At 45.4% G+C, this 108,263-nt stretch overlaps 2 protein-coding genes and 1 long non-coding RNA gene across 6 annotated transcripts; 2 read left to right on the top strand and 1 right to left on the bottom strand.

Moving 5' to 3' along the window:
• Positions 1-234: 234 nt before the first annotated feature.
• On the bottom strand, positions 235-63,024 carry Zfand6 (zinc finger AN1-type containing 6). 4 transcript variants are annotated; one of them, XM_013152506.3, is made up of 6 exons: positions 62,848-63,024; positions 13,273-13,443; positions 11,645-11,753; positions 9,947-10,047; positions 3,514-3,624; positions 235-1,156 (listed from the first exon to the last, which is right to left on the bottom strand). In XM_013152506.3, exons 2-6 carry the CDS (start codon positions 13,424-13,426, stop codon positions 1,008-1,010), a joined length of 624 nt encoding a protein of 207 aa, XP_013007960.1. In that variant the 5' UTR covers positions 13,427-13,443; positions 62,848-63,024; the 3' UTR covers positions 235-1,007. The 4 variants fall into 4 exon arrangements, with proteins under 4 accessions (XP_013007960.1, XP_003461514.1, XP_013007951.1 ...); XM_003461466.5 differs by having other exon boundaries at positions 13,273-13,450; positions 62,848-63,023; XM_013152497.3 differs by lacking the exon at positions 62,848-63,024 and adding an exon at positions 52,414-52,527 and having other exon boundaries at positions 13,273-13,450.
• Positions 63,025-63,183: 159 nt separating this feature from the next.
• On the top strand, positions 63,184-63,960 carry LOC134476229 (uncharacterized). Its single transcript, XR_010047801.1, has 2 exons — positions 63,184-63,317; positions 63,460-63,960. It is a non-coding gene; the product is annotated as an uncharacterized LOC134476229 (long non-coding RNA).
• A 31,620-nt stretch (positions 63,961-95,580) lies between these two features.
• Bcl2a1 (BCL2 related protein A1) lies at positions 95,581-105,768 on the top strand. Its single transcript, XM_003461465.4, has 2 exons — positions 95,581-96,138; positions 105,507-105,768. The coding sequence occupies exons 1-2, from the start codon at positions 95,638-95,640 to the stop codon at positions 105,612-105,614; spliced, it is 609 nt and encodes a 202-aa protein (XP_003461513.2). The 5' UTR covers positions 95,581-95,637; the 3' UTR covers positions 105,615-105,768.
• Positions 105,769-108,263: the final 2,495 nt, after the last annotated feature.

Below are 108,263 nucleotides of genomic sequence, written 5' to 3'. Positions count from 1 at the left end.
ATTCTTGCCTTTGAGAAACACAGAGGTCTCTAACTCACAGGAGTATAAAGATATATCAGTACAAACGAGTCACAAATAGAGGTGGAAAGCAACTGCAGTGCTCTCACCAAATTTGCAAACAGAAAACCGGAAGTTTAAAAAGACGAAACAAGGGCTGAGTGTTTACCTGTCACGTGAGGCCCTGGGCTCATTCCCAGAGCGGGAAGAGGGGGAAGACAAAAAGCGACACAAGGGAACAGCCTGGCTTTCCTTTTTATTTAATCAAAGACTGGTAGATAAACATAAATACAGCACAATTACTTCAGATCATTCTTCGTATTTTACACACAGACCATTGAGTGAGATCTGAAAGAGACCTGCGGTCAGCAGTGAAATGCACACAGCACTTTCCTCCCTTGCTCAAGAAAAGAAAAAAACAACAAACTAAAACAAAAACTTAGAATCTGATCAGCACACACTCTCCTGTGACAAATGATTCAGACATAAATAGTGGGTGCAAAGAAACTATATGCTAACTTATATATAACCTTTGTTAATGAAAAAACAGAAGCAGCCATAATGATTAAGATACATTCAGTTACTGGTAACTAGTTGTGCCTGAAAGGGCATCATCAGAAGAGAAATCGTGCTGCAGAGAAAAGCTATATATACATAACAATGAGAAAATAAACTGCAAGGTTAACGCATGCATGTTTAATACTGGAAAAATCACAGCCCTCCAAAATTTCTCCAGGTTATAAAAGCCCTCTGCACTCAACTAAAATTAAAATGATCTTAAAACGATAATACTTGTAAAGTTTAAGTCTTTTCAGCCACAAAACTGCAATGGAAATAAATGTTCAGAGTCATTTTCAAAACAAAAACAAAAATCTATTCTTCTGATGACATGCATGATTAAAAGGTCTATGCAAGATACATTGCTCTACATTCCCAGTGACTAGGAAAAAAAACCTCAAGTCAATTTTTAGTTTGCAGATGGTCAAAGGATTTTGTATTCCAGCAGGAGTTCAAATCTTCTGTATTTTTTCACCAACAACTACTGGATTTTCTTTTCTGATTTTCTCAGCAGCATCAGCTTTGTAATTGTAAGAGCAATTATGCACATCTGAGTAACGGTGTACACCACAGTAAACATTTCCACAGCGGCATTCGAACCCTGGAAAGGGATTCAGACACAAGTGTGAGTTGGGTGGCAGGACAAAATACCACGTTCTTTGGCATAATTGTTAAACAGCACAGTTGTATTAGGGCAGCAATCTAAGAATTATTCCAAATAAACAGTATGACAAGCTACACTTCCATAGTTCACAGAGTTTCATTTCTTGTTCTAGCTACAATCCAAGACTTGCACTAGAGCTAGTAACAATTACTTCCTTCCAAAAACCGGGTTGCTAAACTGCAAATGTGAAAATGCTTTAAAAATCAAAACTGAATGTCAAGTTAAGCATACTATCAGAAGGCTATCTTAACATTTAAGAAAGATCAAAATAAAACCTCTGAAAGAACTGTTAATAACAGTTTCAAAAACAAACTCTTCCCCCCAAAAAAATCCAGCACAGGCCAGCATGCCCATCAGCTTCCTTCGCTACCTCTGGAGATGTGGACGGACCTGGGAGCGGGGCCTACGCGGATGAAGTCCAGAGCTGGGTTCCTGTCTCCATCTGCTCACTAACGCAGGCAGCCTGCCTAGCCACTCCGAGCCTCCGCGTCTGCAACTGTACTTCTGGAACACTAATTGTTCGATTTTAGTAAACACACGACAAATGCTCTTAATTTTGGGGAGTTGCCAAAGAACTGAAGCCAGAATAGAGATTCACAGGTGTGCATAGTGCCAGTCCCTTGAATTGAGGTTTTACGGTACGTACGGGTTTTGGAACTGTCGCTTAGGAATCAGTATTTTACAGATGACCTGGTGTACATTATTTTACTTCATGAAACAAAAAAAAAAATGAAACAATAGTAGATTGGACTGTCAGATTGGGCAAGAAAATTACTAAGACTCAGCTAATAATCACAAAGTCTGAGAGTTTGAAAAGATTCCATTTGATATGAAATATGCGTACCCTAGGATGTCAGGCCAGCGTGTGCCTCAGTGACAGAGTGCTTGCCTAGCGTGTGCAAGGCCGTGAGTTTGATCCCCAGCACCACAAAAATAAATGAATGAATAATAAGTAAATGAATAAAAAATACATATAACATTTTATCCATATATATATATAAAATATATGGGCCAGTTTAAAACATCTTGGCATTCGACTCATCTCTTTTGCTCTTTATCTCCAATCCATTCCTAAACTGAAGTAATCCTCATCCTAAAGCACAATTTTTGCTCAAAATTTTCTTTACTCCTCTCGGTCTGTAAGTGAGATTTCCTGTGAAGTCCTCAGCCCATGCGTGGCCACAATAAACAGTAGCCCCCCTCTGTCCACCAAGCCCAGCACATCCAACCTCAGCGGGGCCCCGCACGCTCCTCGCAGACTCTGGGCCACAGCTTCGTCCCCTCCCTCACGGGCCTGAACACCCACTCTTCCCCTTCTCAGGGCTTCGCTTCGAGCTTGACTTCTGCCTGAAGTGCTATTCCCACCAACTGTGACCGAGCCCCAGCCGAAGCACCTTGCTGCGTGCTTTCCTTGGAGCTAGGGCTCCGGTTCCCTCCTCTATGTAAACAGCGCCCGCACTCCCGCTCCTGAGCTCCGAAGGCAGTCTGCACTTGACCAAGTTCTCAGCTCGACGCTTCCACACGTATTTCTCTCTCTCTTAACAGTACTATCTGAGAGCTGCCTCACAGCAGCTATCTATGCTGCTGACTGTGAGAAGGCACCAACCGCTTACAAGCTGTAACTCGGGGAGCCTACAGTCTCTGATTAACTTCACTTTACATACAGAAAGCACTTTGCAGCTGATCCAGGACTTGGCGTTTGCTTTCCTGGAAGGCAGGTGCTACGGATCTCCCCTTTCACAGCGCTTGGCACACTGACCTGCTTGTCTAGAGCTGTCCAACTCAAGCTGAAATAAACTTTTAGAAGAAAAGTCATTTGTTTTACTTTTAGATATACAGTTAGAGGTACCTTTATTTCTGCAAGAAAACTTATAAGCTGGGCATGGTGGTGCATGCCTGTAATCCCAGCCACTAGGGGCTGAGCCAGGTGGACTACAAATTCACAGCCAGCCTAAACAACTTGACAAGATCTCAAAATTAAAAAAGAAACATCAGCCGGTGTGGTGGCACACAGCTGTCATCCCCTAAATCTGGGAGGCGGAGGCAGGAGGACTGCAAGTTCAAGCCCAGCCTGAATGATTTGGCAAGGCCCTGTGTCGAACAGAGAAACAGACAGGCCGGTGGACAGCTCAGCATGAGGGCCGTGGGTTCAGTTCCCAGTACGGAGAAGAGCAATCAGAAGCTGAAGCGCGTCCAGCGGTAACTCACAAGGGAACAGAAGCAAGTGAACGGAAGTCAGCGAAGGCCGCGCAGTATGTAAAGCACCGTTTCACGCCGCGTGATCGAGGCCTTACCCGTGAGCCCCACTTTCTTTCTGCACATGAGACAGCGGTTCTTCTTCTGTTTTGGTTTTTCAAGGGACTTGTTTTGCTCTTCAGACGGTTGTGCTGTGTCTGACGCTGAAGCTGACAAAAACAGGAAGATGAGAAAGTATAATTACTCGGTAGGACTTTTTTTGGTACTGGGGATTGAACTCCTGACCTCATGCTTGCCAAGCAGGCCTGTATCCCTGAGCTAAATCCGCAGCCCCTATTGGGTGAGATTTTGATGCCGGGTAGTGACCATCCCTGAACCCACCCTGCCAATCTACTACTGGGTAACTGAGGACTTTATTTACTAGAATGAACAGATGTTTGTGAGTCACAAAGTTGTTTATAAGATGACCCCTTTGTGTATAAGTTTTTGTACATGTATGCATACACATCAGAAAGCCTAAAATAGATAACTGACATGGGATCAGTGACTAGAAGACAGATTACAGATTTTCTGCTTTTGGGTTCAACTGTATTTTCAGATTTGTCTAATAATCATGTATTTGAACCAAAAGACACACACAAGCACCACCTGAGTGTCCCAATGGAACATGCAAGACAGTAGCCACATGCAAGCTTCTTACTGCTGCTCAGGGGCAAAATTAGATCGATCCCAAAGAGAATAAAATTCTCAGAATGTTTCACATAAAAACATTTAAAATGTGAGGGAAAAGATAAACTGGTGCATAAGATAATAAACTGATACCTGCACAGGCTAAACTCAAGACCACTGCTCCCGTCACTAATGACCCCAGCCCTCCTGAACGCTGTCGCCAGGTCAGAGTGCACAACAGGGTCGCGCTGATGAGACGCCTGGCTCTGAAACAGCCAGGGCCTGGCCTGGGTTCTTGACCTCGCCGGCTTCGGCACCCTCCACCCTCCCAGGAAGCCCTGCAGAGCTACCCGTGCTGCGGGCCGGCCGAGCACCCTTCCCCTTCACACTCTGCAACACACTCCAGAGGGCTCTCCTTCCTCCCACTGAATCTGAGTTCCCTCACAGCCAGGATAAAAGCCCCTGCCTTCCTCCTCACTGGGGCTCGCCCAGTCCCTGGGCACTTCCCTGAGCCCCTCCCTCCTCAGCCCACACTTCCACTCTGCACAGCGTCTGCCACAGTGCGTTATGATGACGTCTGCTCCGACTTGGCCTCCTGTACCCCTTCCTTCGGGACCACCCTCGTCCTTCTGTCAAGTCAGGCTCATCGTTCCCCAAGGAGAACCCACACTTCTGCCTGGACACCCCCTCCTCTCACTTCAGGGCCCTCATGGTGCTGCTCTCCACGTGGAGACCCAGGCCACCCCACGTGCTTCTACCTTTGTGTAACTGCCTGGCTGCACTGCGCTTCCCTCGGAGGGCAGGAGCCTGCCGCTCCATCACCATCCCCAGGTCCTGTCTTGGCGCCTCTGGCCACTCAGTAACGGATTTGTGAGGCAAGTAACTGAGTTACACACCTACTGCGTTTGTGAGCCCTGACTCCCCAGCTACACTGTAAGCTCGCTGAGGACCAGATGGCATCTGTGTGAATCTGCAGCACTCCATGAACTGCGTGAAGCAGATGCTCAAACATTTGCTTTCCAGAAGTCCCTGACACCTGAAAATCCGCGCTGCGGACTTTTACAGGTATGATCAGACCTCACACTGGGAACATTCCTCAATGGGAACATACTGGAGAAGCAGCTCATGTGTCCACTGGGCACTGTCACAGTGAACACTGGACAGCAGGACAGTGCTCAGAGTTCGGAAGCACAAGGAGAAGCGTGAAGCAGACGGGTGTAGGAGGCGCCACGCTCTACATCCTGGGTGTCTGTGGCAAGGGTGTAGAAGACTTTGTTGGACTTATGACGGAGTTAACTCATGAACGTTCTCCTGGAACAGAACTCATTGTAGGTGGAGGCCTTACTGCAGTGTATTCCGACTTGCTTATGCTGAGACATTATCCCGCATCTTAAAATGTAACACTGGGCAAAACGTTACAAACAGTAAATAGAGAACTGCACCGGAGAACTGCACTGGGACATCCTGACGCTAGACGAGAGAAGTTCTAGTAATATAAACACTGGATTTTTGACATACAATACGGACACATAAAACCTTTTATCTTCATCTTTCACAAACAAATATTCCTAGAATATGACCTTCACGAGGGCAATGGCTCAGTGTCAGGCTCCTGCTATAGCTCAGGCTGGCCTCACACTCAGCGACCCCCCGCTTCAGCTCCCAAGTGTGGGATTACGGGCACACACCACCACCGCTGGCTTCAGGTTCAGTGTCCTGCTCACCATTATCCCCAGCCCCAGAATAACATCAAAGAAAGCTTGATGTGTACAGAACTAAAAAAGTTTAACCTGCTGTAAGGAATCAATCTGTTACATTTATTGTCTGCTTTAATGGCACTAACACTATTTTAGGTTTTAATATATGTGAAATAATATTAAATATAAAGATTTTAACATATTCAGTATTTTTATATATGTCACAGTTTGTATGAACCACAGGTTTTAGTGGGTATTAAATTTTACATACATACGCACGCGCACACACACACACACACACACACACAAACTGCCTTGATTACTGGGATACTGAGATATCGACATACCTGGAAACGAGGGGAGGGGAACGACATGGATCTGCTCTGTATACAAATTCTATTACGTCCCTTCACAACGCTGACCCTAAATCCTACGGCAGATGGATTCTTTCTAACGGAGGCAGACACTATCCAAGCTTGTAAGCTGCTCAGATTTGGGAACAGCAAATCTCAAGTAATTCTAAGATTAATAATTCAATCTTTCAAAAAGCCACATAATGGATGAGATTAGATTTTTACTAATGAAAGTTAAAACCAAAATAAAGGGTTTCTTTGGAACTCAGTGGTTTTTCCTATTTGGAACTGAGAACTGAAAGGAGTGCCTGCTGGTTAATAATTAAGAACGGGCAAATCCAGTGTCCTCAGAGCCTGTCTAGGAGGCCTCTGGTACAGCACGCGGGCTACCAAACCAACTGCGCGGAGCCTCCTGAGTTCATGTTTAATGGGAACCTGTGTGGTAGAGCCCGCTGGCCACCGCTGTCGGACACCCGAGTGTCACTGTGCAGGGAAACGGCTGGCTCAGCTACCCGTGCAGAGGGCACAGAGGAACAAGGCCCTGGTCTAGGCCCTGTAAACAGAAGAGAAAAGAAAACAAAAGGGAGGGAGGGAAGGAGGAGGGAGAAAAGCAAGAAAATACAGACAGTGCTAACAGGCTGGGCTACAGCTGCGCGGCACACCGCGGCTTGTCAGGGGTGAGGTCGTGAGCTTCATACCCGGTACCAAACAGACAAAAGAAAGAAGAAAGTACCTAAAAAAGCACTGCCCCCCTTTGGGGCATATTTATATACATGGCGACTAAAATAAACGTGATGGTATTAACAGGTAACCCCCAAACATTACTGTGCAACTTAATACATGGTACGCCTTCTTCAAAGAGTCTTGCCAAGACTCTTCATTCATTCAAGAATCAGACTAAGATTTAGCACTGTCCTCCCCACCTTCTTCTTACTGCTACTGCCTAGTAACTTTTAATACGTATGAAGTGGACAAAGTTATTATTTTCCACAAAAATAAGGTTCAAAAGGGGTGTGTATCAAGATACAAAAACGGCCAGGCGTGGTGGCGCACAGCTGTAATCCCAACACTGGCAGGCTGAGGCAGGAGGATTGTTCAAGACCAGCCTGAACTGCACAGCGAGACCCTGTCTCAGAAAGACAAAAAAAAAAAAAAAAAAAAAAAACAAGATACAAAAACAGACTCCTAAACCCATATTCTTTTTAGTGTGATCTAAGATCAGAGGGACTGAGAGGTCAGTCAAAGTTAGTCAAAGTCAAAGTCAAAGCCACTCAAAGTGTTTAACAATGCAGCCAATCAAGCACAATAGTGTACAGGACACCAAAACACTCACGTTTTGTAGCTTTTATGAACTGGAAATCAGTCATACATTGTTAAGTAACACTGCTATTATTTGAAAGTAAAAACCTCAGTGATGAACATGCTGCAATGTGCTAAATTCTCATTTAAACATGAGAATGATTCTTCAGAGCCACGAGGCAAAAATGATAGCAGTATCACCCACCTGGGGGCAGCGTATGCTATTATCAGAGGATCAGCAGAACACACACAAGGAAGTATCGGGGTGAAAACCCAATACACAACCTCAGGGGCGGCTGCACCGAAACGGCTTCCCTGCTGGAGGCTGGGTACCACCTGGAGACTAAGAGGCGGCGGAGGAGGAGGAGGAGGGCGCAGCGATGTGTCACCAAGCACGCACACGCACATACCGCAGGCCACAAGCTGCGCCGTACGGGACAGAACACGGGCCTGCAGGCAGCGCCTAGGTCGTAGCAAGCACAGGACCGAGTTAGAGTTTTTTTCCTTTTCATCTGTTTATTAAATAGATGAAAAAAACCCTCCTCTGGATTTGTTAATTATTAAACAGAAATTAGGCATACTTGTGCATGTGCACATATACATTTGTATTTGTGTGTTTATGATAAAAGCAAATATTCTTAATTCAACAATGTATGTTAAAACTGTCTTTAAAACACCAGACTAAGAGATTTTAACCACTGAACCCTAATCTTGCTCTAAACTCAGTGGAAGGCGAAACACCGCCTGGGCTGTTGAAGATTCTGCCAGGCTGAAATACTGAAGGCGAGGGTGTGACGGTACACTACGTTAATGCTGATTTAATCCACAAGTCATTCACTCATGAATGAAAACAGGAGTCCGGACTTGTAAACACTCATTTTTCTTTACAGTGTCAGGGTGTCTTTTTAATTCACACACTCAAGGCTATTGGAAGAGACTGTAATATTCTGTAAACACTGGTGCTGGAAGTACTTCCGATTACTGGCTCATTCACCTTCCCATCTTTATTTTTTGTCGACTGTATAACAACAGCTATGGTATCCTCAAATGTCATAAATTAATTTTCAGTCAATGCTTTTTTCTTGGTCTTCCTGAGGCAAGGTTTTGGTAAGCAGTTCAGGCTGGCTTTAAACTCACAGCAATCCTCCTGCCTCAGCCTCCAGAATGCTACAGAACGTCCCAGCAATGCTTTTAAATTTGTTCAGTCATGAGATGCATGTAATATTTTCATGATTAGCAGCCTGCTTTCTTGTTTCTCAACTTGCCTCTCACTCTGCTACTCAACCTGTGGTTCCCCATTTCCTTTGTCTGTGTGGCCTGAAACCGACTGGGCACTTGACGCTGGTTCACCTGCCTGCCTGGGCGGGCTCAGGGATCAGGCCCGATACTGACTGCATCTAAAGAAGAGCACTCTCAGCTCTGAAACCTGATGACTTTACCTTACTCTAACCACACTGCCCTCCGCTGTCTGAAGCTAAGTCACTCCACCGTCAGCATGAGGGACGCGACGGCTTAGACGCTGCCTCTCCTCTCGCCTGCAGTGGCTCACGGGTCCCTGACCTGACTCCTGTTTACCCTTTAAACTCATCCCTCATCTTTCCCCATCAGTTTCCTTTTTAACTAATAATAAAACTTGTGTGTGCACCTACAGTATTTATGAATTTCTAATAATATGCCATGTAAACTACTATATTTATATTGGTCACATAATCTACAGGCTTGGCATGGCAAATTATGTCAAGTATTTGTTGGGCATGAAATAAACCTAGGGGGATTGGCCAGTTTCTGCACATGTCCACCACATGAATGCCACTAATGGTCGGGTCACTGGCCAGGGCATCGTGTCTTTATGCCATGTGGTGGGCAGAGTGATGCACGCTCCTCTTTGGGCTCTGGCTTTCCGTAGTGTCTCTCGGCCAGCACACGGGAAAACATGGCTCAGCAATGGAGGCGCCCTAACAGCCTCCTGCACGGGCTCCTCTGCTGCCTCTCACTAAGGCCTCAGTGTTCACAGGGACTTCAGTTCACACCCTCTTAGACCAATCTGACCCAAGGAGTGGGTCATACACTGCACAGGGAAGGACACAGGGTCCTAAGCTGTGAACACAGGGAGCTGACAGGACCTGCCAGCCAAACATAACAATCTCCCCAAATAATCAGGCAAAGACGCACAAGAACCAGGTTCCTGCAAGCTGGAAGTCCCAGTTTGCTTAGATAAGAAATATTTCTTAGATTTAACTGACCAAAATAATGAAAGAGAACAGAGTCACACCACACACAGTCATTTGATTACAGTTTTCAAGCAGAACAAAGTTTGAGTTTTCTGTTTCTGCTGATGCGCATGTTTTAAAGGGAAAGTGTCTGCTTCCCATTTAACACACTGCTATCCTGTTCATAATGAAAACCTAAACGCATGTGTTTAAGCATTTGATCTTTTAGGCACCACCGAGGCTGCAGTCGGCTTACAGCACTGAGTGCTGATAAAGGAAGCACACGCCGGTGCAGACACAAACCTTGCAGCTCTTCGGTTTCGGGCGCTGCTTTGTCCACAGACGTGCCGTCCACCGGTGAGGATGCTACAGACTCAGGTAACAGTGGCTGACTTGATACAGAGCTAGAAAAGCAAAATATTTCAATTCTGTAAAATAAAACGTCATTGTTTATCTTTACTGTTCTTGAAAATATCTTTCTGTGGGACAGAACTTCACTATTTGCTCCCACTTGTCTTTACGGTCCGGCTCGTGAGCCTCCCGCCGCACCTTCCCTAGCTGCTGTGCTGTGAAACCCTCTATACCAAAAGGGCATCCCCGCGTGTGAGGACTTTTAGGCTTTTGTTTCACTTTATTAGTCCATGTCTGCAGCACACAATGATTACACTCACTGCAGGGAACTGGTACCTGTACACAACACATTTCAAGTCACCCCCCCAGCCCTTCTATTTTTCTAGATTATCTATCTCATAAGACCATACAGGCTTAATTATCATATACACAGATTGAAAACAAGACTCACAGGCCAAAGAACAGAAAACATTTAAGAACACAGAAGACAAGTGTACTAAGTTAGGCACACTTTCTTTTGAGACAGATTTTGCTGTGTAGTGCAGGCTGGCCTTGAACTTGCTTATGTAGCCCAAGATGGCTTCAAATTCATGACAATCCTCCTGCCTCAGCTTCCAAGTGCATCAAGTTATACTTTCCAATACACGGTCTTCACTGGATCATAAAACCTGTTTTTCTTCCTCTCTTTCCTACTGTCTTTTATTTCACACTTTGCATAAATAAATAAATTTTTATATAAGAGAAATCTTGCGTATTTATTTACACTCACACATCTGAGTCACTTCATCCCACATGTGAACATTAACAGACAAATAATAAAAGAGGTGACCTGAGTGCGTCAGTACAGTCCACAGAGGCCGCTGTCTCAGACGCTCCTGTTGCACTGTTTTCCACACTCTTAGGAGCAGGTCTGAAAGTGCTTTTTCCTGACTGTGGCTTTTTTTTGGTACTGGGACTCGAACTCAGGACCTTGTGCTTGCCAGGCAGGTGCTTATGCCACTGAGCTATATCCCTGGCCCGAGGCAGTTGTTTCTACAAAATCATAGAGCTTTGAAGCTAGAGAGGAATGTGGACCAGGAATCTATGCTTTGGAAAGAAAGCAACAGTGCATTTCCTTTGTGCATTTTAAGCACCACATGAAAAGCAGCACGAGAAAGAATGTTTACGCTTCCAGTCCCGGACGCAAAGCTGCAAGTAAAAGCAGACCTCGCCGCCGTGACCTGGAAAGTGGAGCCGCGTGCAGAAACTGCACTGTCAGTGCACTGGTCACTAACAGAACACAACTAAAACATGTGCTTCGGTACACAGCCTTTTAACTGGTTCCAGAGTTAAAGCATAAATAAAACAGACAGGACTGCTGTATCACGGCACTGAAAACAACAGCTGACAGGACCTTGCTGTAAGATGCGACACAGTAATTCTTACCAAGACTGTAATTTAAGAGTTGACTCACTGTGCGGCTAAGGACTTCAGGTATGGGTCAGGATACGGTATGAGGAACAAAGACAAAGACGGTCGTAAAGGAAATCAAAGACTTAAAAGCTCTCCCAACATAAACACAGTGACCCAGACACACACAGTGGATTTGCTCATGGGGCTCTACAGTCTCCCCACAGACCTCCACGGAACGCCACCCCGAGCCCACCTTACCTTGGCTGCACAGAAGAAGATGCAGAGGCCAGTGCTGACGGAACCTCTGGGACGCTGCCCTCTGTGCACTGAGCTGGTAACGATTCAGACAGACTGCTGACAGAAGCCGCTGCAACAGTACCAGGTCATGTTAGCGAGTCCACAGGCTAGCCAGCCAAGACCTGATCTAAGAAAATGAAATCAACTTCCCACAATATACGGGATAGGATTCCACCTTTCTGTGTCTGTTAGTTCATGCATTTTATTTATTATTTTTTTTTAAAGGAACCTTGGGTCTTCACAGTCAGCTACATCTCCAGGCCCTTTTTAAATTTTTATTTTGAGACAGGGGCTCACTAAGTAGCTACGTTGCCCAGGCTAAACTCTAACTTGTTTTCCTCTTGCCTCAGTCTCCCAGAGTGCTGGGCTTCCAAGCACGCACAACCATGCTTGGCTTGTGTCATTACTTTTAGTTAAAATCTTTGTAATACGGTAATACAGTGAATTCGCTTTTCTGATGCTGGGGATTGAATCCAGGCCCTCAGAAGAGGCTCTACAACTGAGCTATACCCTTAACTCAAAAAATGTTAAACACCTATTTTTCTAGTGTTTTTTTATTTTCTTTCTTTGCCTTTCTTTTCTTTCACCCTTTCCTTTCTTTATCTCTGGAAAAAATGTGAACCAAGAAGAGAACCATATTTATAAACTGCATATATTAATAAACTAAATTTCCACTTAGGACTATCACCCAAACTCCAAACTTTTAATTCACAAACATTTCTCAAATCTCAGTGTACAACTGAGATGTTTAAAATAAAAGACAAATTTAGCTGAACTTACAATCAGTTTCGTAAAGAACGAATACATTAGGTTGTACTCTACACTTCATAAGACACAAAAGGTAGACAGTTGCTCAGTACAAAAACAACCCATATTTGTTTGACCTTAGCTGTAAACAAATTCTGAGATTTTGATGAAATATTTACATATTTTTACTTGAACATGAAATAAGACTCCATGTAATTTAAATGAACTAAGTAACAACTTGTACTTTTATTAACCTACACATAGGTATGAACCTATATTAAAACTATCCTACCTGAGTAACTTCGACACTTTTGTTTAGCAAGCCTTGCACTCAGGATCTTCATGACTTTCTTACATAACTGCTCAAACAAAAGACCACCTCGGTTCCAGGACAATCCTTCCACAGAGAGAGGCGCGAAACACCCAGGCGAATGAGTGCGGCACACTGCGGAGGTGCCCCCGGCACCCCTCCTTCCTCAGGGCCAGCTGTGGCTATGTGCAACCCGCCTCGTATCCAGACCGCTTTCCCTCAACGGCTGCCCCTGCATGCAGAAGTCACCTCACAGCTCACGCTCTTTACTGTCAAGACAGCGGCATTAACTGGGGGTGTGCCCCTGGGCTTTTTTAATAAGGTGATGAGAGTTCCTATGGCGAGGGGAGGAAGAAGGACTTCACCGTATTCACGAAGCGCAGGGGCAGCCTTACTTCTGCCTCCCCACTACTGACCATCACAATGAGAGCGAAGAAACTTCACTGCGAGGAAGGTGGTAATGCAAACACAACGTGAGAGCAGAGAGAGGCACTGGGCTACCCGAATCCGATCCACGTCTGAACACACTCACCGGGTGGGCTGATTCTGCCACTACTGCTGTTCTGTCGCTGGAGATGTTCTTTGTAGCAGACTGAACACATGCCGTTCGTACGAGGGTTTCCGTAAAATCCGCAGCCAGTGGAACACAGCATAGGCACTTGGCTGTGATTTGTTTCTTGAGCCATGTTCCTCTGGGGTACACCTGCAATCTAACAGAATTAGCAAGTAACCCAGGCGGCTCAGCTGCACACTACCCAAATCTCTCCTAACAGAGGACCCCTTGTTACGCTTCTCTCACACCACTTCATGTACTGACCAAGAACGGGCTGACAAAGACCCAAACTTCCACCGCCAGCTTGCTCCACACAGAGCACTGGCCTGACTCAGAACGCAGGAGGCGAGACTGAAAAGTACAGTTTACGTTCACCTTTAAAACCCTGTCATGTAGAAAGACGTTGCCTCCAAGTTCCCCTCACTTGTCCCTCCATCCTCCCGCTTTCTGAAGCAGCCCTGGCGCGGCTGCCTCAGCGCCCTGAGCCTGACAGGGGACACGCTGCTGGTCTGCAGCCCGCCTGCACACAGTGGACAGGACCCCCGGCACGTTTCTGTGACGCTGTCTGTTCACTGGATGGCAGTTAGCGGCAGTATCCACTTTATTTTTTCTTAAACCTTACGAAGAAATGAAAGATCTCCAGGAAGGGGCAAAAACGATGGGAATACACACTTCAGCAAGGGGGAAGTATTTAAGGGAACCTGTGTGCAGCACGTGTTGGGTCTTGCTTCTTGATCCATTCTGTTGGTCTGGGTCTTCTGACTGGTGAACTGAGACCATTAACATTGATGGTTATAAATAATATGTACTAACTTGTCCTTGTCATGTTATTTTCCTGTTATTGGCTCCCGCTTTTTTGAGGGGAATTAATGATAGTGTTTGTTATAAATAAAAAATTTACCATATATTTTGATCCTCCCTGCAAAAGAAATTTCTAGAGAAAGGGAGCTTTTTTGAAGCTTGCATGATCCAAAAGTTAAGGACAACTCTTAGTCTCATTCAACTTGACACTCTTCTAGTATGAGAAATACACATTACAGAAATACACACTGTTGGGGGCCGGGGATTTAGCTCAGTGGCATAAGCACCTGCCTTGCAAGCATGCAGTCATGAGTTTGATCCCCGGTACCAAAAAAAAAAAAAGAAAAAGAAAAAAAACCCCACACTGTATAACACTTAATTTCTAACCATTTAAATTTTTACTCAAAGTTCAGATGGTAACTTGTGCAACTGTTTTTAAAAGCATTTAACATAATATTGACTCTGGTGCCGAAGATTTGGAGAGCTGAGCAAAATTCTAGCAAAATGAGCAATCAGTTCAATTACTTGGAAAGCAATTTAGCAATTCACCTCAAGAGCCCAGTGAACAAATATTGTTCTCTGAACCGCCATTCTCCTTTAAGAATCTGCTGTAGAAAAACTAGAGTACAATCAGAAAAAGAGCAAAGGATATACTTCACACTGTATTTATACAGCTGATAAGTTAAAAATAACCTATCCGTCCAACACCAGCAGAATGGACTTATTAAAATTATGATACATATTAATGACAAAAGTTATGCAGTTGTTAACATTTTAAAATAATTTCTGATGGAAAAATGCTGGTAACAACTGAAATAATGGGGCTGGGGATATAGCTCAGCAGCATAAGCACCTGCCTGACAGGTGCAAGTTTCTGAGTTCGAATGCCAGTACAAAAAATTGAAATAATGGTATGCATACATATAAACATATATGTTAATTAAGACTAAAAGAGTATCAAAAGGAGTCACCAAAAAGGGCAGCAGAGATCATATCCCATGATTGCAGAAGTAATGATTCTTTTTCCTGATGTGTACCTTTACAACCATGAAGACGCATGCATTCTTTGCATGCTTGCTAAATTGGGGAGAAAATTTATTTTTTAAGTACCTAAAATCTTAAAAACTAAAATTAAAAACTAACGAGGCAGAAGCATCACCAAGTCTGTGGTGCTGAAACTCAGGAGCTGCCTGGGAGCCCCACGAGGGCCATGATCATCGCAGCAGACACTGTGTGCCACCTCCCCCATGACTCACAGGACAGACAGAACTAACAGGCTCCCCTTTACTTAAAGACCCCCCTCCCGCCTCCTAGAGGCAGGGTGTTCCAGAATGCGGGAGTGCGTGTTACGGACAAGTCTGTGCTGTGGCCCAAGATCATTAAGAGTGAGACTAACTAGAGGAGGGAAATGTTTTGCTACTGAAATTCTCTGAATGGATAAAAATGAAGGGAAAGCATTCCTTGTTTACTGTTTCCAGATTTTTCTTCAAAATTGTTACAAAGATGTTGGAGGTGGGGAGAAGTTAACACAAATTTCAGGACAATGCCTATAAGTACCCCAGATCACAAAGCGGTGATGGTACAGCAAAGCCATGTTAAGTCCCTTCTCTTTTTGGCCTATGGTCTTGAGGGATCCTGGTCTGTAGCTTCTCTCTTCTGACTGTCCACTTCATAAAGCTAATTAATCAGTGATGGAGCTGGGTTCAGTCCAAGCAGTCTGACTACAGCGAAGTCCACGATCAAGCCAGCGGTTCTCAAGGTGTGGTCCGCAAGCCCTGTGGGCTTTCAGAATAACACTAACAAGCTGTTTGCCTTTTTAACAACCTGACACACTGTGGTACGAGAGTAGTGGTGGATAAGACGGCCGGAGCCTAACACAGAGCCCACCAAGGTGACGGCACCAAGCAGCACCGGGAGGCGCGCTCTTCACCACGTCCTTTTGGTGAAAAGCATTAGTTTAAGTCTTGTCATGTATGCAGCACTTTATTACACAGACAGAAATGACAACTGTATAACGAAAAACTGCTTGGGCAGCTGCTGAAACCCTGAGCTGGCTGAGCCATCCTTTTCATGGGACATTTTCATGTGAAAGAGTGACTGACAGTCTAGTCATTTCCATGAACCACATGACGGACACGCTCCTGAAAACGAACAAAGAGACCTGAGAGCCCAAGCCGATCAAAGCATTCGTCACGACGGGCAAACGTCCAAGCACTGAATCGAGACGAAGGGTGATGGGTGCCCAAGAGTCGAGTGTTTTTGGTGAGATGAGTAGGGACAGGAACGAAATGTGATCAGAAGATACTAAATCGACATTTGAAAGATCTTCACAAGTCAATAAATATTATCTTCCAAGTACTCAATGTTGGAAACTTCACAATTATTCATGAATGAAAGATCTATTCAAAGTGAAAGACCAATGAATGATACCAATCGTAAGATAAAACAAGGATAATTTAAGAAACCACCAATTCTAGTGTATCAAAGAACCACCACCCGCATTATCTGAACACACTGTTAAGTTACTGTTTCTAGGGCTGGGAGTTTAGCTCAGTGGCACAAGTGCCTGCCTGGCAAGCACAAGGTCATGAGTTCCACCCCTGGTACCAAAAAAACCAAAAAAGCAAACAAAAAGATGCTGTTTCTTTTTCCAGCTAGGCACGAGCCCAGATTTTCTTTGCCTTTTCTTTCTTTTTTAGCAGAGCTGTGGTCTGGACCTTGGGTCTCAAGAATGCTAGGTAAGATCTCCACGCCTAAGCTACATCCCCAGCTCCAGATTCTAACACCGTAACAGACAAAGCAGTAGTATGAGAATCGTGCTATTAAGTCTGAACTGAAGGAGATCTGTGGAAACGTGTTAAAGATGCCACTCAACATTAAAGAGGTGTGTGTATGAGAGGGGGAATATATTTTCCATAAAACCTTTTAAAACTAGTAAGTAATTTTTTCACAGCTTCATCTGTAATATAATAAATAGCACTAGAAATAATCCTCATAAACAAAAGCTTTTCAGGGTTTTCACTAATTTTAGAGAACTAAGATCCTGAAACCAAAAAAATTTTAAACACTTTGCTGCAAAATGTGCATTCTCAAAACAGGCAATGCCACCACCAAGAGGGAAACACTGATTCTTTGAAAAGGAAAGGCACCAAAAACCCCGTCTTTTATGTATAAAACCACAAACAGTGTAAGAGATGAACAGATGCACAATACCACCGATGGATTTAAATTTGTATAGAAGTAGGGACTAGTTAGAAAAACAGTTTAAAAAGGTTCCTTGGGGTGACAGGTAATAAAAAAGCCTAAACCATCAATTATACTGGGTTCCCTCTTAATAACATTAGAATACAACAAGATAGGAATTAAGGAAGCTTCACTACTGACACTGAAAATCTTTCAGTATTATGGCTGTCAATCACAAATACCCAGACATAATCAATATTCTACTTGTAGAAAAACTCAAGTACAGGGCAGGGGTTTAGCTCAGCAGTGTAAGTGGCTGCCTTGTAAGTGCAAGGTTGTGACTCTGATCTCTCCTATCACCAAAACACAAACGAGCAAACAAAACCCCCCCTCAAGTACAGTAAACTGTTGTACATAAACATAACACAATACTTACTTGAAAGGAGATTAAAATTCAAAAACATGTTAAAACGACTAATTTTCCCAAGCTAAACTTTCTTGTACAGCAGTAAATTAACAGTGATTTTTACAACTCCAGAGGCACAAAAGAGTTCATGAACAACTGAAAAAGAACTGACCTTACTTACTTATCCTTAGGACACAAAGTACACCTCTGCATGGAGAGTCAGAACGATCACAGGCAGTCAGAGCAGTAAGCCTATGAGTGTGTGCTGGCCCAGGTGGGGTCGCAGACCAGCTGGAGTTCTGCTTCCTCCCCTTAGCGTGCCATCTTTCCGTGAGTAAAGAAGGCACCAGGCACCAGGCAGGTGCCCAAATGACCACGGAGGCAGAACAATTTCTTAATTGCTGTACTGTGTAATTCTGAAACTGTAAATCCAACACAAAGAGTAAAAACACCCTACCAGACATGTGCACTATATCAAAAAGGTATTAAGTTTATGAAGAGAATTCATAAAACTTGAGTTCTGATTCATAATCAGGACATTAGCCCTTCTAGTTCAGTAAAAAATACTCAATACTTACCCAGTTTACTATGGGACAGGAACTATCTTTATTGTTTTAATTTTTTACTTTAAAGGAAATAAAAACAATGAGAATAAGATTGACAAAAACAATACAGTAGGAAATCTACAATAGTTACTATATTGCATACTGTTACCCTCTAAATAGATGCTCAGAATACTGGCTGTAGGTCTGCAGAGTCAATCAAACCACACAAGCAGCGCGATGTTTGTCTACATCGGTGGCTCTCTCAGCCTGCAGTGGGAGGGGACCTTCTCTCCCTCCTGTGCCCCCTGTGCCCCGTGACTCTCGGGGAGGGCGCAGCTTCCAGATTCTCACCGCTGCTGCTGGCGCACAGGAGGGTGCTGCTGCTCCCTGGTTCTCTCCTGAGCCTCCCAACAGCTCTACCGTTTTATTTATGTATCATTTAGTCCTCAGGAATCCTCCACATCGGCACTATCTATAGCCTTGTTTTAAAAAACAAGGAAAATGAACCTGAACGTAACTTCCCCGAACGAAGGTCACATATCTAGTAAACAGTTAAGTGTCTTCTTATTTATCTTAAAAACGAAGACAGTGACTGTTCAAGTTCACCATCTCTCTACAATCTGTGAGCATTCTTGATTTATTATTTAAAGATTTAAAATTTCACTCGTTTGTTCTACCTTTAGGTATTATTTAGATTTAATTAGCTATAATCGCTCTTAAGAAAATGTTTTTTATGTCTTTTTACCCAAGAAAATAATTTAAGATTAAATACTTTAAGACTTCAAAGTCAACCCAAATATCAACTATTAAAATTTTGATGAAGAAAAGCAAAGAATGTGTGGAACACAGACGTAATTATAATGGAAAATCCACGTCAATCACATTGATCTCCCTTTGCATCACCTCCTAGGGTTGTCCCTAAGTCCCAGTAATTTTCTTCTGTGACCTATCTGATGTTCCTTTATTTTCCATTCCAATTGTGCATCTCGTCCTTTCATACCTGTGGGGTTTTGCTGTTAGTTTGGTGCCCTGTGCATGACATCAGTATTATTTTAAGATTTGCTGCCTCTCCTCCCAATCCATTTATTTAAGTTCTCTTGGAACACCCAGCTCTATTTTAGCGACTGTTAACTGCCCAGAGAGGAGGACTCACCCCAGCAATCACGCTACCCATAATTTCCCAACCAGACTCGTTTCCCGAGAAGCGTGCTGTGTGGAGGCGTGCCCTGGACTCAGGCCGGCAGCAGCTCCATCTCAGCACTGCTGTTTCTGTTGGGCGGTCTGTTTTGCAGCAACGCGGGCTGAATACAGAACGCACACACTGAGCTCTAGTCCTCCCCTTTCTGTGCTTTTATTTTCACACATGGTTCCGTCAAAGTGCCCACGCTACCTTGAACTTGTGATCCTTCGGCCCCAGCCTCCAGAGCGCTGGGATGCCGGTGTATGACACCACGCCTGGCTCCAGCTTTGGCCTTCTATGACCTGAAGAGCCTGAGCAAGCACTAAGCCATCCTGGACTCAACATGCTAAGAAGACACCAACTTCCTCTGCCTCCCCAGATTAAATGCCGCACACTGACCGCCTGGACAGTGGCTGGCGCACGGCAGCAGCTTAGCGCCCGCTCTCACCTCGCTCGCCTGGAGGCCCTCTGCACCCTCAGCCACACTCCCTGCTGGGAACAAGACCCAGCTCGCGCGGGGCGTCCTGTGGTAAATGCTCTGCACGGTGTCCCTGCCCTTAACAGTTTGATCTGTGTGCAGAAATCAGCTCTACATTCGAAGAAGTTGGATGTACCATCCTTTGGGACCCCTTTCTTACCAGGCAATGGCCTTGGGGGCACACAAAGCATTTCCTAGCTAACTTCAAGTTTCTTCTTCAAACTCTTATTCCTAGTATGAAGTTACATAGTATCTTACTGGGTAGGTTTTCAAGTTAGGGGAAAAACGGTTACTTTCCTTGAAAAGGGGGGAAACAAGACTGAGGAAAATTTTCACACTGCAGCACTCATACAGAGTCATTGGGCTGCGGATTTAGCTCAGCAGCTCAAAGAGCTTGCCTGGTAAACGCAAGGTCTGAGTTAGATCCCTGGTACCCAAAAAAAAAAAAAAAAAAAAAGACAGTTATTCAGCAACAATGCCTAGGAGTCTAAAGCAATTCTAACATGTACATTTATTTTTTACATTTCATTGTTTTTTTTCCTCTTCCTAAATGGAACAGGTAGGGAATGTAATTTATAATGAATGCAGATTCACTGCATTAGCTTGGGTTAAGTCTAAGTCATGTTTGATTGGCTAGCACATATTAATATATTTTAGTTATTAGTATTCAATAACTGAGGGATGTCAGCTGGGTGTGGTGGCACATGCCTGTAATCTCAGCACTCAGGAGGCTGAGGCAGGAGGGTCATTAAGAATTCAAGGCCAGCCTGTGTTACAAAGTAAATTCAAGGCAAGTTGGCACTGCATCATGAAGTCCTGTCTCAAAAAGACAAAGAATAAAGAAAGAACAAACCAAAGCAGAAAAAAAAGGGGAGTGGGATGTCACATAAAAATTACAGAGTTCTAGACTTTCATGAAAATCAAAGACCTGAAAAATTCTGTTTTCAAAATTAACATTCACCAGGCCCTGTTAAGCGGGTCCTATAGTCTCCACCCACTTTCACTATTGGTTACTTGATTATTCTGATATTTAATTCCCACATTAACAGCTTTGTCTTCTTAGTTTGGGATCTCAACTATTAATTTCAAAAGCAGGAAAAATTACCCATAGAATAGTGACTTATGTAAGAATGTAAATTAAAATCTAAACTAGTACTGCAGCCCAAAGTGATAAGAAAAGCTTCTCCTACCTTTGCCCTTTTTTTAAATCACTGGAAAACTAAACACTCAGAATTGGCTTTCTTTGGAACTGTATGAAATGGAGATCCTAGAAGACAGCAAAGTACAGTTTATAATAAATATTAGTGATAACTGATGCAAAGAGGAATACCCAACTAACACCGTATGTGAAACTGTATTTCCTGGTGGCACACAGTAATTTCCGAGTCCTAAGCACCAGGTCTCTAACGTGAGAGTAATACACATTACAGAGGAGAGGAAACATACATTTTGCTCACACGCTAGTTTCTTTGCGGGGTTAACAAAAATACAACAAAGTCCATAAAGCAATTAGAGAGGAAGAATGACTTGATAGCACCGGGAAGTACCTTTACGTACTTCACGCAGCAAGAAACGTAACTAAATTAAGTATTTTAGGAAGATTTCATCCCTCGATTACCCAAGGGAGGTGTGTCCCGAAGGAAGAGGCAAAACGTGTTTTGAGGTAAGACATAGAGTAACACCTTGATTTTTGAATTCTGGCCTCCAAAATCAAGACGTCATGTCCTTGCATTTGAGCCACCCAGCTTGTTACAGAAGCCCTAAGAAACGAATGCATTTGCCTTTTTAGTCTAAATACTCTTGTGGGTATACGGTAGACACCTCGGGGGTGGCCTTTTAATTTTCACTGCCATTAAGATTAATACAGCTTATCGAGCATCCTTTTCCTAACTGCCAGTTTAAACTTTCTGTGCATGTTTTGTTTGATTCCGTTTTGCTTGTTATGTCTTCCACTCTGTGGCTAGCTTTCCATTTTCAGTGGTGCCTTACATCAAAATTCATCTAAATATGAATTTTTTTGGTACTGGGGATCGAACTCAAGACCTTGTGATTGCAAGGCAGGCTCTTATGCTGCTGAGCTAAATCCCCGGCCCTAAATACGAATTTTTAAAAGTGTTTCTTTTTATAGTTAGAGCTTTTTAGATATTATTTAATACACTTTTGCCTACTGCAACGCCAATATTCCCAGACCTTTCTGTTTTTATTTTAAGACAGGGTCTAGCTACACTGCCCAGGTGGAATCTCAAACTTGTGATCCTCCCGCCTTAGGTTCCTGAACAGCTGAGAATGAGATAGGTATTCGGTTTTTCCCATGTGGATACCTAGGTAACCCCAAACACTACCTGCTGTAATATACTCTTGTCTTTCCCCACATCTGCTATGCATGTATAGCTCTCAGCCCTGTTTCAATGACCTGTCAGTCCACCCTGTTACAGCTTAATATCCTCAGGAATATCAGAATCAATTATTAGGAAATGAATTTCATCAGCTAACAATAACTGGCATGAGATTTGGATATTCCTCCTCCTATTTCATTAGTTATTCTTGTCTTTTTGCATTTTCATACGAATTTTAGATTCATCAATTTTTACTTAACCAATAAGTAGTATATATTGATTTAAAATTATACTGAGGGTCGGGGATATGGCTCAGCCGAATAAACGCCGGCCTGCCAAGGGCAAGGTCAATTCTTGGTACCAAAAAAATAAAATAAAGTTGCATTGACTCTATACTGGAATACACATTGTATATACTTCAAATTATTGAGGTTCTCAGTAATGCTGATTTACAGTACTCACTGAAGAGGTCCCGCATATCTCTTACTATCCCCAGATATTTAAAATCTTCTCTAATTGGTATCTTATTTTGAAATATCACTTTCTGTTTGCTTACTGCCAGCCTCCAAGATGCTCCCCAAAGGTTCTCTGTGCCTCCTGGTGCTCAGGCCACGTGCGGGTCCCTCCGGCAGCAGGAATGCTGGCGTGGGAGACCGTCGGAAAGTGGTGGATGTGACAGTCTGCCACTCACGAGCCTAGCTTGGAACAGGCAACATGGCTCTGCTTTACTTCCTCTTCTTGGTAACTCATTCTGGGAAAGCTGGCTGCCAGGTCTTGAGGATATGCCACGAGACAAACAGGGAGCGGGGCAGCAGACTCCAGCCCAGCCAAGTCCTTCCTCTGGTGGCAGCCCTGGCTGACATCCGGACTGGGACTACATTAGAGACCCTTAGCCAAGGGCACACAGCTCAGCTGTGTCTATTTCCCTGACAGAAACTATGGGAAATGATGAACGTTAAACAATAACAAACAAGCGGGGGCTCAGAGGCAGGGGCCTTGCCTGGCATGTGTGAGGCCCTGGGTTCAGCCCCACAAATACTACTGGTAAGTAAGCAGGTTTCAAAACCTGCAAATGCCACTAGATTCTGGTATGATCTGTTATGAACCAACTGCTAACAGAATTCCTGGTACTTGTGTCTCTGCCTCTGTTTCTTGCCCTGCTGACGGTCTGTGTTCACCGGGCGGCCAGTGATCCTGGCTGGTCTCCGTGACTCAAACCGGCTGCTTAGTCAAAATCCTCCACTGGCTCCCAACACACAAGGAGCGCAAGCCGCTCCTTGCTCTTGTGAGCTGGTGCCATGTTGCCTGACCTCCTCTATCAGCCCTCCCTGCCAGGGCTGCAGGGCTGCAGGGCTGCTCTGGTCTCAAAGCCTGTCTACTCACTATGCCGTTGCTCTCCCAAGCCCTGTGACCATTCTCCCTGGCCTCCCAGACATCTTTGCTCAATGTCACCTTTTCAGGGAGACCTTCCTTTATTGCCCCACTTAAACTTGCCGCTGGCATCCTTTATTGTTCGCCCCAGTGCTGTTCTCATCAACGCCTTTCTTTACCCCAGGCTTAACTGACTATTAAACCACATCTGTTTTGTCTGTCTTCCCTGGAAGGTGCGACCTCCGTAAAAGTGGGATGCTTTGCATTTCTTTACTGATGCATAAAATAACGCTTGCAGATTCCCATGATTTGTTCACTCTATAAAACTGCCCTGATACTTTGCCAGCACTCTGTGCCTAGCGGCCAGGTATTTATTCCAAAGCAAGAAAGTACACAATATCCACTCAAAGAGACTGAGTTTGCTTTTTAAAGTAACTGAATTTGCTATTTGTGGAGAGACCGGGGTCTTCTTCAGGGTCTGCAAGTAGGGTTACTACAGCTTGGACCTCAACAAAGATACCTAGCCTCCATGATTTTGGGGACCTTTTCTAATTCAGTCCACCTAGAAATCTGTCTAAGTCAGCATGTTCCACATAAAAATTAAGTTTTGGTCAATTTCATGTCCTCAAAACTAACCTTGGTTCTGTGTCACTTACCTTAAAGAATGACATAGCTTTTACCTGCTCAAGGCCACCAAATATTCTTTCCACAAAATCCCCAATGGCTCCACATTCATGGATATTAAATTTTCTTTAAAAACAGAAAGATACTAACATAAAATAAGATCAGTGGTGTACCAGATCCAATGCATAAGCCTGTATTTCCTCTTCTTTAACCTTCAAGGTTAAAGAAGCCACACAGCCAAGGTTTACATGCACCTATCCAACCATGCAGGCTCTCTAGGTTTCACTCGCTGCCTAAACCCTTATTAGAAAGCTCTTCTTCCTCTAATGCAATCACAACTTAATGTCCAACATTTGTAAATGACTGTCTCTCTCTAATTCCTTCCATTTAATGTTCTTTCTCAAAATTTAAATCTCTCCCCTTTCTTGAAACTTACATACTTTGTCTAAGTTTATATACTTTATATAAATGACTGGCTTGACTACTGATTTAACAGTATGTCGTGTTTTACGTGCCAAGCGCTGGTGTAATATTTTATATACACCAACTGCTTTAATCCTTATAATGATCCTGTGAAACTGGTACTGTCATTACCAGATAAGAAACTGAGGCATGGAGAGGTTAATAAATTGCTTAACAAAAGTGGAGGAGCTAGCGCCCACAGCATCTGGCTAGCTTAATCCCTGAATCAGAAGTGCGCAAGGCGTATCTGTGGATTCATGAGAATTCCCTAAAATCCTTCCAGGGGTCAGAGGGTCAAAAATATTTTTATAATACCAAGAACCTGTTTGACATGTGCACTGGCAGCATACATGCGAGAAGGTAGAACAGGGCCTTGACTGAAAAAGGCAGGGCATTACCTTTACTAGTAGTCAAATTCTTTAGCAACAGACTCACTGTCGCAAAAGCGGGGGTGGGGGGGCGGGGGGGTTCACTTAGGAATATTCTTGCAGGAACGAAGTTATTAATTTTATTAAATCTTTGTACTGAATATACTTCACTGCATTCTTCTTTAGCCTATTTTGGGGTGCTGACAATTCATAGTAAAGCTTTCTTCATTCTGGCTTTCTATCCATATACCATGAATTGAGGTTTATTTTTTGACAGAATCTAGTCACATAGCTACTTAGTCTCCCATTGTTGAGCAAAGGCCTACAGTGAAAACAGATTCCTAAACTAATTCAGCACTACAGGGCCAGGGTTATAGCTCAGCAACACAAGCACCTGCCTGGCAAGCGTGAGGTCGTAAGTTTGATCCTTCGTACCACTCCCGCCACCAAAAACAAATTCAGAGTTTAGTAAAGAGCAAGTCAGTTCTTTATGAGATCAAGTCATCTTTCAACATGATGTGAAATATGAATAATAAATAAAAAATTGTAGATTTCAGAGACTATAACATAAAAGAGAAAACCCAAATTAAACACAAAAAGAGAACAATTATCTCTTTTTCCAGAGTTCCATTCATAGACCCTAGGTCAGGGTCAGCAAACATGCCTCTAGAAGAATATACGCATTTTAAGTTTTTGGTCAAAACAACTCAGTTCCACCTCAGCAGTAAAAAAAAAAGCACAGAGGAGCTGCCAGAGAAGGAGATTACAGCAGAGCATCTATCTATAATTAAGAGGGGACTAAAAAGACTGCTTTGTGAGCCACAGGTCAGACAATTCCTGCTACAGGATCAATAACAGGCACACAGGGAGTACTCAAATGGAAAAATAAATTGATAATTTTAAAACGGTGCTGGTTAGAAATATCAGAAAAAACACTGTGACATCCCGTGACTATCAGCTGGTTTACCTTCCTCTGTCGCTGCTCTTTGTTCAAGCATGTCCCACCATAATCACTTGTGGTGCTTACTGCTCCATGAGGTCCCACAGAAGACTCAGTTTATGAGACATGGTTTTGCTCTCAATGATCAATGTATGGGATAGCGGGGTAGCTCAGGGGTAGAGTAGATGTTTAACATGCCAAGGCCCTGAGTTCAATCCCAGCTAAAAAACAAAAACAATGACTTTCACAGGTCTGCAGACACTGCATTGAACTCCAAATTCACAATCAGCCACAAAAATAAAAACCCCAAAATGTAAAAAGTACCAACCCACAGAGGTTTGAAATGCACCACTTTAACTTCATAGGAGTATTTAAAAATGACATCATGTTTGATGGCAAAATATCCCAGATGGTGATTTATATTTTACCAAAAAGCATACCAATTATGGCACATGCCTGTAACTCCAGCACTTGGGAAGGCTAAGGCAGGATGATCACAAATTCTAGCCCAGTTGGGCAACTTAGGAACTCTACCAAATCCTGGCTCCAAATTGAAAAAAAAGAGTAAATCTAGAGTCAGGTGTGATGATGCACGCCTGTAATCCTAGCACTTTGGGAGGCTGAGACAGGAGGATCACAAATTCAATCTCTGTCTGGGCAACTTGGTAAGATGTCTCACAACAGGGCGGCATGTGTGCAGGGGATGTAACTCAGCGTGTAGGTCCTAGGTGCAACTCCAGTACCACCACCAAGAGAAACAAACGAATACATACCCCACTACTCCCTAGGTGAGATGAGTAACAGTTTGAAAAGAGGCAAAACTACGAACGCTTACACTGCCCTACACACACGGCAACCTGATACACGGTATGCCACAGTGAGCAGAACAAGGGGCTCATTTAATCCTAGAGGTTCTGATGCTGCCCCTTCCAACTTCAATCAACCGTCAGCCTCAAGTTCCTCAGTGGACTCACAAGCCACTGTGGAAGCTCCGATGGGACACGACTAAACCATAATGCATTAACAGCAACAGCACGGTTCAGAACCAGACGGCTTATTTAAGCCAGATACACGCAGTTTATGACGACAGCGAGGACTGCGATCTGCCAGGTGTGTAACAGCAACCGCGGTCATAAGCCCCAGACTCCGAATTTCACATGGCTCACCACATGCAGGCACGCGAAGGCCTTCTGGCCACATTAGCAGTGATCGCGTGCCTGGCACGCTCTCTCTCTGAAAATCCCTCACTTCTGCCTGAGACAATCACAATGTCATGATTACAAGTGCCAGGAAATAATTTCTAGAATCCCCTCTTCAAATGTCTATAAAATGATGTACCAATTATTCTAGTTATCTGCCAAAGATAATTCTAAATGCTTACACTCAGGAGTTAAAAGTGCAAAATTATCCTTCTAACCCGACTGCCCCAAGCGTCACACAATGACATTTTGGTCAGTAACCAACTCCATGTACGACAGACGTCCCATAAGGTCACACAGTCTGCAGTCAGAGCTGTCTCGTTCACACTGAGTATGCTCCGTGCGCCCAGTTGCAAAGTCACTCAGCAGCTCGTCTTATTATCTTTTTATCGGTACCGGGATCGAACTCACGACCGCCTGCTTGCAAGGCAGGTGCGTATGCCGCTGAGCTAAATCCCCAGCCCCTTCAGCAGCTCGTCTTGCCAAGTGTGTCCTTGTCATCGCTGTGTGGTGTCCATGTAGTTTACTGAAAGAGGATTCTGTGTGTGTGGACGTAAAGCGGTGGGAAAGGGTACTGCGAGAGCTGGAGAGTCAGGCACCGCGGCGCACACCTGCGATGCCAGCCCTTAGGAGGCTGAGGCAGGACGAGAGCGAGGTGCAGTGCGAGGCTGGCTGCACTGCGCAGTCAGCCCTTGTCTCAGAAAGGAAAGAGACTGAGGCTGCATGACGTAAGCGCAGCATCATGCTAAGGAGTCTCAATTTAAACCAGCAGCAAGGGGAAGGAGGGCTGAACGCGTGCTCTTCACTACATTCTTCTCAGATATAATTTGTACTGCTCTGAAAACCGCTCAAGGTGACCTTAAAAATGCACACTGCGTGAGAACATTAAGGAGGTAAAAGCAGGAGTCTCAGGGAAAATGGTAGGAGAAATTAAGTAATCACAAACATCGTCAGTTAGCGAAGTGCTGTTTTATGGCCATAAGGGTCTACATGCTAATTACCAGCAGAAGATATTCAGTTGACTTTATTTCTCCTAACCACTAACAAAGGAATTAAAATTATGGGGCACAATATTCTATAGAAAAGTAAAACTACTTTCTCAGGGGAAGGACAATTAAATCTTGATCCAGATAACATAAGAGCACCCATTTTACAGTCTTTACCACATAGCTATCTCCCCAGTCCTTTATTTTAAAATTATGAGACAGGGCCTCACCGAGCCGTCCAGGCTGGCCTCACACTTGTAATGTGATATGGTTATTAAGATCTATAAAGTAAAAGCCAAGTTTCTGACGTTTTTTGGCTCCACTTTTTCATACAAAACAATAGCATTATGGTCAACTCTAGCTAATAGCCAGCCTACGAAGAGCCAGAATTAAGAAAGAAAATTTTAAGGTATCTAGGATATGCAAACAAACTTACGTTCATCACTGGAGACCCAAAAGTGTATTTCTCCTAAGCGTTTTTGTTCTATCAAGGATTGCTGAGGTACATGGTAAGGGGTAAGGAGAGAAAAAATGACCAGGTAGATTGGGTCTATTTCAAATGCAATAGTTTCTTTTTGATGTATTTTAGTATCTGTGCTGCCAAAGCAAGTCCTCTTTCTGCAGTTTTTATACACCTGCTTCCGGTCAAAGATGTCATTTGAATTCGAATGGTTGAAAACTGGAAAACTCTAAGTCCCTGAATGAACCAAACCCCTCAGAATTAACAGTCAGCCAATCAAAGACGGGTAAGGTACTGCCAGAAACCCCTGAGAACATAACAGGACCACTGGGCCAGTGAGGCAGCTGCCCCACCCCAGAGCTGAGATACTCTGAAGAGCTATGGGTCACCAAAACTCTCCTACAAAAGTCTCTAAAAACCTTTTCCCTAAATTAAAGCCCTAATTGGGTAACCACACAGCTAGATATGCATAGGAAGCCCTGAAAGTATTCAGGGTATCACTGCATCATTATTCAGGGCCCTGTAGCAGCACTTACGTGGATTATCCCATGCAGGCCTCACTGGCACTCCGACAGAGAGGTCGCATCACTGCCAACACACATTCTTTCTTTTGGTGGGGCGAGGGGGGACTGGGGAGGGCCTTGCAAATACTCTACTAACCTAAATCTCGGTCCTTTTTGTAAAAACAATTCTGAGATGGGGCCTCACTAAGTTGCCCAGGCTGGCCTCAAACTTGTAATCCTCTTGCCTCAGCCTCCTAAATCACAGGCATGTGCCACAGTGTCCAGCCAGACACATACCCCCTTCTCATCACATAAAGAAGGACGAGTTGCACATGCCATCACTGCCTCCGTGGTGGCATTCTTTCCTAACACAATCTGTACCACCTAAGCTGTCAGCTCTGGCTAGCCTGTGGAGTCAGGAATAGCCTTCTCCAGACAAGCTAACTAGACTGGGGCAATGCCGCCCAGATAAGCTGCTGAGGTCAGGGGCTGGGGGTGAGAAGACACTGACAATTTACTTCCATATGATTTCCCTCAAATCTTTTTAACAACCTGCCTTTTTCCAAAAAGCAAATAGCTTACTTTGATCCCCAAAATAGTAAATGATAGACCTCAATACTTGCAATATACTTGACTAAACTATCAATACCTCCTTTAAAAAAATTATAAAAGTTTTGTAACTAGCCTAAAAATAACTTTACTAAAACCTAGAGAAAATATACCTAACCAAGAGTTCTAAAGAAGTATTTCTGCTTCTTTTTCATTTTCCTTAATGGAGTTACAGCTGACACACGGCCAGTCAAGCAGAGCTGTGTCACCAATGAATGTCACATTACCTAGTGCGTCTCATGATCCACAGCAGCTCCGCAGCCACTGATCTGCATGTGGCTACTGAGGAGGAGAACAGGAAGCTGGGGGAGTGAAGACTTCTCTGCTGCTATGCTGGGGATGTTTCTTACCACACTTTAACTGATACAAAGAATTTGCGATTTCCAAATTCTCAATCCGAAAGCCTCAAAATCTATTACTGTACAGCCATGGATGTAGGTCAGTGATAGAATGGTCACTTGGCAGGTATTAGACGCTGAGCAGGATTCTGAGTATCAAAAAAATCTATCCCACTGAGGATTTATAATATGCTCTTTAGTATTCCTCCTCAAAGGAGAGACAAATTTAATAATAAAAATTATGAGTTTGTATATTTTGACAACTTAATCTTACAACAACCCTATCAGCAAATTATTCCTCTATTTTACAAATTAGATGACCAAGGCATACAATGTTTTAAGTAATTCAGCCAATATCACCCGACTATTAAAAGGGACACCCAGGATGTGGCACCGGGCAGCCTGACTCCACAGCCTATTACTCAACTCATGCTGCGGGCTTCACATTGCCCAGGAACTCCATCTTAACCACACTTCATAATACACCTGCAACTAAGAAGCTAAACCCGCTTTTACATCTAGGTACAGTTATGTCCGAGCGGGTCCATCCACGAGAAGCCCAGCTTCTTCGATAACATAAAGGGCAGGAGGACGGAGGGGAAGGAGCAGCACGGTGTCCTCACGGTCCTCGCACCCTCCTACATGTACTTTCCACCCAGTAGAACTAATTGACTTGTTATTAGCACTTTCCTTTACGCCCTTGGTAGAAGAGCAATACAGAACACAGAGAATGACCTCAGACAGATAAAGGAGAAAATCAAACTTAGGACCAACTTAGCATCATATAACTTTCCCCCAAATGCTCTGTAAGTGTAAAAGCTTCTCTTCTTTCTGTTGTATCCTGCCTAATCTGTAAAATCAAAGTTTCACTCGTACATCCCAAAACCTTCTTTCACCTTTATTTCTGACACTGATTTATAAAAAGGGGTACTGCTGGACTAGTGTAAACAGGGCTGGGGATATAGCTCAGCAGCATAGTGTCTGCCTGACAAACACAAGGCCCTGAGTCTGATTCCCAGTACCTCCCGCCCCCAAAAAGAAAGGAACAAATATTGTAAACAAAATAGGAACACCAAATTAAAGGTGGAATTTTTAACCATTACATGATGTATTACATTTATTGATCTGGTATAGTAAGTTACTCCTGCATCCCTAGGGTGAATTCTACTTGATCATATGTGATCTTCTTGATAATTTGTTGTATCTTGTTTTCCAGTATCTGGATTTTTGTACCAGTGTTCATTAAGAGAGTGAGTGACATGTAGTTCTCACGTCCCCCCGGCTCACCCTAGTCCTTTTCCACTTTTGGAATCATCAGGTTAAATCTATCTTCCAGGACAACTTAGCCAATATTTCTTCTCTTTCAATTTTATTAAAGGCTTGAGGAGTCCTGGTTGCCATCAGAGAGTCTATTAAGTCCTTCAAGAATTTAGCAGTGCACAAGCGCCTGCTTGGCAAGTGTGAGACTGTGAGTTCGATCCTTCGTAACAAAAAACAACAAAACGGATTTGGCAGTGAATTCATCATTATTGGGCTTTTCTCAGTTAATAGGTTTCTCATTATTTCTTCAATCTCATGACGTGAGACCGCATTTATAGGGTTCTTACGTCTTCTTGGTTCAGCTTTGGTAACTCATATGTATTCAGGAATACATCCATTTCTAGACTTGGATTTAAAACTGAAACGTCAAATGCTGTGACTTGGGAGTTAGACCTCCCATTATAGATCTTAAAACCTCATTAAAGTAAGGTTTGCCATCGTTAAGCAAACAGATTGTAAAAGATTAGGAACCAGATAACCTCTGAAGTTCTGACAGCACTATACGTCTACTGACCGACACAGAAAGAAAAAAACAGAACTTTGGGGTTTTTCACTACTTTTGAATGCAGCTAACATACATTTTCCTCATTTCTACCATCCACCCTTTGACCACTTCCATGAGACTACCCATATTCAATGTGCATTCTTCATCTGCTTTCTGGCTTCTCATTCACTGGTTCTAAAGATGACCCATTTCAATTATTCCCTTAGACAACACATTTGTGGTATTAATCAGAGTAAGTTCGTCTTACGTAGATACACCACCCAAGCAAGTAACATCCTTCTTAGCCTACGCCTCACTAGCAGTTAACAAAATGTTATAAATTTTATCTACATTCTCAACATCCTGCTTAATGCAATGTCTTACATTTTAACGATCCCATCAGTATAAACCATGCATACTATTTTAAAGGAAAATGGCATCTAGTTTAGACTCTCATTTTTAAAGTCTTTGAAGGAAAAATATGAATAAAGTAGAAGAAACAAAAAGACACCTTCCCAAATGGATTCTTTTTTTTTTTTTTTTGTCTTTTTTCTTTTTATCAGTACCAGGGGATTGAACTCACGACTGCCTGCTTAAAAGGCAGGCGCTTATGCCGCTGAGCTAAATCCCCAGCCCCTGACTGTTTTTTTTTTTGCCTTTTTTTCCTTTTTACCGGTACCAGGGATTGAACTCACGACTGCCTGCTTGTAAGGCAGGCGCTTATGCCGCTGAGCTAAATCCCCAGCCCCCCCAAATGGATTCTTGAGGTGATAACCTTTAATAAGAGGGGGGAAAAGGTGGGAGGGGATTGTTTTTCTTCAACAGGGATGTATATTATCAAAGGACTACTAAAAATAAAAGTGGCAGGGCTGGGGATTCAGCTCAGTGGCACAGTACCTGCCTGGCAAGCATGAAGTTCTGAGTTCGATTCCCAGTACCCCCCTCAAAACACAACAAAACTAAACTGAACTAAACTGGCAAGTTTAAAACATGTCCACTACAGTTCCCTTATTTTGAAGTAAATACTCTCACTGATGAAATTAAAAATTTATTTCCAGGAACAATCTTCTACATTAATAGCAAACATCACTTTACTAAAATAAATTTTTATGGTTGATGAAAATATTCATTTTAATGGGCTGAAGTTAACTAAAGATAAACTGCAATCTGAAATATAATCTTCCATCCACAAGAAAAATAGTAATGCAGATTCCAATGCTTAGAATATCTGAAAAAAGGTACGTGGTGCTTAATGACATCCACTGTCAGGATCACTACATGAAAACATTTTATAAAAACCCACCACCCACTAAACCCTCAACATCCCATCCACCAGAAAACAAAAACAAAAACGTACAAGTCCTAAGTAATGTCAATAATGCCGACCTAGGTGTATCTGTAAGCACTTTAGACTTTAAAATAATCAAGTTCCGCGTCCAGTGGCACAGGGTGACGGGCTGAGGGTCTCTACTCACACAGTGCAGGTTGATGAGCAAACAGCTGTCCTGTATCTTGAGACAGACATTAGCTTCCTGCCTTCCCTATCCTCATAAGCAGCTACTTAAACTTTGAGTTTTATGCAAGAAAACATTTTAAAGCCTTCAGTGTTTTACTGCAGCAGACTTCAGATTCATTCCTGTAACACATTTAACATGAAAACAGTTGAGACAGTTAAAACTTATTATGTGCCACATTTTAATCAGCTCAAATTGTAAGGCATGCTCTATTATAGCTACTTAAACGGGATACTGAAGTAAAATTAAGAAATAAAAAAATCCTATCATTTTGTTTTTGACACTAAGGTAAAAAAGTAAGATATACACCCTTAACCTATGTGTTTTATTTTAACCAAACCACCAGCCAGGTAAACAAAGAGAACTTTATAATCACTTATACCCAAAGTAAATAAAAGTAGGTGCTTTTCAGTTTTCCTAAAGGTAAGCTAATCAACAAGCAAACAAGAACACTGTTACAAATACTGCAGAGCCCTGAGAATCTCAAACACAATCCTGCGCTAGCTTTTGACTAGGAATTAGGAGAGTCTGGTCCTGTTGCATTTAGCACGAAAGCTTGTAGCACCTTCCCCGGCAAGTTCAATTTCTACAGTACCTTCACTGCCTCAAGGTTAACCAACTGGTAGAAGGTCTCTCTGGGGGAAAAAAAGACTGCCTTTCCATAAGAAATATTTTACCCTACTCACATTTTCAGAACAAAACACAGAAGTCCAGAAGTTTTATAAATCAGACAGTAAACTACTACATGATAAATATCATCATTTCTCCATTCCACTGAAAATATATATTATAAGCAGTCATAATGACCTTTTTCTCTGCAGAAATAGACAACAAAAAAGATTTTAATAAATGTAAAGAATTCAAGTCTGGCATGGTAGTACACACCTGCAATCCCGCATTTGAGAGGCTAAGGCAAGAGGATCTTCAGTTTAAAAACAGCCTGTATTACACAGCAAATAATTTTTAGAAAGATACACTCTATATAAAAATGAAATACTAGTTAAAATTTTCATAATTATTAATAGTTCTGTCTACCCAATCTACACTTTAAGTAATATTTAGCAGTATTACGATGTGTGAACTTTAATGCATAATTGCACCAAAAACCACATACAAGGAGACGTTAAACTTAGACGTTTCAATGGTTTTCTTTTTCACTTGATTTTTTTTCCTACAATAATAAGTAAACATTAGACAAAATATGTATAGGAATGTGTATATGTGTAGATGTAAAATGTCCTAGAAAACTCAGGTTAACTACTTCTTCCCTACATGTATGTAGACTGGCTTCAATGCATATTATTTTTATTGTCCTCAATTTCTATATAAATTTTAGAGAAAACTCAAGATTTCATGAACATAGTAAATGTATCATTTACAAATAGCAATAGGGTTTAAAACACCAAAAAAAGTAACACCAGCCACTCCAATTTCATTAACTTAAAAGTGTAATTTAATGCTAACATACTGCACATGTGCTAAGTGCTGTAAGAAACGACCGTCAGGGCGGGTGTGATGACGCACGCCGCAATCCCAGCCACTGCTCAAGGCTGCGGCGGCAGGGTCACGGGGTTCTAGCCAGCCTGAATGCACAACAGAAACCCTGGCCCAAAAGACAAAAAACCCCAAAACAAAAGCAAAAACCAAAAAAACCCTTTTGTTTATAAAACTCTACAAATATTCCTTTATCATCTACTTATACGACACATACATATATATGGAGGTAAACAAAGATTTAAGAAATGCAAAAGCTCATAAAAAGCTGTAACTTGATTACCTTTCACATAGATTAAGTTTTCCATTATATGCACACTTAAATTTCACTCCACCTAAAACGTAGATGCTGCTGCTACCAACTCCCAGACTATGGAACTGAGATTCAGAGATGTTAGGATTTGTTCCTGATCACAGAGCGAGTAAGTGACAGAGCTGGGACTTGAGATCAGATCTATTTGCCCCCAAAATCTGGGGGTACTGGTAGGATACAGAGAAATAGTCATCTATTATTGCATTGATAGATCAAACCAATATCTGAGTTAGTATTTGAGTTGGATTGTATGTTAAGTATTATACTGATAAATAAGTGTCATCAAGAACCCAAAAGGATAGTTACAAATTCAGGGATATCATCTACGAAAAATCGTAATGGAAGTAAGCAGCCTAGCAAAAGGACAAAAGGGAACATATTTTGAAAAAGAAAAAAGAGCATGCTTACCTCATGTGGCACAAGAGTGCTTAAAACAATGTACAAAAGTCTCTGCAGACACGTTTCAGTGCAGCTCAGCACTGCCTAAGGCTGGAGCTGAACAGCTTCCCTCTTCCAGCCCTGATTAAGTGTCACCATCACTAACATCACAGCACAACCGTCAAGGAATGTTAAAGTCCTTATATGTGAAAGTTTTACGAAGATTGACATATATTAAGTCTCAAAATATCTCCCCACAAATATTTTATTATCACAAGAAGAATAACTTAAGTGGAAGGCCCTGGCAGGTATCATGATAGCCGGCAGATAAATTTGGTATCACTGGTAATGAGACACGGGGAATGCACCTCTGGGGTGATGCCATAGAAGCAACACATCACAAACACTAACGCTCCCTCCAGAATACATCTTCTAGCTTTAATCCTGAGCACATCTGATGAACCCACATTGAGAGAGATCCTATAAACAAATGGTCTTCAAAAGTGTCAATATTAAAAACTAGGCAAATTTTCATGAGTAAAGGACAATAAAGAGATGTGACAACTAAATGCAATGAAGATTCTAGGCTGGACACTCATCTGGAAAGAAGTTATGAAAAATGTTACTGGGAAGCCAGTGTAACCTTAATGTGGCCTGCATGTTAGACAATTAGTATCAGTGGTAGCTGCCCTTACCTTGCTAACTGTCATGTACTCAGTCATACAAGTTCTCAGGACCTACAGCTGAATTAAGTACCACGTAATAAAGGGATACAGCATGCAACTTGAATGTGTTAAAAGTTTTAAAAAAACCAGGAGGCTGGGGCTTTAGCTCAGCGGCATAAGTACGCCTGCCTGGCAAGCGTGAGGTCGTGAGTTCAATCCCTGGTACCAAAAAACAGGAGGGAGAAAAGTTTTCAAAGCATAATAATGTGTTAACTTTCTGAATGGACAAAATATTAATAGACAAAACTTTGTTAAGCAGACATAGAAATTATCGAATCATTGTAGCTTTCTATAAATTTAAATTATTCCATAACAAAACCTGAAAGACAAATATTTGAACCTGATATTCTAAGAATTCTGAATACCTAACACAACTAGACCGCATCTTACAGCCACACTCAGATGCCAATGGAAAAGCAATCTACTCTTCATAATTACTTACTCAGTGAGTTACAAGAAATAGCGGCCTGCTTTAAAACATCAGATATGAGCACAAAACGACACGTGCTATCGCACTGATGACCAAATGTGACTGCTGCTCTGAGCCTTGTTATTATTCTATTGCAACCTTCCCAAAACCACACTCCTGTTAAACACACCAATTTTCCCCCTGGAACACCGTTTTTCTTTAATTGTGAATGCAGCAGCTAGTATCTCCCTGCCAAAATTTCCACATCAAGTTAACTTCTGGTTATGATAATGAGCAAAACAGATCCGTAACAAGAGCTAACGAACGATCAGTAACATATACAACCAACACTGGACACAAAACTGCAGTGTCAGTAAAGATGAGGAAGCTCACCCTCACCGCACAGGACCCGGAAAAGATGCTATAATCAATCATGATTCACTACCACTGCCAGACCTCTTTACTGCCTTTCCAATTTTCCCCCCACTGATCTATATTTAAACTCCCAATTCCCTAAATGCTTTAGGGAGATGACACTGAAATAAAAGTCAAAATAGCTCACACAGTATGAATGAAAACTGACCAATTCAAATGTGACACTTAAATCAGTTTTAAATGCAAAATACCAAACTCAACTACAGGACGCGTATATGGATGTGTGTTTGTGGGGGGAGGGGAGCTGAACTCTTGAATTGACATTTATTGTATACCTGCCAAGGTGATTATAACATCTAGGTAAGACTCAGAAAATACTGCCCAAACGGGGCATGGTGGCACATGCCTACTGTGATCCCAGCACTTGGGAGGCAGGAGGATTGTAGGATTGCTAGAAGTTTGAGACAGCCTGGGCTACAAAGTGAGCCAGCGTGAACTGTTTAGAAAGACGCTCTCTCGGACCAAAAAAAGAGAGAGAGAGAGAGAGAGAGACAGACAGACAGACAGACAGAGAAAATATAGCTCATTTCATTTCACAGGCACTCACTGAATCAGTCAAATCCACAGTCATGAAGCTGAAATACAAATCGCCAACATATGACATCACAAACTACAGCCGTGGAACTGTAGCTTTTTCTGTGCTTACCTTAACTTAAATAGAGAAGGGAGGTGGTACAGGAAGGAATGCAAACAGGCTCTGAAGCGTAAGACAGAGCACAAGACAGAAGGACGAGGGCAGTAAGTGGGATCACAGTCAAGCCTCCCAGCACCTGTCTGAAGTCTACCACAGCCTTGCAGGTTAAAGTTTTAGATAAGAGACACCGCTTTAGGAGAGGGGTCCAGTTAAGGGGAAAGAGAACAGCTTTTTGGAGGGAGTAGATAAGGAATAAAGGTGACTAGGTGGCAGTTTGTTCTAAAATGCTAAACTTCTGGTATAATAGAGGTTTTTAAATTTTATTACCAAAGTAGAGAAATAAACTCTACCAGCAGTTTTCACTCCTTGATATTGATACAAGTCATACCAAGACTTGCACTAAATGCTCATAGTGACATTATTTCTAACAGCCAAGAACTGAAACAACCCAAATACACTTACGGTGAACAGACCAATGACGCATCACACAGTGGAACACCAGTCAGCAAAAACCAGCAGTGAATACCATGAGCACATTATAGGCGACTCTCCAAGTCCTTATTCTAGGTGACAGTGCTAGGAAACAAATGATCGTGCTGTATCACTTCCCTTCTATGAAATGTGCCCCAAAATACGACTGTACCAGAGCAGGCAGATCGGGGGCCACAGATGGGGGGGCGCTAAGGCACCCTCCGGGCCATGGGAATGACTGACAGCATGGCTGTGGTGGTGGAGGAGGGATCCGCAGTGCTCCTCGTAACTCAAACTGCACACAACAGCAAACAGGAAGACGCATGTTTTGCAGATGGGACGGGGACCAACAGAGGAAGAGGCAAGAGAGAATGGCAAGAAGTAAAGGAATTAACTCCCCACGATGAATGTAATCATTAGGTACTGCAGACATACTAATACAAGCATTTTAAAAACAAAATTCACACAAAACCAGTGAACTTTATGTTATGCAATACCTCAATAAAGCCGACTTTAAAAAATAAAGCAAGCCAGAGCAATAGGACAGTGAGTTCAGTTCAAAGTACTGTTTGGAGTTAAGCCAATGCCAGCGAAGACGTAACAAAGTTCAGATGAGGGCCCAGAGTTCAGCACAGCGGCCAAGCGCTGGTCTGGCAAGGCCCCGGTACCAAAGCCAAGCTTGGGATACAGTCACACAACTGAGGAGTCAGAGGTTCTGTAAGTGCTGCCCTTTCCCTAAGTAATTTTTATTTGATTCTTTTGTATCTTAATTTTCTAAATAATTATCCTAACTTAGTACAAGCAGAGAAGCAAACTTTCTCTCCTCTACTCTCTCCTATATCTACTTCTTATATCATTTCAACCCCTTAAAAATGATTTGGTACTCTGAATAAGATGAACCTGAATTGTATTTTAAACATATAATTATTTATAATAAGCAAAAAACATGAATTAGAACTCACACACACTCATCGTTTTTCTTTTAAACACAGGGTCTTGGCTGGGGATTTAGCTTAGTGGGGTAAGTGCCTGCCTGGCAAGCCCAAGGTCCTGAATTCGATTCCCAACGCCAAAAACAAAATACACAGGGTCTCTCAATGCTGCTTAGGCTGGCCTCTAACTCCTGCGCTAGAGATACCAGAGCTGTGCCATCAAGCCTACCTCATCACCAACTTCTGAAGCTGGGGTGGGAGCTAGTCATTCAAGCTCTACGGACTATGATTAGCTGGTGCTAGACTTCAAAGTATAACACTGACCTTAAGGAACTCACTTCAGTCTAACAAAAGATACTGCACCTTTCCAATAAGTAGAGCACAGCTCATTCCTTCAACTAAGGATCACTTCTGCATGTTCCCTCTTTCACAAACAGAAAAGCAGCTTCTCCACACCTCAGGTGCAACTTCCTCGCTCACTAAATTTGTCACAAAATAATTCATGTTCCTAAAATGTTTAACTTCCCTGGCAATGTCCACATTAAAAAACCCTTCCCTTTGGGACGGGGATACGGCTCAGCGGTGCAGCACCTGCTGGCCAGCACAAGTCCTGAATTTTGTTCCTGTAGCCTCCAAAAAAGTCCTCTTGAAAAATGTAATAACTAATTTCAGATACATATACATATATATATATATATATATACACACACACACACACAAAGGAATAATTCCAGAATCAAAACTAATAAACTGGGGGAAGAGGAAGAAAAGTGTAATAACTAATACTTACATATAAGATTTAAAAATTAACCTAAATTGGATAATGTGAGAGCAAGAAATTTATTCAGAAAACTAAAAATTATTTAAAATTATGTGTATGTATGTGTGTGTGTGCGTATGTACACATAGTGCTGGGAATGCAACACAAATCCTCATGCACACTAGCTGAGTACTGTATCACTGAGCTAAACTCCTACTATAATTATATTGAAAATATAATTGATTTAAAATATTCTTATATGTTTGCCACAAAATGAAATGTTTAAAAATCCCCTATTTTTTACAGTTTTTTTCAATTTAAGCAACTTTTCACGATTCTATCAGTGTTACAGGAATAACAGGAGTGCCAAGATGAAATATTTCAACAAAGACATTCACTCATTTCTTACTACGGTGGAGACTTGAAGAATGTAATATTCAGGCTGAAAAAGTTAGGTGATAGTTAGCAACTAATTATCTCACAGATAAAATATATCTGCTGGAAGGGGGTAAATACACGTGGAGAAAACTGTGAATACAAAAGCATTTCCACTACTCGAGAACCTCGCTCAGGTTCAGAGCATAATTCAGCCCGTCACATTCTGACAATAGTAGATTTCAGGACCCGGCTGTCTTGGTCAACACTGTACAGAATTTCAAGTTTCTGGCATACCTGCTTAGAACAGGTGTTTAAGGCATTCAATATTTAATAATAGATGAATACTTGCATTTATTCACATCACAACTTCCCCCAAACTCTTATATATCAACTGCAGGGAATCCAAGCACCTATGCAAAAATCAATGACCAGGTTTTTCCTACTTTTGACTTATAGGATCAATCAAGGAGTGCTTCAACAGCACCGACAGACAAATCCAGTCTAAATTAGTTCCTTTCCTCTTTCCAACTCATTAAATAGTCAGCAGTAGGTTAATCAACAATCTAAAAATCAGTGGCCAGATGACTTCCTTGTTTAAGATTTCCTAATTTGTATTATATTCTCAAAAATTTAATGATACCATAGGTCATTTTGCAAAGCAACAAGTCACAACTGTTCTACTGATCTGGATTCAACCTTGCATAGAGAACGTCTTGATAACTTAAGTTTCTATAGTAATGAGACCTGACCTGTAAACTGCTTGACAAGTCTAAACCAGCCATTCCAAGATTAGGCTTTTCTCTTCTGTTCCTACAGGTAGTTATAAAAGCCACAAAATAAACTGCTGGAACCATGATTTGATGTAGCCAGCTAGTATCCATTTTTCTACTTCTCCAGCAATAGGCCCTAATTAACAGCTCCTTTTTTATTACTGTTAAACCTGCTGGAGGAAGTCTAACAGTTCCAGCAGGGTCTCAACGTGCTGCTGGGAAGTTAGTCCCAGTGACCTGGTTTACATCAGCTAGAACCAGCCCAAGGTGAGTGTGACTCAAAATGTCAAGACATAAACAAGTTTAAAAACTTAGAACTTGGGCCAGGATTTAGCTCAGGGCCACAAGTGCCTGCCTGGCAAGAATGAGGTCATGAGTTTGATCCCCCGTAACAAGAAACAAACAAACAAACAAACAAAAACTTAGAACTTTTCTGAAAAGATCACTGAACATCCATTTCTCTATGCAGTACAACTTTTAGATCACTTTTTCCTCGAGCTGAGGACTAATAGCATCAGAAGGCTGCAAATTCCTTGGTTTACCCCATAACTAATAAGCCAACTTCTGAAGACTAAGCTCACTCGAGAGCTCCAAGGGCCCTACAGTTCTTAGATACACAATGGGAAATATTATTTTTAGCACAGAACACAGTTAAATATATATATACACACACAATGGAATAGAAAATGACTTCAGACTACTGTAAAGGCAGTATCTTCAGAATAATTTAGCTCAACTACAGTTAGACCAGAAGATGCACCTCTAAAAGATATTCTTGATCCTTAAGAAACACTGACCTAAATGTTTGTACATATTATGGCTTGTGTCTAGATGTGCCCCCAAAGCCTCATGTATTCACAGGTGGGGCTCTTTGGAGCTGGCTGGAGCCAGGGTGTGGGCAGTACATTAGTCCACGGATTGGATTTGGCAGTTCTGGTGAGGACAGCAGGAAGCCCCACCCACCCCGGGTGTGGGTGGGGCCAGCCAGCAGGCTTCTGCCTGGGGAGGCAGGGGGACTGGAAGGCCGGCAGGCGCTTCTGCTGCCCTTGCGGCTTTGCTGTCTCCTGCCTGCTTTGCCAGGGACGGTTTCTTTGCCATGATGCAGCCTCTGCTGTGTCACAATGCCTGGAGACAGCATACTTTGAACTGAAACTTCTACAAACTGTGAGTTAAAATAAACTTCATCTCCTTTAACAACAAGAAAGATCACACAGAAATCTAAGCTTAGTGATTATTTCAGGAAAATGCCAACACTTTAAACTTGTCTATCACTTGAAATTTTGAAACATGCATCCCCCCAACGAAATCTGCCAAAACCAATTGTTTTCCACTGTGAATTGTGGACAACCACACTTGCAATTTTAGCAAATGTCTTCTGTTAGCTAGACATAAGAAAGCATGGCCAGTGCTAAGTAGATGGAAGAGAGGGATCAAGCACTTTCGCCTTTAGGAAAACACTAATGAAAATAAGTCTATTAATATTCAAATTGATAATGAATACTCAAATTCTCAGGCAAAATAAATCTTTGAAGTAGAGATTAAAGTACATACAGAGAATTTACCAAGATGGTACATCTTGAACAGTATAGATCAGATGATGGCCAATTTTATATGGTCCATTTTATATGCTTTGTTCTGAATTGCCAGAGACATTGGCATATATATAATAGAGCATAGAGACTGCCAATTTCAAGATTGCACAATAAAAAAGTTTCCGTCAAAACTCATATTATAAGGAGAATAGGAACATAAACTATCTTCCAAGAAACAGACAAGTGTAACCATGAGTCACAATGTATCTATGATCAGGACAGCCTTATTTAAGGGAAGAAAAGCTGAATCTAAGAGCTGGATGAAGAGAAAACTATCAACACAGTATGAATCTCTTCCCCTACAGCAATCCAGAAGTAGTTAGGAAAACCAAAAGTCATATAAAGAAAACTTAGACCTCCCATTATTCAAAAACCCTCTTTCCAGAAGAAAGGGCTCAAACATCAAACAGAAGCTATTTCATAAGCAAAATAGCCAGGCCATGAAAATGGACCTCTAAGAACTACAATGATTACCTAGGAAGAAAAAAAACTACGAATAACAGGACCAAGAAATCAGCCACTTTAGAGACATGGCTGGTCTTCATGCAGGAACTGCTTTTTCCGAAAGCTTCCTCTTGGCAAGCACTGCACCAGGCTCCTGACATACTTTTCAGTTATGGGACATTTAAGAAGTTCCAGTTTTCAGCATATCACATTCACTGAGGCATGTATGACACATATACTTCTTGAGACCGAGAGAGATGCAATTTATGAAGAAAAGTCTGTCATACATCTCAAGGACAAAGCCAGTGTCACTGGCCCCACTCCAGTTTTGGTACCACACTGAAAGGCAAGCCATAGCAGCTAGAGAGAGAAAACACAAACAGTCTTTCAGAGAGAAATCTCCCAGCTTCTCCCAGAGGGCGAGACCCGATCCACAGGAAAGCACTGTCCACACTACTCTCCTGCACTAACAGAAGGGACCGAGTAAGCCTTTCTCTCCCAAGCAGCTCTCTCACAGAGAAAGCATATGTACGACGTACAGAAATGTCTGCCTTCATAGGACAAAGTTATGTCTATGCTCGCATTTTCCCAAATGTTCATATTTTTGCATTTTATTATTTTAAGATTACCCACTTAATCTAAATGGACAAAAGGTCCTGAAAATACATTTCCTTTCTGGGGTATTTTTTAGTCTATGAAAACTATCAAAATTATTAAAATAAAATATGGTATGGAGTTCAATCATACACAAATCAGCTGTTAAGCATCTACATTCATCATGCATTCTTGTAGTACCCTCTCTTCTCCTTCATAATTTCGCTTCCTCTGTATCCTCCTCCTTACCCCATTCTTCAGTACAAATATCAGCTGGGTATGCTAGCATACACCTGTAATTCCAGCACTTGGGAAGCTGAGGCAGGAGGATCGCTGTAAGTTCAAGGCCAACCTGGGCTACACTATGAGTTCCAGGCCAGCCTAGAATATACAATGAGAACCTGCCTCCCAAAAAAAAAAAAAAAAAAAAAAAAAAAAATCACTTAGTTAACTAGTTAACAACAGAGGTAACCTAAATGTTTCTTATAAACTGAAAAGACAACTTAATTAATTTGGGGGACACACTAAATCCACAGCAGTGATGAAACAAGGATCTAAACCGAGAGAATCTGTCTCACAATGTCCATGCACCTAAACATGCCACAATCTCAAGATGCAAAGAGATGTAGACCTGACACGTGAGCTGCAGTCACGGGCACTTCCCCGAGCCAAATACTGTGATAAACAAACATGCGGGCATCTAGGAGGGCATCAGGTTCTAATTCTCACTTCACTACTTCATAGTTACATAACTAAAGCAAGTCCCGGAGAGGCACGATTTGAATGAGGAACGGTCATTACAGAAAAACAAGTTACCTCACTCACAAAGCAACATCAAACAGGATTAATATGAGCAAGGAAGCGAAGCTAGAGTGACCTGCTTTCTCAAAAGGAAGGATTACTTTATTAAGAGTGGTCACTGCATGAGCAGAAGGATTCCAGGGTAAATAACGCGTGGCACACACCACAGTTCCACAGAATGTGCACACCGGTCTGCACGCTGACACTCCTGAAGCATAAACATCGATAGGCTGGAGTGGAAGGCCAGGCTCCAGATGACCAGAAGAACAGCTGGCCGCGGTGACACTTCCTGGAACCCAGCACCAAGGAGGCTGGGGCAGGAAGATCAAGTGTGTAGGGCCAGCCTGACTACACAGCAAGACCTCATCTCAAAACACCCAAAGGGTAGCTCAAAAGTTAGTTTTAGGCCCCAAACTAGGTGAAAAGGGACTAGACAGCAAAGCTCAGTAAGTATTAAGAGAAACCTATAGTATTTTCAAAGACATGGCATCTACAGAAGTGATCATCGGCTCACAATAAGCAGCTGGAAGGAAAAACTACCTCAACATTCCAATTCAACATGTATCTAAGTGCTGCTAGCACTCGGGAGGAGACAAGGTAAGCCACCTGCGCCCACACTTCAGGCCCTCACAGCCTCAGGCCTAACGGCACGTGTGCTAAACCATTACAATGCTGTGTAACTAGTAAAAAAGGAACAGAAGTGGTCCATTTTGAATACACCTCTCGGAAAGACGTGAGGAAAGCATGCCAAACAGAGTATGTGAAGACGGAAAGAGCCATGAAAACAGGATGCCTGGAGAAAACACAGGCGCTCTGCCTGGGAGAAGTGCACGGCGAGCGGGCTGGGGATACAGCGCAGTGGCAGAGGCGCCTGCCTGGCCAGGTCGTGAGTTCGATCCCCGGCACAAAAACAAAAACAACACTCCATCCTAGAACTGTAAAATACAGGTTTTTGCCGGGGATACAGCTCAGCGGCACGGTGCCTGTCTGGCAAGTATGAGGTTGTGAGTTCATTTCCCAATAACAGAAAAAAAAAAGAGAAGTGTGAGGTGAGGAAGTGGAGAGACAGGCACACGAGAGGGCAGGATTCCCACGGGCCCATTACGCATAAAGCAGCAAGAAAGGCTGACCCTGCCACTGCTGCAAACAGAGAGGCCCACGCGCTGCCCAGGAGGGAGTCACTGAGCACAGCACCTTCTGAGCACCTGAAGCGGAGGCAGTGCAGCTCGGGCCATTTTAGATGTCATTTAACTTTAATTAACTAGAATTTAAATGGCTGCTTTACTATTTACCATATTAAATGCAAGGCACTGACCTATAGCACATGAAAACAGAATTTTCTTATCTAGGAAGAACAGAAGATTCAGACATTTATAAATCATGGAAGAAAAGAAGGAGGTGAAGAAAATTCATGTGATAATCACAGCGACAACTATGAAGTAAGCAAGCAGCACTCCATTTACATTAAGCACCAAGAATAGCCAAATTTACAGTTTGTTGGTTACCTGGCACCAGGGGAGCAGGAACACAGAAATTACTGCCAAAGGGAATTGTTGCTTAGCAGGCACAAAGTTCCAGTGAGTGATGATTTTAAACTTTCTGGAAGCTGGAAGTGGTGGGGTGCTCCTGTGGTCTGCTACTCAGGAGGCAGGGGTGCTAGGGTTCCCTGAGACGGGGAGTTTGGAGTCAGCCTGGGTTATACAACAAGGCCTTGGGCTTCTCTCTCTTTCTCTCTCTCTCTCTCAGTACTGAGGACTGAACCCACACTCTTCACACTGAGCTATATCCCCAGCTATTTACTTTTTATTTTGTGACAGTGTCTTGCTAAATCATTAAATTGCCTGGGTTGTGCTTGAAGTTTAAGATCTTCCTGCTTCAGTCTCCCAGAGTTCTGGGGTTACTGTTATGTGCTGCGATCACCAGCTCCCATCTTGCCTCTTAAAAAAAAATAATGTTCTGGAGCCAGATAGTAGTGGTGGTTACAGGACTACTCGACTGCTACTTAAAATGGTTCTCCGTAGGGGCGTAGCTTGGTGCTGAGGGCTCGCTTAGCATGCTCAAGGCCCCGGACTGATCCCCACCCAACCACAAAAAAGCATATTCACAAGCCCAAGTTAGTCTGTCTTATTAGTGCTTACTACGGTAACTGTGATGATTAAATCAGTCCTGCTGACACTATTTGCACAAACCCTTCATCATCCATTGCCACGTCCCACCTCCTGTGCCCTCCTGCCTCCTCTCTACCTGAGAACCGGGGTGGGGCTTACTGGGTAAGCTGGCCCCTGCTGAGCCAGCTGTGGCTGCAGCGTTCAGAATAGCTCTGCATTATCCTTTTGTTCCCCCCCTGCTCTATGCTCACCATTTACAGGAGAAAAAGTAAATCACTGTCACCGGGTAGCCGCACACATATCTAATGCAAATAGTCAAGGTCTGTCTCTGATTTTACTTTTTCTATTTCCTAGTCTTAGCTTAGTCATCCCTCTCCCTGCTGAGCTTCTACTGCAGTAATTTATGACATATCATAATATAGTACTTAATAATACTGACTAAGTAAGAAGAAATATTCATACTTTCCAGTTTCACCAAACAGAATCTGAACTTCCTTACAAAAAGGTCCATCTTAACAGCATTTTGCAAACCCACCCAATTAGAGAGCTAACTGGCTAAGTAGGCTCTATGCATACAACTCCAAGAATTTGCCACTGAAACAATTAGAATAATTTTTCCTACCAAAAATGTATTTTAGGGGCCCGGGATTTAGCTCAGTGGCATAAGCACCTGCCTGGCAAGTGTGAGGTCGTGAGTTCAATCCCTGGTGTCAAAAAACAAAAAACAAAACAAAAAAAAATAAAACCGGCAACTTTTGAGAACAGCGCTGTATTGTCTCCATAGAACTTTAAATGGGAAAACACAAAACATATTCTCGTTTTTACAACAGGAAATCCATAGGATTTTTAAATCTACAATTTCCTTTACTTCCAACTGTAAGGAAAAACTCAGTCCCTTCAAAGAAATACAGATCAGCAATGTTTACCTGTATTTCAAAAGCTCCTTCCGTATAATCTTTTCCTTTTAATGCCAAGTGGCTTTTGAAGCCATGGACGAAAAGCTATTTTTTTTTTTCACTGTCTGACTCAACAGAGGTCCTTCTGCTTTAATACATGTTGGTGGGCGGGGGGGGGGTTGCAGAGGAAGATAAAAAATATTTTAAATGAAAATTATTTCAAGTCAACTGTTTTAGTTTCCTTCATGTTTTATATGGGATACTGGCTGCAGACCTGAACCTTCTTGATGATATAATACTTGAAACCCAGCTTCCCTACGCGGCCTGTCAATGTGGGCGGGCTAAGTGAGGGTGTTCACAGGTAGGTCCTCACACATCTGGAAGTAGGATGGTTCTTTATACAAGGTCTAGGCTAATGGCTATTTAAAGAGGTTATTAGCATTCCAAATAGCTCACATTTAGTGCTTTTTCACACTTTCTCTAATCTTTCCCTTTATACAGCTTGGTCCCAGGCTTTTATTAAATGTGAGGAACTGAACAGCTTTGAAATTCAAAATTAAGCACAGATGGAAAATTACCTGTATTTTTTCTATGTCTTATTCTTTTATATTCTGGGGATGCTAAAGTGTTGTATCTTTCTCAGGGTGTGCCAAAAAATTGTCAAAAATGCTTTTCTGAAAATGTCAGTTTCCCTCAAGGCATTTTTAGACTTGGGCAGCAGGGCCGGGGCATCCCCTAGAGAAAGAACTATCAGCAACAGCGGGGTAAAGGATGAGGTGGAACGCAACGAGAGGAAGAGGCTGGAGCAGCAAGGACCCACAGCTCCGGGCTTAGGGAAACAAAGACTCTGACCCCAGTTCAAAGTCCGCTGGCCTCGCGCCAGCTGAGGAAGCTCTGAACACGAGCTCACTTTTCTAAATCACTGTGAAGTAACAGCAGTACTTAGTTGTTCGGGTTGTTTGGGGACTCCCTGAGAGAATGTTTAGTCCAGAATTCATTGGTATTATTATTTTTCACCCTAGGCAGTTAAGTTAAAGTTCAAAGTACAACAAGGAATCACTAAGGAATTCCAGGCACAGAAAAACAGACACAATACAGTATAATACAGTAAATAATGTATCATACTGAATCAAACTCCAAGATCAGTTAGGTGGCTGTGTCAGTAACCTCAACGAGAAATCCATGTGTGGCCTACACTAAAGAGGTAAGAAAAGAAGTGGATACACTCTAGAAATAGTTTAGATTTAAAACATGTTAAGATCCTGTGGCTAGCTAGGGGGAAGGGAAAGATCAGAACGACACCCAAGTTTGTGAGGCAGATGAGTAACAAGCACAAAACAGAGCGAGAGAGTCAGAAACATGAACACACTCAGGATGCTCACTAGAACTACAGGACTGGAGAGTAACAACAGGCAAGACACAGCCGAAGAGTGAACAACCCTGCAAACTGCCTTACTGAACAGCTGTAGAGAGGAAACATTTGCACAGGACACGAAGATCGCAAACAGGAGGAAGCACAGGCAGTGTCATGAAATTCACGGGCAGAATTTCAAGCAGGAAAAACTGTCAAGAGTACTAAATGTAACTGAGAATTGAGCACAGGACTCAGAGTCCACGGGGGAGGGACCCCGAGGTGACACCGAGAGCGGGCACAGTGTAAGAGGAGCAGGCGGATCTGCTTTCCTACCAGGACAGGAGAGAACCGCAACACTGTTTCAGGCTCACTGTTTCCAATGGCATCCAGACACAGAAGACCAAATTCATTCAACGGGTTCACAGACACTAGTTCCTAAGTAAGTACTTCCTAGGTCCCTAACAAAGGAAGTAACCTTCTGAAACACACACCTTCTTTCCCAAAAGAAACCCTACACAGACATTTCCAAACTGTTCAGATTCTCCTGTTACAGAAGACAAAGAGACCTTAGGAGCACTGGTTCTGGGGGCTTCCAAGGTTTATCAGCTTATTGCCCACTACATTTCTCCTTATATTATTAAAAGGCAAAAATCATAGCAGTCCCCTGAAGTGCCTAACAGAGACTGTGTGCTGCTTCCCATTCCAGAAGAATAAAGCATTGCTATCACTACTCCTATCTTTCTTCAACATCTAGGTCAGTTTAAGAGCCATCTTCTCCCTGTAGATAACTGATTTTCATTCTCCTTTTGAAAGCAATGGGCTAAAATGATTCTCCTTAGTTTTGTCAATCAGATCAACACACTAGAGAAATTATTAAAGATCATCATTTCTCAAAATTTCAGTGGTCCTGAGTACAGGCAAAAAAAAAATCTTTAGATACCCATTAAGATATAATCAGCAGTCAAACTTGAAATGAGTTTTATGAAATTATTATACAAACAATTATCTTCATCTCTAGGGCAGCAGTAAAAATTACTTTTGTTATGAAAATCAAATATTTTTCTTAAATTCAGAAAGGAAGTACTTGAGATATAAATGAAATTTTTAAGGTTTTTCTCTACTATCCCAAATCTTAATAAAATGAAAATGTGTCTAGAAAAGAAACAAAATAGACATTAAAAAAAAAAACTTTCCCTGGGAATCAATGACAAAGAAATATTACCTCTAAAATCAAAGATACTACCTTACCCACAGATTTAAATAAAAGTGATAGAAAATAACACACATAAAGTGTAGAATAAGGCAGGCTACGGAATTCATGACTATCCATGCTCAATTACTGCCTGCATCAACGAGTTAATTACCATGTATTAATTACGTTGGCATTTTTATTTTAAATTGTGCTTTAAATCAAGTTTATTCTGCAACATTAGTCCACTAGTCCACACCAAAACAGTTGCAGCCTATTTTATGTAGCAGAGTAGTCAGTAAGGGTATACTTAATCAGCAGTCATTGCCAAACAAAGAATGCTTTGCCAGCCAGACAGAGCATGTCCAGCACCACTATGCAGTTATCTTTTTGCCTTTAATGAAAACCTTTAAAATACTATAAAGTGTGATACCCCATTTTAAAACCTACAATTCTATATACAAGTTTCTAAAATATATTTTTCAAAAACCTCAAAATTCAGAAACCGCAGTGACAAAGGTAATTCAGTATGTTCACAGAAAGTGAGCTGAGAGTACTACTCTCGCTCTCTCAAAAAATGTTTCTGATACAATTTTTTAGAAGAAAATATTTCTCCTGGTATGTGCTCATACAATACTAAGGAGAGTTAACATGAACAACAAAGCCACTAAAATTAAGTCCTGTACTTGCTGGTAGCAATACATATAATGAATTAAATACCTAATAAAGATACATAATTGCTCACTTAACTGGATAAAATTTTTCTCAATTTCCTTCTGCAAATTTTAATAACCAGAAAATGGATTTAGATTCATTTGTATCTTGGAAAACGGAATTTAAAATAGGCTTTTTAGCCTATTTTAGCCAACAACTCAGAGAGCTCTGGGGGCACAATGCAATACAAATTTAAGGGCAGACCCATTGGAGAAATTCTAAAGCACATCCTACTGGTGACATAAAAATTTGTACAACCTCTTGGAAAAGCAACTGGGCCAGTGAGTATTCATATCCTTTGATCTAGGTAAGTCTACTCCAGGGATTTTTTCCAAATGGAGTCTTTTTTTTGGTTTGTTTTAAGGAAGCTATTGTAAAGAGACACACAGAAATGTGTTCAATGTAATTCCACTTAAAATGATAAAAAATCAGGAGCAATGTAAAAGTAGAACAAACAAAAGACCAGGTTAATGAGGTCCAATCGACTTAGGAGAAGTATATGGCTACAAGACTTAACTCATTTTAATGACAGATACAGTCTAGTGAAAACAAAACTGTACTAACTCAGAAGTATTAGAAAATACAAGAACATAAATATAGAAAGACAGAAAAAATGAGACTACCATACAATGGTACTGTGAGGACAGAGATAACTTACTGATTTTATTACAATATAGCTTAAACAATAGAGATAGCAGAAAAGCATTTAATATAAAAATCTTTGCATGACTTGGAACAAGAAATATAGCAAACACAAGTACACTGAAGAAAACGCTCAGCTTGCATTTGGACTGATTATGGAAATGAACTTTTATACCTTAATTTCCACTACAGCAAGGGGCAACAACTTATAAAATAGAGTCTCTACCAAGAAAAATTATGATACTGACACATACTGCAATTATTTCATAAATAAGAAATGTTAATAGAGATTAGATACTTTTTTCCAGGTTTTGGGAGCCTACTTAAAGCTTTTAAAAATGTAAATCCTTTCATTTCCTGTTTCAAAAGGTTATTACTTATCTCCACCTTTGAAATGAATAGTTTGAAGAAAGCAGTTTTACTTTGCTTACATAATATCAATCTTTCTTTTTAAAAACAAAGCTAAAATTGTGACCATATGAAAAATACTGCTAAATTTTAAATATCCAAGATTTAAAGGAGGGGGATAATATTAGGGGTATCAAAGAAAATTAAACAGCTGACATTTCAGTTCTTATAAAAGAACAAATTTAAGCCTGCCACATTTATCTGTCTTTTAGCAACTTAACATCCTAGATTTAAGGAAATAGATCTCCTCAGGATGTCATTTATAAAAATTGACAAATGACTGTTCCAACAGCCAATCCAAGAGAATAGCCTGTTTTGCATGATTTTGAGTCAAAGATTTTAATGACACTCAAATTCTTAACTAAAAATAATGATTAAAAGAAAGTCAAGTTTGATTCTCTGAACACCTATTTCCTGTCCAAACAGCCCTTTTGTTCTGCTTCCCTGTTTAATTTTAATGTTCAGTTTACAGAAAAAAATAGAAACAATGACAAAACCTAATATACACAGAAGCATAACGGAGCAAAAGTATGAAATATAGGATCATTAAAAGGTTAGAACAAAAATCCTACCAACAAAACCTCCACAATTTTCTGTTTGCTTCACCTCAGATTAACTTCACTTGAAGCTGTACTCCAAAGCAACCAAACCTGAATACCAAGCTCCACCTTCTCTAATTCTAGTGGCCGAAGAGTAAAATCTCCTCCCTGTTAGTGAAACTGATAATTGTGATTGGATAAGGCTAATATCCATTATTTAAAGAACTTTTCCTTGCTAGCAGGTTAGGTTAAACACTAAAACCCCCTGGATAAGCTGGTTTCTTAAAGAAACAGTAGGTAATGTTTGTTTTCCCCTTTATACTCTTTGCTTTCTCTTTCGTCTAGGTGAAAAATTAAGTAACGCGGATGAAAATAGCAGAGGACCTTTAATTTGAAGCTTAGTGAAAAACTGCTTAAAATACATGCTTTTACCCTAAATCATTTGATACTTTTAAAGAGCCATAAAAGATAGAATCCTATTTTACCAGAGTTTACACTTTGAAAATTTTAAAAGGGTTCCAAAAAAAAAAAAAAAAATCCATTACAAGGTTTTCTTAGGAGGTACAGTATTGGCATCTTCTCTGAGATTTACAGAGAGGTCTATGTGTGAAAATGCACAGCGCTAAGTACTAATTGCGAAAGATGCACTCCTAAGCTACTCATCCTGAGCACCACAGCACAGCACACTTTCAGTGACATCAGAGATTACATTTCTACCTAAAGCTGAGGGGGAAAAATAAGCAGAAATATTATTTCTATATCAGTACATTTAGCAGCCTGGTATTGTATGTTTTGCCAAAGCTACTCTTTTGAAATTGCAAATAGGAATCTAAAAGAGAAAGACAACTTATTAGGATATAAAGTTTGTTTTTATTTTTTTATTTTGTTTTTTGCTGGGCTGGAGATCCAGCCCAGGGCCTAATACACACAAGGCAAGCGTGTTAGTACTTAGCTATATCCCATGCCCCAGGTATATGGTTCAGAAAGGTTAATTTTCTAAACTTTTTAAAAGGAGGGGAAACTAGTGTGTACCCAATTAAAAGTAGAAAGGGCACCCTAAGGTGCAGATAAAAAGTATATTCCTCTAAAATACTCCATAAGCTACTTTAAGTGGTATTTTTACTACAGAGATTCTAAAGTGATACTAGAGGTGCTCTGATTTTTTAAACAAAAGACACTTTTTCACTTTGTACATAACTAAGTTTGCTACATTTTATATATTCATGTTTTAATTAGAACTGCATGATTTTCACTTTTCTTAATTTTTAAAATTTTTATTTCATTTTATTTTTTGTGGTGCTGGGGATTGAACCCAGACCCTGTGCAAGCCAGGCACTCTGAGCTCCACCCCCAGCCAGAATTCCAACTGCTTCAATTTTACAGCTTGGCATTCCAAATATTACTCTGACATTAATCATTATTTAAGTGACTCAAGAGCATTTAAGTACAATTTAACCTACATCAAATTTTTCACTATAATTCATCAAATACTAAATTAAAACAAAATTAAAGGAAGTGACTTCTTAAATATACTTTCAATAAATTTATGTATTAAAGAAAATGTAACAGTTTTCAAAATTCAAAACTTTGCAACTTTTTTTTTTTTTTTTTTTTTTGTCAGAGAAAACTCTGAACACAAAGCCAACAAAACTGTTTGGAACACAAAAAGAAGTCTTTGTATCAAACTGAAAATTCACATAATTCCAACTAGACATGAATATGGGGCAAAATCATGCTGAAGCCCTAACAGCTGCATAATCTATTATGTCCTTTAAGTGGACAAGTTGAAAGAGCCAATTCACAGAGATTTGGTCCCAAGATCCTTTGCAAGGGTTCACTGCTTTGAACGTCCAGCACTTCCCGAGTCAGGTTCAGGTTTTCCTGCCACTGTGTGGACACTCTCGCAGAGCAACACTGAAGCAAGAGATGCACAGGAGCCAGCAGCAGAAAGAACTGGAGTTTTCAGTTAACAGCGTGAGACTTGGAGAAAACACTTAGAAGGCCGAAGCCTTTTAAAGGTTAGCAGGAAGAGATGGCAAATAATTTAATCTTAACATTTGCCAGCATAAAATCAGATATAGGAACCAAATGAACCTTGATATCAATTTTTCACATAAAATTTAATCACTTGCATGAAACACACATTAATATATAACATTAAGACCACTCTCAATCCATAGAGAAAAGAAGTGTGATACAGACTAGCAATTCCAGATTATTCAAAGATCTCCCAGGTGAGAATTACCATTTTAGGTAGCACACAGGCTAAAATCAAGAGTGTTTTATTCTACTTCTAAAGCAGTCACAGAAGAAAACAGCAAAAACAAAAATGAGCGAATCAAACCATAAACCAAACAACACAGACCACAGAAAGACAAAGCAGTGGCTTCCCAGGAACAAGGCACCTGCACAGGCCTCCAGGACTCCCTGATGGTGGCTGACACACCACTGTATGTACAGGAGTACTGGATATTCCTTTCCTCAGCCCAGAGGTTCCCCAAACACATCAGGAAAAGAACAATTTAGAAGAGAAAAAGTCTCTGAACAACTTGGCCCCACTTTACTGTTGTGGTTTTTTTTACTTTTTTTTTTTGAGACAGGATCTCACTGTGTAGCTCCAGCTGGCCTTGAACTCACTATGCAGCCTAGGCTGGTCTCATAATGGATGGGATCCTCCTGCCTAAGCCTCCCAAGTGCTGGAATTACAGGTGAGCACCAGCATGCCCAGCCAACTTTACTTTTGATTAAAGAGCCACTATACAAATAATACCTAGACTATTAGGAAAACTTTTGGTAGACTATATACAGAGCAAGGCAAAATCATATAATGTTAATGAACTAAGAACAGCTCAAACTGTTCTTCCTATAACAGAATAAATGCTGGGCATTCTCTCTGGATCCAAATGATGGTTTATACATTACTATAAAAGGTCATGCTAAAATCAGCTAAATGTGACTGGGATCAATAAGAATAAAGTCTGAAAACCACCATCTGAGGGGTAAGAATAACTTACAAAAACTATTTCCTTGGTAAACAAATACTGCCTACGAAAGTGAGTTTTCAGTTTGCAGTCCCTGGTGTGCATCTTCAAACTCTCCATAGGAAACGACCGCACAGGGTGTATATGGGGTAACAGGTAAGGGGCTTGTTCAGCAAAACACTCAACATAAGTTCAGTGAACTTTACAGTAGCACAGAAATAAGAAAACAAACCAAACTGACAGGAAAGAGTAAGAAATAGTAAATGGCTTTGCTTTAGGTCTAGAACAACAAACAAGGTTAACAATAAACACAAATTAAAAGAAACATCACAGCAGTGAGACAAAAGTAGAAAGGAAAAGCACTTGTAGCCTTCAAGCATTAAGACTTAACGGTCATAACCTTTCATGTGCTCAGTGACATGTGAAGTCAAACTGCTACACAGAAAAGGAACGGGAAGCCAGGGATGTAGCTCAGCACCACGGTGCCTGCTCAGCAATGCGCGGTTCTGAGTTTGAATCCCGGCACACCCCCCCCCCCCACGAAATGAGCAGGCAGTACACTGGCAGACTGTATTTCCCTTCTCCTAAGTCACCTAAAAGAATATTTAATATTGTTTATCAAAAAAGGAAAGCATCTTTCTTGACAATCTTTAATTATAATAATAAAGAAAGCTAACAATTCTGAAAAACTGATAGGTAACTATCGCCTGTCAATTAAACGATGATGTTCAAAGTCAAGAGAGTCATTTTATTCACTCACCACTTTGTGCTGGGTACTTTTACCTATATTGGATACCACCAACAACAAAAGGCACAGTCCCCACCCTGGTGCAAACGTCTGGCCTATGTCAGACCGGCACTACACAAATGTACTGGAGGTCACATTAAAGTAAACTGTAAAATTAATTATTATGTACTTCATGTAATTCAATATATTCAAAATATATCATTATGGTATATATAATTACTATTTTTAAAACTGATATTTTGTTTTATACTAAAGTTCATACTTTATAGCACACTTCTATTCAAACTTGCCAGGTTTATTTTAAGTTAAAGTACTGTATGGTAGACATCAGCCACAAGGCTGTAAATTAGGAATAATTCTGACAACCAGAGAAGGCTTCCTGTCTCTCCTGTCTAATACAATAGCCAGTCGCCACACCTCCCTAACAGCACCTGACTAATAAAAGCATGGGACTAATAAAAATGAGGAACTAAATTTTTTATATTATTTAATTTTAACTCATTAAAAAGCTGTAAGTAGCTAGTAACCACCAGATTGGAAAATACAGCTATGATGTCTGTGCGGGAAGCACAGACATTACACACACATAGACATACAGAGAATTGCAACTTTTACAAATTTCTACAAAAGAAACGCCAATATGAAATAAATCCATAGAGCCTAACTTATTCTACAGCGTCAAAGAATGATTCTTCAAAGAAACACAATTAATCAAAAGACCAGCATATGCAAAGGTTGTAAGTAGAGAAAACTGAAAATTCAGTAGAAATGAAAAGTATCAGAGGGAAAAATAATTTTTTTTTTTTACCATTTTTGGGAGTCTGATTGAGATCACAGACTTAAAATGAGCAGAAGGGCGGAGCGAGGTGGAGGTCCTTCACCACATGGATACAAAGGTGCCCAGTGTAAGTTTTCCATAAGGAAGTGTACCCTGCTCTCCTCACTGAAGAGATCCAGGTCATTCCAAAGTTCTGTCACTTCGAAATCAGGTCACAGACTGGTGCTACCGTCTCCCCTCCCTGAGCGGCTTTCTCCACCTCTGTCACGATCCTAGAACTCAGAAGCACACTATCAAATTTTCTACCCAGGACAACTATGGGGCACCAATCCAGCTAGAAGATTGGGGGGGGGGGCTCAAAACTGTCTGTAAAGCAGTACTAAAAAAATTTAACCAAAAGATGTGCTTTGCTACTATTTTTTAAAATGCTCCAACAGATCGGGAAAGCTGAATAAGCTTCTAAATCCACCTCAGACCACTGACTTCACACTACTTCTCAGCCGCTCCCAGGACGCGCAGCACCCACTTCTTGCCAGCCCTTGTCAGGATGTGCAGTATCCTTCCTCCTCGTGAGCCGCCTGTCTTCCCCAGGGCCTGTAAACTCCTTGCAGACACAGGCCAGGCCTTATTCCCTGCTGTGTCCTCTGCACTTTGTGCAGTATCTAGAAGGAGCAGGTGTGCAAACTGTTGACAGAATGGAAAGTGCAGCCTCAGGGACTTGCACACACACACACACACACACACACACACACACACACACGTAACATAAACTGGGTGTAGCTCTGCGGCAGTGACTCCCTAGCAGGAGTGGGGCCTCAGTCCTGTCTTAGCAACTACAAATTGGGGGCAGGGTGAGGTGCACTGCTACCAAACCTGTACTACAGTAAAAACAGAAAAGAGCCATGTACATGTGTGCTGAGAGTATCATAAGGGTAGTTTTATTTTAAGGGAACAAGAGAAAGATTATTTTTTTAAACAGGGCAACATTACTTGCTTCATCATTAGAGTAAAATAAATTATTCCACTTCACATATTATGTAAAATCAGAACAAAGATGTGGAAAATGATCATAAAAAGAACTAGAAGAAAACACATATGACTAGACTCTTAAATATAAAAGCGAAGTAGAAACCATAAAAAAATTAAAATGTATGAAAAACTCAAGGAAACTAGGAAAGGAAAGAAAAAATGCAATCAAGTAAAAGATGAAGAGTAAGGAAAATTATGATAGTGTTTAGCAAAAGGATTGTGCCCTACATAAGGTAAATAAAAAGTATATCACATATATAAACCACCTCAAAATGGACAAACGTGCATTAGAAAACACCGGGTACCCATCTCTCCAGGGACTGTCATAATTAAAGAAACATACACATCCTATGAAAAGGCGAGACAACCTGGAAATGTGCATTCTCTTATGGATTTTGATGTTTTTTTGCCATACTGAACTCAGGGCCTCATGCATGCTTGGCAAGTGTGCTTCCACTGAGCTCTATCCCTGGCCCTTTTTAAATTTTGTGAGTTGGTCAGGCTAGCCTCAAACATGTGATCCTCCTTCCTCAGCCTCCAATAGCTGGGATTATAGGCGTACACTACTACCATGCTTGGCTTCTCTCAAACTTTACAGTGAAATGTCGATCAGAGGTTTCCTGAGACGGAAGGATGGGATGGGTTGTCTCAGTATGTTGCTGGGGTTAGTCTCAAACTCCGGGGTGCAAGGGAACCACCGCCACAGCCTCTGAGAGCTGAGGCAGTAGACACCCAGCACTGGTCAAACACGGTTTAACAATACTTAGGGAGAAGGTTTAAAAACAGTTCACACGCACTGACTCAGCAATTATAAGACAGACCCAAATCCTAAAAACGCTGTAATGAGACATAGAGAGAAAGACCTAATCCAAAGATGACCTCCACTCTATAATAACAGAAACAGAGGACATGAGTAATTAATAATGGTACTTCTGTAAGATGACATGCTATGTACTTGTTAAAATTCCTATTTTTAGTATCTTTGGATCTAGTAAACATGAGGCAGTCCCTGCCCTCAAGCAGTTTTACACAAAAACAGGGCACACAGAAAAATAACCAAATAAATAGTTTCAGGTGACAGTTTCTATGAAGAAGCAATGCAGTGGTCAGTGAGCGACCCCTCTGAAGGAGTGACATCTGACGGTGCTCTCTAAAGAAGGAACAATTTAAGGAAATAAGCTTTGCATGCTTAAGAATCTCAAAAGGTTGGGAGACTGAGGCAGGAAAATCACTGCAAGTTAGAGGCCAGCCTGGACTACACTGAGCTCAGGGCAGCCTGAATTATACAGTGCGATCTTGTCTCAAAAAAGCAGAACAAACAAACCCAAACTCAAAAAGCCAGGATTCGGAGGAGAACGGTAGCCGAGTTACCTGGGTAGCAGGCTCAACCTGAGCTGTCTTGGAACAGCTCTGCCCAGCTCAGTAACCTCGAGTCATAGTGATTACCAAGCACTTGAAACTCAGCCAGTCTTGAACTGAGATGTGCTGCCAGTACAAATAACAGATTAAAGAAAGTAAAGTATTTTACTACTAGTCTCTTATACTGATTATATGTCGAAAATAATCACGTTTTGAGTAATACAAAACGTATTTCACCTGTTTACCTTCTTTACAATGTGGCTATCAAAAAACCTGAAATTACCCAGCGATTCCCTTTTGTGGCTTGCAATTTGTTGTTGATGTTGTTGTCTTTTGAGACAGGGTCTCGCTGCATAAGTCCAAGCTGGCCTTGCACTCACTATGTAGCTCAGGCTGGCCTCAAACTTGCAGCAATTTTCCTGCCTCAGCCTCGTGAGTGCTGAGATCATAGGTCTGTGCCACCACAACTGACTGCAACATATTTTTATTAGCATCACTAGTCTGGGGTATATAAACCACAGTAAAAAAAAATTGTATTTTATTTTGTGTACTGAAATCTACTGAAAAGCCAGGTGCGGTGACACACATATGCAATTCCAGTTATTTAGGAGGCTAAAGCAGGAGGATGGCAGGTCTGGGCAACTTAGCAAGTTAGGGAGATCCTGTCTCAAAAATTAAAAAATAAAAAGGGGTGGGGATGTCGGCCTCACAAAGGCAGTGAGTTCAATCCCTAGTACCTCAACAAGAAGTAAACAAATAGGCTGAGCTGTAGCTCCGCAACCCCTGGTTCAATCCAACCCCTGGTTCAATCCCGGCGACGCTGGGAGAGAAAGAAAAAGGGCTGCAGGGTCTGGGCCTGGGAGCAGAGCACTCTCCCGCACGTACGCAAACACGTCCTTCCCACAAGGAGCACCCAGAGTGGACTGCAAAGGATCAACGGCTGAGGCCAAGGACACAGCCAGCTGACTACTCCTTCCATCTTATGTAAAGCAAAGGTTTAGCATGTCATATTTGGGGTAACTTCTCACTTATTCCAAACAATGTCTACAATTAACTTTTAATAGTTTACAGAGGATACAAAAACGCACAAAGACCGATGGTATACCTGACAAAATGTTAACGAAGATTAACTGTGGTAGTGTTAAGCGTGGCCTTTGGATCTTTTTAAATTTCTTACTTTTGGTAGTAAGAATTAAACTCAGAGTCTTAGAACCGAGCTATATCACCTGTTTTACTTATTTTGTGACAGTCTCCTTGTTAAGTAGTCCAAGCTAGGTTCAAACTCGGGGGCCTCCGGCTCAGCCACTTAAGAGTGCAAGGTTACACATGTGCACCCCATGCCCAACCAGGGTGGCTTTTCTTTGTATCTGTCTACTCCTCTCTAAGTCTGGGAGGAAATACACATACTGCTACTGCCCTTTTAATCAAACAAAAAATAAGTTTCTTTAAAGCAGCCTAGTAAGGCCCTCTCCAAACAATGGATCCTAGGAGTTGTCAGCAAGCTGCATACTTTCATGCTTTCACACAAAAACTGTTCAAAGCTGTCCACACAGTCATGCTACACACTGCCTCTCTTGCTACATACACGATCTCCAGAAAATTAAGGAATACTGTGCCCTAATTTGTAATTGTATGCTACTGGCATGATACAGCAGTTATACCCATCGCACACTGTGTGTCTTTCTCCAAAAGACACACAATGCAACTGCACAGTAGCATCTCAGCTCTAACGCTTTCCTTTAAATTCTGCCATCTGACAGGCGCTTCTGTTAACTAAAGTTAAGCACACCGTTCACTACAGTTAAAATACACTTAGGACAGGTTTCTTCCATGAGAACTCAATCGAAGCAAAGATGTGTAATGTGCTCAAGTGTTTTCCTCTGCCTACAACTTACATCTTTTCCTTAGTTCCTTTCTTCCCTTTTTCCATTCCTCTGTCCCTGTTTCTGTCTGTCTGTCTCTCTTTCCTATGCTCTACCTCGAACCCAAGACCTGGTTCATACCAGTCCTAGTCAAGCACTCCACTGCTGAGCCCTAGCCCCAGGCCCTTCTCTCTTTCATTCTGAGAAGAATTTGGACTAGTTGCACATTTGGCCTTAACCTTGTGATCACCTGCATCAGCCTCCACGTAACAGGTATTACAGGCACGCACCACCAGGTTCAGGCAAACCTACTATTCTTGTACTGAAAAAGGATACCAAATTGTGTACACCATAGTTTCAAAGGACGAGATTTATTATGTAAAGATTAGCAGGAATCATAAGTTTCTTACGTACATGTTCAACAATGAAGAATAAATCACTATAACTACGAGTTTCTTCCATTTAAACAAAATAGGGAATCCCAATGTTCTTCATTTATTTTTTTTAATTTTATTTCTAAATGTGTCAATTTATTTAACCCCTACTGATCTAACATGTTCTGATGCAATTTACATTAAGTATTTAGAGAAGCTCTTGCACAGAAATGTTCATAAAGCACGGCTACTAAAGCCCAAAAAATAAAAATCAACAGCTTATATACCCATGACTTATGAAGACAAATACTGTCAAACACTGAAATGAACTATAGCCACACAGTTTTTTCAAATATTTTGATCGTTTCATCCCCCACTGTCCTCCCTTACACTCCCTTCCAGTTTTATCTTTTTACAGTTATGTATTCTTTTGCAGGAGTAAATATATTTTTGATTACTTTTTACATTTTTTATTGAAATATGACATACAATAAACTTCACAGACGTAAAGTGTACAAATGTGAGAAGTTTTGACATCTGTATGCATACAGGAAATTGTTGTCATCAAGTAAATTCATCAGCTGCTAAATCTCTCCCCTTAAGGCTCTGTGATTCCCACCTTCCGTAAACATACTTTCAAAATGTAAGAAAAAAAAAAATTGGGACAACCTGTTTTGGAAATTTAAATCTTCACCTTGATTCCCGGTACAAAAAAAAAAAAAAAAAAAAAAAACCCCAAAATCAAAATATAAATCCAGTTCAAAATACAAATCTGGTTTGAAAAAAGGAGTTTGATCTCCACTCCCCGGGCATGGAAACTACTAAGGCTACCAGCTTTCCAATCGCTGAGAAAAGGTTCCCAGAAAGGTCCCGGCGCCCGGGAGTCCCGAGTCGGCACCGGAAGCAGCTTCTCTGGGCAGGGGTGCCCCCACCCCGCGTCACGGCGTCTCCGAGAAAGCAAACGCCTTCGGACTACACAGGCACCAGAAAGGCGGACACGCACCGCCACGCCACAGGGGCCCCGCGCCTCGCGGCTCCCCACTCACTTCCGGCCCGCGGGACCCGGGGCTGGGGTCCTCTGACCCGGGCGGGGGACACGGGAGGCCAAGTGGACACGAGGGGCCCGGGTCTGTGCCTCGCCCTGGGCGCTCGAGCAGGACACGAGGCGGGCAGGGGTCCTCGCCGCAGCGGGCGTGGGGGACACTAGTGGGCCGCCGGCCGCTGGCCTCAGGCGGGGCAAGGATGGCCCGGGCTCCTCGCCTCTGCCCCGGCGCTCTAGGGGACTCGGACCCGCCCCACCCGTGGAGGCGAAGGCGGCGCGCGACTCGCTGCTCACCTGACGGCGGCCTCTCCGCCGGACGCGCCCGCCGCCGCCGGTCGCCGCGGTGAGTGGGCAAGGTGAGGCCGCGCACCCCGCTCGCCCGGCTGTTTACTAAACTTTTCTGGGTGGCCGCGGGGCCGCTGACGCGCCGCGGAGAGCGCAGGGATTGGCCCGCCGAGCGACGCTCGCCGCCCGCAGCCCGCAGGATTGTGACCTGGGGGGCGGGGCTGGAAGCGGGGACAAGGGCGTGGCTTGGACGACAGCTGCGGCCATTGGCCTTGGCTCGGAAAGGGGCGGGGCGAGGCTCCCTGCAGTCCAACCCCAGACCGCCGGCCTCGAGTGGCGCTCCGGCGGTGGTGCAGGCGCAGGTTGTGCTCGTACCCTCGGTCCGGCCTTCCGCGAGGCGCAGTCCAGCTGCACTCCCCGCGACAGTGAGGCGGGGGCTCCCGAGTTTGCGCCCTCGAGCTGCGAGGTTGGGGGCGCAGGTGGGGTCCTTCTCTGCGCAGTCTGTTAATATTTTAAATTTCGCAGCTTTGTTAGTGGTGAGGGTTTTGCATTATTTTTGATTTTTTAAAATCGCTAACGCTTGAACAGTGTTCTGTGCCCTATAAACATATGTGCATACAGGTGATGATTCACCCAGCAGCTCCACGAGTTTGGCCAGGTGGTGTTTGTGTCGCGTAGCGCAGACGATGCTGGGAACGAAAGCTGTTGAGTTGCCGGAGTCACAGGGCCGCGGGGAGCACAGCCGCTTGTCAATCTGCGCTGGGAGTTAGGCTCTTAATCTTCGCGTCGGTCCTCGTCCCAGAGCCTCGCAACAGAAATATGCATTGCTAAAGACTGGGACAGAGTCTGACCTTTGGCTTTCAAAGTCAGAGGAGTCAAGCTCCTGTCCTTGGATCACCAATGCCGTCTTTTTGTGGGTTGCAAGTATTAGAGTTTATTTCCTAACATCTCTGTGTTGGGCCTTAAGTTTTCACAGTTGTAGGAAATTCAAACATCAAGAGAATTTAGGATACCACCTGGCATGTTGAGATGAGGATTTGGCTTATAATAATGCAAATAATTATAATTTTGCTGTGTATACCATTTGCTCAAATGTGTATTTTGTTACTAAATTAAAATAATCTACGGTACAAAAACATTTCAGGATTTTTGTGATGACAACATATTTTGTCTGTCAAAGAGGACTATGCAAAAGGCGAAACTCCTTGATTGAAAAAAATGTTGCTTTACTGCCATGTCCAAAATGGAGCAGTTGGGATGGCACATGCCTACAATCCCAGCATTTGGGAGGCCGAGGCAGGAGAACTGAAAGTTTTATTTTGTTTTGTTTTAAGAATGGCAAGTTGGAGACCATCTTAGACTATATAGTGCAACTGTCTCAAATAAAAAGTGAAGAATAAAGTTTTGCCAATTAACGTTCATACTCTTCGACTTACCATCATTTTTTAAAGTCTTTTGTACCTGAAAACACTGTCAAAAAGAAACAGTCACTGTCTAGTAAAAGCTACACTCCCTGATTACTTATTATCTTTCTGGCCCTGTACTAAGCATTTATATTATTTATTTGATGAAGATGTAATTAAATACACATGTAAATATAGTCACATGATTTTTGACAAAAATATAAAAGTAATTGCAAGGCATTGGGGATTTAGCTCAGTGGCATAAGCACCTGCCTGTCAAGCGCAAGGTCAATCCTCCATACCAAAAAAAAGTAATTGCAATTTAGACACAATAGTTTTTCAACAAATAGTGCTAGAATAATTGGTCATCCATATGGGGAAAAGTATACCTAGTCACAGCCATTATGTCTTTTACAAAAATTAACTTAAACTGGATTATAGACCTAAATATAAAATGCAAAGCTTATAAAACTGCTACCAGAAAATTCATTTTTTGAGTTTTGCTGATGGGTTTTTAGACATAACAGAGAAAGCATAATCTATGCAAAAGTACGTGTTATACTTGATTAAAATTAACTTTTAAACAGCATGGTAAGCTATGCTGTAATCTCGGCATTCTGGGGGGCTGAGGCAAGGAGGATTGCAAGTTGGATCTCAGACTAGATAATTTAACAATTTAATAAGGTCCTGTCTCAAAAGAAAAAACAAAATTTCAAAAGAACTGACATTGTTACTCAGTGTGAAGGCCCTGGATTTAGTCCCTGCTCTCACAAAACAATAATAACCTTGGCTGCGTGAAGGACGCTAACAGTGAAAATGAGGGAGTGAGGCAGGAAATATTGGCAAAATACATACTGATAAGGACGTGCAAAGAACTCTTTAAAAACTCAACAAAAGACAAACCCCCCAAAAGGAAGAAAATTATGTCTTTTTCTTTTTTTTTTCTTTTTTAAAGACAAAGTCCTACTATGTAGCCCAGCCCTGAGTCAGTTTTGGAAAGCTAGGATTATAGGTGTGTACCACCATGCTCAGTGTAATTGTTTTTCAAGTAGGCAAAATACTCACTTAAAAGACAGAAACTTCAGCAAAGAATATGTAGAGATAATAAGAATGTGAGAAGATACCCAATGTCATTTGACTATAGGAAAATTTCAATTAAAATCGGAGTTAGGTACCACTGTGCACTTATTAAAATGGCTGGAATAATCCAGGTGGAACTGGGTTGAATTTGTGTTGGAGACATCCTTGTATGCTCATATTTAAGGTGAGCTACAGATGGGTGCATAGGAATATTCGTGTATGTGCACATATGTGTGTATTAGGACATGCATATCTTCTCACTCTGTCACCTGAGAGGATCCAGAGGCAGTTACACCCTACGAATAACCAGCACATCTGGCACCTGGATCTTGCCTTGTGATACCAATCCAATAAAAGGAGCCAGCTCTCCTAGGACAGCCACCCTAGGACCGGGGCGGGGAGTACACAAGCCTATCTGGTCCTCCCCATTCCTGTGCAGAAAGTACAGAAGCACTCAGGAAATCCTACTGCAGCCAGGGCTACTTCAGAGGAACACAGGCCTGCCTAAAGAGTTCCCAGTACCAAAAGTGGAACAATTTGATTAATAAGGTTAATAAACCAGCATTAGATTATCATCCAAAGTACAAAGCTAATGCCCTTGAGTCCAAAGTGACATACATAAATGACAGAATAAGTCAATGGGGTAAATATTTGCTCCCAAAGAGAATCCCAAATGGTTTATGTGTGTATCTTGCTTTCAAGGAGTTGGGGTGAAATCCCCGTTCTTTAGGTATGGAATATTCACAGGGACCTCCTTTCACTTCAACAACTAGTGTGTGGAAATGGGGGAAAGGCTAGTACCTCCGTGAAGAAGTGTGCAACTCCTGCCTCGGCCGAGCAGGGTCACCCCCGCCAGTGGCCAGTTCCAGCCCTAGCCTGTGCCCATGGTGCCGTGCTCAGAAAGGTGCTTTACCTCAGTGCTCACGCCCTCCCAAAGCCATACCCGGTGATCCTGGGGAAGAAGACTGAGTCCTGACAACAGTGTTCCTCACAACCAGGAAGGTCATCGGACAGAGGGCGTCTCAGAAGCTGTCACAGTCTGGCCAAGACCAAGGCTGTGTGACGGTGGCTGGCAATGTGGGTCCTGGGTACAACTTGGGGTCAGATAAAGGACATTAAGTAGACACCAAAGAAATCTGGAGAAGGTGGAGATTTCAGTCAACAGTGTGCTCCATTCATTAGCTGACACCTTTACCGTAAGACACTCATAATGCAGGAACTGGCCATGGGTTAAATGGGAACTCTGGAAAACTTCTATATTTTTCCATAAATCCAAAATCATTCTGAAATAACTTCAAAATATAAACTATTCTAAAATAAAAATTCTGTTAAACATAGTGCTTGGTTTATTTTCTGAAGTGACCCCTCAGACGCTCCTCCAACCCCGTTTCTATCAGTGACCTTGTGTCAGGAACCTCCCTCTTCAGGCTTCTGGCTGGCAGACCACAGTGGGGCCACTGCACACATATGACTGGCTGTGTCGGCCGGACAGACAGACGCCTGGCTAGGCTGGGCCCATAGACATGGTCCTTGGACATTTTTCCTGCGCCATGGTCTCATCCACGCTGGCTCAGACTCTGCGCCTGGAGGCCGAACCTGTGGGCTTCCTGGAAGAGCAGCCCAGGACTGGGCTCCAGATGCGGGAAGTAGCTATGTGTGGGGTCGGGCTGCTGGCTCCTGGTTCTGGCTGCAGTGGGCGCGCAAGATGGGCAACAATGTTCCCGCAGAGCTGCTGTCAGTGGCTTTTCCTGCCAGCTGCTTCTCCAACCCAAGGCAGCAGCTCCCCCTCACCCCTTATCAGCCCAAGCACAACCTCCAGCTGGCACTTATCAGGAGCCCTGCCAGGCCCCAGTGCCCAGGCCACCAGGCAAACACATCCCTGCCCCGTGAGCCCTCAGTAAACATTTGTCAATGAAGTAGCCAGCCAATGAATGGCAAGGTGCTCAAGTCTTGGGGACTCTGAGACAGTGCAGCCTAGTGGGCAGAGCACAGGGCAGCGGGGCTGGCTCAGACGTGGGTTCTTGAACCTAGCAGGTAAGAGGCACATCGTGCAGTTCCTGATCTTTAAAGTGGATATCTTCCTTAGTACCTTGACTAAATGAGAAACAGATTATGCAGAGTGCTTAGCATAGTGTCTGGCCCAAAAATCAATGTTCCCTAAGCAGTAGTTATGCTATCTGATTAGTTACCTAGTCTACTCAGGACTAGATTTGGCCTTTCAAATGGATAAATGAGTAAGTACATAGACGGTTCCATATGCACGAGGGCACTACTTTAGAAAAATACTGAGCTGGGCATGGTGGCGCTGCTTGTAACCCAGCACACAAGAGGCTGAGGCAAGGGGGCTACTGTGAGTTTGAAGCCACTTTGGGCTAAAAGTGTCTTCAAGGCCAACCTGAACTGCATAGTGAAACCCTGTCTCAAAAAAAAAAATTGGCAAGCTAAGTTAAAATAACAGTGAGATGGCATGTTGTACCTCCAAAGCTAGAAAGTTGTTTTGATAAATATATGAAAAAAATGTGCAACATCAGTGGTCATTCCAGAGCTCCAATTTAACACATTGCTGAGATTCCGTCTCACTCCAGAAAGAATGGCCATCATCAAGAAATCAACCAATGACAAATGCTGGAGGGGCTGTGGGAAAAAGGAACCCTTCTCCACTGTTGGTGGGAGTGCAGACCGGTGCAACCACTGTGGAGGTTCCTCAGAAAACTAGAGCTAGAGGTTCCTCTCAGTCTGGCCATTCCACTTCTTGGTGTCTTCCTGAAAGCATCAAAAGCATCATGGCACAGTGACATACGCACACCTGTGTTTACAGCAGCACAGTTTGTAATAGCTAAATCTTGCAAATTAGGGAGAAGCCCAAATGCCCATCAACCAATGAATGGATAAAGATTTTTTTAAGTATAACTGAGTAGTATTCTGCCATAAAGAAGGATAAGCTTGAGACATTTCTAACTAAGAGGATGCACTGTGAGATTATACTCTTAAGTGAAACACTTAAACACACATGTGTAACTAACTATCTGACTGTTTCTCTGGTGTGAGAAACTGAAAGTGTAAATAAGGACCAAAATGTATATTAGATATTGGGAAATGGAAAGAAAATATTCCACTAGGAAGAGGAGCAAGGGAGGGGAGAGGGGGACGGAAAGGAAGAGACAAGAAAAAAGGAAATAGAAGGGAAAAATGGAAATAAAGCTTTTGTAAATGAGGGGAAGAGGGGCTAAAGGGAGGGGAGGGGATTGAGAAAAAACTTATGTGTGTGTTCGTCTAATTACTTACTTTTTGAGACAGGGTCTCACAAAATTGCCCAGGCATGGCTTGAACTAGCAATCCTCCTGCCTCAGCCTCCCAGAGTGCTGGGATTACAGGCCTGTGCCAAAATGCCCAGGTGAGACTTTATTTTCAAAACGTCTGGCTGATGGGTTTGGCCTGTAAACCGGTCCTGCCCTAGGTAAAGGGGCCACCATGCCAGCCCTGACCCAGAACTCTAAGAAAGGACGGGAACTAGACGAGGGCCTCTGCAGGAGGTTCTAGTACCAAGCAGATCCTCTTGCAGGCCTCTCCCAGCCTCAGGTGGAAGTTGCCAGGGTGGGTGATACTTTGGCCTCCACAGCGTCCCTGGAGACAGTGCAGTAAAGGAGGCCAAAGAGGTGCCATGACAGTCTCCCACGAGTCCCCCGGGGGGCTCGATAGCTGCTGAAGAGCAGGCTGAAGACAGCCAAAAGGCTGCCTCCTTCACCACCCGAACCCTGCACATCCTGGATACCATTCACCAGTGAGAGCCCCGGGTGCTGGAAGACCCAGGGCTCCACATCTGACAGGAGAGGGGGCCTGGCAGTGCCAGGGGCTAAGGGGGTGGTGCCATAAAGCTTCCCCTGTGGAAGCCTCACCTTGCCAGGTGGTGGCATGGAGTCCCAGGGTGCCTGGTCAGCTGGCCCGCAGTGGCCTGTGGCTGCCAGAAAGCTTCTCAAATCTGGTATGGGTCAGACTCCCCTGGAGAGCTCACAGCCAGGAGAGCTAGGGCTCTTTGAAGCAGAAAAGGGCCCGGGCTTTGGTGCTTTGACCCAGTTGTTTTGGCTGCCACCAAGCCTGAGAGCCCGGGCTGGGGCCTTGCTACTCACAGCACGGCCTGTGAATGGGCGGCACCGGCACTGCCAGGCAGTGGTTCCAGAACCTGTGGGGTAACAAGGCCTCTTGGGATTCTTATATGCCTCACAGTCCAAGAAACACGAGGGTGGATCCTTGACCCAGAAGTGGCCCAGAGCGAGGCTCCACCGGCTGAGCTGACTTACAGCAAAGCAAGCAGTCAGAACAGTCCCCGTGAGGGGAAGCATGGTCTGCTGCTCCTGAGTCTGTGGGAGCCAAGGAATACGGGGCAGCGCAGCCCTGTCCACAGCTGGGGGCTGCGCAGTGAGCCTGGGCTCCCGCGGCTGTCTGTGCGCTCGGCCCAGCTCCCTTTGAGGAGCCTGTGACTGCCCCAGGCCACACCTCTCCAACATGGCTCTTCCTCAGCCCCATACCAACGTCAGGTCCTAGAATAAATGCAGCATCTCTGCTCTGCAGATTCTGGCATCTGGTCTGGCCTCCCCAGGACTTGCTCCAGGGGACTCTTCTGGAGAGCCCAGCCCCGTCCGAGTCCCATTCCAGCCCTGGGAGGCTGGAGGTACAGAGGGCACCTGAAAGGTACTCTCTGGGTTGCACTAACCCGCACTCCCTACAGCACTGCTGCCTCTGACAGGCTGCTGCCCTGTGCCTGAGGTGCTTGCATCCTGCCCGTAGCTCACTGAGAGCTCGCTGGCAGCCACTCTTCCTTACATTGTCCTGACTTGAAAGCTTCCCCTGTTGGAACTCTGATGCTAGAACCTGGAATGGTCCTGTACTTAGGGAAAAATTGACCCCTCCCAACCCTAGTGGTGCCCTCTGTCACACCATGGTGACGGAACAAACAGCACACGACGGACAACCCAGCACTGTTGGCAGGTGCCACGCAAGCCTTGTCCAGGTGGGGCTGGCACGGTGCTGTCAGACCCTGGCCAAAGGGGCTTGGATGTCTAGGAGAGTCTCCGTGGGGTGGGACTGTAACAGAGAGCTGAGTTTCAGGCAACATAGGTTTTCCAGGCTGGTCCCTAAGGTCTTGGCACTCGGGCAACTTGAACACTTAGAGAAAGACGGCACTGGCCTGGGTCAGAGATTTGATCTAAGCCCTACTGGCCAGAGAGGCCGGCCTGCCTGTCACTCACCCTGTGCTCTCTGCTGCAGACAGAGCAATGAACCAGCGCCCCGGGCTCCGCCGTCCTGGAGTCAGCGCTGCCCTTCTTGCCAGGACCGACTTGGCAGCCAGGGTGTGGCTGAGTCAGCACGCAGGCTGGCTGGTGGCCTGGATCTTGGGATCTGGCCTGGCAAGGTGCCCCACAGAGACGCAAGCCCTTCCACACAGCAGTTACCCTGTCCAGGCTGCCTGTCCTAAAGTGAGTGTGGACCCAGTGTGATCACCTGTCCCGGGTGGCTTGCCCAGGCCTGGCTTAGTGTTAGCACTGCCCCCAGAACCCCTCTAGCCACAGCAGTGGGGCCTAGGGATGGGGGTGCTTTGCAGCTCAGGGTGGGGAGGGGCCAAAAGCAACCTGACTCAGTGCTGGCGCCACAGCGAAGCCCTCAGGCTGGACCCATGCTCTGAAGGCTGCCAGCTCCGTGTTTGTGTCTAGCTGCTCCGAAGGACCACACAGCTGAGTGTTTAGGAAGCAATTAATTAGTGGCATCTCTGACCCAAATACCTCCAGTTCTAACTCCTTAGTCACGCTCATGCATGAGGAAATGGACTCAGGAAAAACATTGGCGATCAAGTAACACATAACTTTGACTTGAGTATCTACCTACTCCCCAGGGTGCTCTGGGTGCTTGTTCTGCTGTCACTCTGGTGTGTGGATGTTTGTTATTTGGTTGTCTCTTCCTGCAGTCTCCCACACAACCCTGAACCCGCCCTGTGCATTAGTGTCTAGTGTAGACAGGTACTCAGGAAGTGCTTAATGGATAAATGCATGAAGATTCAACGTAGCTGTTTCAGAAACCAGGAGCCACAAGGGTGAGATGAAAGGTGGCACTGATCATTGTGAAAGCTCTGAAGTCCGAGTGGAATAGACACGGTAGGAAGCAGGGTTTCACGGAGCAAACAGGGAGCATTCAGACAGTGCACTGCCACCCACGGAGCCTTGCATTGTTGGGTTTCCTGGCTAGGGTCCCGTTCATTTATGGGGCTCCCCTCCAGCTGGCCTCATCACGGTCCATGAGTTCTTTGCAGCACATGTGCTTGTTTCTACTATGGGGCAGGCACCAGACTGAGCATCACTAGGATTCGTGGGCGAGGAGGAGCCGGAGTCTCCCAAGGGTGTGTACCGGGAGAGCTCAGCTCACGTGTGGACACACACACCAGTGCAGCAAAGACAGCCAAGGGTCAGGTGTGGCCTGACTGGGGTAAGCCAGGCGTTCTGGAGCAGCCAGAGGATGCCACGTCCTGGCTGCTTTGGTCCCACCCACCCTCGGCTTCTCCTTGAGTCTCCTGCACCTGATCCTCACTTCCTGCCAGCCCAGGGTCTGCAGGGCTGCTGGCCTGTGTGTGCCACACGTGGCAGCTGGCCCTCTGGTGCGCATGTGGGCTGATACAGCAGCTGACTCCTGGGTACTCATCCCTGCCCTGCCCTCTGCTGCCCTCCTGACTCTGATGCCCGGTGTTTGCCTTCTGTGTCACTAACACATTAAATATTTATGTGCGGTGCCTCCTTGGACAGCTGTGGGCTGGTGTGAGGCCCTGTCCAGAAACAAGATGAGCGCCTGGGCATCCATGTGGGAGGAGGGAGACAACCGGAGGTGAGCAAACCTGAAGTGTTAGTTCATTTTCTCCTCCAGCAAACTGCTGAGACCTCCATTACAGGCCACACACTGTAGGTCTCGGAAACCCCACAATGAGAAGCTAGCTGCATCACCATGCCGGGCTCAGGTTCCTTCCTTGGTCCCATCCCCTAGGTGCAGTTATCTCCTCCAGACTTTGATCCTCAAAACTTACCCATCAGGGATGGCTCACGCCTCTTCACTGAGGTAGGGCCCCATTAGGATGCTCTCTTGATAGCCTGTAATTTTCTTTCTCAGCGCCTGTGATTATCCATGTCCCATTAATAATGGGACAATTTCATAGGTGTTGGTGACCCTAAGCATCTCTATCATTTATTATTGTCTTTATGCCATCTAGCACACGACAATGCAGTTAATAGTGCAAATTAAGTGGATGGAAATGGGTTGATGGATGGATGGACGGATGGACTGGCAGCTAGAACTGAGGAGACAAGTGCCAGTTAGGAGGCTGACCCTGTAGTTGGGGCGGGGATGAGATGAAAATGGTGAATGGCCACAAGGGTAGAAGAGGAAAAACCGAGGAGGAGACTGACCCAAGGCAGTCCACTGGACTTGGCTTGTGGCTGTAAGACTTGACCTGCCACAAGGCTAAAACACAGAAAGAAATGCAGGGTGGCAGCCCCGGTTCTGACTAAAAATGAGGAAGATGTTAATACGTGGCTGAGAAGGTTTGGAGATGGGAGCTAGAGAGACGACCTGCTGAAGCTGAGCTCTCTGTGGAGGCAATGAAGTGGAAATTTAGAATTTTTTTGGCTACTAGTAGGATGATACTATTGGCTGCCCTAAAAAATGAACTCCACCCCTTCAGCGGCTTAATATGACAGAATTTTTACCTTTGTTCTGTTTTGTTTTAGTTTGGTACCCACGACAGTCAAATGCAAGTGTGTCAGGTCACTTCAGTGATGTGAGTGTTTTCTATCTCATAGCATTACAGGCAACTGAGTTAGATGGAAATAATACAGGCAGTGAGACAGGGCTGGGGGCTCAAAGAGCCAGTGCAAAAGACCAGAGACCCTGCAACTGTGTGTGTGTGTGTGGGGGGGACAGACACCTCCCGCTGTGGACCAGGCCTCAAGACAAAACATCAAGCAAATACACCCACATCCTAAGGACTGATACTCTAAAATAGTTCTCTGTCACCCTGAGTCACTGTTCTGTATGCATGCCTGCTTGCTTAATGACTCACTTCCCTATTTGTTCCGGGATTTAATCAATTTTACCTGAGCAGTTAATCCTATTGGTTAGTTCTATCCCACCTTCTGCCCACCTTGCAAGTTCCTGTTTTGGACCTTCTCATGGTTTTGCTCTATAAAAGTCCTTAGAAAAGACAGGTCCCACTTGAGACCCCTTGTGTCTCTCAGACAGAAGCTTTCTTTCTCTTAATAAATATATTCTGCTCTTAACCTCCATTGTTCCAAAAATCCATTCTTTGATTTTAGGGAACACGAAGCCATATTGGACATCTAGTAGGTTGGAAGTTTCATTCCCCTGTATTAATAGCTCCATCCATCCCATCCTGGCCCCAAAGCGCACAGTGTCTATACCTGCGGTGGCAAAATTATGCCCATGTGCCTCAGGGAGCTGTTTGCTGCCCCTAAAAGCTCTGAGAGTTTCACGTTCACTGGACTTCACCATGAAGTCCAAATTTTGAGACTCACACTGGTGTTCCCACACCTCTTCTTACCAAGATGCACAAGCAGGCCAGTAAAAGGGATGGCCATGTGACTGTTATACCGTGCTCATTCTAACTCAGACAAGGGAGTACAGGGCACATTTTCCAGATTCCCTTGCAGCTAGCAATGAGATATGAATTATTATCTACCAGCAGAGGTCACATGTGATTGGCTTTTGCACAGATCAAAATGAGCCAAGCGTTGTGATAAGGTCATGTGAACTGGAGGTGGCCAGTGGCTTCCTGAATTCAGACATGGCTTCCTGGGGGTAACTGGTGTGGTTGCTTCCTGCTCCCGAAACATCCTGATCACACAGATCTGAAGGTCCTGTGCCATGCAGCTCTGTGCTGTGTGTAGGAGTACTTCTGGGAGGTTCCTGCCCATGTTTGTTTCTTTAATGTTCCCAGTGATTCTGTGAGCTGTGTTTAACCCCTAGTAAATACTTTCTGTTTATACTAGCCGGGGTGGGTTCTGACCAACACCCATGCCTGGGAGGAACACCTCTGCCGGCTCCTGGGCTCTTCTAGGCAACTCTCGGACCCTTGGGTGTGAATGGCCAGGGCCTGTGCTTGTGTGGGTCTGGAGAAGAGCTGTTACTAAAAGCCAGCCCTGACAGGAGTTACATCAGCCTCCAGGGAGGGACTACGCTCTCCTGGCCGGCCCTGGTGGGAACAAGACCTGGGAGACACAGAGTGCCCCTTCTTCTCCCGGAGGAAAGTGGGGAGCTGCGCCCTGCACACCTCTCAGTCACCCAGGCAGGAGCTGTCTCTCTGGTTCTAAGTCCTATGGTTGTGTGGAGCTTGCGTGTGCAGGTGTGTGTGCATGTGTACAATGAAGGAAGACTCCTCTGGGGAATTTGTATAAGTCTGATATAGTACAACCTTGGTATGCAAGCATAATTTTTTCCAGAAACATGCTAGTAATCCAAGGCACTTGTATATCAAAGCAAATTTTCCCCAAACAAATGATGAAAACTCAGAAGATTCATTCCACAACCCAAAAATATTCGTATAAAAATAACACAGTAATATAATACAAAACAATAAATAAAAAATATGAAGAAAGTGAACAAACTAACCTTTGAAAACCTTCGTGGCCCGTGTGAGGGAGACACGCGCAAAGTGGCATTACGTGGATGACTTTCACCCCCGCTGAGGCAGGGACTGCTGTCTACTGGCTCCACGGAATCTTCCTCCTTTGTGTGCAGCTTTAACAAGGAACCTATCCAGGGACACTTGCTTTTGCCCTCTTTTGAGGATTTCACAGAAATGTGGCATTTCATTGTCGTTAAACAGGTTCATCACCTGCACCGCTATAGTCTGGGTGGTGCTTTTCTACAAAGTTTTGCTCTGTTTTCCTTACTTACCACAACTGAAGTGCAGGATTTGCCCACCTTGCTGCCCTCCTCTTCCTGTTGGGAGATGATCACCCATAATCCTGCAGAGAGAGACGGGGAAAGAGAGATCATTGGCTCAGCTGTGACCACGTGATGTTTGGTGCCACGGACCAGCCCTTGCAGGACATCGCTCCTTTACCAAGTTAAAATTAGAAATGTTTGCTTGTCCTGTGGAACACTCGCAGAACAAGTTACTTGCAAAGCGGGGTTTTACCGTATTTGATTTTGCCCTCGCTGTAGTGTTCACACTGATTCTGTGCTCTGAGCTTAGACACCTGGACCTTGCTGGCCCTGGAGGTGCCACCCCGAGGGCGGCTGAACGCAAGGCAGGTGGACCACAGCCCACCCTCCCACAGCCTCCCTTCTTTGCCCTCATCTGTCCAGGCCAGCCTCCTCCCACAGGAACGCTACCAGACTAGGAAAACCTGAACCCTAATTGAAGGATTTGTGGAGACCAGTACCCCTGGACCCCTACACTCCTAGATATTTATGAGCAAAAAATTAGATTCACACAAAAACCTGCATACGAATGTTCAAAGTAGCTTTATTTATCAGTGCCAAACTTGGAAGCAACCAAGATTTGAGTGGGCAGATGGATAAACAATGGTATATTCAGACAATCTGACACTCAAGCAATAAAAGGAAATGAACTATGGCTGGGTGTGGCAGCGCGCACCTGTAAGCCCTACACTAAGGAGGCTGAGGCAGGAGGATAACCATGAATTTGAGGTCAGTCTGGGCTACCTAGCAAGGCCTTGTCTCAAAAACTGAAATGAACTATCAGGTCATGAAAAGACAAAGAAGAACCTTAAATAGTACTAAGTAAAAGAAGTTCATCTGAAAAGTCTACTTCCAACTATACGAATCTTGGTGAAGAAAACTCTAGGTTAGTGTTTACCAAGGGATGGCAGGAGTCAAGAAGGACGGGCAGCAGAGGGGTTTCAGGGCAGTGAAATACTCCAGCCTCACAGAGGTAGGGGTGCATCACTATACAATTGTCCAGACCATTGCACAGAATAAGGGCTGACCTGCTGTGGATTCTGGGTGAGATGCAGTGTTCGTGACATGGACTCAGCAATCACAACAAACCGATCACTTGGTGAGACCCCGTGGGCTGGCCCTGTTGGTGCCTGCTGCGGGAAGTGGGTAGAGGGGGCGGCTGTGTGTGTGTGAGGTCATGGGGCAAACTGGAAATCTTTGTGGCTGTGAACCTAGAACAGCTCTGAAAAATAAAATCTATTTAAAAAAGCGACAGTGACTCTCTTTCTGTCCCTAATTATCCTATCCCCTGCTACCCAGAGTAAAGAACAGGATTTTCTGTTTTGCTAAAGAAAGAAATATATTGTTTTTACAAAGCAACTTTATTGAGTTGAAATTTACATACAATAAAATACACCCATTTTCAGTACACTATTTGGTGTGGGGCTTTTTGAGTGGCATTCAGCTCAGAGAATTTTTACACACGTAAAACCCCTGGGTAACCACAAGCCAGCACCAGTCATATGCAGAATATTTCCACCACCCTAAGAAGTTCCCTCCTGGCACAGTGCAGTCAGTTTGAACAGCCTGCATCCAGGAAGCTCCTCCTGGGCCCCAACAAGATTAGCTTTGCCTGTTTAACAAGCTCCTACAAATAGAATTACGCGGTGCTGGACTTTCTTGTGTCTGGCTGCTTGGGATAGTATTGTAACAATATATTCGTGTTGTCCTGGTTCCCTTACATCGCGGCCAGGGTTCCACGCACTGAGGCACCACTTTGTTTACCCACTTCTGTGAAAGGCTTTGGGTTATTGGGAATAAAACTGCTGAAATTTGGGTACATTTCCTTATGCAGGTATATTTTTATTTCTTTCAAGCAAAACAGTAACAGTAGAATTGTAAGCTGTGTGGCAAGTTTATGTTTAACTTTATGAAAAATCATCAGATCTTTCCCAAAGTGAGATCTTCCACACCGGCCAGCTGTGCCCGAGAGGACGCACAATACGTGGGTGTGCTGTCTCAGAGGTGTGCTGTCTCACCGAGACAGCCTGGCTGTGTGGTTCTAGTTTACATTTACCTCAGCCATGGATGTGGAGCTCTGTCGGTTTGTGTGTCATTCTGAAAACCTATCTAAATCTTTTCCTATGGTAAGAAGTCGGATTGTTTGTTTTCCGGTTACTACTGAGTTACGAGTTGATTATAGATTCTGGATACAGGGTTTTTATGCCAGTTATACACATTGTGATTCCCCCCAATCTATCTCTCACTTTCTCAGTTTCTTAAATGTCCTGTGAATATTTTAATTTCAATGAATATCAATTTATAAGAAAATGTTTTTGTGATACCAAGGATGGAACCCAGGTCTTTCCACAGAGCAGCATTCCTGGCTCTTTTTTTTTTTTTTTTTTTTTGGTACCAGGGATCGAACTCACGATCCTCACACTTGGTAGGCAGGCGCTTATACCACTGAGTGAAATCCCCAGTCCTTGGCTCATTTTTTAAAAACAGTTTTAAAATTTGAGATAGGGTCTGGCTGAGTTGGCCCCGCCAGCCTGGAACCTGCTCCAGCCTGCAGAGTAGCTGGGTGCAGGCGTGCACCATCACACTCTCCAGGGGTTTTTCTCTTACTGTTTAGGAGGTGGGCTTGCTTTTTGTCAAAGCAACCAGGTTCTTCCTGATAGGAACTCTATGGCGATAGCAAGACCAAGTGAGAGAATGAGGACTTTTGGTCTCCAGAGATAAACACCAATTTGGAACATCCTAGACAGGAAGACAAAATTAGAGGGGAGGTTGCAAACCCCAGCACCCTGAGCTAGGACAGTTGATAGCAGTTACCAGGAGCTGGTATTTACTGCGTGCTTACCATGTCCAGCCCCTCCTGTAGTATTTTCGAAGGCATTAACTCATGCAATCCTCAAAATCACCCTGGAATCAATACCATTATTGTTCCTATGTTACATACTGAGTCACGGGGCGATGCCAGGTTATAGGTGGCAGAGCCAAGCTCTGACATCCTTAGTGTGCCTCAGGGGTCTTGCCCACAGTGCTTTGCTGAGTCTGGCCTAGCAGGCCACAGGCTGACAGGTATCAGGCAAGGAGACCCACGAGACAGTGCTGCAGGGGGTCTTACCAGAGCCACAGTGGCCCTCCGGGCCAGTGAGCTGTCCAGGCCTTCCTCGGAGGGGGTGGTGGTGAGACAAACCTCTGCGGCTGCACAGAAACACAGCCGAGGCCTCTGTCCACTCACATTCTCCTGGGGCCTGAGGTCTCCCTGGTGGGGCCCACACTCCAGGGTTCCTTTCCACCTGCTGGGTCCTCCCCATCCTGCTCTGCGCTGCCCTGGCGTACACATCCTGTCTCCAGCACCGCTCCACCTTCTCCATTTTGGTTCATTAGCCCTGTTTGTCCCTCAGCTGGGCAGACCTCCTGAGATCCCCATCCCACCCTCTGCACCCCACAGGCTGAGGAACGGGGGAGCCAGAGGCCAGCAGGCTGGCTCCATGCTACCTGGCCACTCTGGAAAAAGATGTGAAAATACCACACGCAGTGAGCAGAGTCCAAAACATCATGTAAGGAGGCAAAACGTTTTTCACTTCATTTTGTTCTTTCACAGTGCTGGAGCTCGAGCTCAGGCTCCTGTGATCCTAAGTGAGTGCTGCACTCTGAGCTATAGCCTGAGCCCCTCGGTGAATGTTAAAGCCATGAAGTAAACCCGTCCATTCTGAGATGATTCTCCCTCACCATCAGGGTGGCACTGGACGTCTTCTCCCTCACAGAAAGACCAGGTGTGGGTGTGTTTGCAGGAACACAGGTGACAGTAACAGAGGGGAAACCACCAAATTGGAACTGGAAAATTACTGTGTATACTTAAAGCATTGCTCTCTGCAAAGATCTGAGGTTAAAAAAAACTTTAAAAAGGCAAAAGCATGAAGGGTTTGAAATGAGAGACGAGCTGTGTCAAATTTTAATGAAGTCAAAGGTTTGACAGAGTTGGAAACTAAGACACACTTTTAATCGAATTCACTTTTAGTGAGGCTGAAGGGAGACCCCTAGGCCACAGTAACCCATCTGTTTTAAGAGTTTGTCCTTCATGGGAGGTCTTTAACTCTCAAATGTGGGCAACCTTTTCATTTTAATAGTGCTGAATTATATTCTTCTCATTGCATGGTAATTACGCATGACCGAGTTCCATTTTGGGCCACTTATGTCTCATTTTCCTCAATGTCACATGAAGTGTATTAGTGCATCAAATTAGGAAGAGTCAACTTTGGAACAGTGACCTCTGGTTTTTCTTGTGTCTCGAGTGGGTGTGGAGCAGATGGGGTGGGGGCGGGGGAAGACCTGCAGTCCACTTGGGTTGCTGCTTGGGCAGCTTGTGCAGGAGCCAGAGCTCGGCAATGCCCCTGGGAATAGCTAGCCTCTTTGGATAGTGTGAGGCCTAGACAGAGCCACAGACATCTCTGTATACTAAGAACATGGCTTAATGTACTCTTCTTGCACCAATATCTTGATTTTCCAGAGCAGAGGTGGGATGGATGGCAAAGGATGTGATTACACATAAAACGTAACTGGGCGCAGTGGTGTACACTGTAATCCCAGCACTCGGGAGGCTTTGGCTGGAGGATCACCAAGAGTTTAAGGGGCAGGGCTGGTGATATAGCTCACTGGCATAAGTGCCTGCCTGGCAAGTGAAAGGTCCTGAATTTGATTGCTGGTCCAAAAACAAAACAAAACAAAACAAAACAAACCCCAATAAACAAAAACCAACCAAACAAAAAACAGTTCATGGGGCATTTCAAGGCCAACCTAAACTACATACTGAGACTTTGTCTCAAAAAAGCTATACAACATGATAACACACATCAGCTACGCAGGTGTATTCTCTTGTCCAGCTACCGTGTTATTGTTGTTCTTTTTATTGAGTCAAGATAAAGATTATGACCAGAGATCAATTCTGCAAATTATCTTGCCAAGGAAAGCCTGCTAGAAATGTCAGTAGCTCCCAGCAGAGAAGCACATAGGAGTCAAGTGGGGTAGGGGCTCTCCCTGGAAACCAGGCAAGAGTGCAGTGGTCCAGAGGGGCTGAAGGCCAAAGAGACTGAGGTCTCCACGCTGCAGGGACCAATACCTGGCCTGCTTGCTGCCCAAGACCCCTGACCTCCCTGCTAGGATCCTGGAGCAGAGAGAGGTCTCCCTGGGGCTCAGAGTACCTCAGGGGAGGGGTGGGGGGAAGGAGAGAAGAGGGCAGGGGTGGACCTGTGGGGGAGGGCCACGCCATCTGCCTCCCAGCTAATCGGAAGGCTGTTTATTTATATTTCGTTTTCTTATCTCACAATGGTAGGAGGAAGTTTCCTAAGAAATTCAGCCAATCTGAGACCTTTGCTGTGAAGAGCTGAGCTGCAAGGGTGCCGATGGGAGGAGGGAAAGAGGAGAACCTCGGGTGCCTTCCCAGTGTCTGGTGAGGACCTGCTGCCCTCTGGCACATGCGCAAAGTCTCTGGGGACAGCCTAACCTTTCTGCATTGCCTCGAGGCTGAAACCTGCTTCCCTTGCGAGGTCCCTTCAGGCTGCGAACAGTCTGTCGGATCCTTGGTGACAGCCTTGTGCTGCAGGTGTGGCGCCAGGCACCTGTGAGGTCCAAGGAACCTCCCCAGGGGGTGCACTGGGCTGCTGGGAGCTGGCAAAGGAGTCCAAGATCAGAGCAGCTCCTTTTCCAGCACCCACTAAGTGGGCTGGGAGGAGGCGCCAGGATCTCACCCGGGACAGCGCGTTGTGTATGTCAGGGTCTACCAGCGCCTCTGGAACAGAGGCCCATATCCTTGCAGTATGACCCAAAACGCTTCCAGATTACAGGGGGAAAACAGAAGGATACCATCCTGTCCAGGACAAGGACTTTTGGAAAAAAAGGGAAAGGGCTCTCTTTCACCCTGATGCAGCACCCGCCGGGCGGACACTACGCCCTTGCCGGTACCCACATGAGGAGCCTGATGTTCACAGTCACTCGTGGGGGTTCTCTTCCTGGTCCCTTGTGACCCAGCCTCACATACCCTCTGGCTTCACCTCTCACAGCCACCTTCTTTGGTGTGGGCATCAGACCCCTCTGGGGGCCCCTCCATAATGCCACCTCCCCTCTGCGCATGTCCTGCGTGGCTCCCACTTGAAAGTTTCACATTTGCGTTATCGATCACTGTCGCTGAGAAGAGGCTTGCCCGTATGTGCACTCAGGTTTGTTGGCCAGGGTTCTACTGATGGACACCAGAGTGGTTTATACGTTGGGACCATGATGAAAAACAACCGCTAAGCACATCCTTTGCAAGGCTTGGTGGAGAAACGCACGCATCGGCCAGACTGCGGGACAAACACTGAGTGTGGAATCCAAGCTGCATGCAGGAAGAGGGCCGGAGCCTGAGCTCACACCCTGCCCTCCTCACCCTGCAGGAGGAGAGGCCGTGTGTGTGTTCTGTGGGTGACGTGGCAGGACCCCATCCACCAGCTCCAGCGTGGGAGCGATGCTCCGACCTCAGCCCTGCCCACTGAGGGCGGCCGGGGTGCTCACCCGCAGCCTCCCAGTCGGCTCTCTGCCCAGGCCCATTCAGTCTCTGTGGTGCTGCTTCTCCTCCAGGGCACCAAATCCTTCGCTTGCTCTCTTGACTCTGCTACGCTGCTTCCTCAGATGCCCGGTACGCGCGCGTCCAGGCTTAGACCAACCCAGTCTGGGCTGCGCTTTGCCCTCGGGCTTGGTATGATCCCCTTGGGCTGTGGCCCACAGGCAAAGCCTCCAAATGCTTTTCATTTAAATTTCCTGTAGCTGTAACTCAAGGTGTTAAAAATGTCATTTGGATTCTAATTATTTTTGATACACAAAATAACAAAATATGTCACAAATCTTATAAAAACCACACTTTCATTGGAAATGCATCTCTTAATGAGGGAGATGAGACTTTATAAATCATTTCCTCTATTTATATGAGTGTTTTTTGCCAGAGTTCAACGTCAATTTTTAAAATATTTTTATAACCATTAACTCTGACACTTAAAAAAACTAAGCAGAGAGGAATGAAGGTCATTTTACACAAACGTTATTAAGAAGCCACACAGCTATCTATGATCAAAATCGCTTTGCGTGATGGAGCAGCTGGTGTGGGACTGGGTCCTGGCCGCGTTCCCCCGCCCTTTTGTGCCAGCATCCTGGAGATCCCCCCCCGGGGGGGGAAGGGACGGTGATGGAGAGCAGAGGTGGGGCACAGGGCAAGGCAAGGGTCAGCCACAGCTCCAGCTCAAACAGTGTCCCTTCAAGGTCGCAGCCCCCGGAGTAAAGCACACACAGAACCGAGGTCCGCGGGGCACAAGGCGCCCTCCCGGTCGCTGGCAGGCTCTCACACCTTCTAGGCCCACAGGGCCTCAGGCTCAGCCTGGTTTCCTCCCCTCCCACAACAGGCTCCTCTTGGGCTCCCCCAGAGCGGGTGCCCCTCGCCCGCCCTGCTCCTTCTTGGGCCAGGGTCACCGTGGGTGTGCCTTTTACTTTCTGTTTGCAGAGTTAGAGGTGGAGCCCAGCTCTGCACCCCGGCCGCGGGCGGGCTTGTCCTCCGGGCTCCACCCTAACCGGGGTGCCAGGCCCAGGGGCCGCTCGGGCCGCCTGACCTCTGCCGACTGCTGCCTGGCTCCGGCCCCCGCCCGTGCGCGCGCTGGGCCCCGCTCTCCCTGCCCCCCGCACGGGGTCACCGGGCGGGAGCTCCCCGCGCCGAAGCACGTGGTGCAGAGCCCGCGGCGCGAGGCTCGGGTCCCGGAGGGCCGCTGCAGCTCCGGCCGGCGGCGCCAGGGGGCGCCGCGGAGGCGCCGAGCGCTCTTCCCGGGGAGCCGCGGGAGCCCAGCTCGCGCAGCCCGCAGGGCGGAGCCGTCGGCGCCGGCCAACGTGCGCACGGCGCGCACCCGTGCGTGCGGGGAAACGCGGCTCCTCGCGGCTCGGGGTTCTAGGGGGCCGCGGGGTTCTCGCCGGGAGGCGCGGCACGGGTGGGCTTTCGGGATGCAGCCCTTTTCCCGCGCCCCTGTGCCTGCTGCACACGCTGCTTCCCGGGCTCCGAGGCGCGGCGACCCCGCGTCCACCCGGCCCGGAGCCCCGGGACGCCCTTGCCCACCCCCAGTCTTGAGCTCTGCGGGCCCTGACGGAGCGCGGCGGGCCCCCGAGGCAGGAGTCTGGGCCCGCTGCTGCCCAGGCGAGGCCGGGGAGGGGTCTCGGGAGCTGCAGGATGGTGGCTGCGGCCACTGCCTCTGCGCTCCTGAGGTCGCCCGTCGCGAGGGATGTTAGGGGACACTCTGCGAGGCCTGTCCGAGCTTGGTGACCAGCGCGCCGGGCCACCGAGGAAGGAGGAGCAGACGCACATGGGCTTGTGTAGCAGCCGCTGGCCGAGGGGCGTGAGGGCGCAGGTGCTGCTGCGCAGGCCGGACCTCTGCGTCCAGCCCCTTCGCAGACCGAGACCCCCGCACCTGGGCCAAGACCTGGGCCAAGACCTGGCCCTGCTGCCAGACTTGACTCTGGAGGCCTTAACGACCCAGACTGGCCAAATGTTTGAGTCTTCTGTGACCCGCCTATGACTTTTTCTTTGTAAATGTGACTGCCATGGCTCAAGAAAGGGATGTGGAAATAGAAGGTTCTGGAAACCCCCGAGTTTTTCTGATGTTGGAGCTGTCAATTACCCAGGATGGAGACAGGATACTGAGGACGGCAGAGGCCGGGGGTTTCCTTTGGAAGCCACCTTGTGCTAGAGAGAGAGCTGCCTGTCAAGGGCATTGGAAAACAGGCTGTGATGATGTTCAAACTCAAAGGTGCTTTTATGTTTTTTAACGTTTTGTCATGAAAATATTTAACATAAGCCAGGTGTGGTGGCTCACACCTGTAATCCCAGCACTCGGGAGGCTGAGGTGGGAGAATCCTTGCGAGTTCGAGACCAGCCTGAGGTACAAAGTAAGCTCAAGGCCTGCCTGAACTGCATAGTAAGACCCCATCTAAAAAAAAATTAACATAAAATAGAACGGGTAGTATACTGAAATCCCACGTGCCTCTCATAAATTTCCAGTAATTTGCCTATTCTGATTCTTCTCACAAGTTTTTTCTTTTTTGAAATAGAAACAACTCTTTAACTTATTTTAGGAAACTACTAAGACCTTATATAAAAATCTGTGCTAAGAGTCACAGAGTTTGGGGGCTGACTTTGTTGGGTTACAAGTAGAGACCCTGAGGCCTGAGAGGACAGCCGTCCCAAGCCAGGCCCTAACTTTGGAATTGCACTCATCCTGCCCACAGTGGAGCATGCAGGCTGCTCTAGCAAAGCTGCTCTGAGCTGAAGGCAGCAGCAGAGAGCCCTGCAGGGACCCTAAGTGCCTGGAGGAGGATGGAGCAGTTCACAGGGACCTGCGAGGTGGCCATCTGTGCCTTTATTAACTCTGTTTAGTCTCTACCTGTAGGATGGCGGCGCTGCCACGGCGAACCCCGTGAGGGTTTCAGGTCAAGAGATTCGAACCTGTGGCAGGGCCAGGTCTGCATCAGGGTCTCTGAACGTGTTTTTGCAGCCCGGCCCTTGCATCCCCGTGGCTGGATCTCTGCTAGACAGAGAGTGCCCCATCTGGATGCTCTCAGCCAGGCCTTGCTTCCTAAAGCCCAGCAAACGTCCCTTGCAGTCATATCCTAAGAGAAAAACATCCACATGAGGACAGTGGCTTTGTGAAGGAAGAATCATGTCTCCTTGGTAAGATGCTGTCGCTGTGCCTCTGGGCTCAGAGCAGAACTCAGCCTTGTCCCTGGAAGACGACACAGGCTGAGTGGAAGTGACACAGGGCCTCTGTGGCACAAAGGCTTGGATGGAGTAAGCCTCTCTCTCATCACCTCCCAGGCAGCCTCATGGGTGGCAGGGGCTGTGCCCATAGTGTCCTACAAAATACTGGGGTCACATGTGCTGTAGGTCCCAAGTATTTAACTGCTCTTGGTCTAGGGAGCCCAGAGAGGTCAGCAGGGAACAGGGCGGGGAAGGCCAAAGCTCCCTTCGATGCTTCCTGGGAGGGAATCCTCAAAACACATTTGTGGTTGCAATTGTTGATGCAGTCTGTGACCGAGTAAAGCTGCTCCATGGCACAGACCTGCAGCAAGACCCTGTCAAGGTCTTGACATGTGACATGCTGCACGTGACATGGCTGGCAGGAAGCAGGCCCAGGTTCACTGTGCCCACTGCAGTGCGTGTGAGCCTGTGACACAGGACCCTAGCTGCGCATCCTGAGCTGCACCCCTGCATATGCATACTCGGTGCCTGCCTCACCGCAGTGCGGAAGCGCAAATGTGTATGTGGCAAGCGCATTTGTTAAATACAAACTCTATAGACTTTGACAGATTTTAAAGTTGGTTTTGAAATAATGAAGTCAACATCTTCCAGTTTACTATTTCGCCTCAAAGAATTGGTAAACAGTTTACCTTTAGTTTGAGGGCTCATCAGACCAGCCTGTGGGTCCTCCCTCTGACCCACAGGACTGCTGACAGCACCGTCAGAGCAGTCACCTGTCTCAGACTGCAGGGCTGAATGCTGTCACTCCCAGAGGAGCACCAAGCAGGACCCCCACCTTGTCATGTGGGGTGGGTTGGTTCTGGATGGTTTCAGAGGTGCCAGTAATGCACAGTTTTCCTGTTACAATCAGTTCATGGTCAGCTCCTAACACATGTAATTGTGTGTGTGTGTGCATGTGTGTGTGCGTGTATGTGTGTGACAGAGACAGGGACTGAGACAGTTGGGGAACTCAGCAAACATCACATCTGTCTTCAGTTACTTTGTAAGGTGAAAGCGTTCTCTGTGGAGCCAGGTGTTATTTCTATCCTCTGTTCGATTGCTATTTTCTTCTCCAAAAAGTTGATCTTGCCTTCCAGTGAGATATTCCTCAGAAAGCCAAACAGGCATGATCTAGAATTTCTGCTGCTAGGCATAACGCAAAAAAACCAAGAGCAGGGGCCAGCACAGAGGCTGCACGCCAGCGCGCGTAACCGTGGCTCGGGAGCTCTGCTTCTTGGCCGCATAGCACTCACCCGTATTTTTTGCTTTCATGTGAAGGAGGTCTCAGAGCTGTCTCACCTCTGTTGGCAGTTTCACTGGCAAGTGTGACCCTGGGCCTCAGCCCAGCTTTCTTGAGGGTGGGCATTGGTGCAGAGGTCAGGAAGGGGTCTCTCTACCCACACCAGGGCCATTCTCAAGGGTGGCTTCTGCCTGCTCCTTTTTGGTGGTGCCTTGGAGGAAGGCTTTCTCTTATGGAGTCACTAAGGAGATGCATGGTGCCCATGACCCTGGAAGGCAGAGACACGCACTTCTGCAGCGTGTCCTATTCACCATATCCCCTCCCCACGGTCTGGCGCTGTGCTGTTCCTTGCTGCAGTGAAGCTGGAGCATGGATGTAAAATCTCTGTGCAGGCTGTAGGGCTTCCTGGGCTGGAAAACCCGGCTGGCTCTTTGGTATCCCTGCTACTTAGCATGGCGTGGGAGGAGACGTAGAGCTGTGACTTCCCTAGCTTCTCTGTGGTCGGTCTCCCATGCATGTGGCAGTGACTCTGGAACTCTGGACACACCTGGAAGGTCTTCTTGCCTCTACCACACACCTGACAGGCTGAGCCTGACCGAGGGAGAGAGGTGGCCATTGCTGGATGCTGTTAGGTGATGGAGAGGTGATGGCATGGGGCAAGGGAGGGCATGTGTATAGCGGGAGACAGAGGCTGTAGGGCAAAATGCAGGCAGAGACAGCAGTCATAGAGGTCACTGCTCCAGCAGACAGACAAGCCACTCAAACAGCAGCACTGTTACCGAAATTAAAAACCTTGAGGAAGGCACTCATTAGCCCTCCTTGGGTCAGATAACTACTTCAGGACCAATAAGAAATAATCAGGATATTGCAGTTTGGTTTTTAGAAGTCTGATACCCCCAGTAGGAACCTTACAATTATCATTAGTGAGTGGAAAGTTTATCAGAAAAAGAGAGCTGCAGTTTCTAATGCGAGGACACTAATCTGAGACATGGGGCGTCTCTCCTGGCAAGACGCCCCATATCTCAGATCAGAGAAGACCTGTTGTTTCTTTCCCTAGGGAAGGACTTGGCAGTGGGCACAGTAGTTTGAATTTTTCAGCAAACGGTTGCTCCTCTCACTGGAAGATTAGGCTGTGGTTTGCTTCCTCCAAAGGGCTGTCAGTGGTCGGCTCCGGAGGAGGCCTGAAATGTACCTCTGTGGTGAGATTTGTGCCCCTGTGCCTTTGCTATCTCGGCGAGGAAATCTGCCCCATGGAAGCCACTTCCCTAAAATGGGAGATTCAGAGATCTGGGCTCCATGCAGATCTGTCCCTGTCGACTGCAGACTGGCAGGCATGTATTGAACGGTTCCTGGCAGAGGGTGCTGAGGGTTGGGGTATTTTAGGAGGCAGTTACGGTAACATCTCAACTGATATTTATGACACCATATGATGGCTGAATACTTATGTTCATAAAAATCTCTATTTGAATGGATATTCCTAGCAGCTTTATTCAAAAAAGCCAAAAGATGTGAACAGACCATGTGTCCATCAGTAGGAGAATGGACAACAAAAGATGGTCAGTATGTCCACATAATAGAAGGGTTTTCAGTTTATAAAGACGAGAACTCATTACTGATACACGCAGAAGTGTGAATGAACAGTGAAAGAAAGTGGGCCCCAAAGAGGACGGATTGGTTGGCTTCATTTATGTGAGATTCCAGGGTGGGAAAAGCTACTACTACTATAGTGACGGGCTGTGGCCAGCGGGTGGGGAAGTGTTGGCTGTAGAAGGTCGTTACAAGACATTTGGTGGGTGGTAGAAATTTTTTTGCTTTAGAAATTACACATCGATTAAATCAAAGTTGATTGAAGAAAATTCTCTGTTATTGTCAATTCCTGTTTCTTCAGGAACAAATCCACTAAATAGTACTGTGTGAAGTGCTTGCTAAGCTTGCTACTCTTATGCATAAAATCAGGCAAACTGTGCTGGGTTCTGGTCAGTTCCAAACCCTGGCACAGTCCACACAGCCTTTAGACCCTGAGTTCTGCTCTCCTGCAGCAGCTCATCCGCCCCGTGAAGTCTCTGTCAGCCGTTAGAAGTGGAGTTCTGCAGACACACCGTTGCGTGCTACAGCGCTGCGAGCTCTGGGCAGGCTTCTGTGCGTCTGTGCGAGCTGCCCCTGAGACAGCTCTCCTCCTCTGGGCAGACCTCCGTCTCCTCTAGGGGAGATCTTACTGTCATTTGTTTTTTTTTGTCTTTTTCATTTTTATCGGTACCAAGGATCGAACTCACGACCGCCTGCTTGCAAGGCAGGTGCTTATGCCGCTGAGCTAAATCCCCAGCCCCCTTACTGTCATTTGTATCCCAGTGTTTCACACCCTGCAGCTGGACTTCGTTTGACCCCCCATGTAAATGCAACACAGCCCTGTGGACTGTCCCTGCAGCCCGGCTAGGGCTGGTTCAGGGCAGGTCATCCAGGATCTGCTGTGCGAACCTCACTCCCTAGTGTGTGTAGGCCTTGACTTTTGCAGAGGACTGCCCCTGGGGCCCAGTTCTACTTTCTGTCCTGACTACTTCTGCTTCTCAGGGTTAGCTAAACCATTTCTCCCACTCAAGGCAGTGGAAAGTCCGCCACCCCGATCACTTAAATGTCCTATTTAAATAGGCTTCCTCCTGTACTTCCCCCGCGATGACATTTGGGGAAAGAACAGCATTTTTCTTTTGCATTGTGCGGTAAAGTTTAACAGGGAAACCAGCAGTTTCAACCCCAATCTTGAGCAAATCCACTAAATAGTACAGTGTGAAACTGGTGAGATACTCAGCCTTATGGCAATGACAATAATAGATATCACACTGCCAGCAGGCATGCCACCGCATGTGTCTGTCCGGCTTTCGGATGGATTAGGACAGAACTGACCCGCTCCAGTGCTGCGGTTCAGTTCGCCGACGGGTTCTGCTCCGTGAGTCCCATGCTCGGGGCACTGGTGCCATCCACAGAGCAGGCTTTCTCATGGTAGGGGAGCACAAACCCCACCACGTGTGTCACAGGCTTCCACGTGCCCGTCACAGAACTGGGCCTTCTGGAGGAATTGAGGCGGACAAAAGAGTCCTTGCCCTCACCACCAAGCCCAGAGCCCCCCACAGGTGGCGTGAGGCTCTGGTCGGACTCAGTGTCACAGGTCCAGGTGCCCCAGCACCACCAAGAGGTTTTCCTCGCTGGGGAGAACGGGGAGGGGTATGTGACTGGGAACTGAAGATTCCCAGGACGGCAGGGAGAGAAAAGCGCCTTAGCCCGGAGGACGAGGCCAGGCAGGCTGAGCGAGGCTGACCAGGACGTAACGCAGAGCACGGAGGCCGCTGAAGACCCTGGGCGCCTTGCCACAGGCGATGGGGAGCCCTCGGAGGGCTGTGAGTCTGAGCAGAATAATGGACCCCAAAGTAAAGCGGAGGGAAAGAAGACCATGCTGGCCACACAGGTGCAGGTGTGGTGTGCAGGAAGGGGCGAGGAGGGACGGTGGCGTTACTGCCTGTTCCTCCCAGATGGGCAATCTTCGCAGGACGGTCCTACGTCCAGCCCCCCATGTTCTCTTTTCTCCGTATTTTGCCATTTTGTCTCCCTTGCGGCCTGCACATCTTTGTTAAAACATCCAACCCTGCCAGGTCCATGGCACTGCTTCCCCACTGCCCGTCGGCCCCCTCTTCATGTGGAAAGAGCAGGACCACTAGGGGAGGGCAGTTCGCTGGCTGCCCTTCTAGGCCTTCCTGGAGGCTGCTGTCCTGAGATGAGCTCCGGTTTCTGCCTCCCGGCCCCGGGCTTTTCAACGGGGTGGGAGGGCTCATTTGTCTCCAGTGGATTTTCTGACCATCTTGGCACCACAGGGCCAGTAGAGATGACAGGGACATGCAGGCTAGACAGTCATTTTGAGGACGGTTCTCTAGAGTGCATTGGCCATGGCCAAGGCCTTGTCAGGCTAAGTTCAGGGAGCTAACGAGCCACCCGGAGGTGGGGGTTCCCTGGAGCTACCTCCTCTGAAATGGTGAAAACCCAGAAAACTTCACCTTGTGCCTTTGGGGAAAGGGGAGCGACAGCAGTAGTCTCCCCCAGGTCACTGCCTTGTCCACAAGATTACGTGTTTCTCGGTCTGTTGATTGGCCAGGCCTTGGGTTCCTCTTGTCTTCACTAGAACTCACCCTTGGCAAATGTGGTCTCAGTTTCATGGTCTGACAAAAAGAGCTCCAGTTGCGTGAGTCATTGCAGTGAAACTGGCACTTCGGGGAGCAGATGCCCACATATCAGGCAGGAGAAAAGCATATGATCATTGTTTCAAGCCTCTGAGTTTCTTGTTATGCAAAACTAGGTAGCTTGTGTAAGTGTGGTGGCTTGCACAAAGCTCCTGAGGTTGTAGTTCACATCGATGAGTGATCCAAACTACAGTGGATGTTTAAGTTTAAAAAATTATTACACTAAAAATGCATTGCCACTCATGCCTCTCCAAACGCTCACCTTGCTTTAGGCATGCGTGTGCTGCCATTCTCCCTGCGTTCAGAGGCGGTTCTGGAGGTCCTCTTTCCTGGGTGTCTTTATTGTGCTCGCTGTGGCTGCCTTGATGTCCTGAATCAACTCCAAGTGCTCACTTTTCATGGTCATTTTGACTTTGTGAAAGTGCTGGAGGTTGCACAGTGCTAGGTCCAGTAAAGAAAGTAGATGAGGGCCGTGTGACGTTCTCACCTGACAGGCACTGCCCTCCCAGAAGTGATGTGTGGCCAGAAGCATGGGACGTTGGAGGATGAAACCATTTGCCTATTTCTAAGACAAGGTTCTATGTACATGATTTCTTAAATGCTCTGATAAGCCCTGTGATAGTATTCAAAGTTCACTGTGGTGCTCCAGGGCACAAACTCAGCTTGTATAATTCCGTCAAGGTCAAAAAACACAAACACTGTGACCTTGATGTTGGATCGTACTTGCTGGGCTTTTCTCACCTGAGGAGAACCGACTGATTTCCACTGAGGTCTCTGATCCTTGGTCTCAAGATCATAAAAAACTCTAGACCCAAGTTTTATCTCCCTTGATGACATTTCTTAAAATGCTGAAGTCTGAAGTAGCCTGACCTCATGCCCGCAGTGAAACTGACATGATTTCATGTCAGTGCATTGTTCGTGGTCGGTGATGTACAGCACACTTTAAAGTACGCCTTTCCCAACACAGCTCACACTGACTGACCATGCTGGACAGGGTCAGCTGAAACTTGCCACCTGTCCTTGCTGGGGTCCCACGCACTGCCCCTGTGCTGACATCCTGCCTTTTCACTGGATGATACTCAGTGGCAGCGTTCACTGTATGTTGTGATCATGTAATAAATGTCACAATGATGAATACAAAGCACATTAGGAAGAAATTCCTAATTCACTATTTGGCTGATACAAACTTTTCCTCTTATTATTCCATAACAGACACTTACCAGGACTTCATGACTTCATTCTTCAAGTGGAAAGTTCTGAAAAACAGTAAGCATGCAGAAAACCTTGTCCAGCCTACAGGCACGTGTGTGTGTGTGTGTGTGTGTGCGTGTGCGTGTGCGTGTGCGTGTGTGTGTGTGTGTGTGTGTGTTGCTAGGGACTGCACAAAGGACCTGTGAAGCACGTGCTCTGCCGTGGAAACATGTCCCCAGCCTCCCATGTGGCGTGTGGACAGGTGTAGAAATATTTTCTGCTGCCCACCGTGGCTCACAACAGAGCAGGGTCACACGTGTGCATTTCCCAGGACCGCAGGACTGTTCCATGGCCTCCACCTGGACTCAGGCCTTGGCATGGCATCCAGGGAATGTCGCTATATTGGAAGCGACTGCAGTACTCTCTTTTAGTTGTTCCCTTCTGCAGATCCTCGGACTTTCTACAGTTCAGGAAAGTTTCTGCTAGACTGAAAATTCTTTGAAGGAAAGGATTTTCTTCCTTCAGTGCTTGGACTCAAACTGAGAGCTTCACACATGCTGGCACACAGTGCTTCCCCACTGAGGTGCATCCCAGCGGGGAATTTTTATCTCCAGCACCTGCGGCTGTCCCAGGTACAGTCCATGGTGCTGTCTCAGCACCCACATGGAGTAATGGACACAGGAATGGCTTCCAGGGCCCACCCAATGTGGTCAATCTGCTCAGCATGGACTAAGGACGGACTCAGCTTCATGCAGAATGCTACCTGTGTACAGAGCAGCTCTCTCTGTCCAGAGAGAGGACAGGAACTAGTTCTTATAGCCTGTCGGGAGGCCCCGGGAACCCGGACTGCAGTGCCACAGAGGAAGGGTACACCCAGGGCTCACGCTGGCTTCGTGGTCAGCTACTTGTCTCCGATCCCAAACTTCCATCCCCCCCCGCCCCGTCCATCTGCACTTTATGTACAAAAATAACTCGTTACTTACTTTTTTTCGGAGAGGGGAAAGACTTTGTCTTTCTTCTCCCACCTACATTTGGTACTGGAGATCAAACTCATGACCTCGTGCTTGCTAGGTAGGTGCTTACTCCGCTAAATTAAACCCAGCTCTCCTCAGCCTACCTTTGAAAAGCCATTATTTGGAAACTTCCCAAAACACATTAAGCCACAATATTTGAGAACTTTTAAAGCAACTCCTTTTTGGATCCAGATCTGAAATATCAAGACCTAAATATAGTTCCACCTATGTATGATGTAAGTGCATTTTATTTATTCAGCAAAGATCAAGTACTCGCCTTTCTGGGGACCAAGCTGGAGCACTGCCTGGGGAGAGAAAAAAGAGCCCCCACCTTGGAATGCTGGACTGCAACTCTCAAGCCACGGCTTCTATTACTTTTTCATAAATTCTCCACACCAAGTAAGGGTAGCAGGGGAAGAAAACCCAACTGTCACATCCATCAGGTGGTTTTCATGATGTCCAGAGAGGTCTGAAGTGAGGAGCAGCCTGCCCTTGGCTTTGAGCTCTGGAAGACTCAGGGGTGCAGTCTGGGAGGACTTTCCCAGGGGAACTTTGGAGACTCAGGCTGCCACAGATCTTTGAGCTCCTTCTTCTGTGTGGATACCACACTGAGCTGGGTGCTCCTGGAAGTAGATGCCCCGGGGAAGTGGGTAGGCATGTGAGAGGTGAGAATTGGAGGGAGGAGAGGCTGTGAGCTGTCAGAGGCTATGCCATGCAGACTGACTATGTGACAGAGCAGGAAGCGAGGGTGGAGAGCCTTCCGGGACTGTGCAATGTGGAAAGGTTTCTACAGGCTCAGGGACTTGGGAACCAGTCATTTGTTGAGGGAGCTGACTTGTAGGATGGTCTTAGTGTTCCTGCCCAGCTGTCATTTGCTGGGATTGGCCTGTGAGACACATGGCCTTGGTTCATAGTCAGGGTTAGCTGAAGGGAAGTGACGGGTTGGCATCCTGAACAGCCCTCTCCCTCCGAAACTCTCTGGCAACAACAAATACAAGTTGCTTATTAATTTTTTTTCCATTTGCAGTTGTTCATACACAGAGATGCAAAGAATCAATGTCCCTCCAGCTAGGGATGGGGGAAAAAGCAGGTCTGAATTTTCCAGGGACTTCTTGTTCAGTATGCGACTGCCAGTCAGGAACAAGGCCTTGGAAGCTGCGGTAACTGCCGTGTACTCGGGAGGAGACTCACAATCCATCCCAAAGCCCTCAGCCTTCCCCTGAGCCACTCATTTCACCATCTCTGCCAAGCTTTGCTTAGAGCTGCTGCCAGAGAAACAAACGGCAGCTCTGCTGCTCCCGCAGCACTGTGTGTCCAGGAGGTTACGCACTCACTGGGTAGAGGGGGCCCGGGGCCGGAGCCTGGCTTCGCTCATAACGGCACAGTGGGCACCAGCTCTGCTCAGCATCTGTGTTTCAGGGGACCTGTGATGCATCGTCTCTTAACTTCAGCTCACCTTCCAGGTCAGTGTGGATTTCCTCCAACCGTGGGAGCCCGGCACGGAGTGAGCAGGGAAGACAGATGTGGCGGGGGCTCATCCAGGGCCTCTGACTCCAAGGCCAGTGCTCTTCCAGTTCCTCAAACATTTGATCCATGTATCGGGTGGTTTACCTGATTTAAGAATATGAATTGAGGTGTGAGGCCTGACTTTGTTTCTGTCAGAAATCCCAGAGTAAACAGAGGGTGCTTTACGCTTCCCATAGACTGTCACGCGGAGCGACCTTGAGAGGGCCCCAGGCTCTTCCGGTCTCCAGTCCAGTTTTCAGTTTGTCTGGCTTATCCCCGGCTCCCCTGCTGTACCTTTCTTTGTAAGGTGAAGTTCACTAACATAAAATTACCATTTTATGCCAGTGTGGTGGTACACACCTGTAGACCTAGAGCTCCACAGGCTGAGGCAGGAGAATCGCTGTGAGTTTGAGGGGAGCCTGGGCTACCTAGTGAGACTTTGCCTCAAAAACCCCACAAAAATAAACTAAAATAAAATAATTATTTTAAAGTGAATAATTCCATGCATTTTGCATGCAAGTCTCTGAATGTCTGTTTTCAATTCTTCAGGTCACCTGCGGGAGGGAACAGAGACACCCCCTCCACCCCTTCAGCTTCATGTGAGCTTCAGCTGGATCACAGAACAAAATTAAGACCTGATTAGCAAGAGAAGCACATAAAAGTTGTGTTGATTTTACACATACATAGGGATCTTTCTAGAAGCAGAGTCCTGTGGGTGTGGCGGTGCGTGTCTGTAATCCCACGCTTTGGAGGCTGAGTCAGGAGGATCATTGGGACTGCAAGGTCAGCATGAACTACATAGCAAATCCTGTCTCAAAGAACTTTACAAAAGAAGAAAAAGGTGAAGTCCTATAAATGACCAAAGCAGGATGCCTTTATAGTTTCAGATGAAGAATAATAAATCTGTGCGGGATGAAAGGGTATCTGGGCGAGGACAGTAAACTAAGGGTGGTGCTGAGAGAGGCGGGTGGGTGACAGAGGCTCTCGGAAGGCAGGTGATTTCTGAGTTTGCGCAGGTACGTGGCAGCCCCGGTGACAGCTAGCCCTGGGGTGCTGGAAGCTACAGTTTCTCCAGTGACTTTGTCTTGAAACCGCCAGCCTACCCATTTGGCCTCCAGCAGGGGAAATCTCCGGCCCTTCTGCACTTAGGGATGGACCTGCAGGGTCTGTTAATCCCACCTGGAGCTTTTTCTCAGGAGTTGGACCCATTTACATTCCTGCCATCAGTGAGGATCAAGCTGCGTTACAGGATGAGGAAGTGACTTTTTCCTGTTTAACATTTTAAACTTTCTCTTTCACACACACAGACTACGCAGAAAGGGGGAGGGAGAACCTGAACCATGATGTAAACAGAAAATCCACCACTGTCAGCTGCAGCATGGGTCACATCCTGCTCAGCGCCACTGCTGGCAGTCTCGATCTGCGCGAGCCAGCAGCAGGCTGCTGTCTGCCGCCCAGGATGATTGACCTGGAGTTCAGGTACACGCAGGCTCTGGCCCAGGACTACCTGCTCCACGTCCTGCAGGTGCCTCAGTGCGAGACCAGCCCCAGCAAGGCATCCAAGGTGCTGCAGGACATGGCCCTTTCCGTCCAGGAAGAGGTGGAGAGGCGGCTGAAACCGTGGCTGGACAGAATTGACGTGGAGTCCATCGACACTGCGAAGTCGATATTCAACCAAGTGATGGAGAAGGAGTTCGAGGATGGCATCATTAACTGGGGACGGATTGTGACTATCTTTGCTTTTGGGGGGGTCATCCTCAAGAAACTCCCACGAGAGCCAATCGCCCCAGATGTGGACACTTACAAGGAGATTTCCTACTTCGTGGCTGAGTTCATAATGAGCCGCATGGGAGGCTGGATACGGCAGAACGGAGGCTGGGTATGTGAGGGCTCTCTGGCCTTGGCCTCTTCCTGTCCTCTGTGTTCACATGTGAAGTAGGAATTGAGTTTCCTTGCTAAGTAAGACAGTGATAAAACACTTTCCTGAGGACTGGATTTTCTTTGGGTTGTCTTGTTTTAGAAGTTTATAACTTTTAAAATTAAAGAACCCTTTTCTGGCTCATTTTCAATGAATCTTTGAAGTTAACAGTTGGAAAATCCTCCTGTTTCCAGCTTTTCTTCTTGACAGTGTGAATTCCTGTCCCGAGGTTTAGGAGCCAACAAAGTGGTTTCCCAGAACAGGGCAGGGCAGCTGCTGAACCCCGAGCTTGGCAGGGTGGCATGATGAATACGACAGGCTTGGCACCAGACACTGTGCAATGTAGGTACTTACTACGCTGCAAAAGATGGGTGTACATTTTTGCAAGTTCATTACTTTGCAAGCTGATTTTTTCCAGCTACTGTAATAAACTCTGGCTTTAAAGCTTACTGATCAACAAAAAAATGCAAAAACAATGCACTGTATCACTAGCAGGAGTTTTTTTTTTTTTTTTTTAAAGAAGTTTTAAATAAAATTTTACTATCAATGTTTCAAGCCAAGAGTGTGAGGGGCCTTGGCAGTGGACAGAAGCCTGCAGAGCTGGAGGCGGTGCATGTGCCTTCCTTTCTGCCCCAATATGCTTATTATTACTTATTTAAAAGCAGCAACCCTCTCTCTCTAGATCCTCTCTCTAACACCCAGCTCTAGCTAGCTCGCACCTCTCCCAAGTTGTTAGTTTTCATTTTGCATGCAAACCTGCTGACTGAATACACCCAAAGAAAATGCACATACATGGAGTGCTTTTTGTTTTCTTCTTTGTGATGTGGGCTCAGGTATTTTGCAAGGTCTCGAACTCCTGGGCTCAAAGGATCTTCCTGTCTCAGCCTCTGGGACTACAGGGCCAATGCCACCATGCTAAGCTATCAGATTTTCTTCCTTTTGTGTGTGTTGGGGCTGGGGGTCCAGCCCAGTCCTTTGTGCCAAGCACACACTCTGCCCCTGAACTGTATTCTCATTGCCATAATGTTTTGTTAAAAGTTTTTATTTATAAAAATAGTATGCATTGCTCATTTTGCAACTTCTTTTTCAATCAAAGCTACTTAAAGGAGTATTCTCCAGAGTCTTTTGTGTCTTCTGTTGTGTGTGATGCCATCCTAGCTGGTGGGACCTCCACTGTTTGCAGACCTTGCTATCACAAACCCTGGGGAGCCCGCTTCCCTGTGGGTCTGTGTGTGCGTCTTTCCCAGGGCAGATATTTGGGGCATAGCACTGTTGGACCTCTCTGTGTGTCTCCTGGACCCTGTTCCACCAGAGTGGTCCCACTGAGTCACACTGCTCCCAGCAGCTTGTTAGAGCAGCCACCATCTCCCGCTGCCTGCCACCAGCAGGCTAACGGAGACCCTCCTCACCCAACGACCAAGCACAGTACCTGCAGCTAGGTCATGAAACCAATTGTTAAATGACCAGTTGTATGTAGTATATACGTAGCAAGATTCAGAACAAAGAAACGGTCAAAGGGAACTCCAGCTCAATGACTTTGCTTTCATTGGCAGGACCCTTACCTGTGGTACTGTGTGCGCAGTATACTCAGACATGACAGTATGGTATAAACAAGGTGTACTATATGCAAATAAGATGTTGAGGCCTGTAAACAAGTGTACAGAACTGCACAGAGGAGGACAGGTCATAAATCTCAGTAGTTGTTAAATAGGTAATGTGTGTATTAGGTTGTAGCAAGCTTTTGTAATTTGTTCAATATGTTGTTTACCTTGTATTGCTTCTTGTTTCCTTGATTAATAACAGGGCTATACATCTTTGCATACTAAGGTTCTTTTTTTTTCGTCTTTTTGAGACAGGGTCGGGCTGGCCTTGAGCTCACTTTGTAGCCCACGCTGGTCTTGAATTTGCAATGGTCCTCCTGCCTCAGCCTCCAGAGTGCTGGGATTACAGGCCTGTGCCACCACGCCCGGCTCATACTAGTATCTTTCATCTGTTTTTTAAGCACTTGTAATTCTTATTCAGGGAATTATCTGTTTATAGCTTTTGCTCATTTTTATGTCATTTTGCTTTTTTCTTATTGACTTATAGGGATCCTTTGAGTATTGTAGATAAAATTTATGACTGTATGTGGCAGATTTCTAGTTGTTGATTGTCTTTTAAAACTATAGCTGTTTTCAGCTGTTATGGGTGTTTAAAAGTTTGATTCAAAAAATAAGTTTGATGCAAGCCAGGTATCTATGATTATATTCCAAGCTCCTTGTGAGGCTGAGGCAGGGGAGAATCTAAAGTTCAAAACCACCCTGGGAAACAGTGAAGACTCTTCTCAAAAATAAAAAATAAAAGGGGCTGGACATGTAGCTCAATGCTAAGGCACTGGCCTTGATCCCTGGGCTTCCACAAAAAGAAGAAACAATGAGATGTATTAGTCTTTCACTTTGTGTGTCTCTGTCTCTGTCTCTGTCTCTGTCTCTGTCTCTGTCTCTCTCTCTCTCTCTGTCTCTGTCTCTCTCCTCTCTCTCTCTCTCGGTACGGGGATGGAACTCATGACCTTGCGCCTGCCAGCAGGCACTTATGCCAGCGAGCCCTGTGCCATTCTCTTTCAAGCCTTTTCCCCCAGTGGCAGGTCTTACTAGAACAAGTCTTGCTCAATCGCACCCTTCATCCTGGAGCTCTTGTCTTGCTCAGCTCTCTGTGCCCCGGGTGATGCCTGTGCTCTTGGGTGACCGCAGGAAGCTGTACCAAAGGACTCAGCAATATTTTCACTATGCTGTGTCAATTCCAAGTAAGGCTGCCTTCCATGGCATAGAGACCTAGAGAGAGTGACCATCTTGCACGCTTTGTGTCCCTTGCCCAGCAGGACACAGACAGAAGGACAGGGGATGCCTGTAACTTAAAAATCCAACTTCTTCACCGTCCATGTCGGAAGCACCTAGAACACAGAATGAATGTGGGCGTGAGGCAGTCTCTGTGACTTTGGAACCATGGTCTCCTTTCCGAGAGTCCCTGGGCGAGCGAGGTGTGGGCAGCATGGAGGTGTAAGTGCACACTTGCAGCATGCACACTTGTCCTTCGTGTCCTGTCTGGGTTTTAAGCTCCTCCCCGGCAGAGGTAGCAGGCGGGCCAGGGTCTCTGAGACGTCCGAGCAGTCGCAGTGCTGCTTTGTAGCTCACGGGAGACGCTGATCCTGCTGACCCCAGGCGGTGCTCCTCACATCAGGGTGTACAGCTGTGGCCAAGTGTTAGTCTCGCAGTTAGTAGTTTTGTGTTTATTTTGAAAGGGGGTCTTGCTAAGTTGTTAGGTTGCCAAGGCAGGGTTCACACTTGCAGTCCTCTGCCTCAGCCTCTCAGAGTGCCGGGTGACAGGCATGGGCCACCACGCCTGGCCTGGTGCATTCATTCTTGAGTAGCTCATGTCGTGGGGATTGCGTGCTCACAAGCCACTGCTGCTAGAGACAGGAGCCCATGGGAAGAGAAAGAGGCACTGCACAACTTTATCAGGCGGCACCGACTTTTCCCTTTGTATCCTGAGAAACATTCTCCAGACACCGCTGCGTTTAACATGCAAATCTGTAATCTAATTATGTTTTTGCAGTGCCTGGAGACTTTCTGTAGACTTCTGGGTAGGGAATGGAGTGTGGGAGCACGGAGAGACGCCGCATGCAGAGCCTGATCCAGACAGATCTGGGTTTGTCTCGGGCCTGGTGCTGGTCTCCGTATGACTTGTACAAATGACAAATGATGTCACTGCCCTAAACCTTCGCCTCTTCAGCAAAACTGGAAGTTGTCGCCTCCCACTTCCTGGGATTGAGTCTCCATACATTAAGCAATCGACTAAGCTAGATGTTCATCGTCACGTAACGTAGATGCACAAGAGGCAAAAATAAGGCTGGTGTGGCCAAGCAGGGATCACAGTTTCACTCCTGGTTCTTTATGATCAGCTCGAGGCTTCTGTCCTGCTTTCCTTTCTTCTGTCTGAGAAGTGCTAAAGACGCAGGGCTGTCAGAAGCTTAGGTGCAGGAGCTAGTGCCGAGCCTCGAGGGTGATTCTCAAAAGCCACTGGAGTGTAGCTGGGCACATGTGCTGTAGTCTCAGCTACTGGGGAGGCTGAGGCAGAAGGACTGCTTGGAACTTGGGGTTTGAGGACAGTGTGGACAAGACAGTGAGGTACGTGTCAAAGGAAAGAAAGGAAGAAGAGGGGACAAGCTTGAGGTGGAACTCATGCCTCTCATCCCGAGGGGTCATTCTTCCTTTGGGCCCTGCGGTCCCTGTGCTGGCGGAGTGGGAAGAAGGCTTGGTCCTTAGCTCCTGCGGGGGGAGTCGTGTCTCCTGAATCATCTCTAGACTCAGCTTAGCATGGGGCCTCTTGTGCAGAAGGCAATCGGCACATCCGTGAGAGGGAGGGACCGAATGCGCCCTAAAGCCGGAGGCTGAACCTTGATTTTCCTTGCACACTGGAGGTATAATCTTGGGTACACTACTGAGTTCCCTGCAATGTGGATAAGGTGAGATACAGCATAATAGTACATCCACAGTGTTCACAAAGACAGTAATACCCGCCTCAGGAGGGAAGGTGAGAGACCAGAAAACACTGCTGCCAGCTCAAGTGCCCACCTGGCAAGCATGAGGTCAGGAGTTCAATCCCTGGTAGGAAGAGGAAGAGAGAGAGAGAGAGAGAGAGAGAGAGAGAGAGAGAGAGAGAGAGAGAGAAGAGAGAGAAAGAGAATGAACACTTTTGTGAAAGTGCTTTGTGAACCATCAAGGACCTTACAGCTGTGGGGTTATGAAGGAAATTCCAAAAGGTCTAAATATGTGATTTTTTAAAACTTTCTCTAAATGGCAAAAGAAAGCCCCTTTGCAAGCAGGGCTGTGCGGAGTGGTGCTTTCCAGGTAAGCAGAACATTAAGGCAGCGAGGCCAAGAGGAGCTGCTCCCTCCCTCCTTCCCTGTTTCTTTCCTTCCTTTCTCCCTCGCTCCCTCCCTCTCTTCTTTCCCTCCTCCTGTTGTAAATACCAGCCAGGACAATTGTAGCCCAAGGGAACGTGCAGGCTGGGCACACGGAGCCATGCAGTGGTTTGACTGAGCCAGTGGTGATGAAGCTTTCCCAGACTGAGACCCCAAACCCACTTCTTTATTGAAAACTGCCCTCACTGCAATTAAGCCTGAACACTGAGGTTTTAGTTTAGAAAAGCATGACTCATACATTAACATCTTTTGTCTTAGAAAAACAAATGGTGTACTGCTGAAGCGTTCGGTTTGCAAAGGCATCTCCAAAGGGCATAAAGGTCCGGCAGCGAAGTGATGTTCTTTTTTAGCACAAGTTTATTAAGTATCCGCTGTCCCAGTTCCCGGATACGACCTTAAATACTGGTGTGCATCATTCAGTCAGACAGGTTTGGGGGTCAAATTCCTATCTCTCAAATTTTAACTTGAGTTTTATTTAATGAATAGCAAGGAGAAACACAATCCAGGTCAGGCAGAAGCGTGTGATAGCAACGCAGGAGTCAGAAAAGCCTCCTGCCACGGCCCCCAGGGCAGTGCGCTGGCTCCGGACCAGCCTCCCCTCAAACCCAGCCACTCCAGCTGTTTCTGGCTGGGCTTCCGGTCCTGGGTGTGTGGCGGCCTCCAGGCTGCCCTGTCCCGTTCGCCCATGTCCACAGCTTGCTGCCTCTCTCCCTGATCCTGCCCTGCTCTGCTGTGACCTGCTCTCTACACACTGGGCAGAGTGACAGTTAAAAAATGGGATTCACATCACGTCCTGGCCCAAGCAGACTTTAAGACTCCCTTCTCCCTAGGAACAAAATGCAAAGCTGTGACCTCTGGACTCAGAGCCCTGCCTCACCCGGCCTCCAACCACTGCCCAGCACCCTGGATAAAGTCCACATGTTCTGCCCCAGGACCTTTGCAATGCGCCCTCCTCTGCCTGGACTATCTTCCCCCAGAGGACTGCGAGGCTCTCTGTTTGCACTCATTCTCACTCCAAGGCTGCCTCCTCTTGGACTGGCTCGGGTACTCCACGGCCGCTGGTGTGCTGACGCTGTCCCCACCACCTGGCAGGTCACATGTCACATGCCTTTGTTTAGTGCTTGTTGCCTGGCTGTGTGGTGGCCAGCTAGGGCTGGGAGCCAAGTGTTTTCTCCACCCCCGAGTCTGGGGGACAGTGAGCGGGGTGAAGGCCCTCAGGGGCGCACAGTGGCATATTCTGCCTCTTTCCACTGCGTACATTTCCAAACGAGCACCACAGGGACTGGGAAATTGTTAAAGTAATGTCATTAAATGTCTCTCTAGCAAACGTTTACAAGTTCCAGGGTCAGATAGCTCATAGCATGACTCAGAGCAGAAAAGAAACCCTCGTGGGGGCTGTGGGCCGTGTGGTGTGACGGAAGAGAGCCCGAGCTGTGGTTCCACCCTTCGCCCAGAGGGGAGCAGTCACGCTGCCTGGGGGAAGTCTCCGTCTCCGTGGGCAGATTGCCCAAGAAAGCCCTTGGGGCTGCGTGTGGGATGTGGGGTTCGCACCTAGCAGGGCACAGTCCTGCCTGGGGAAACACCCGGGGTTTTCCACGCGCTTAGGGACACAGATCTTTCCTTCCTCCGCTTCCTAGAACTTTCCAGAGCCCCAGTCTGTCAAGTGCAATGATTTTTCTGACTGCGACAATGGTCAGGGTCTGTCTGTTGAGTAGTTAATGTGTCATCTTTCCCATTTCTAAAGAAAAGAGCGAACCAGGGGAACAAAGCACACAATTCAGCTATGCGAAGATGAAAAGATCGAAATTCCACGCAAAAGAACAACAGAGTAGGAAAATATTTACATCATGGAATGTAAGAGAAAATCATCAAGCCTTTTAATAGTGAGAAAAGGGAAGGCTGTCAAGAAGGAAGCACAAATCATTAAAAGTACACCGGAAAACATTACCGCAGCTAAAGAAATTCGTGTTTCAGCAGATTTTTTGTGTGTTAGACCAATTAAACCAGCCCTGTGTAAAGCATAGGAAATGCTCCACACTATTTTTGACTACTAGCTCCCTCTGCAGATGAGGGTAAGGGTGTGACTTTGCGCCACAGGTCCTCCTGGAGAGCAGTTTGTGAGACCTTCTTGGTCAGCGCCGCAGCTGTTCAGGGACAGCTCAGACTAAGGACCTGCACAGGGACTTGGCCACAGGAGTGCCCGGTGTGCGGCCTGTGGCGGCTTTTTCTGTCACGGACCTGTGATTTTTGCTGACTGCGCTGTACAGCACAGTACCCGGCACAGTACCCGGCTTTGCGTGGTCACACACCACGGCGCAGCACTGAGAGTTACGCAAATGGAACAACGCATCCAGTCGGGTTCCTTTGACCAGGTCTCTTCCTGGGATTGCAGCGCACCTGCCTACGATCCCTTGTTCAGCCGTGAACTCATTTAGCCACCTAGCGTTAAGCCAGGAGGGTCCTTGTCCCAGGAGCAGGGTGCTGCGACTGCACTCTTTGGTGTCAGAGTCTTATCATGAGGCAGTTTCCCACAATACGAGGGCTGGGCGGGCTCACTCCGGTGCTCACCATGGAAGCATTTTTCCTAAGAAAGGTCACTGCAGATGACCCAAATGTCTAACAACAGGAACTGGCTAAGTAGTTAGGTCACATTAAAGTAGTGGGATTTTCTGTAGACCTTAGGAACAGGACCAGGAATGTGTGAGGCAACGCTGGAAATATTTACACTGCAATCACGTGCACCCCAGTTCTAAGTGGACATGATGTACCCTGTGAGGGCAGAGGCACTGACTTGTTCCTTTTCAGAATTTTTTTTAAGTATGTTCTTTCCAAGACTATTTCCTTTAATGATGCAGTTTGCGGATGTCCCTTGCTTAACAGCCAAGTTCTGTTTCTGTGACCGTGTTGTTGGATGAATCGGTCCCTGAGTGAGGAATCGTATACCAGGGACACGACATTACTCAGACGAAGAAGTGGTCGCAGGAAGCTCCACCTGGATGACTCCGCTTTTAATTGTGTAACTCTGACACACAGTGCTGTGACGTGTAACAACGTGAGCAGCAGGGCTGCTCAGTGCAGGCCCGTGCTGCGGAGGAGGCCGCCTCCAGGCCACGCTGCCGCCACCGTCCTGCACCGTCCTGAGTCTAAACACAGTAGGCCTAAGACCCAAGAGTCACTGAACAGATGGGCCACTGAAAAGCCGCGTCTGTAATCAAAAGTGCACAGATAAGGACGCATTTTCCTGCCAGCAGTTCAGAAGCGCACAATCCTCAGGTCTGCCTGTTTCTGGAACAGCAGCCTTTGGTTACATGGAGCCACTCTGGTCCCAGGGAAGCCCCACACACAGAGTAACACACAGCACTGCTGTGGCTTGGCTGCCCCTGCAAAACTCACGCTGAGTGGTAAGAGGTGGAGCTTTCAGAGCAGGTGAGGAGCGAGCTGTGGTGTTTCTGTGCCACTCCCAAGGCGGGGGCAGGAGGGTCACACATTTGAGGCCAGTTTGGGCAACTTAGCAAGATCTTGTCTCAACATAAAATAGAACAGGCTGGCAAAGTAACCTAGTGCTCCCTGGTTCAATCTCTAGTGCAAAAAACAAACAAAAAGCTGTATCTGTTCTCACAGAGAATGAATCATAATAGAAACAACTTTTCCATAGGATCAAATGCATCTGTCTAATTTAATTTACTCTGAATCCTTGTAATTCTTAATAGTTCATAAATCTAAATGGATTTTTTAAGTCCTAGACACTTGGAAGAGAAGGAAGGAAATGAGACTCTCTAGCCTCTAAAGCCCGTCTTTCTCTGAAAATAAGAGCTGGTCGGACAATAATCAGCCCGAGAACTAGAGAGCAGAAGTGCCAGCCCAGCAGCCTCGCCAGCCTCACTGTGTTGCGATGCTCTGGCTTGGTGACTTCTCTGTTTTCAGGGACATGTGCTGGTGCCCAATCATGAGATTCGTCTGGTTTGAATGAGGGTGGAAGCCTTAAGAACCCCCTGGAGTTTAAAGTTTTGGAATAAAGGATAAAATATTAATGATTCATACTGCTTTTATATTGAAATAATATTTTAGACATATGAAATATAGATTAGCTCTATCTTAAAACTATTGGCTCTTTCTTTTAACTTTTTAACATGTGGCTGCAAACAGTGAAAATCATACCAGAAGCTCGGGGGGTGCTTCTGCTATCACAGCTGTGTGTGCCGCCTGGATTTGGGGGTAAAGAACGATGCTGAAGGGCGGGGGACACACAGCAGGGGACAGCACAGAAAAGACTGATTCCTCGTGCTGCATGGATGCAGTGTCTGTGCTCTTTATTCTGGCAACCCTCATGGTCACTCCTTTAAAAACCCCTAAATGTTTTCTCTCTTAGGACAACGGCTTCGTGCGGAAGTTTGAGCCCAAATCTGGCTGGCTGACTTTTGTGGGAGTTATGGGACAGCTCTGTGAGATGCTCTCTCTCCTGAAGCAATTCTACTGACCAGAAAGGACACGGACTGCTGAGAGACTGTTGCCCTCGGGTTCTGTCTACCCCCAAAACCAAGCCAAGCCAAGCCAAATGAGGCAAAGCCCTGACATTCCAGAGTTACAGACTTTTGTCCCTATTTTAATGAATAAATTGTCTCTGTATGTAATTTGTGTCTTAATTTTCAGTCTGCCTGGAACTTCAGCAGAGGAGGTGACTCTGTGTGGCACAGAGCCCCGGTAGGTGCTGGCGTGGGGCTGCTGACCAGGAAGGGGGCGTTTCTCCCACTGCAGAAGTCTGTGCATTTCCAGTCCCTGCGTGCCAAGGGCGAGACCGTGAGCGGCCGAGGCTGCTGCCCACCTTCCAGGCTGGCCCTCTGCACCCTGCCTGCTACTCAGAGTTCCCCCCAGTGCCTTCCTCACCACCCACATCTCACTCTCTGGCCAGTTGTTTGGAGTTGACGAAAACAGCAACCAAACAGTGAAATCCCCAAGTCAAGCCTTCGGAAGCAGCCTTAGAAGCAAAGCTTCTGTCTGACCTTTTCTGTCCTCCTGTAGGCACCTCTCATTGTCTCGCAGGCAATGCACAGACACTAGCGTTCCTCTTCCCCAAGGCAGGTCATAGAAACTGGACTCCTCTGTCCCATAGCTAGAAGTATTACTCCACCTTTTGGAGTGAGAATTGGCCATACACGAAGTTCTTGGCGTGGTCTATTTGACTGCCAGTCCTCAGACCCCCTCCCAGACTCCCATCCCAGAAGGAAGGAAAGCGATAGAGAGGACATGTCAATCACACGCGGGTCTTTTGCTCAATTCAGATGAAAATCACCAATTGGCAAAGTCCCCCTCCCTTAGCGCCTGGGCTTTGGGCACTCCTCGCTGCACACCTGCATCCTGGAAGGGGATGCAGGTGACAGTGGCTGTCCCTGCCCAGTGTGACTCCTGACACTGGGGAGAGGGTGGGCCTGAGTGGCAGGAGGGGTTTGTGGCCGAGGAAGCGCTGGCTCACTATGAAGTCACAGCTGAGATGTAACCACTGTGCCACGGCCGGGCTGGGTCTGTGGGCCAGGGTGAGAGTGCACACCCTCTCTCACCTCCGCCTGTCCAGGGCCTCGCCCCTCGCGACGGCCTTCCGTGTTAACTCTCTTTCTCAGAGCTGGGTGACAGGGATGGTCAGTTACGGGCAGACACAACAGGAAGTTCGAGATCGTTACCTGGAACACATTTGCACAAGAAACCACAGAACCTGGGTTTGTCCCCACGGTCACCTCTTCAGCTAAAAGCTGTTGGGAAATCAGTGACGTCTGGTTTGGTGTGCAACTTGGTCTTTGAAGCCAGAGCTCACTGTGTGTTTAATTAATTTACTCTTAGGAAAAGAAAATTTCTGCGGGCCTTAATTCTTTCCCCATTGCACACATACAAATTAAACCGAAGCAGACCATAGACCTAAATGGTTTTTAACACTATACAACTTCTTAGAGAAAATGTAGGAGAAAAGCTGAATGACTTTGGAATAGGCAGAAGTTTCACAGAGCACAAAAGGCCTGAACAAGAAAAGAAAAAGGAAATGGTTAATTTAGAATTCATGGAGCCAAGTGTAGTGGCCCACACCTGCAATCTCAGCGCTCGGGAGACTGAGGCAGGAGGATCAACACTAGACTGAGGCAGCCTGAACTGCACAGTGAAAGACCAAAATAAAAGTCTAAAAGACTACTCTAACACAAGACACCATTAAGAACTCTGACCATATATACACACGTATATATACTTACACAAGATAGTTATACTATTATCTTAGTTCATTGAAAACAAAGATTTGTGCTAATATTGTTTGAACAATTAAATGCCTATATCTTTACTCTAATTTAAAGATAATAATATGCAATGTGTTAACCATTGTTACTCTATTATCTTGTTTTGAAATTCTGGTTTTTTCTCTTTAAAATAAAAACTTTAAAAAACCAATAGAAAAAAAATGGCAGAAAGTATCTGAAATATATAAAGCTATAAAGACAACAAAGCTATGGAAAACAAAAATCTTGCTAAAAAGGCAGGTCACAGAATGGAAGATAATATCATAACCCAGCGAAGAGCTTATTTTCAATTCACCTCTGTGTGCTTCAGCTCAGTGAGAGGATAACCTGCACCCCAAGGCTTCAAATGAGAAACAAAGCCAGGCTTGGGGGTGCATGCCTGTGATCGCAGAACTAGGGAGGTTGAGGCAGGAGGACTGCTTGAGCCCAAGAGTTCAAGACCAGCCTGGGGAACATGATGAAACCCTGTCACAAAGGAAAAACATAAAAAGAACAAAACCAAACCCAAATGAGCAGCCACTAGGTACCCTCCTGAGTGGCTAAAATGAGCACTGTGACAGCAGTCGGGCTTTGGAGAAGTGCAGAGAAACCCGGGCACTTCCGTACTACGGTGACAGTGTAACATTGTGCAGCCACTTTGGAAATGGCTTGGGACATTTTTACCAAGTTATATGTACGTACACCGCGGTAAGGCCCAGAAGTTCTGCCACCAGGTACTTACTGTCCGTAGCAGCCTTACTCATAATAAGCTGTCGACACTTCCAACGCCTATCAGCAGGGCACCTGTGGAAGGGCTTTGGAGCATTCACTCCCGGGCTTTTTTAAAAATCATTTTTCATTTTGGGACAGTT

The sequence above is a fragment of the Cavia porcellus genome, unplaced genomic scaffold (assembly GCF_034190915.1).
Source record: "Cavia porcellus strain 051 isolate PalLab524CR breed Dunkin Hartley unplaced genomic scaffold, mCavPor4.1 scaffold_6, whole genome shotgun sequence".
Taxonomy (NCBI): domain Eukaryota; kingdom Metazoa; phylum Chordata; class Mammalia; order Rodentia; family Caviidae; genus Cavia; species Cavia porcellus.
This window is presented reverse-complemented; position numbering and strand designations above follow the sequence as displayed.

Bases quoted from the DNA above. Each gene is read 5' to 3' on its own strand.
- Zfand6 (XM_013152506.3), bottom strand. From the start codon at position 13,426: ATGGCTCAAGAAACAAATCACAGCCAAGTGCCTATGCTGTGTTCCACT. The intron at 10,048-11,644 runs GTAAGGTGGGCT...TTGCTTTTCTAG, and splicing joins TCTTCTTCTGTGCAGCCAAG to CTCTGTATCAAGTCAGCCAC. The intron at 3,625-9,946 runs GTTTGTGTCTGC...TGTTTTTGTCAG, and splicing joins CGAAACCGAAGAGCTGCAAG to CTTCAGCGTCAGACACAGCA.
- Bcl2a1 (XM_003461465.4), top strand. From the start codon at position 95,638: ATGGGTCACATCCTGCTCAGCGCCACTGCTGGCAGTCTCGATCTGCGC. The intron at 96,139-105,506 runs GTATGTGAGGGC...TTTCTCTCTTAG, and splicing joins TACGGCAGAACGGAGGCTGG to GACAACGGCTTCGTGCGGAA.